At 36.2% G+C, this 111,737-nt stretch overlaps 1 protein-coding gene across 3 annotated transcripts; it reads left to right on the top strand.

The window, feature by feature from the left end:
- The first annotated feature begins 3,194 nt into the window (after positions 1-3,194).
- nphs1 (NPHS1 adhesion molecule, nephrin) lies at positions 3,195-67,499 on the top strand. 3 transcript variants are annotated; one of them, XM_052615818.1, is made up of 31 exons: positions 3,288-3,403; positions 4,939-5,073; positions 7,289-7,383; positions 17,695-17,889; positions 21,163-21,285; positions 33,792-33,914; positions 34,191-34,272; positions 35,075-35,178; positions 37,720-37,841; positions 39,602-39,773; positions 40,275-40,432; positions 42,539-42,680; positions 43,247-43,371; positions 43,474-43,642; positions 45,709-45,838; positions 46,733-46,905; positions 48,814-48,954; positions 49,393-49,530; positions 53,761-53,882; positions 54,353-54,515; positions 55,413-55,569; positions 56,578-56,729; positions 57,754-57,865; positions 58,993-59,174; positions 61,199-61,255; positions 62,907-63,023; positions 63,652-63,697; positions 64,777-64,900; positions 65,062-65,143; positions 66,536-66,678; positions 66,876-67,335. In XM_052615818.1, the coding sequence occupies exons 3-31, from the start codon at positions 7,320-7,322 to the stop codon at positions 66,990-66,992; spliced, it is 3,735 nt and encodes a 1,244-aa protein (XP_052471778.1). In that variant the 5' UTR covers positions 3,288-3,403; positions 4,939-5,073; positions 7,289-7,319; the 3' UTR covers positions 66,993-67,335. The 3 variants fall into 3 exon arrangements, with proteins under 3 accessions (XP_052471777.1, XP_052471776.1, XP_052471778.1); XM_052615817.1 differs by lacking the exon at positions 4,939-5,073 and having other exon boundaries at positions 3,195-3,403; positions 65,065-65,143; positions 66,876-67,499; XM_052615816.1 differs by lacking the exon at positions 4,939-5,073 and having other exon boundaries at positions 3,197-3,403; positions 66,876-67,365.
- Positions 67,500-111,737: the final 44,238 nt, after the last annotated feature.

Below are 111,737 nucleotides of genomic sequence, written 5' to 3'. Positions count from 1 at the left end.
TTAAACTTTTGTCAAGTTTTGTTAAATCCAAAAGAAAAAAACAGCATTATGCTACCTTGGCACAGTGGTATCCAGAGGTAATGCATTATAGAAGTCATGCCAGTTGAATCTGGCACTAATCACACTGCTGTTGTATGGTATTAGCACGGCGCTCTATCGTTAACAGCCTCAAGCTGACAGCGGGTCTGCAGGATACAATGAAGGCTACAGGGTTAGGTTGTAATTCCTAGGCTCAGACTGCACAAATGGGATCCGATCTTGAGCGTGGGCCTTCGGATGCATGTATGGGTCAGTGGGGTCCTTTTTCATTAAATATGGCTCTGTTTAAAGTGAGCTGCTGGGAGAGTTAAATTCCCTCTGATGAATTTGGTTATTAGTGTCTATAAAACCCTTTTCCCCTTACCTTTTATCTGTGTAACGTGTAGCTATACTGTTTGCATTCTGTAATTAAACGTCCTGTCTCCCACTCACTGTGCTTAAAAAAGGGAATATTCGATGTGTGTGATGATGTGTTTTGGAGTGTATATACAGTATGTGTAAAGGGAACACTTAAACACATTAATGTGTACACGAAGATGGATTCATGTAAAAATTACTAGTTATTTAATAAAAATAGTCCACAAACAAATCCAAATATAAGCTGCATCTTTGCTGCACATTGGCAGTAAAGAAAAGTGTCATCAAAAATAATTAAATTATATCAGTTTATATATAATGTATTATTTTATTGAACAGTTCACAATTTAATATTATGTGCTTCTCTTTGTGTATATATTAGTTTTAAAAATTATATATATATATATATATATATATATATATATATATATATATATATACACACACACACACACACACACACACACACACATTTTATTGAACCTTTATTATTAGTAGTAGTATTAGTATTATTATTATTATTTATATTTAGAATTTTATTCCCGCTGTAGTCATTGCAGCGAGGAAGGCTGGCAACTGAATTCAGTGTTTTGGTTCTCAGAAGACTTAGAAAGGTTACCCAGTAGGTCACTATTAATTTAAATTTTCAATGAGCTCATTTGTTTTACATGAGCATGTTTTTGTTTTATACCATATTCCACAATCTCTCACATACAGTTTTTACTTACAGATCTCCTCTTCCACTTATACTTATATTGCTGAGGATATTGCTTTCCTTGACCATTTTACCTTCACTGTATCTCTCCTGACAGGGTTTGGTTGTGTGTTCGTGTGTATTTGTGTGCTTGCGTGTGCACGAATGTGCGTGATCCTCACTTTCTGTGAACTAACTTTTCCAGCATCTGTGTCTCTAGGTACTTTTCTCCATTTTTTTTTATCTTATTCTCCTTCCTTTAGTTAGCCTTTCCCCATCCATCTCTCATCCCATCCTTCACCTTTCACCTCCACCCATTTTCCTTTTTATTTACCTTTTTTCGTTGCAATTCACTCAGTCCCTAGCAATATGTGTGTATGTATGTGTGTATATGTGTGTGTGTGTGTATTCATACATACAAGCATACAATAATTGCAAGGCATTGTGAGGTAAAAGTGAGAGAAAGTTAGCAGTTCATAAAATTACAATTAATAAAATGTATCAGCTTTAAAGAACACACACACACACATACACCCAAGTATTTCTTTGGATTTCGGGGTAAATATGCAGACAACTTTTTTCATTTTTTCATTATAGTCCTTTGTGACTATGTGTACGTTTCTTTAATTATTAAGGCTGTTTCTGCTGTTGTGCTATGCATGTGCTTGCATTTGCATATGTATGTGTGTGTGTATATGTAAGTGTGTGGGTTCACATTAACCTGTGCCTGGGGGCCACTCTACATAATGACTGAGCAACAGGCCCCAGCTGTTCACATCTGTCTCTCCAGCTCTCTATGGAGCACCCACCCCATGCCTCCTTCCACTTATGAAGCACACCTCACTGTGTGCGTCTGTTGTACGTGTGGATGTAGATGTGTGTGTGTGTGTACTGGTATATATGGTATACAAGGACACTTCCTGTGTCCCGGTAAAACAAAAGGCTTAAACATACAAATCGTTTTTTATGAAATTCAAAAATTGAGAGTAGTTTTGTGTAGGGTTGGTGTAGGGCGATAGAAAAAATAGAAAACAAACCATTACACCTATGGAGAGTCCACGTAAACCACAAATTCCAGTGTTTGTGTGTGTCTGTGTGTGTGTGTGTGTGTTGAACAGAGGCATGTAGAGCTATAGGAGCACTCCACCCAGTTCAGCTGAAATGATCCGTCTCCTCTTCACTTCTTGCCGTTTACTCATTCAGATTCAATGTACCTCTCCATCTCCTAGATGTAGTGAAAACACTTTCATGTGAGACCTTGTAGCATTAAAGGTACATCTTTTATGAAAGATAGTGTTTTGTTTTTCTTATTAATTGAGGGAGTATATCTTGAGAATTAAAGATATTTATCTGTGCTGTTGTATAAGATACATTTGACCAAATTATGCAGAATACTGACAACCTTCACTTGTAAATGGACTTTCGTTGGATTTTTAGTGTCATTTTATTTTCTTGATTTTAATAATTATTATTAATTTTATGTTAGGATTAAATGCTCCTAAAGAAGAACAACCTTTATCCATTTTGCAGAATCAATCAAAATTCCAACTGCTTCAATCCACGTCTTGAGGTTCTGTTTTTCTATTATGTGGTACATGCTAAAAAATTAAATAAATAAATAAACAAAAAACTCCGAAGAAAAAAAAAAGAGAGGTTTTCAGCACACTATCAAATATTCAATTGTGGAAAATGAATTCTGTGGAAAATCTGTTGCTGTGCGCAGTGAGAGAGCCAAGGCGGCCCCTAAGGAGTGTTCAGTATATTAAACAAAGTGAATAGTCTCTGCCGTATTTATTATGCATGAGCATAAATGTTACAAAACTGGTGGCTGTTGAGACTGCGTGGCTGCGTTCACTCGGTGTCGACAAGGGTACCGAAGTCCCTCGACATACAAACAGAGCGAAAAAGAACAGGAAGTGAATTAGAACGGCGAAAGGCAGTGTGTTGTTCTAGATGTAGTCCATTAGAAAGGCCGTGGACTATGTGTTGCACACTTCTTTAGCGCCGTCAAAGCTCATTAAATGCTCACTTATGGCCGAATATGATGAGATGAAGGGGCAGAGGCCGAGCGTTAGCTGGAGTGCCTTGTTACAAAGGTTCCTCTGCATTATTACAGTCAGCAGTTTGCGAGTCTCCTCATCTCATTTCTATTCACTCATCCTCCCTCGTTTCACTCCTCCATTGCTGTCAGGTTGTTAAGAAAGCATCAGGACGAGACATGTGTAGGGGAGCCCCACTGGCATTTCCTCAGCAGAGCTTCAGAGAAGAACCTCTAGATGAGGCGAGACAAAGCCGAGCAGTCGAATTCAACAGGTAAGCTGCGTTCTCTCACATGCAAGTGTTTTATCACGCTCGAAGATACCTTGGCTTTTTATTTCTGCTTGGCTTTATATACTTTTCCTCTTTTTTTCTCCCATCTCTTCTTTGGCTTTATGAGGACAAGTAAGAGTGAGGAGATAGAGGCTTGAAAGAAAGCTGTTTTCTTGCTCTCTCTCTCTCTGCTTTGTCAGTTTTAAGTTGACTTCTGTGTCAAGGGGAAGGATGAGGGAGAGACAGAGAAGTATTTCTGTGTGGAAGCTGAGATACCAAGTTGAAACGATATGACAGAGTCAAAACAAAGAGCATTTTAACAGCGCTGCTGCCTCGGGAAGCTAAAAGTGGGTGAAATCCATTAGTGGCCTTAAAATTCTCTGCTTTTTTCAGCATAATACAGCAATATGTTGATGACTTCCTGTCTTAGTATTTTTGTGTTCGTTAAACAGTGTTCAAATTTATCATCATGATTTGGAGATGTCTTTTTAATTCAACACGTGGGTATTAAACAGGTGATCACTGCATTAAGTGAAAGATAAACCCAAATGACATTTTGGAGGTTCCAGAAAAACATGTTTTTTATTATTTTATTTAATTGCATTTTTATATTAAAATATTTTTTACATTATTAAAAAGTAGCTTTCTAGTTATATTTCTAACTTTCAAATTAAATAAAAAAATGTATTCATGTATTGGATTTTTGATCAGCTCATGTGGCCTTGGTGAGTGTCTTTTTTTCAAACGCTTTTAAAAACCTTGCCGATCTCAAACTTTTGAACGGTACTGTATAATGCATATATAATGTATATGAAATTTATAGAATGTACTTCCACAAAGTTCTGTATTTATAACTGAACTCTGCCAACCCAGGAGAACCAGGTACTTGGATTTGCAAAAACATCTGCATGTCCCAGTCAGAGAGCAGAGCGCTGATCTCATTTTCGGCACATTTGGGAAATGTCATGCTGTTTGTGCATCCAGTAGGTCCAGGCTCGAGTGTGGGGTTGTTGATAATGTAATGAAAAATAAAGAAATGAAATGAAATGTGCCTGACAGGTCAATGCATGCGATGCCTCTCCGGTCCAGAAACCATACCAAATTTGTATCTACAGGGAATCAAATTTCATATCTTTCAACTTTCACTCTTCTGAAGACACAAGGAGAGTGACAATGACATGTATGAGATGTAAACAAACTGCAGCACAAGCATCAGTTGTCACTGAGTGGAATGGCATCTGTGACAGCATGCAGGAATCATATTGACATGCCGATACAGCCTATATATATATATATATATATATATATATATATATATATATATATATATATATATATATATATAAAACCCACATTCTGTGTTATCTTTGCTTGTCTGTTCACGTAAATGAATGCTACTGTTGAAGTAGCATAACTTTGCAAAACATGAAAACATGAATAAAACAAATTGAGAAAATGAATTCATTAATTTCCCCTTCCTGTGCCATGTTGATGTTTTCTCTGCAATAATTAAGGTACTTGTTTGTCTTTGGGGACAGTGGAGAAGGGAGGTTAGACAGGCCTGAAGAACATCTCATTAAAAGAGCTGGACAGGAACCACTGAGTCATTCAGAAGAGCTCCAGACATAACTTTGAACTTTCTCCCTGACAGAGCTCCGACGCACCAAAATAAGGTTTGTGTCAAAAAGAAGAGAAGAGATGAACTAATTTTCACAACAAGCAGTGACTAGCACAGCAGTGAAGTCTGAGTCTCTCTTTTGATTAGTCCACAGCACACTCAGGTAACATTAGAATGAGAAGAAGAAAATGGTAGAGAAAAACATCGCTAGTGTCTTTTTTATAGGGGAATGAGCCCAAGTTAAGTAGTCATAATCAAACTCTTATTGTGAAACTGAAGTTTTTTGTTCTGAGATCATGTGGTGTATACAGTATGCAACTCGCAGAGGTAGTGGAGAGTCTGACAAGTAGCTGGTTAATGAGAGAATGAGTATTTGGATATACCGTATAAACAATGGAATAATGCAAAGGTAGAAAAAAGTGTCTCTGAAATGGAATTTAGGTTGGGTCAGAGCTGGCTCAATTTAGTCTGGATTTTATGTAGCCTTGGATGCAATTATGTAAACCAGAAGCCTATAGTAACATTTGGGTCATTTTACAAAACAGCTGTGCCTTGTCCATGTTAAAATAATATTGTTAAGCTAGCAGGTATGCTACATGTTATGATCTCTCTGTATATCACTATACCATTCAAAAGTTTGGAATCAGTAGGATTTTTTAATGGTTTTGAAGGAAGTTTCTCTTGCTTACAAAGACTTTAGTTGTTGTTGTTTTTTTGTTTTTTTTGGTCAAGAATAGTGAAATAAAACATGACACAACTGATTAATATTTTTGTGATTAATATTAGGTTTTTTAAAAGTATTTATTTGAACAAAAATAACATTGCAAATAACTTTTCTGTGTCAATATGCTTTTGTGATAACTTTGTGCTCATGGAACAGAATGAACAGTTTAATATTTTTACGGAAACCATGATTTTTCTTTTCTGGATTTTTGATTTTATAGAAAGTTCAGAAGAACAGAATTGATTTGAAATGGAAATATTTTGCAATTTTCTAAATGTCTTTACTGGCACTTTTCATCAATTTAATGAATCCTTGCTGAATAATCATATTATTATTATTATTATTATTATTATTATTATTATTATTATTATTATTCAACAACATATATTTATGTTGTTGAATATATTTCAACAACATATATTTCATATATGTATATATTTCAACTTTAGGTAACAGTGTTTTATTAAACTAAGTTTGTTTAAAAAAAAAAAAAGAAAGTAAGTTAAAGCGATTAAATAGTCCATAAATCTGGCATGATAACATTTCACTTCTTGAAAGGAGGATAATCATGAATCCTCTTTTGGCAGTAATTATTATGACCTTGAGCCTTGAAATGTTAATTAAACTGCAAAACTAAGTTACCTTTCTGAAGGTAATTTAGCTGGAGATGACGTAATGCAATCTTACAAAAAATGTACTTACCTTACCAGCCTAAAAAAAAAAAAAAACCTACTAATAATTGTCAAGAATATGTAAAAAATACTTTTCCCAAAGTACCAAAATATTATAATTTGTATAACATAAAAGTGCCCCCATGCAAAATAACAGCATTTTTAAAGGAATGCTGGGAGCTTACTGATGAAAGGCTAAAAACCTCTCAGGGCTCAAGTGATGAAAAAGAACAGAAAAAATGAATGGATGTGTTGAATGTCTAAATACAGCATGCGTACACACCGACAAAAAAACCCTCCATCCATTCACGGAGATTGCAGTCGGCGCATTCACGGTTTGGCGTCTGGGACTGTTTGCAAGCACAGAGTATAATTGAGTGTGAGTTAATTCCTATCAAAGCCCATTGGACTGCAACTAATGGACCGAGGGAGATGCCTCAAGGAGCCAGCACTTTCAATTTCTTTTGTTTATTTAGATGGGAAAATGTTTAGTTTTTAATTAAGTAAATCACTATTATTTGTTCCAGTGTGATTGGTAATTGGAAGAGATTGCAACCTGACTTGAAATGCAAGCGCTATTGGCTTTGGGAGAGAGATAGGGAGGATTGGAGAAGGCTAAAGTATGGCATAATGGCCGTTATCTTGAGAGGGCTCTTTCCATGCAGTTCAGGAACACTCCCTGGGCTTCACTTGATAGTGTTCATAAGGTTCTCTCTGAAAACATGAACTTATTTTAAGGAAGTGTTTCAATGGACTGTAATGGTAAAAAAACAAAAACAAGAGCCATTGTAACATCCTAGACCTTCTTAAGTGCATGTGTGTGTGTGTTGTGTGTGTGTCTTTACATATGTACCTTTTCTGTCTTTTTTGTACAGATTTGTTTTGTTGGTGTGTGATTTGGAGGAGATGGGTTTCTGGTTTTCATTCGTCCTCTCCGGTGCCTGGGTTTTTCTACAGATGGAGCTCCAAGGTACAGTTTGAAACTCAAAGGCCAAATACAACTATTTTGTATTCCATTATATGGATGCATTTACACTATAATTACACTAAGGTGTCTAAACTGTGTAATGAAACCCAAGTCATTATACCAATTACTGTGTCCAGAGCTTTGCCATTTGCAACAGTTTTCACACACCGGTACGATTATCTGCCAAAGGTGTGATATTAAAATAATAAATATTATCCTTCATCAAAGCATAAGCATCTTTGTACAAAGGTGCACATAAAAAAAAAGGTTCAGCAAAATCAAGAAAAGCATACTTAAACGGATGACCATTTTCCGCAAGTCTGTAAGATTATTTAGGGTCTTCATGAAATGTCTATTAAATACTTTCTAAAATTCTTCAGTGGTTGTGTAAAACAACACCTTTTTAAATTGTCAAAAACAGCTCTGATCACAGCGAGCCATTATGGTACATGCCTCTTTAAATGCTAATGAGCTCTGCTTACCCCTCCCCTTTCTTCTGGAAAAGATTTGCAGATATTCAATAAAAATATAAAGTGAGAGAATTACTCGTGGAGGAGCAGCTGGATCGTGAACAGTGGGTACTGATCCATCCTTGAGTTTTAACCTTTTAGCAGAACCTGCTTGAATTGTCCCTCATTCAGAAAGCAATCTGGAGTCAAATGATTTGTGCAGACATAAACAAATTTAGGTGTATTAGGTGGCGCATTACCATTAAAAACAAAACTAATCCACTGTGTCAGTGGTCATGGGCGGGGCCTGGGCAGAAAGACGTCATATTGCTCAGAAAATCAAAAAGGAGTGAATAGATTTTTATCGTGGTAGGTTGGTCGTGTCCACATACTGACACATTATATGCAAAAATTTAATTTTAAGAAATTGTAAGAATTTTACAGTAAACGTTTATTTTAATCCAAGCATCTTTTTTTTTTTTTAATGTTTAATGTTTTAATATATTTTTTTTCTTATTGGATACTTTAAAGGGGGGGTGGGGGATGAAATGCTATTTCATGCATACTGAGTTTTTTTTTACACTGTTAAAGAGTTGGATTCCCATGCTAAACATGGACAAAGTTTCAAAAATTAAGTTGTACGTTTGAAGGAGTATTTCTGTTCCAAAAATACTCCTTTCGGTTTGTCACAAGTTTCGGAAAGTTTTTTTTCGAGTATGGCTCTGTGTGACGTTAGATGGAGCGGAATTTCCTTATATGGGTGCTAAGGGCACTTCTCCCGGAAGAGCGCGCGCTCCCGTATAGCAGAGCACTGAGAGCACAACAGACTTCACTGATCAGAGCGAGAGCGTCGCGAGATGTCACAAAAGAAGTGTGTTTTTGGTTGCCAGGGCAAGACAACCCTGCACAGATTACCAAAAGAGAAACAGCATTAAGGGACCAGTGGATGGAGTTTATTTTTACAGAGCATCAACGGAGTTGTGCAAGTGTTTTTGTTTGTTCCCTGCATTTCGAAGATGCTTGTTTTACAAACAAGGCCTAGTTTTACGCTGGATTTGCACATCGTTTATTTCTTAAGGATAATGCAATCCCAACGGAAAAGGGTCACGATCGTGTGTTGGAACCGCAGGTGGTGAGTAAAACTGCTTAAAATATCTCTGTGTTGTTAACTTAGCTATCAGCGCGTAAGCACATCAAGTAAACAATATGCGATGTTGTCATCAAACTGCACTTTCCACATGTACAGCTTAAAAAAAAAAAAAAAAAAAAAAAAAAAAAAAAGACGACAAAGTGGAACTTTCCAAAACCGCTAAGCAAATATATACAGTTTCAGAACATACCACATAGAGATGTCATTGCTGATGCTGCTCTTGTTAAATTTCAGCCTCTGGATCTGATTTTGGATCATAAATATACGCTGAATCTGACTGTTAGCCATGGTTTGTTTTGGTTTGTTTTTCCTCACGGTGACGGTAATGTCACAGCTTCCAAACGCTTTCAACACAAAAGCCTACTGGAGCTCGTGATTCTTTAGCTCCGCCCACACGTCACGCCTCCAGTCGGCCGTGTTTTTCCGGGAAAAATCGGTACAGACTATCTTTCTCTTATAAATATAATAAAACTAAAGACTTTTTGGAGTTATGAAGGATGCAGTACTACTCTATAGGTACTCAAGATTAATAGGATATTGAGTGAAAACGAGCATTTCACCCCCCCCCCCCCTTTAATAATATACAGGTAATATTATGAAATGTCACCTCAGATTAATATTAATATTCAGATATTTATATGATATTTAATGTTCAAAGGAATTATATATTTTGTGAGTAGCCATGTAATCAAGGTTTATTTTGTAACACAACGTTCCCCTTCCACATTGTGTGAGCAGGTCATGGTAAATCACAAGTACTTTTTTGTTATACAAGAGGTGGCTTACATAAAATGTCCTCGAATAGTTCCTGTGTGTCACAAAAAAATGTACATCTAGCCAATTTGGCCCACAAGCAAATGTTCAAATCTTCTACTCTCACAGCTGCATGGAGTAAATGCTCCCTCACCGGTTCTGCACTGCTTGACAAAATTGCATCTGAATAGAAAGAATGGCCGAGGCAATTTACTGTAATGATTGCTTGTTGCATTTTCCCATTCTGCCTCCATATATACAATTTGCGAGGCTTAACGCCACGTGACGCCGCATGGAGCACCAACCTGCCTTCATCCTCCTTTGTCGGAGAAGCTTTTGACACAGAATCCCAGGCATTCCTCCCTCGTCTCTTTACCATTTTGCTGTGAGCTTTTATCTCATAATAGCTGTGCTGCCTGTATATTAGCAGGCTCCAACAATCAAGTTTAGTAGAGATGAAATTGGTTACTGTATGCCAAGGCTCAATTTGGACTGGATGGTAGCATATGGTGTTGCATGGCACAGAAGGAAATAATCTGCTTTGTGGAACATTCTCATTACCCGTATGGGAACCAATGTGGGAGTCTTTATGTCTGCATTAATGTAGAACAGTTCATGTGTTTTTAGCTGGATCTTGTGTATTAAAAGACAGGAAAAATGTAAGAAATTTTTAGTTTTATAAAGAATAGGCTTAATGTGATAGAAAAAAAATTCTACATGATTGTTTAACTATTACATTTGATATTACATTTTAGATTTTATTATATAATGAAAGTATTTATTTCTATTAAATCATTTTATTTAAATAAATAAAAAATGTATATAGAAAAAACGACAGAGTTGACCAAATTGTATAATTTCAGTAAATTTTGAATAAAAAGAAATCAACTAAAGGTAAAATCGAATAATACAGTAAAATACAATAATAATAATAATAATAATAATAATAAAATGAAAATGAAAATATCATATTATATAAAAAAGATAACATGAAAACAGATGCAAATAGTGAAAGCCTCATCAAAATATTATATATATATATATATATATATATATATATATATATATATATATATATATATATATATATATATATATATATATATATATATATATATATATATATATATATATATATATTAAATGGTTTTAACCAGTGTTATTATAAAATAATAATAATAATAAAACTTTATTACTTTACAAAATCTTTAATTACAATTAAATATAAATATAAAAACCTTAAACTTATTTTATTTCAGCTAGTTGTCAAGGCAGAATACTAAAACTAAATTGAAAATAAAAAATGTCATTAATTTAAACAAAAGGCTAATAAAAGTGACAAAAAGACACAAAATTATTAAAACTTCAACTAAAATGAAAATGAAAACTGAAAAAAAAAAATAGTTTCTCACTTATTTTAAAATAATTAATTTGTACATAATTTAAAATTGTATAAAATTTGTGTTGTATGATCATCACTATGTATTGTTTGTATATAATTGTGTTATACAAACACAAATTATAAGTAAATGGCCCTGCCCACTTGAAATCAAATTGGTCCAAAATTCCTCCTCACCACTTTACTTTGATTGTCATGTCTCGCAGCAGTTACACATGTAATAGTGTAGACGACAAAAAAATCACTAAAAGTGTCACTAAACACTTTGTGTGGTGTTTGTTTTCACAACTGAAACCCGCTGAAAGCACCTCTGCGAATTGAGAACCACAGGCACACTGTTTATAAAAGGTGTAAATGTTTCCTTTGTATAATTATTGTATAAATATAATTAGAAATCCAGTTATTCGCTCGTAATTGCAATCTTTTTATACATTATGCAATGTGCAACAAGCTTTAAAGGGAAGGAGATTGCATGAGATTACAGTATGTGAAATATGAGACTCTGCTTGTACCTTATTTATGTCTGAATATAACCTCTAGCAAAAGAAGTCTCCAGAGTGCACTTTTGTGAATCACTGATCTGACCAATCAAGGCCAAAATCATTCAAACTGTTGTGTTGAAGCACCTCATGCTTTTTCGTTGATGCAGAACTTTTAGCTATGACTCAACCACCAATCTAAAGTGACTGTTCCCTGTTGAATCAAAGCAAAAATGTGTTTTGTTCTTTGATCCAGACTTTGAAATTCCATCTCCTTTGAGTCCTTGAATGGAATGCACATGGGTTGTGATTAAAATCTCAGAGTCGTGTTTATTTGGACTACAAATGGAGCAGAATAATGCATTGTTGTACATCGCATTAGCGTTGATACTTTCTGTTCCAGAGCTGAAGTTTAGCGTCACCCGCTATAAACTAAAAGTCAGATTCTATGCTGTAGCTTAATCCATGTCATTATCTTGTTCAAATAAGACGTCAACGCATCGCATCAGGAGTCGGAATCAGACCGGGGTGCGTGTTTGACATGTCTTTCCTCTGCTATCACTGCTTCTCAGGCAGCTGAAGGGAAGTGCGTGAGTACGGCTGGCTGCAGCATTTAAATGTGCCATGCTGATTATCTTGCTGCTGTGTTTACGTATTCATTTATGTAAACATTATGCTAATGTGTTTTCCGGCTTGTCGCTTGTGTCCAATTGTGCCCTTCAAGTTTGACGTGAGGTGACTGGTGCAGTCTTGATGTTGTTCGGGCTTCTGAGAGCAGCCGAGTGTGCCCAGATGCACTGGATACTTGTCATTGGCTCAGAGGAGGTGCTGGGGGTTGAAAAGTCTTGCCCGTGCTCTCTGGAGAGGCCTTTCAAGAAAATGTGTCCTAAAATAGCTGACCCTTTTGTGTGCGCTACATTTGCTTTTTTACACTAAAGAGTGCCCGAGTAATCATAGTCTGTTAGAAGACTTTGAAGGCTGGTTGAGGCCACGATTGGATCATAGGAGCCTGATAAAAGTCTGATGCTGACTTCATACCAGGTACGTCTAGGGCTCACACAGACACACACACACACACACACACACACACACGAACACACACACACACACACACACACACACACACACACACACACACACACACATACACACACACACACACACACACACACACACACACACACACACACACACACACACACACACACACACACACAAGGAGTAATTAAAGGAATAGCTCACCCAAAAATAAAGGCCACTCTTGCCATACAGCTGTTGTCAAGTTCCAAAAAGGGCAACAAAAACACCAAAAAAGCACTCAAAAGTGAAGAAAGCAGTAATGCCATAGAGAACCATTTTAGGTTCCCCAAAGAACCTTCAGTAAACAGTCTTTAAAAGAGAACATGTTTGAACAACTTTTTCCACCATAAAGAACCTTTTATGCAATGGGAATGTTCCATGGAGGATAAAGGCCAAGAAAAATGCCAAAAAAAGCACTATTCACCTTTAAAAAAAAATAAAGGTTCCGAAATAACAAATTTGGGTTCCCCAAAGACCCCTTTTAGTATTATTATTATTATTATTATTATTATTTGAAGAAGATTTTAATAATATAAATAAAATTTTTCCTCTACAAAGAACCTTTAATGCAAAATAGGTGTCAAACACTCAAAAAAAAAAAAAAAAAAAAAAAAAAAAAAAAAAAAGGATTTTGTGGTTCCATGACGAATATGTATGGAAACTTTCCATTTCACAAGGTTCATGTTGGAAAAAGATTCTTCAGTTTTTTGTTTGTTTTTTTTTTATTGAAAAAAAAAAAGTAAATAAACATATTTTTTTCCCCTGATTAAATTAAATTAAATGATAACTGAGACTAAATAAACATGCATTTATTTATACTATTATACTAACTCTGGGGTGTCAAACTCAGTTCCTGGAGGGCCACAGCCCCGCACAGTTTAGATGAAGCCCTAATTAAACACACCTGATCCAGATAATTAAATCATTAAGGCTTATTTGAAAACTACATGGCATGTGTATTGGAGCATGGTGGAAACTAAACTATGCATGGCTGTGGCCCTCCAGGAACTGAGTTTGACATCCCTGTGCTAATGTTTATATCAAGACCTCAAATCCCTTAATCAGAGCTTTTCTGTTAAACAGTTATGTACTTTGCCCAGCTTTTTGCTTAATACAATCTGGCAAGCATACACACACACACACACTCTCTGTGGAGGCGCTGTGATCTGAAAACACTGACATACAGTACTGTACAGTAAGCTGGAGTTCAGCGTTCTCCATTTGAGGTATTCTGTTTAAAAGAAAGTGTCCTTCAGCCAGTCTGTGTTCTGTCATGGATCGCGACTGTATTGTTTGCAATAGTGGTTGCAGATTGTAACGTTAGATATGCAACCTCTGTTTGGCAATATGTTTTTTTGTTTGTTTGTTTTAAAAGCAAAACATTAATGCAACTTGGAATCATTGGAATTTCTATTTGAATTTTCTCTGTTATAATATTTGAGAGTAGTTTTTGTTACACCAGTTTGCATAATGTAGACAGGGCAACTGTATATCTAAAGATTTTTTGTATTGTTTATTTACTCTCTGATTTATATCCTGTTATAAATCTTTACATGAGATGAGGTAAAATAATCCATGCATACTACTCTATTTTCCTAAAAAGCTCAGACATTTAGTCGACTAAAACTTGACTAAAACTAAAACAGGACAAGTTGACTAAATATGATAAAAACTTAAAGTTACATTTGACACAGGACTAATAAAAAAATAGCTGACAAAATCAAAAATAGATTTTAGAACCTTTTTTTTTTAAGAGTATATTCTGAGTCTTAATAAACCATATGATAGCTTTCCCTTGAGGTCCAATGTTATTTGGACTCCATTTGCTTTCAATATATTAATAATGGCAAAAGAAAGTCACACAGATTTTTTAATGAGGCAAGTATGATGACAGAATTTCAATTTCTAGGTGAACTATCCCTATAAATTGTTCACTAGTAGCGGTAAAAAAAAAAAAAAAAAAGACAAATCACACTTTTGTTTTGCACTGTTCCTTTAAATCTCAAACCACTACTGAATGTCACATTCTTTTAATTAGGTAGGATCTCCAACATAGACTTTCCTCAGTTGCATTCCTAGTGTTACACAGTGGAGTCGCAGAGTCATCGTCAGTGTTATATCCCGTTAAATCATGTTTATGACAGGTACAAGCTGACTCCATTCGAAAGAATGATCAGCAGATGGATGTCACACAAATCATAATGCCACAGCCCAAGCGGTGAGGAAATAGGCGTCTGTTTGTAGCCCAGTCATCATTCTTCTGGGTGGATATTAGCCGTAGGTGTATTGACAGCTGAGTAAACAGCGAGGGGATTTGAGATCTCTTCAAACCTTCATTTTCCCTGCTCTCCTTCTCACTGAGGAGAGATTTAATTCTCTGTAATTACTTTATTGACTCATTTGCAGAGCTGAATAGGCTTCAATCTGTCGTCAATAAAACATACACAGTGATGAGGAACAGCACAGCAATGCTTAAGTACATCATCATAGTGGGAGGCACATTTTCCTTCAATGGGGAGAGTGTCAGGGCAGTCCTTGAAATTCAGCCCCATGTGTGATAATCTTATTTAAACCATAATATAATTTATGTTAACCAAATTTATCCTGGATTAACTCATAATCTAATGCAGAACTATTGAGCAAAATTACTAAACAGTTGCACCACCAAAAACCTGGGTTTTATTCTCTAGTCACCTGCAATCCATAGTATTTCTTTGCTAGATGTATTATTATTTTTTTTGTTTTACCCACGATTGACTCTTTAATATGAATTTTGGACACTATTGTAAAAGGAAAAAGAGGTTAAACGTGTCACATTATAAAAGTATTTAGTATTTAACAGCATAAAAAAAACTAAACAAAAACAGTGAAAACAGTTAAAAAATTACTAAAATAGTGTAGCTTTAATTATGTAACTAAATATTTCTCTAATAAATAAAATGCATGGACTTGATTCATGTTTTTCAGAAACTGACATAAATCACCTGATTCATTAGACAGAAATCTGATTTTTCAGTATAAGCGTTAAATCACATTGTAACCACTGGGTTTGAACTCGCATTGCCTGCATTAGCACCACAGCTCAAGATCTGTTATCATGTGATAACCACCAGGCACACAAAGTTTTTAAAAGAAGAAAGCTTGAAGGACATTTAATTATCTTTGCCATTTCAAACATTCAGGAAAAAAAAAAAATAATAATAAAAAATAAAAAATAAAAAAAACTCTCTTACGACAATAAGTTGTTGACCTTCGGCACAGTGGCAGAGAATCATTAAAGAAGAGAAATGTCTGAGGTCTATTCAGATAATGAGAGCTATTAACTCAATCTGAGTTATCCCTGGCCCTGAAATCTTGAGATTTAAATTCCTCTGGTAATACAACCAAGTTTTGCATTCATATTTTTTTATTATTTTAATTGTGGAGATATGTTGACATCATCATACAGGTAAACATAGTGAAAATAGATTTTTGTTATTAAGTGAATAGTTAGTAATTTAAGATATACTATGTAACTTTTGGCCCTCTTGATGCTGAAGCACAAAACTGCAAGTAGCTCGTGGAGGAACATTGTTTTGGTCATAACGTGAGTTGTACTTCGGCTCCGTTATTCTGCACTAAACGAATCGCTTTGTTCATGAGTCATGGATTCATGGATCAGTGCGAATGTCACAAACAGCACTAGAACTCTCCTCATAATGAAAAAAAGAAAAGATATCTGAAAAAATGTGCAGGTAAGTAGCTTATTTGTGTTGTTGTTGTTGTTTTACTGCTGCTTTACAGCTGAATTGATCTCAGTTTACATCACTGAATTATTATTTTCCGGTTTATCCATGTAAAGCTGCTTTGAAAATCTGTTTTGTATAAAGTGCTTTATAAATAAAGGTGGCTTGTTGAAATCGATTTTTCGGTTGCACTTTATTTTACAGTACGTGTACTTAACATGTACTTATAGTGTACTTACAGTGTATTTATCTAAGAAAGTTTTGGTAACACAAGGTAACTACATGGGGTAGGGTTAGATTTAGGTTTAGGGGTAGGTTCAGGGTTAGTACCTAGTTGTTACATAGTAATTGCAATTACTACAATAAGTACATAGTATGTACATGAGGAACAGGACTGTAAAATAAAGTGCTACCTATTTTTCTTGTCAATGCGCGACAAATGTAATACTATGCAAACTTAGCTGATTCGTGTTTTATTACGGGTGCTTATCGTTTCCCTTTTTGCTTTTTGGTTCGAGGTTCAGTTGTTGTGGCTTCCACTACATAGCCTGATCTGTTACCTGTTATATACAGTATGAGAGAAAGAACCAACTAGATGAGCTGATACACTGAAAAGAATCCTTTCGTGCTTTTGTCGCTACATGTCGTAGTCTAATGGTTAAAGATTCGGACTTATCGGAGACTCGGGGGTCAGGAATTGTAGGTGGAGGGGGTAAATGTACAGCATTCTCTCCCTCAATACCATGACTGAGGTGGCCTTGAGCAAGGCACTGAACCCCCAACTGCTCCAAAATAAATGACTTCCCACTGCTCTGGATGTGTTTTCATGGTGTGTGTGTGTCATTCATTGATTCACTGCTGTGTGTGTGTACTTTGGATGGGTTAAATGAAGAGCAATTCTGAGTATGGCTCACCATATTTGGCTGTATGTCACTTCACTTTCACTCTACATGTATCAAACCAATTCATTAGATGAATCAGACTTCCCAGCGTACATATGAGAGAAAGGACAAGTTCACTGAAAAAAAGGCATCTATTTTGTTAACGTGACATTTAAAAAACAACTCGTTCTGTTAGCATTAAAAAAAATAACCCTGAACCACTGCCCGAGTAATGAAAAGGATGCTGTAGAGTCGGTAGCAATTCTACTTTTAGTTAGTTAGTTCCATCAAATATGTTTGCAGCCTTCAGCAATAGAAGCTTGTGTTGTCAATGAAAGATTTCTCCGTCCTAACCTTGACTCGCATCGGCTCTTCTGTTGTCTTTCTCCTTTTTGTAGGTGTGTGTGGGCAGCAGGCGTTCAAGACAGAGCCACGTAATGTGACGGTCAGGGCGGGGGCCACAGCTCTGCTGAAGTGTGAAGTGCTGAGGGCCTCAGGGGCCGTGCAGTGGGTTAAAGATGGGCTGCTCCTGGGACCTCAGAGATCGCTGCCTGGCTACCCACGCTACAGCATGACAGGAGACCAGCAGAAAGGTGAGAACTCGGAGGGAAGGAAAGAATGACATGCGGTGATTAAAAACAAACGTCTACGAGTAGCTGAAATGTTTTCTGACATGTTGTTAGATGTGCGTGAGCGGGTAACTGTCCCCAAAGAGCAAGAGCACATGAAACTGACATCCAAACAGATTGAGTGGAAAATTCATAAACTTGACTGAATTTAAGAAAGTAAAAAATGAATTGTATGTTTGTTCGTTCTTTCCTTTATTCATTCATTCATTCATGTATTTATTGATTTAGGTAGTAAATTTTACTTTACTGACACATATTTAAATGATTTATGAATAATTATAATATATATATATATATATATATATATATATATATATATATATATATATATATATATATATATATATATATATATATATATATATATATATTATATTTACCATTTTTAAAATGTTCATATGGTAATTAACATTTAAATGTGTTGTCTTATATATATATATATATATATATATATATATATATATATATATATATATATATATATATATATATATATATATATATATATAGACAACACATTTAAATGTTAATTACCATATATATATATATATATATATATATATATATATATATATATATATATATATATACACACACACACACTGACATATAATTAAATATTGTATATTATATATTTTATAAATTATATTTTATTTATATATTTTTGTATTATATTATTTTTGTTACTATATTTATTTCTTTATTCCTTTTGATTTTGAAATGTGATGAAATGTGACCCAGAGTCTTCTTGGCATGTTTTGTGAGAATACCATTAATAGTTTGTTGTCTTGGGTAAATGCACTGGAGTGTTTGTGAAATGATACATCAAGGGGGGAAAATCATCTTTTTTTTTTTCTTTGGTGTGAACAATTATTAGGATGAATCATTACAAAATGTTTTGCTCATAATCTGCAAATGGCTGTAGATGACTCAGTTTCAATTTCTAGTTTAGATGCAGCCTTCCTCATCATAATGCGCTCAGCTCTCTTAAAAACAGCTTAGCGAGATACTATCAAAGGCCTTCTAATTTGAGCACCGGAGACCGATTTATGAAATTAGCTTTTTTTTTTCTTCTTCTTCTTTCTTTTTTTAAATGTGAGAAGACTTTAGTACCAAGCCCCAATTCCCTTCCCATATAAATAAATAACTAAAGTAAAATCAGCTCTGAATTACTCCTATTTTTAAAGTCCATTGAGAGTAAATTGAGATTATTGTGTAGTGGGCTGAGAAAGAGAAAAACCTATGATGCTTGACCAGTCTGCATTGTGTATATAAAAAAGGCAATTAAAAGACAATGCTAAACAAGTCCTGAGCATCTGCTCCTCTTTGTGGAGGACAAAAGTTGCTGTCTGATATAAAGAGAGAGAGAGGCAGTTTGTGCCAAATACAAGTGCAAATGCTTAAAAATGCTTACGCTATTGAATGCTACCGCTTGTGCCGCCGGGCATTGATAGCATGACGGATAAAGAGTGCCATGTAAGGGACAAATGATATCATAAAAAGACATGCTGAAAGCAACTTTAATGTTAACCCTGCCAAACTTAATCTACTGAGTTCTGCGTGACAAGCCATAGATGCGCGCACACACTCTGATAGCTTGTAAAAGGAAATGAGTAAGAGAACAGGCCAGAGTCCCAATGGTGTTTCTTACTGGTTGTCAGAGGTGTAATTATTGGACTTTTTCAAACATATGCTCACAAACACCCTGAACCGCAACACCGTGGCAGCATGAACCCAGTGCAATTTCAAGAGAGTGGAAAATCATTAATGATTTGAAAGTGGTTTCCTTTCCTTCTATGATCACATAGATCTGAAAATTGCTGCTGCTTGGTGTTAATTATCCTGCCATCTTGCCTGACACCTTCTTTTTTCAGCCGTGGAAGTTGTCATATCAGGATAGTATTTTCTGCATGTTAGTTTTTTTCAGAGGGCAGGAGAAAAGGGAAAAAAAGTGGAAAAGAAAAATGCTCAAAGCTTGAACAGCTTGCATAAACTTCGCCCGAGCAGTCATTAATCCTGGAAGAATGGTAGTTGAACAAACAACCCCTTGGTGGCATGATATTCTGCAAGTAAATAACAAGAATCCTGCACACAAAGGAATGATGTTGAAGGGCTTCATCAAATAATGAATCATGTTTTTCTCTCCATAGCGCTCATCGCTAATTGGGGGCCATTAATTTGAGGTTGCGTATGAATTTTGCGCTACCATTTGATGTTTTTTTTTTTTTGATCGATTTTTGATTTGCTATTTAAAAGTGGATTTCAAGAAGCATCTGAACTGATGCCAAATCTCCAAATTTGTGTTAATGGTGGAACTCTTCAAATATGCTTTTAGGAACCCAAAAAACACATACATTCAAAGAATATACTGGGTTAAATAAACTGTGAGTTATATGCTTTTATATTGAATTACTTTCATTGTAAGTCTATGGAGTCAACATTCTGCAAATAAAAATGCACACTGCTGTTTCTTTTTTTTTTTGGTTGGAAATAAATTAATCATTTTGTTCAGCAATGATGCATTAAATTGACTAAATATTAAACAGTTGTTTAAAACAGTATATATATATATATATATATATATATATATATATATATATATATATATATATATATATATATATATATATATATATATATATATATATAATTTTTTTTTTTTTTTTTTTTTTTTTTACAATACAATTTGCATATTTGTAGTGTATTTTTGATCAAATAAGTGCCTTGGTGAGTATTAGACTTCTTTCACAAAAATGCTTACTGACCCAAACTTTGGAGTGGTAGTTGTTTGTCTACATCATAATATTAAGGTTTAACTACTTTTCTAGGCTCACAAAACTAAGTTATAAACTTGCTAAAGCTTGTTCATCTAATCCTGTCAATAATCACTCAAGCATATATAAACACTTTTCTTTAGGAGTGACGAGTGGCAATGAATCCTGCAAATTTTTGTTCGAAAACTAAATGGGGTCAATTTAAATCCTATTTTTACGAGCACATTACACTAAACTCATCATTTCTCCCAACCCAATGACATGTTGAATTGATTTTCTGTACTGCTCAGCAGCATTACAAATGCTGTCAGCGGAGTTTAAGTTGTCCTAACCCTGAATAATATTCATTCAATGCTGTCAAGTCTTTTCCGCTCCATTGTTTGTGTGAACAATAAGATCGCATTTCTCTTGTATTCCTTTCTTTCCCTCCCATAATTTCTGCTCTGTTTGCTTTCTCCTGCAGGCCAGTACCATCTTCAAATTGTCAACATGAGTTTGGAAGACGACGGCCCCTACGAGTGCCAAGTGGGCCGGTCCGTGAGCAGCCGTGCCATCGTATCCCGCACAGCCTGGCTTAATGTGCAGAGTAAGCAATCCCATCTTTTACCACCAATCAAGGAGAGGGGGGTGCAAATGGGGAGAAGCAGCACGCTTTAGGCATGACAGATTGCTCAACCAAGACTGCTAATGGCTGCGCACGCACTGAAAAGGTGACACGCGGTGGCAAACCTAAACCTGTCACCATAGCCACATTCAGGGTACTAATGAGCCGTGGAGTTTCTCTGCAGTGTGGTGGAGAATCCCTTGCGCTACACTTCAGATAAAGTCCCATTGGTCACACAGGTGTATGACAGCGGTGATAGCACGCATTAGTGGTGTGGCCAATTAGTTAGCGTGCTTGGCCACAGTGGATAGGGCACTTATAGTGGGCAATATCTGAGACTTTCCTGCATGAACAACTGGCTGTTGAGAGATCCTCCTGTTCATGGGTGATAACTTTTTCCCTCAATTTAGGTTCTTCTTTAAATCTGCGGTGAAATATAACATGTCCACATGGGTTTCACTTTGTCCTTTGTTGTAGAAACCTTTATAAAGTCGAGTGCTGCTATGGTTTCAGAGAGGGAAATGACCATTTTGGAAAGTTTCACTTTTTGACCAAGTGCTGGATTTCTCACCATATTTTTGAGTTTCCAGGTCAGTGCAATATATCGGTTTGTGACTTGGCTGTGATTCTCTTTGTATTGCGTGAACCTGTGAGGCCGAATCGCCCTGGAGAATTCCTGAAGGAAATTCCTAGAGAGAGAACGAGTTTGACTTTGTGTCAAATTGATTTCAGTGAAAGATGCTGGTAGTTATTGGTTCAATTCTGTGCTGGTGTTCTTTCCAATCAGAGTAGAAATTGAGGATCGATGGAGCCGTTTCAACATGTCAATTCCTTAAGCACTCAAGCTCCAAAGATGCTATAACTCAACCGTTCTTGACTCGTTTTGATTCAAACGTAAGTGGGAGACAGAATCAGTGAGCTGCTCACTTGAGAACAGCTTAGATTGGATCATTGTGAGCGAACTGATGAATCTAGTATCATTTGGACAAATGAATTCTTCAGTGGTTTTTAACTGATTAAAAAAATGTCTAACCACACACACACGCACACATATATGCATATATATATATATATATATATATATATATATATATATATATATATATGTATATATATATATATATATATATATATATATATATATATATATATATATATATATATAGAGAGAGAGAGAGAGAGAGAGAGAGAGAGAGAGAGAAGAATCATTAGAAGTACCATCAATGTTTATGAAAATGTATATAGATTTATTTTGCATGTATTTTATTCTTTTTTTTTTTTTTTTTTTTTTTTTTTTTTTCTTATGGATATATATGAATTTTTGTTTTGTTTGTTTCTATTCTGCTATGTACAATGCTTTGGCAATATGTACCTTTGTATGTCATGCCAATAAAGCAATATGAATTGAATTGAATTGAATTGAGAGAGAGATAGGCCCACGTCACACCAATGTATCATTCCTTCACTTTCTAGGCTTCTCCCACAGATACACTCTCTAACACGTATGTAATTTTCCTTGTTTCACACTCTCTCTAACTTTCTGTCCAATCTATCCATCCATTGCTCAGTCCCTTTGGAGTCTCTGTCTTTTGCTTTCCTTCCATCTCTTCTGCCTCCTGTGGTGGGAGCTAGCCCATATGTCTAAGGCAGGGGGTCTTGAAAGCCCCTTTTCTTCACCAGTCATCAAGCATTCACTTCCTCTTCTGTCCCAGAGTGTGCGTGTGTGTGTGTGTGTGTGAGTATGTGAGTGTAGTAATGGAGGGCGGTTGCTGTGGTGACTGCCTTTCTTTTGCCTGGGAAGGCAGCAGGTTTTATTGACAGCTATGGAAAGAGAAAGGGCAAGACAGTGAAGATGGTTATGGGTGTAATAGAATCTCACTTTCACACACACACACACACACACACACACACACACAAAACACACTTCTGCATCAGCAGTAGCAGGCCTCAGTCACTCATTTATCAAAATCAACAGATGGGTTTATATTGTGTTTGGGTGTTTTATAGGGCTGTCAATTCACACATTGATTTAGTGCAATTTAATTATTTATAAAATAACAGCAATAAGAAAAAAAAAAGTATTTTATATAATTTATAACCATTACTTACTAATTGTACAATAAATTAAAATTAAAATAACAATTAAATATTTAATTATTACAAATTATATTGAAATAATTTATTACATTATTTAATATACATGTATAATATTTGTAAAATATATTTCTAAATAAATCACACTTTTTTAAATAATTATTTTTATATTTATTGTTAAATATAATTGTTAATCCTGCCTCCCATACTCATTTTTTTTTAAATTTGCCATTTACCATCAAGTGTGGTATTGCCAATATATATATATAATATGCATTTTTCTTATCTTCTTAGTCAAGCCAAGTTCTACAGTAGATAAAACAAACAAAATATTGACTATACAAATACTAATGTCTTTGAATGATCTCCATTTAGAGGCTTTTCTTAGCAAGGTTTGATCTACGTATATGTTAATAGGCATGTCATTGAATTAATTTGATTACAGTGTTTAAATGAGCCCTGAAAAATGCAGGGCATTGCTCTCGTTTTTACTCATTGTTTAGTGTTGCCACATGTAAGTGATATATTAAAGGATCATTTTTGTTTAGATGACGTTCTGAAATGGATGTTCGCAAATGCGAGTGTTGAAGCCAGTAGTATTTTCCCATCCATTACCTCACCATTGCACCCATTCGGAGCTGGATTTTTGCTGTGTCTGCTTCTAATCTACCTCAGTAAATCCAATCCAAATGGCATAATGTCTTTACAGATGGGAGTGGTGAGGCGGGGGAAAAAAGAGAGAAAGACAGAGCGAGAGACTAAAAGATGAGGCAGGGTCTTAATTGGATTCTCTCTGTCCATGTGATATGTTTTATAATGGCCTAATTCAAGATGAATCACCCTTGGCTTGCTAAAAGCTAAGCGCGTGGCCACAGCATCAATAGCTATCTCCACAGGCACTGCCCTGAAGCTTTCTCAACACTTCTGTGTGTGTGTTTTTCCTCTTTGTTGCACACAGAGAGAAGATAACCACGGATGTCACTTCAAGTGGCACCTTCTAATCCTGAACAATAATGCGGCCATGTCCTTTTTCTCCTCTGATCCCGACTAGCCAATTTAGCAAACCATTGTTAAGATTTCACCAATGCACACAGGTTCCGATCTGGTTCAAAGGCTAATTTATTTTTTTTTCCACCTTAGTAACTTTACATTTTTTCAAATAGTTAATTATGGAAACCTGTTTCCGTCTCCGAGTTAAAAACACCACTTTATATTTCGTAATTTTGTGTTTTTATCTCACTGTTGCATTTTAATTTCTTGTAATTAGATCTTTACATATCACATATCACAGTATGTCACTTTCTCATTTAAGAACTGTTTATTTTTTTTAATCTGAGGTGCAAAAAGTTATGGTTTCCATAGTTAAGCCTTTGAATAAATGTGAGGCATGTGTTGGTGCACTTGTTTTGTGAGATTGTTTTTAACATTATGAATATTATTTACTAAAGTGTGGAGCAAATATAACCACATTTCTGAGTCATTCTGTACATATAAAATATTTTAATTAACTTTGGACAGTTTTGTGCCATGTTTATTCTATAAAGTGGTGTTAAGTTTTTAAAAACACATTTTTTTCATTGTAGAACTTTTTTTTTTTTTTGCCAAATTTCATGCTCTCTTGAAAATGTTTCTGCATTCCATTTGAGGATCTTGTTTTGTTAGGGGTTTTTTTATGTAGAAGAATATACACTTGTTATGAACATCTGTGTTTTTCTGAGTGATTTGGTATGTGGGAGAAAAGATTAATGTGTTAGAATACATTAGAAATGATTTAATTTCTATATTTGTCAAAAGGGAACTTTGTTAACTAATATGCTTTAAGCAGCCAATAGGGTTCTTAAATCAGAAACTCTCCATATGTTCACAATTTGCTTTATTATTCTTAGAATTATTGAAAATCATGCAGCAGTAGTAATGATACAAAACAATATTATCAGTGCTATAATTATTGCCGTCTAATGAGAAAAACTTCTGAATAAACATGTTTTTCATGAGTTTAAGTAATGACAGAAAAGATCCAAGCTTCATTAGGTAAACAAACCAATTTGATACTGTTTGGATGGATGATAAATAGATGCATAGATGTATGGATAGCTGGATATATTCAAAAGAAATATGTTGTGTAGTATCATGACAGACGGCTCTCTCTGCCAGCTGGACTCTCTTTCCCTGATGAGAGTCACTCGCCATGATTTGGGTTTTGTTCAGGCATCTCTTTGCCGCCCACATTCAGTGTCTGAGTCATGAATTGTGCCACATATACGTGATTGTCACTCACATTAAGTCAACTGCACATCCTAGCTCTCCTGCCTGGAGGTGTGTGCAGTTCTTTATAGCCTCAGACTAAATAAAAATTCAAACACATATCCAACATGGCTTTCTCCAAAAATGGTGAAGCTTTAAAGAGTCTCAGCATTCGGCTGATAACAGCTTCTATAGGGCTCCAGAGTAATTAGTCATGTGACATTAACAAATAAGATGACTGGCTCAAAAAAAATTGTTTATTTTATTTTACTGCCTACGAGGAAAGATGGTAGCATGCAAAACTGCAATTGCAATGAATGGGAATGCTAACAGTTAGCTCTCTTGCTGCTATTATATAGCAACTCAGGAAACATTTTAAAAAGCTAGTATTTCAGCTTATAATATAATATAATATAATATAATATAATATAATATAATATAATATAATATAATATAATATAATGGATTAAAAAATGAACATTACCTAAAAATTTGCCGGTAATAGTTTGCCTTTTAGTATTTTAGTTGTTAATGTAATAATATAAAACAGTATAATTATAATAATTATTATTATATTCACATAAATAAATAGCTAAAGTTAGTCATTTAGTAACGTTGTTAATATAATATAATATAATATAATATAATATAATATAATATAATATAATATAATATAATATAATATAATATGAAAAAGAACATTACTTAAAAGTTAGTCATAATAGTTAGCCATTTAATATTTTAGTGGTGAATAGATGTAATATAATAATAATAATAATAATAATAATAATAATAATAATAATAATAATAATAATAATAATAATTATTATTATTATTATTAATATTAATATTATTATTATTATTATTATTATTATTATTATTATTATTATTATTATTATTATATTTAAATAAATAAATATACTAACAAACATGGCTTAAAAAGCTAAAGTTATTTACAGTTTGTTGGTAATAGACCTTGTAATATAACATAAAAACCGGTGTATCTTGAGATACAAGTATCATTCGTTATGTTATGTTCACCCAGCACCGAACGTGTCCAGCAGGAATTGTGTTATTTTGCTCTGGGACAGGCTATATCAAGAGGCTGGAGCACACTAGTGTCTGTTTGAACCGTGTGTCGTGTAGGGAAGTGGGCTTGTGTCTCTAGGTTATGGTGGGAATTGGATCAGATACTATTTTGTTTATCAGTTGTCAGTCTGATTTACGTAAATCACCTCTTGTTCACTGAGTGTTCAAAGTGTTTATTGTCATATGCGGTGGGCTAAAAATGAAAAATATAAGAAAAGGAAAGAGAGAGAAAGGGTGAAATTGCTGTTATCTCTCTGGCCTCAGCTGCACCTGCTGCACTCTTCAGACAGGAACGAGATGGGAAGAGATGAGAGGAGAAGTGCGGAGCGAAGGAAAAGGTGGAAAGATCAGAAGTATGAAGACGTGAAGATGAGATGAAATGAGAGAGGGTATGAAAGAGAGAGAGAGAGAGAGAGCAGAGGAGGAGAAATGGGTCTGCTTCAATGGCTCTTAGCTTCAAAACTCACACCTGAGCCCATGTAACTGTGTGTTATGTGTGTGCTTGTGGATGAGTGTATTCAAGCCTTTTGAGGCATGTTTGGTCAAAGCTTGTTAACAGACTATGTTTGCTCATGTGTGTGTGTGTGTGTGTGTGTGTGTGTGTGTGTGTGTGTGTGGACACCACAGAAGTTGTGACCATATGAAAAGATGGTCTTCATTTTGAGGCAGTGTTGGGTTTAGATGAATGACCTTCCTTCTGCCTCAGCTAACTTACCGTTTAAGAGTTCAACTCTATTCAAATATGTTGTTTCTCTGGCTCAAAGTGAACCTGACACCAGCTGACCCTGTTTACTTTACTTATTGTGCTCGATCGATGGTGTGTCATTCCAAGGGAAAACGGCTAGGGTTAAATTTACCATTTTACTCCATTTAAATTCTGCAGTTTTGCATACTTTTTGCTTCCCTAATTCAATCCAAATTCAAGGGTTTGGCTGATCATGTGATCAGAAAACGTCTGTCCCTTTGAGTAAACCCATTCATGCAAAATCAAACCACTTGTATGTGTGTATAGGGTCCTCATCTCATGTCCCTGTACATAATTTGACCATATTTTCTGAAGTATTCTATTCATTATGTGTGAAACTGTTTAATGAGGGTACAATTACAGAGTGCACCTTTTAAGTAGACATCACTGTTGTTGCGGCTTCATCTCGATAACCAAACTGCATCAACATTCATTTACACATGTGATGTGCGACTGATATAGAAGTCCATGTAGGAGGGAACTGTTTTTGTTTATTTCTCCAGAAAATGTGTCTATTTGTGCACCAGAGACCTTGATAAAGAGCATCTGTGATAAAATGATTGCCTTTTGACTATCTTTTCATTCACTTGGCTTTTTGCATGTGTGAATTGGTTTGGAGGAAAACATTTGCATGTTTATATGCTCATTGAGTGTGTGAGAGAGAAACCGAGGGGTTTGTTCATCTGTTTGCGCTAATGAGCCTCTTATCTTCCTTATCTGTTCATCCGTCTGCATTTGTCTAATGAATCAAATTTTGCAGCACAATATTTCCCGCCTGAGTGCTCGTGTGTGTTCATATCTCTGTTCTTGTGTATGTGGATATGTACTTGTGCGTGTCTGTGTTTTCATTTGCTTTGTGCACGTGAGTGTGCATTTGTCAGTGGAGGAGAGGTCGCAGGAAGTATGCAAGACGACTCAGGTGGGCTTCTATGAGGTCATAAGTTTGCCTGAATAACCATTGGTTGTCATGTTTCGGATCTCAATGCTGCCAGTAACACACACACATACACACACAAACACAGATACGCACATCCTTAAAGAATCCATTTAAAAAAAGGGTCAAACATGGCTCCGGGGGGTGAACAAAATCCTCTTGTAGTGAACCGATGCGTTTTTGTAAGAAAAATATCCATATTCAGAACATAATAATCAAAGTTTAAATAACACTCTCCAACAGCAGAATGGTCTAATTTATAGTCAAATTAGAATGATATCTTAGTTTTACCGGCAATATATATAGTTTGTGATGGCATTTTCTAAAAATATGTCTAGATATGTGACAAGTATGACATCACTGTGGTGAAACACCTTGGTTTTTACAGGCTGCCTTTGCATTGCTATTGGTTTTGTTGTTGTTGTTGTTGTTGTTGTGGGAAGCACATTTTGACTTTTTTAGCTTTGCTCTATAGTGTACACTGAGCCAAAAGTTGATTGAGTGAGAATGAGGGATGAAGTGTAAGACACACATAAAGAGGAGAGAGAGAGAATTGCTTTACCTGCTTGCCTCCTCTGTGAGCTCTCCATCAGTCTTTACTGGGAAATCTATGTGCCTGAACAATGTTTTCTCTAGCACAACAAGTGATGAGCCTGGCTTCATCTGCAGAAAACTAGAGACAGAGAGAGAGAGAGAGAGACCAAAGGGGGCGATGGCGTCAGTGAAAGGAGAACAGAGGAGAAGAGAAAACAAATGCATCTCATTATCTAAGCGGGCTCCTCTGCAGTGCTCTCCTCAGCCATCAGTGTCCACACAGCTCCAGTTGCTTGCTTTAAATCAGTGTGAAGCCCAAGCCTTGCCCCATCTGTCTCGGCATGAAGTCCATCACTCCTCACCGCCGAGCTGCACACAGCAATATCGCCCCCTAGTGCTTACAAACTCCAGGGAGCAACTGTCTACCTGAACACCACTGCTGAGGCTCATTACCATGTGCCAATCCTCACAAGATATTCCTTCAGTTTATTTGTTAGGGGGTTTTCTCATAGTGAAATTAAGTTTTTGATTTTGAGTGCATTGGTTATGTAACATTGCCCCTTTTAAAACTGATGATCATGTCATCCAGCATAATTTGAGAACTTTCCACAGAACACCTTTTGCCCAGAAGGGAGCCATAAATAGTAGTAATTATCATAAATGATCTTATTTACCTTTGACTGCATGAAATGATGTGCCTGAGAAGGGTAAATAGATCCATACCAGTAGGTTAGCTCAATACTTTTTCTGTTAGATTTTGAATATGGCATCACTGTGATGAAACACCTTTGTTTTTACAGGCTAACTTGGCATTGCAGTTGTTTTTTTGCTAATGTTGTTGTAGGAAGCACTTTTTGCTTGGGTTTTATTTATTTATTTTATGCTTTTTATGTTTTGCTGTATCTCACCAAGCCAAAGATGTGTTTTAGTTATTATTCATTTATTAATTTATTAGAAACATATGTAAAATATATATATATATATATTTCAATACTATATAGATTTTAATTTTATTTTAATTTTATATTTTTATAATATGCTATTTATCGTAGTGTATATTTATATTTTCAAATATATATATATATATATATATATATATATATATATATATATATATATATATATATGTGTGTGTGTGTGTGTGTGTGTGTGTGTGTGTTGAATATATTTTTAAGATTTATACATATTCATGTTTTTTATGTTTATATTTTATTTTATTTTATAGAGAGGTAGAAACAATAAGTTCTGTAAAGTGCATATAAACAATGGATATGGCATAAACATATATATAAAGTTTTTATAGCTAATTTATTTTTAAGTTATTTTATCATAATGCTATTTTCTTCTTAGCTGTTGCTGTTCAGATTCTTACACAGAAAGCATTCATACTTTATTGTCTAAGTTAAGCGTTTAATGCACCATTTGCTGAGAATGTGTTCTTTCTATTCAGTCTTTTAACTGTTTACATTTTTCCCTTTTAATCGTTCAGCTTTTTGGTTTTGCACCGTCTAGGTTTTTTAATCCTAAAACGCTTCCTGAGTGAACAGCCTTAAGTCCATAAGCAGGATTTTATGATTTCTCCTTACACATTGTACAACCAAAAATGATCCTGTTTCACACTTTTCCATCCAATATCAAGCTCACAGTGGGTAAACTTTGCTACCAGGGTAAACCTGGACAGTGCCACATTTGAATTTGATTCGTTTGAACAGAGCACAAAATCAGATTTTCACTCTCTCTCGTCAAAAGTGCCGGGAAGAGCTCTGTAGCCCCGAGCGATGCAGGGGAAAGTTGTGCAGCGGAGAGTTGAGAGGGAGCGTTTTGATCGGCGGCGTGCACGTCTCTTCTGCTGGAGGTGATTTGCAGCACTGTTACTGCTGCACTGTTCTTTTTTTTTTCTATCCCTATAAACAGAGCGCTATGCTAGATTAGCATTTAGTGCATTTCCACAGGCGTGTCGACAGCACAGGGGCCGTGCTTCATCATCCGTCGGTGATTCACACAGGCGTTTCAATTGATAATGAGAGGGTGCGAGGCAGGGGAAAGCAAAAGTGCTCTGATAGAAAACAACCAAGAAACACTGTGAGGCTCTTTGTGAAGATCAGTGTGTAGAGGTTTGTGAGGCTCTAAGTAAGATCTTATTGGAAAATTGTCCCACTTAAGTAAAAGTTGTCATATAGCATTTAAAGAGCCATAGAACCACTGCAGACAATACACTGCATGACCATCTCATATTGCTCATATGTTCGACCTCGAAACATATTGTTTAATATTTGTTCCAAAGCATTAAACAATTAGGATAAAGTGCATCCATTTGCTAAGTAATGTTTGTTTTTGTCTTTATTTAAGCGCGCATGGGAACCATACAGATCTGACTGCAGTTATGAAGTAGTAATGTGAGTTTTAGATAAAATAGATAGCCAAAACAAAGCGAAATTAACCATGTAAGATGCAAAAGGCTTTTTTTAAAGTTGCACCAGTGGATGAACATAGTGAATACATATTTTACATAACCTGTGTAATTTATTAATGTATGAATTGTATTCAATGAATAATTGATAGATCAAGCCACAAAATTGGAGTTATTTGCTTTATTGGTTTATTTTTTATTAAGCGGTTTCTCATGCTCACCAGGGCTGCATTTATTTTGTAAAATACACAGGAAAAGCAGTATTATTGTTAAATATTGCAGTTTAAAATAACTGTTTTCTTTTTAAATATATTTTAAAATGTAATTTATTCCTGTGATGTAAAGCTGAATTTTCAACACAATTATTCCAGTCTTCAGTGTCACATGATCCTTCAGAAATAATTTTAATATGCTGATTTGCTGCTTTGCACTGCTTAATATTTTGTTAATGAAAATCTACATACACAGGTGTGTGTATATATATATATATATATATATATATATATATATATATATATATATATATATATATATATATATATATATATATATATATATATATACATACAGTGTTGTGCCTGAACGCGTTCATTGAACGATAGTTCATGAAGTCGTTCATATTTTGGGCGAACGTGAACTGAACGTGGTGTATTAATGCCTGATGAACGTTACTCTCAACTCGTTCATTCTGGTGCCTGTGAAAGGCACGCTCTCTCATGTTAACTTCGTTCAATGGGGTGCCAGATTTCTATAGAGTCTTCCAGGCGAAAACCCGGCTAAAAACACACCGTAAACGGGTCTTAATATGTAGCGGAAAAACACCCAATCTGGCAACACCAGCCACCAGTGTCACACTGCCGTCCGCCGCATGCGTGACGCGTCATCAAAAAAAAAAAAAAAAAAGCATGCAGGCGACAGCAGCATGTAGCAAGAAGGCGTATCATCATTTAAAATAATTTTATGATGTTTATGACAATATCGGTGAGAATGGGAGACAAAGCATTATAGCAACAATGGGGAAATGCTGTCCCCTCAATGCTAATGTAAACCCTGGTTGGATAAGGATTCAAAATTGGATATGAAGATTAAATCTGACGCATAGCTTCATTGTTAAAATTGATAAAATAATTGCTGTCTGTGATTCTATATGGGCTGTGGCAATAATTTTGAAAAATAATAGCTTGCAGCAACATATGGAAAAAAAGAACTATGAACTAGTTCATTTTTGGAACTTAGTGAACTTAGTTCAAAATTTTGTAGTTTGAACAATGAACTGAACTAGTTCATTTTAAAATTTGTGAATTGAACTTTGAACTAGTTCATGTAGAAAGTGAACTTTCCCAACACTGTATATATATATAGAGAGAGAGAGAGAGAGAGAGAGAGAGAGAGAGAGAGAGAGAGAGAGTTGACTATAAGCTGGACACACTAATATGAATGATAACTCAAAGAATTGAACACTGAAAAGTGGGAAGCTATTACTTTTTGAAGACTTCGAAGACTTACATCTTTTCTTCCCTGTAGATGATAAAACCGGTCTAAATCTGTTAGATTTACACTGAAGGATGGAGCAGAGCCATTTCTAGAGAGCATCAGAGAATAAAGACTTGAAAGTGGAGTCTTGATTTGGCCAAAATGCCTTCGCAGCCACATAGCAACATGCTAAAAACCTCTCAGAACGTATCTGTGCTCCCATTGGCTTGGGTTGTGTCATTGTGCATTTTCATTATGTTCAACTTTGCTTAACTTCATCTCCCTCTCTAATGCTGCCTCAGATCGCCAGCCCTCATGGAAAATGAATGACTTCTGGTGGCTTTGTTGCTGCAGAGCGCTGTCAGTGTGAATGCGTTTAACATTAATGAAATAGCATTTATTGCTTTAGTCAGGACACTGTGTAAACCAAACGCTGACTCTACCCTTACAGATGAAATATGTAATGTTTTCACTGATTAAATTTCTCCTATCCCGGTTTAATGTACAGAGTCAACTTTACTGAGCCTCTAGTTCTATTTTCCCCTAAAGGGAATTTGAGTGTAATTTGTTTTGCAGTATTTGGAAATTTGGCAGTGCGTTTACCATATTTTTTTATTTATTTATTTTTTTTTTTAAATAAAAAATACAGTGACATTGTGAAATATTACAATTGAAAATAGTTTCCTTTTTAATATATTTTAAAATGTAAATTATTAATTGATCTTCAGAAATCTTTCAAATATGCAGATGTTGTGCTGAAAAAGCAGAAAGAAAACATTTTCTCAGGATTCTGGTCCGAACCTCAGTAACAATGTGTGTGCTCGTTTCTGCTCATGTGTGTGTGTTAAAGCTCTGAAATATCTCTTCAACCAGACACCAAATGAGTTCACAGCTTGCAATAAAATAATATATTGTGACAATCCCCTGGCGGTTAATCTCTCCTCACCTTCTCTCTCTTGTCTAAGTCCCGCCCTCACAGCCGTACATCCAGCTGGAGTCTGATGAGCCGTGGGTGGAGGGAGATGAATACACGGTGACCTGCATCACTCCTGATGCAAAGCCTCCTGCAGAAATCACCATGTTCAGAGGTACGCTGTCGCTTAAGAGCCCGACTCTTTATTACATCCATTAAGTGGGGCTCTTATGAGAGAATTACACTGTAGATACACAACACCAATAAAAGATGAAAACTCTCGCTGGGAGCTTTCAAAGCAGTGGCTGTAAACTCAAACCAAAAGACTTCATGATTCATTTACTAAGTTTGTGTCACGCCATCCCATAACAAGAAGTACCTTGAGGCAGCCTTTTGACTCTATAACTTCTGTTTTGTGTGTGTGTGTGTCTTCTTTTTGCTTTTTTCTCAGATGGAGAGGAGCTGACGGAAACCGATTCTTTCACAATGTCAGGCTCACAGGATAAACTTCTGAACACTCATGCTGAAGTCGTGTAAGTCTGTGTGCGAACAGTGAATTTGTAGAAGGCTCTTTGCAGTTGAATTCTTGTCACAACTTTGCCTTTTATTGTATGTCCTTCACGGTTTGTCATTTTAAAATTATAAAATAACTAAGGTCATGTTTTATATACTGTATATAAAGGCAAATATGCAAAGGTTGGAAGAGATTGACCTCTTGAGAAACGTCCATTTTTTTTTTTTTACTTTCAATTTTCATTTTTACTGAGGGCTGGTGGTGTAGTGAACAATAGATCTTTGGGTATTCAAGCAATATTTCAAGGAACAGTTATCCCAAAACTGTTAAATCGCATATTTACAAAAGAAAGAAAATCTAGACGGCATGATGTGCAGCATGACACTGGTATTTGTTCCTTCGATTGTAGAATCTTCCGTACCAGTATCCCATTTCAGTAGTGTTACACTGTAAACCTACATGTTTCCGTTATTAAAAGCTTTTTACATGCAACATAATTACCTAGACTGACCCAGATTTTGCAGCCTCATAAATGTTTAGTCTATGGGCAAACCCTAAAATCCATGTGGAATTATATATATTTATATATATATATATCTTCTGCATTCTAATTTTCCTGCACTTTTGAATAAGGTATTGCTGACAAGACAAATCTTGAAGGCCAGGTACAGTTAAGTGAAAGCTGGCAACGCTCTAGGCTGGCAAATGGAGTCAAGTTTTGAGCTCAGTGGGATTGTGGATAATTGTGGCAATATTGGGGATGAGAGAGTTCCACAGTGTGAAACGCATTAACGCCATTCAACCCCGCTTTCTCTTTACAGCATCAGGGCTCGAAGTTCAGACAATACACGGCAGCTGACATGTCGAGCGAAGAACCCAGCTGCTCCTCGAGTTCTTGAGACAAGCATCACCATGAGGGTATACTGTAAGAACCCTGCCATTGTGTAAATTCACACTGAATGTGTTTACGACTAAACACTCCTAATATTGAATCATTAATGGTTTTATATATATTTATTTGTTTTTATGCGTGATATGAAGAGCCAGTGGATTTGGTATTTGAAATCTCAGGTCAAGCAGAGTTTAATTAAATGGAGCACACACTGTAAATAATGAAAATCACTATGAGTTTGAATTCATAGATTTTCTCGTGCAGTTCTGAGTTCATGGCCACAGCTGTGTGACTCATAGTCAGTTGGTCCTTTTTCCTGTCAAGTAATACTCATGGTCTTTTCACTATGAAAATATGCATTTGCCTTTCACTCTGAGATGATAACACAAGTACCAAGAGTACAGCCTGAACCAAAGTCAACATGAAGCACTGTCTACCATTTCGCTTCCACAATCTGACTTATTTTCATGAGAAACAGGCTATTCGATAATAATTATATTATTTTTATTATTAATTGGCAATTAATTGGCAAAATGTGTTTTTTAAGTAACTTATTCAATTCAAAATGTTATTAAAAATCTAAACACATTAGGTTACAACAACAAAATTGTTTAAGAGTTAAGAGTTAATTGGTTTAGATGGAAATAATTCCTTAAAATCACAATTCATCACAATTTTAAGGCCAGGTGCACTCGCACCATGTTGTTTTGACTATTTACATGGCGGAATTTGCAAGAGCAAAGACTGAATGCTTCTCCAGAGAGGATACGGATCTGCTCGTGCACAAAATGTATATCATCTGTTGGGCACAATAATAATAATTGCCATGTTTGTGCGCTGCTACGTGTCACTAATGCGTTATTTGTATCCCCATGGGCATACAAACGGGCACAAATGTATTTGCTATTTAAACAACGTGGCGCAGGACATGAAAATTATTACTGCCACATTGCACCAGGGGTATGATAGTGCCCAAGTTTCTAGGTCAGATTCAAAATTTTTGAGAGTGAACACTAAGAGAATGCAAAGTTTGTCAGGGAAACGTTACATTTTTGCAAGAGAACGCAAATGTTTTGCGAGCCAACCCAACACTTCACTTCTTTTCTCAAAAATCTGTTTTGTTAGAGAAGGCAAACTTTCTTGGAAGAACTTAAATACTTTTGCGAGAGACCATAAATGGTTTATGAGTCAACACAAAGATTCTCAGCAAAACGCAATACTTTTGCGAGAAAATGTGAAAGTGTTTCGAGCGAATACAAAAACTTTAAAATACTCAGCTCATGTTTTGTTTTTTTTCATCACTTTGTCACACTAGGGGCTCTGTCTCATTTCAAACCTTGCTTTCTTCTGCAAAACATAAAAGATACTGTTTAAAAAAATATATATTTTGTCCATACAATTAACAGGACTGTAAAGGGGATTTAAAACTACATTGAACCCCATTGACTTTTATGTCATCGACAATAAACAAAGAAACATTTTACACAATATCTTTTGTGCTAATTTTTTGTGTGCAAACTATCCCTTTGAGGTATCTGTCGCAGGTTGGTGTGAAGTAAAGTTGATATTTTTTTCATGTTGACTTCAAAAAGAAACACTTTTCAAATCAGTTTAGTGCAACATATTTCATCACATAATTTTTTTCAATTTTAAGTCTTTTGTAAGTGTATCTGTTATGTTATTAGGTGCAACCTAATGCAAATTTTAAATTCCATGTGATATGATGCATTTCACAGGCATAAGCTTCTACCGAAACGCCAATCACATTTTTTCTGCTCACTAAATTTATGCTTTAAAACACCCTCTGCCCCCATCCCACTCCAGCTCATGGTTCCATTACTGCCCAGCCAGTGCAATAAGTGCTAATGTAGCAGAACCGATGGCCAGCAATGCTGTCTTACTCAGCACGCCTGGCCCATCAAATCCAACTTTCCACTGTCCATTTTCATCTGCAGCAGATTGTGAGCAAGACGGCACTTTTTCATGGCAGACTCTCATTCGTCCATCACGCCGCTTGATTGGGGCAATAACAAAGAGACCCAACCACATCATTTATTTTATGGCAAATGTATTATTCAGGAGCCCCACAGTAATTTATTCATGTTCCACATTGCCTTATTACAGTTTAAACATCTGTTATTTTGGTTTATGGACTGGCGCCAGTGTGTGGGTCGCTCTTTATACTTAATGGTTTCATCAAAGGGACAAGCGATGTCTTCACGCTGCACTGGCATTAAATATCCTCGATTTAACAATGTTGTATTTGACTAAAATAGAGTCATGCGCTTCCTGAAACTTGTGGTCGTTTTTCTACCTTTCTCTTTCTTCTTCTTCCTCCATTTCATATCTCTTAACTGGCACTAACATGAATAGAAGCCTGTCTTCACAGAACAAAGGGTGAGTGAGTGAGGGTGATCTTCTGTTTTAATATTTTCCCTCCTTCTCGCTCACAAACAATTCCTCTTTTAATTTCTTCTTGAGAATCTTTTGAGCCGTGATGCGATGCATGTGAATACATATGAATGATTGAAATTCTGTCTATTGATGTCGTAACCCTTCATTCACTTCCTTCAGTTCCCCCGCAGGCTCCGGTCATCATGGGATTGGAAAATGAAGAAGTCAAAGCAGGATCCTTTCTCAGGGTGGTGTGCATGTCATACGGGGGCAACCCACTGGCCACTCTGCATTGGATTAAGGTGAGATAAATATAAGAAGATCATCCTTGGTTGCCCCTTTTCTTTTTCCGGAATAATTACTTGGCCTTTCCTTTGCTTGAACAGGATACGAAAGAAGACCTTGAGTTTGTTTTATAGTTATCAATTGAAATTTTATTTCCCACAAATTAAAGAAAGATATTAGTTACACTTTACAAAAAAGTGATCCCATTACTTAATGCAATAACTAGCATTAACAATTAGCAATACAAGTTTTTTTTTTTTTTGTAATGTAAAAGTTTTTTTTTTTATGATACACTGAAAATTAAACAGATTATGTCAATTAATTATTATTTATTATTTTATGTTGCTGTAATTGTTATGATATGGTACAATTGTGAAGGTCAAGACCTCTGAGGTGGGAGAAGCCAAAATCCTTACTTTTTGGGTGGAGGATATTAGGTTAATTTTATTATGGGATAGTTTACAAACCAAAGTACATGGGATTTGTGCTTCTAAAAAGTCACGAGACATCAAAGTGTACTGCATTCATGAAAAGGGCCAAATATATAAATTGCTCCAAATATGACATTAAGCAAGTAGCCGTTAGATGAAAAATTATGGGATGCTTCATTCAACCATGCTATAGCTGTTTACCAAAATGCTTTGCCGGCCAATTGTCATGAATGTAATGCCAAAGTAAGTCACAGTGGAACATAGATTGCTAAAGTAATTTGAAGCTAGGTAGAATCTGGCATGTGCACCAGTTGTCATATTCTCAAAATGTTCTCATCCTCAGGAATCATGAAGCATTGGCTTCTCAAACAGCTTAATAAATGTGATGCAAAGCTTCAGTGCCACTGAAAATTTTGCTGAGACTGTGTTGGAGGACTAACTCAAGATAACAGCGTGCATATGTTCACAAAGAGACTATGCTGAGATTGAACACAAGCAGAGTTTTTATAAAGGCCATTCAACATTCCTTAAAGACATTTTGAGAGTGGCTCTCGGGTACGGGTTAAGTGGACTGCCCTTGTGTAAATTTTTCTCTTTAATAGGACATTAAGAAACTATGATAAATGTTTTTTTTTTTTCATTCATCCATTTATTTAGTAGTTTGTGTGTGTGCGCGAGAGTTTGTGCGTGAGTGAATGACTAAACTCAGCAAGCCTAGGGGACAGCTGAGAGCTGCAACCAGAAACCTTTTTAAACTTCTGTGTTTAGAGACAGAGAGAAGATTTCAAGCTTTAAATCATTTGCAAGGGAAGTCTAGGTTGCCAAATCTACTTTTCAATTCACGTAGTGTCCCACAGACAGACTCACAGTGGAGACGCTGAGTATACTTTGATAAAATGTGTCAGTCCTGACATTTCTAATAATTTTCAGCTAATGCAAATGTTAGCATCTGCAACACTGTTGGCTGGATGTCTGATCTCATACACAAATGTCTTTTTCTAGAAGTAAAGTTTCTAGAAGTTCTGTCTGTCAGTCTATCTATCTATCTATCTATCTATCTATCTATCTATCTATCTATCTATCTATCTATCTATCTATCTATCTATCTATCTATCTATCTATCTATCTATCTATCTATCTATCTATCTATCTATCTATCTATCTATCTATCTATCTATCTATCTATCCCGCCAGCCAGCCCGCCCGCCCATCCTTCTGTCCATATCTGTTCATCTGTCTGATCTGTCTGTCTGTGTCTATCTATATGTTTATCTGTCTGTCTATCCATCCATTCATTCACCTATCCATCTATCTATCTATCTGTGTCATCACTTTCTCTATTTCAGAACGGAGAAGTCCTGTCCACTAGCTGGGAGGTGGACATTGTGTCACGTCGGTCCAGTAGTGTGTTGAAAATGGAGGTGAAGCCAGAAGACAATCATGCTGTGCTGCGGTGCGAGAGCACCAACCAAGTGTCTCATTCACCAATGTCCATCACTCGCACTCTGACCGTGCTTTGTGAGTACTCCAGAACACATTATAGCTCTTAATCTTGAAAAAGTTCTCCTCAAAATCCCATCAAACGTCTAAAGGCCACAAGCCTCTTGTTGCTAGTAGTTTTTAAAAAAAGCCTTAAAATAAAAGCTTGATCTTTCATGACATGCTGTCACTTACCATAAGATCGTTGGTGATGGTCTTGTTACAATGTCAAACAACCCTTTCTTATCTCAAATCTACTTTCATTGTCACATACCTCTTATTGAGAATATTCCCTAGTGCACACAAATACTGATGTCAGTTGGGTGTTATTAGAAGATCACTCTAGACATTTCACACGCCATTTCATTGGTCAGCTAGATCATTATTTCTAGATTGTAAGAGGATCATGAGAACATATCTTTATTGGCCTTAAATCCTTTGTGGCACGACTAGCTTTTTAAAACAATTTGCTGGAAAGATCTGCTGATTGTCCATTTAACTTGCTTCTTTTTCTGTTGTGGTGTTCTCTTTTCCTCACAGTTGAGCCAACCGAGGTAACGTTACTGGGCACCTTTGAAGCCATAGAGGGAGAGGAGATCAATCTGCTCTGTCACACTTCCTCTAGTAATCCTCCGGTCAACATCCGCTGGTGGCTCGGGTTCAGGGAGCTCAACAGTACAGCTGTTACCATCTCTGAGGTATTTAACCTATCAGTCAAAATCCAGGATGTGAAACTCTTATCTTACAGAAATTGCCATAGTTTTTGACCATTATTTTGTACATTATTGACATAGACCTTACATTTTCTGACCCACTTCAGCTCTTAAAGTCTTTGCTAATGAGATGACTAGTTGAATGCACAATTTTAACTTCCATGACATAACTGATTATGACGCTGCATGCTTTTCATTTATTTTGCACTTTAATCTGAATTGATACAGCATGCGCTGACACATTTGTGCATGCAATTGTAGAGCATGTGCTGTGAGCACATTATAACAGCTGAAAGGATAAGATTTTACATTTTTTATTGACTTACGGCCTGACAACATCTCATCTGACCACAGTTCACTGTTGTTCTGATGTTTTCCGGGCTCATTTGACTAGTGCCTGGAGCAACTCTCCCATTTAAATAATAATAAGAAATGTTTCTTGAGCAGCAAATCAGCATATTAGAATGATTTCTGAAGGATCATGTGACACTGAAGACTGGAGTAATGATGCTGAAAAATTAGCTCTTACGTCACAGGAAGAAATTACTTTTCAAAGTATATTAAAATTGAAAACAGTAATTGTAATAATATTTCACAAAATGTAAGTTTTTTTGTATTTTTAATCAAATAAATGCAGCCTTGGTGAGCATAATATGCTTTATTCAAAAACATCTATAAAAAGCATAGCATATTTTTTTTTATATAAAATATTTTATATGATTGATGAACTTTTTAAAATATAATTTTTTTTTGTGTGAAGTGCCTTAATGGAAGTGGCTTTCATTATTTGTTTGTACAGTTTAGGTTCATTCTGAATTGTTTGCTGGACGACAGAAGATCTTTACTGTCTCTTACTATTACTACAAAATCCAACTACATATTTGTAGATGCCAGTGTACAATGATGATAAGAAACGTTGCCCATCATACTTGTTCATCCCTTTTTTTGGACACTGTTTCTGTGTCTTGCTTTCGATAGGTCCGTCTAAACACTTTCACAAGCCATTCTGCCGACAACGAAAAGCTTCGTGTAGACTAGCCCCTGATTAAAGGAATAATTCTCAATTATTGTGTGAAATAAAGCCAGCCAGCCTTGACCTGAGAGCGATTCAAAGTCTCCATCAAGACTCTGCTTTTACTTTAGATTCTATTAGTTACTACATAATATTCTGTGAGATCAGGGGCTTTTAGAGTCTCTCTCTTTTTTAATCTCCTGCTCTTCCTCTCCAGAGGTTGATTTGAATGAAACATAAGTGAATAAAAGCCAACCCGAGGCTGCTGGGTGCATCACAGGACCATCCTTGTTCATTTGGAGGTGTTTTACATCTGATCTTTCATTTAGATGTTGGTGTTAATTTATAATTTTTTTTTTTTTTTTTTTTAGTTATCAGATCTACTTTTTATTATATATATATATATATATATATATATATATATATATATATATATATATATATATATATATATATATATATATATATATATATATATATATATATATATATATATATATATATATATATATATATGAGGATTAAATGCAAAGAAAACCAGGGTCATGAAGTCAGGGTCTACCCTCTAAGCAGGTGTCAATCAGAGCTTAGCAAATGAGCAGAATTAAAAACCTTGCCAATTAAATTAATGAATATTATCAAGGCTCCTTTTCAACACTCTCCCCAGAAGGACATGTAGACATAACGTTTTATAGTCAGTTTGTGTCACTAATGTCCAATCTACTTATTCAACTCTTAAACACATTTCAAAACCGTGGCTTTGCTAAGTTTGCCACACTTAAAAAAGTTCATGTTTTAGTGAGATTATAAAAGCCACAATGGACGCCAACACTTTTGTCAAAATTGTTTTCTTTGCATTTAATCCTCAAATCACATGAACTACAGTATCTCTGATTAAACAATTGATGCACAAGGCCAGTTTCAAGAATGTCTACCATTAAAGAGACAATAAATCATGGTAGCACGATTTAAAGTTTCCACTCTTGTGTGCAAACACTTTTCCTTATAATAGCCCTTTACACAGACCATATAATATGCTCAATAAAAATGAAAGGTCTCCTGAAATATTTGTGTCGCAGGGGGATAATGGTGGGATGATGACGATGTCTAACCTGACGCATAAAGTGTCACGTGAGGACAACGGTCTTTCTCTGACTTGTGAGGCGTTTAACAAAGGCACCCGCTTCTCTAGCGTTCGCTCTGGAGAGCTCATCGTTTACTGTGAGTGAATGCCAACATTTTATCTAACATTTAGTTTTGATAGAATATTGATAATACCTGAAAATTAAATTTCAAATAAATTCTGTCATTTTGAACTTTCTAATCATCATAGAATCCTGAAAAAAAAAAATACATAGCAGTTTCCTGTTTTTAGCATTGATATGTTTCTTGAGCAGCAAATCAGCATATTATATTTTCTGAAGGAACATGTGAAACTGAAGACTGGAATAATGATGCCGAAAATTCTGCTTTTTTCACTGGAGTACATCATTTCATTTTGTAATACATTTTTAATAAGTTATTTTACATTGAATTAATATTTCACAGTATTACTTTTTTTTACTGTATTTTATTTTAAAAAATTCGGCCTTGGTGAGTGTAAGAGACTTCTTTAAAAAAAATATATTTAAAAAGCATAATAGATCCCAAACCTTTGAACAGAAGTGTATTTATAACTATATCTAAAATAAATGTACAATTTTATAATGTGCTTTTTTTTGCCAATATCTCAGAAATGTGCATATTGGAATATTAGTTCAGTTGATGTCTGTTCCTCTTTTTCTCAGATCCTCCTCAGAAGGTGTGGTTAGATGCACCTCCACCGAACGTCTTCTTACACTCTGGGACAGCTCTTCGTTTGGTCTGCTTCTCCAGTGGTGGCAATCCCACCGGTCAGCTGGTCTGGTTGAAGGTGTGTAGTGTTATGAACAGTTTTCATGACAGTTACAGATGAGTTGTTTTTTTTTAGGTCTGCCATTAAACAATCCTCCATGTCTGTGTGTGTGAACTACAGAACAATAAAGTGATTCAGACCGCTTCGAGGCAGGTGTCCTCAGAGCGTGGTGTGTCACGAGAGCTGCTTCTCACCCTCCAGCCCAGTGACAATCTGGCCACCTACCGCTGCGACTCCTCCAACAAAGCCAAGAAAGTTCTGTCCGCCCAGACCAAACTCAGGGTTCTGTGTATGTTTAGAAAAAAACACACATACAGTGATGCTAATCTACTTTTTTTTTTTTTTTGGTCTATTTACAGTTTTTCTCAGTCACTTTGGTGCATTTTTCAAAACAGAAATGAAATTTTCAAAACTACTTGTACAACCTCCACATCATCTAGTCATTAATACACATCATAAAACCAGTTTCTCATTCTTTTGAACAAGTTGCGATTGCTTTTGTACATTCATGCAATTGATTACGCACATTTATCTGCGGTTTCCTACATTATCAGTTGCTAATGTCATGTTGCTCAAAATGTATTATACAGTTTTCTGTGCAATAGTCTTACCCCCCAAAACATCTAGTCTTTAGTTCATCGTATAAGTCATTAAATGCAAAATGGTTAATCTAGTTGTCATAAACTGCCAAGCACACTTTTTATTTGTATTTTTACACACTATTATTAGATGTTTTGTCAATTTGGCATGAATTGTGCAATTGAATCTTGACTAATGAAGAGAATGTAGATGATAAACCAATGATAAACCATTTCTCTGAAATAGCTCAAAGGTTCATCTCATGAATCTTCAGTAGGAAAGCTTATACTGTATAGACAAAGGACAACACAAGAGTTACAAATTCTGAAAATGGAATTATTTTCATCTTTGTTCCCATATTTCCTTTTCTATATCACAATGGCATTGTAAAAGTATTTTTTATTTTTTTATTTTTTTGGTCAGACCAATAGTAAAAGTGTAACTGGGAATTCTATCCAGTCTCTTTCAATCAACATCCCACAAACAGTAATGTGTAAATGTGTAGTTTTGAAATGGATATATGGCATACATAAGCATATGGCATACTGTTCAATACAGTAGTTTACATCAGAACATCCCTCCACTGTTAAATTGACAACATGACTAAGCAATTTGACTGTCTTATCCGTAAACTATGACACAAGGACTTGACATTCTGATGGCACTGACATGTTCATTGACACAGATATTTATTTTTGAGAGATGAACTAAGGATTTTGAGCAAGAGACTGGCTTTTGCAGGTCATCCATTGTGTTTTGATATCTGTACGAGTTGTTTTGAGAAATGCACTTACTGTTTTGCAAATCTCAAGAATGATTAGAGAAATGTACCAAAGCGACTGAGAAAAACTGTAACTGGCTAGTAGTCAGTTACTTATTATAGACATCATTCAACAAATTATTACTGTTTTTTTTGTACAATTCATAGTTTCTGTATTTCCATTTTTTTTTTCTGCCTGTCAAACATGATAATAGCATAATAAAACTTCTCAATAAATAAACTGAGCATATTTTTGTTCATTTGAATTTTAAATTGAACAACAAATACAACTTTAAAATTGCCGACCAGACGTCTTAGTTATTATTAAAATTAAAAAATAATCAAATTAATGCATTTATAAGGATGTATTTAATTCATCAAGCAGTAAAGACATTTATAATTTACAAAATATTTCTATTATATTTTATTAAGTGTCCAAAATTCTTTTGAATCCTGAAAAATCATGGTTTTTTACAAAAATATTAAGCAGCTCAACCATTTTTAACTTTGATAATTAGAAATGTTTCTTGAGCAGCAAATCAGCATATTAGAATGATTTCTGATGGGCCATGTAACACTGAAGAATGGGGAAATGGCTCCTGGAATTAAAGTACTTTTTAAAATATATTAAAATAGAAAAAAAAAAAAAAAAGCTATTTTGAATTGTAATAATATTTCAGATATTACTGTTTTTGAAGGATTTTTGATCAAAAAAAAAAAATGCAGCATTGGTGAATTACCAAGGCCCCTTACCGGCCCCAAACATTTGAATGCTACTTTAAATGGATCTCTTTTTTTTGTTTTGTTCCATATTTAAATTGAACAAATAAATAAGTATGTTAATATTCTCCTAAATCATGTATGGGTTGTTAATAGATAGGGTTAGAACTATTTAGTTTGTGAGTTTGGATCAAAATAAACAATTTGATAAATGACTATTTTCACATTTTTTTTATTATATGCCTTAAAATCAGATTCTTTCTAATGAGTTGCTCTTGGTATTGTCTCTCGATCAGTTCCGGCAGTGAGCGTGAAGGTCGTGGCCAAGCAGCAGGAGCTGCGCAGGGGTCAGACGCTGGACCTGGACTGCCTGGCCGGAAGCAGCAATCCCACTGCAAATATCAGCTGGAGTTTGGGCCCTGTCATGTACTGAAACACTCACTCACACACATCATCCCACACACGCACAAATACACCCACACCCACAGCTAAACACACTTTTTCTTAGTCCAAAACTCCTAAGGGGATTTTGATGTCCATCTGATTTATTCACATCAATAGACTGCAGAGTATTGTACCTTGGAAATGCATGTATATTTTGTGAATTTTACTCCAGAATTAAGAAGTGTGCAATAACTGATGTCTTCTGATGTGGATCTGTACAAAAAGAGCAGAAGTTGTGCAGGAGGACTCAATAAAAGCTCTTTGTAGAAGCAGGAAAGTGTCAAAAGTTTGCATAGGCTGATGGGCAGTTTGGCAATCCACCCGAGACCTTTTTTAATGTCTCTATTAGATTTCGACTGGCGTCTGGTGATCACTGAGTCATTACCTTGTTAGAATCAGTCTCTGGTGCTGTCAGTATGTGGCTAGTTGAAAGAAAAATACTTTTACTGCGATTGTGAGCAGATCAGTTGTAGTTTTTTAAACTAGCTAAGCCAAATGATGTGGCTCAGCTTTTATTTCGAAAGAAATTCAGCTATAAATCTGAAGTGTTTGTGAGTGGAGGACTGGTCTGTTTCGAGTTTTATAGGTTTCCAGTTTTGTCGGAAGGTCCCTGCGGGGCCCTAACGCATGTCGGGCAAACAAAAAGATTTCACAGCAGGTGAACGCTGTTACTGTGAAGGCCTTTATCGAATATTCATAGTCTATTTTTGCGATATTACACCAAGGGGAAATTTTTAAAATTCTTCCTCTTTATATAAAATGTCTGTGTGAAATAACAATGTAAATTGTCATGTCTTTTATGATGCTTGATTTCTCTCTCCCTCTCTCTCTCTCTCTCTCTCTCTCTCTCTCTCTCTCTCTCTCTCTCTCTCTCAGGCTAAAGGGAGTTGACCAGGCTCCTAAAAAGGCTGAATTTGGTGGAATGTCCCGAACTAGTAAGCTGTCCCTCACTCTTGAGTCCCATCACTGGAAGAAAAGGATCACCTGTCAGGCCTTCAGTAATGTGCTGTCCGAGGGTGTCAACAACTTCTACACTCTGAATGTGCTCTGTGAGTTTTCTGAACACGTTTGAATGTGATTCATGTGATGAATAATGACTGTAGTCAGCTGACAGTCCTGTTAAAACACAATGTCATAATATAGTCTACAAAAAATACTACTAAAATGCATTTGTCATTTTACAAATGGTTTTGTCACCCTCTATAAATAAATACATTTTTTTTTGTTTATTTATAAACTATGGGATTATTCATCTATTTATTTAGTCATTATAATCCTGTATAATCCTGTTTAATAAAATGTATTTATTCAATCAATCAATCAATAATTTATTTATTTAATTGCCAAATAAATAAATAAATAAATAAATAATTAGTTTATTTATTTATTAATAATGGGATGATTAATTAAATCATTTCTTTATTGATGAATAAAATAAAATAAAATAAAATACAAATTATGGGATAAATTGTAATTGATAGCCTTAGTTTTAACATGGGTTTGGTTTGTGTAGCTTTCTGTTATTTTGCTCTGCTAAGCATTCTGATGTATGTTTGAATGAGTCTATACCTGTGTTTAATGTGTATGGTGAGTGTGTGGTGTGATGTGTGCATGTGTGTCTTTGTCTGCAAAATGATTATTGTTTGACTTTGATCTTGTTTTGTCTGATCCAGCCAGCAAACTCTTCAAAGCCTAACACGCTTTGTGAGCGTGACGGAATGTGTGTGTGTGTGTGTGTGTGTGCACGTTCTTTGTCTGCTTCAGAACCTCCACAGTCTGTGAAATATCTTTCTGTTTAAGAACAGACTATTAATTATCACTTTGCCTGCTTTATTGTCTTATATTAAGATAATATTTCATCTTTCACTTTTTTAGTGTTTGTGAATATATTTGAGCTTTTGTGCGTGTGTGTGTTTGTGTGTGTGTGTGTGTGTGTGTGTGTGTTTGTAGATGTAAACAAATCGTTTGTGTTACAATCTGCATTTGAATCCTCATTCTCTCTGAAATGGCACAATGTACATTAATGAGACAAAGACATAGAAGCCCCCCAGAGAGATCCACAGCTCAATAAATCATGCGCCTTATTCACAACAGACCAGTGCAGTGCCAGACTTTAGAGAAGAAAACAACTCAAAATCTGTTGCTTGCTAAAAATCAGTTATGAGCGTGATGCAAAATGAACTTTTTGCCATACGAGAACTGAGAAAATTTTACTAGACGTGAATTGTGAAATGTGTGTATGTGTATGTGTATGTGTGTGTGTGTGTGTGTGTGTGTGTGTGTGTGTGTGTGTTTGGTTGTTTGTGTGTATGCATGTAAAAATTGTAATTAGGATTTTATATTTTAAATATATAAGAAGTGATGATGAGTGAAGTGAAGTGAAGTGAAGCAACATACAGCGAAGTATGGTGACCCATACTCAAAATATGTGCTCTGCGTTTAACCATCCAAAGTGCAAACACTCACAGCAGTGAACACAAAAACACACATCGTGAACACACACCTGGAGTGTGTAAAAATATTTGGTTTGTTGTTTTAATCAATTAGAAATATTATATGAATTTCAAAATGAAACGTCATGAGTTTATATCTCTAATTAATGGCAGTGCAGAGTAAGTGTTAGTCTTTAATTACATTTACATTTATGCATTTAGCTGACGCTTTTATCCAAAGCGACTTACAGTGCATTCAGGCTAACAGTTTTTACCTAACATGTGTTCCCTGGGAATCGACCCCACAACCTTGCGCTGCCAACGCAATGCTCTACCACTTAATTAGAGTTGCTACTGTATTTCCTTATTTGTTAGATATGTTGTTTATGTAGAGTACAGTGTGACAAGCACTATTCTTTGTTTAACTGTTGTGTTTATTGTCAAGTTTAGGAATAGGTTTGCTTGCATACTAGCACCTTCCAAATGAATGTTATGTATCTGTGTGTGTCACTGTGTGTAATACAGTTCCTCCGGAGTTTTCGGATGAGCAGCCGGATCAGGTCCAGGTCACTGAGGATGAAACCGCCAAGCTTCCTGTCAAAGTCTCCGGCAATCCAGATGAAATCACCTGCGAGTGGATTTTTCAGGGCGAGAAGCTTGTGAAAGGTAGCAGACAGCACTACGTACATGACATTACGAACCACGTCGCCCTCATAGGCGCTCTACACACAAACAGACGTGAACACACATTGCCGTATGCTTTCTGAATAAAACATTGAGGGTTTCTGGCACTGCACCTTGGCAGATGTGATCTCGTGCTAATATATGCAGCCTAAATGAGCGTCGCTGTCGCTCTGAATGCAACACAGCGCTTCCGGTTTTCATCTCTGTGTTGAAAGCTTCTCAACACTCTTGTGTCGAGGTCCTTGTGGTATTCCTTTAAAGAGGTTTCTCTGGGAGAAGGGCTTTAGCGGATAAGCCAGCTGTTTCAGTGTGTATATATGTGCAGGATTTGAAAAGTTCCTGTTTGTGGATTTTTATTGTCACAGCACTGTGATTCACCTGTTCTGTGTGGGTTGTGTCACGTCTGTATGTTTGTGACAGAAAGAGATCCTCGTTATCACTTCGATGACTGGACCCTGGAAATCGTGAACGTTTCTCGGCAGGACGGGGGCGAATACATCATAGAGTGTTCCAACGCTGAGGGGAAGAACCGCACAAAGCTTAAGCTGGATGTACAGTGTGAGGAACTCTAACTCTAAATCTAACTCATCCTAACCAGGCGAAATGTAACAAGCTTTGAATAGCAAATTTCTCCTGCCTGAAAGCTAAATGTTGTAGTAAGAAACAAGTAAAGATCATAACATGCAGGGGAGGTTTAAAATAATTAGTTTGAAAACACACACACACACATAAATTATTTAATAAAGTGACATTATATTTTGCATATTTATATAAAACATATTAATTACTTTAATATTATTGAATAATTCAGGGTTATTAGCCTCAACTATAGCCATAAACAAATTGTACTTAAAATATAAAAAAAACTAAAATAAAAAAATATAATTAAAATATAATAATAATAATAATAATAATAATAATAATAATAATAATAATAATAATTATTATTATTATTATTATTATTATTATTATTATTATTATTAAATATTAGTTGAAAAAATACAATACAATTTTTTAAACTTGTATTAATATAAAAAATATAATATAAATAATATAATAATATATTTATTTTTAGATATTAATTACTAAATAATAATTTTTAAAAAATCAGCTAGTTGCCATGGCATTTCTAATTTTTGTTTAGTTTAAGTTGAAGTATTAAAATAACTAAAACAACAAAATTAATAAACCTTAAAAAATCTTATTCAAAATATTGACAAAAACTATAGTAGTATATCAGTGATAATTATCACTATATGTATGTGTGTGTATATATATATATATATATATATATATATATATATATATATATATATATATATATATATATATATAACTTTTGATGTAGCTCTAATATTTTTCTATGTGTAATGACAAAAGAAATCTGTTAGTTTAAGTTTAAGTTTAATAGTGGTCTCAGACCTTTGGACACCATTGTTTATTATAGAAAGCAGGATTTAGTAAAGCAGGACTTGAAACCAATGAGTTTTCACTGTGGGCATGACTAACCAGTTTGATGTGTTAATAAATAGGCACCCAAAATGTCTTGAGACTGTTTACAGTCATGGATGGTTGGGAGACAAACCAACGCTATCTCACGGCCAATTCGTACGTATTTTACAAGGGGGCTTATTCGTACGAATTTGTACAACCTCACTCGTGCGATTTTATACTCGTAAAATACGTACGATTTGGCAACAATCGTACGAAATTGTACGAGTGTGGTCGTACAAATTTGTACGACCACACTCATACAATTTCGTACGATTGTTGCCAAATCGTACGTATTTTACGTGTTGCACAATTCGTATGAATTTGTACGAATGACCTACACCTAACCTCACCCCTAAACCTAACCGTCACTGGGGTTTAGACAAATCGTATAAAATCGTACGAGTGAGGTTAATAAGCCACCTTTGTGAAAAATGTACGAATTGCCATGAGATCGGGTTGGACAAACTCATATTAGCATGAATGATTACACAGAGTCAACATCTTTACTAACAACTCATGCCACATGAATTGAAGATGTTGACTATTGAATATGTATAAATGCTAATTAATCTAATAAGGATGCATTTTCACAGTACTGTTAGAAGCATCTTTTAAGGTTAAAATGCTTTCAGTCGGGATAGTATGAAATATTTTTTCCTCAGTACAAATAACCACAAAAGTTGTGGCGCAAAATCCATTTATGCTGTTTTCAATATTTGTACCACATATTTACTTGCCTATTCAAACCCACACGCAGATGGAGACACACAAGAAAAAGAGAGGGACACCAAGAGAGAAAAAGAAAGAAAGAGCACTCCCACTTCCTTAATGATTAAATAATAGCACTGCTTCAAATCTAGGCCTGCATGTTCCTCCAAATCCTTCTGCACTAATGGATCTCCACATCCTCATACAATAGCATCTGACAGTGCTAGATATTCATTATGTATGGGCCATTTGAATAGCTTTTACCAATGGTGCTGTTTTCCATGTAGGCCCCCCTCTTTCTGCCTGTTAGGAACAATGCAGAGGAGGATTGTACACGCCAACATGCCAGAGATTAGGCTGGTGGTAATGGCCCACTTGGTTGAGGATATGATCCTCCTGGGGGCTGGGATGGAGATAGGGCAGAGTAGTTTGCCATACGTGCCTGAGGCAACCATTTTAGGTCCACTTTTCTAGGAATTTTTTATATAACTTACTTCCCTGTATTTGAGGACAGTCAAAGCAGTGATATTTCATTTTTTTATCATTTAAAAAAAAATATATAGTTATAATGTAGTTTCTTTTATAATTATAGTTATTGTATTTATAGTCATAGTCAAATCATTTTATTTCATAATTAATTTTTTTATATTTATTATAATAACAAATGCAGCAGTTTGATTTTTAAAAATGCTTTTGTTTAATTTTGATATTTTATAAATATTCTTAGTCAAAAGATTATTCTAGCTAATATATATAGTTATATATAGTTATATATTTATATTATACTACATTTGCTATTTTTATATTTATATCATAGCAGTGATATTTCATTTATTTATTTATTTTTTACTTTTGTTACATTTTTTATTTTGATATTTTATCAATATAATGTTTATTTATAGCAAATGCAATATTTTATTTTAAAATATTTTGTTTTATGTATATGTTTTAGAAATATGAATGAATTTATTCATAGTCAAAGGATGTTTGATTTTATCTGTTTTTATATCATTATTTATATAAGATAGATAGGTATAATTGGTTTATAATATTTATTTTATATAATATTTTATTTGCACTTAATTTGTTGGGGCATTCACATTGAGATTATTAATGTTTTGTTTTAATGTTTCTTTTCTTTTCTTTTTTTTTTCTCTGTAATTGTGAGAGGTGATGAATAAATGAAGTGTAGGAGTGCATGAAATAAAGAATTGAATTAACAGAAATCTCTAAAGACAAGTAACATTTGGTGCTTCTGTTTCTGTCTTTGAAATATTAGAGCTCTGGGAGAAAGAACTTTTATGGCTAAATAGTAATGAATGGCCATGGCTATAAATGTAATTTATTAATAGCAATTCTGTTATTGTATCAGCACGGATGACCTGTGTAGACCTTAGCTGGTCAGTGCAAGCATCTAGAAATGTCAGCTGTAACAGAGTGTGGCAGATACTTCTTGAGGTGGTGTGAATTCTGTAGCCGTTCGAGAGTGTTGTTATTTTGTCTCAGTAAGCATTACTTCTGTTCTAACACGTGCGGCCTGTGCTGTAGCCACAGTGACTTGAAGACTGTTTGCAGCCAGCCATGGAGGAATACATGAGGGTTTGAAATAACAGTAATAGGGACAACATTACAATAGACCTTGACTGTTAAGGTTTTTTCCACTGTCTGTGAATAATTCAAACAGGAAGTGCAGAGGCGCATAGTATCGAGACTTAAACAGAGGCAAGTCTGGCAAGACGTTCATTCTTACATGTATAGCACACATTAAATGAAGAACAAGTATAAGCAAATGACGCTATCATATTGAATGCCATTTTTTATTCCATTTTATGTTTGTTTTATAGTTATAATGTAGTTAAATCATTTTAGATTTTATTTTGATATTTTATAAATAGAATGTTTGTTATTTAGCAAGTGCAGATTGATTAAAATGTTGTTATTCTTTTGGGGTTTTTTTTATATTATATACTATATTGAGTTTGTATTTATTCATAAACATAGCACAATGTTATTAAATAAAACTGAAAAAATAGAAAAAAATATTTTCGTAAATTGAAATAAAGCTAAACGTTGCTATAAATATAAGATGAAAAACATAAATTGAAATAAAAAAAAGAATTCCCATGCCAAATAAAAGAAGTTTGCCAAAATGTAGAAAAACTAAAGCTAAATTGAAAATATAATAATAAAAATAATAACATAAGCACATAAGATTACTAAAATAAATGCTTAAAATATGAAATAAAGAAAATTCTAGATGGAAAAAAAAAAAAATTACATGCCAAATAAAATAAGTTTTCCAAAATTTAGAAAAATAAAGCTAAATTGACATATAATAATCATAATAATGACAAAAGCACATAAAATGACTAAAACTAAAATGAAAGCTGAAAATGTGAAATAAAGAAAATTCTAAATCATAATCCTATATAATAAACGATTGAATCACTATTAAACATTATTATTTATGCATTATAGAATTATTTCTACCTTTTTATATTATAAAAAATATGTGTAATAGACATTATAAAATACAATACAATAAATGCTTCTCTTATTTTGATGTTATTTTTGTTTGACCTCCAGATGCCCCTACTGTGCGTATGAAGTCTGATCCTGTGTATGTGAACTTGGGAGACACTGCAGACTTACTGTGCATCGCTGATGCCAACCCCATCACCTACAGTATGTTTTCCTGGAAGTGGATGGTGAGCGATGTCTTTCTCATTTCTCTTTTGCTTTCTCCCCGCTTTCTCTTTTGCTTCTTCTCATCCTTTCCCCACAATATTGTCCTTAGTTTTCTCTCCTTTTATCACCTCTATTTATCTCCCACATCTCTCCTCTTTGTCTCTAACTCCCTCTTTCTCTCCGACTTCTCTTCTCTAAGCATGCGTCACAGCTACCCTGTAACAAAGGTGCTATATTTCACCCTTCTAACTACAACAATGTCTCACCTTTATGTTTCATACTCCTGGCCTAAATGGAGAAAAATAGCTTTCATTAAATCTTCCTTTCCAAAGGCCACATTTCTCAGCGTTAGGGGCCGTTTCCGACCATTTCGGCATCTATAGTGTCCCACGATCTTAGTCAGTATATGGGATTTTTCAAACTTTTTGTTTGTGAGTTTGTGGCTTTTCTATGAGTTCCACAGGAGTGTGTGTGTGTGTTTTGCATTTAGGGTGAAGGGGAAGTCGATGATCTGGGAGAGGAGAGTGAAGATGAAGGAACTGGTTTGTTAACTATTTATGAGGTGACCCGTGACCGGGCAGGTTTTTACAAGTGTACAGCGGACAACGGCGTAGCGCCTCCTGGCAGTGTGGAAGGACAACTCATCGTACGCTGTGAGTACTGCTAGTCACACTATACACTATACATGGGTTAAAATATATATTAACCAGTAAGTCTGGACTTTTCTTTTGAGAAATTAGATAATTTAGAATATAGGCCCTTTTAGTTTGAGTGAAAATTGATTCAAAATAATGAATATGAGATGATTAAATACTAACAACTTTAAGGATATTTTTGTGAAGATTAAACAGACTGCATTTGTATTCAGTAGTAACTCAAACCATAATCTCTTACAAGATGATAACAAAATAAACACTACCATTACAAAGTACTACTTTTAATCAGCAAAGACACATTTAGTTTATCTGAGGTGGTAGTAAAGACATGTATGACAATGTAACACATAAATCTATTTCAAATAAATGCTGTTAGATTGAACTTCTGAAGAAATGTCATGTTTGCAAAAAAAAAAAAAAAAAAAAAAAAAAAAAAATATATATATATATATATATATATATATATATATATATATATATATATATATATATATATAAAGCAACACTACTTTTTCACATTGATAATAATGAGAAATGTTTGTTGAGCAGCAAATCATCATATCAGAATGATTTCTGAGAAACATATGACACTGAAGACTGGAGTAATGATGCAAAAAAAAAAAAATCAGCTTTGCATCATAGGAATAAATTATATTTTAATAAATTGATATTGAAAACAGTTATTTTAAATTGTAGTAATATTTCACAGTGTTGCAGTTGTCATTGTAGTTGTTATTCAAATAAATGCAGCCTTGGTGATCATAAGAGACTTATTTCATACACAGAAACAGTACTGTACTCTATTCAATAAAATAATGCAGTGATGATAAGGGATTTGGTCTCAGCCTGTAAATGAGCTCCGGTCTTTTAAACACTTGTTCTATGTTTCTGCAGTTGCTCCAGAGCTTCAGAAGGGGCCGCAGTGGAGGAAGGTGGCCAGCCGAGGGGACGGCAGCAGCGATGCAAATGTGGTTTGTCAGGCACTAGGCGTTCCTCGGGTCCAGTTCACCTGGGCAAAAAATGGATTCCCTTTAGACCTCGGCAACCCCAGGTGATCCACTCTTGTTAATAGTAGCGTCATGGGATATCATGCTCTGCTGCATGTGATTGGGTTTGTTGAAGCTATGTTCATTCGGAAATCAATGTCTTTATACACCTCTTAAAAAGATAACCCAGAATTATAATTTGAGTATATATGATTATGATTTGCTTAATTTAAAAAGAGTATAAATCAATGAGCAGTTCCAATTCGATAGCTCTGTAAGCACTTTGTGTGTTTTTCAAGAGAGAAAGAGAGTTTTTTTTTTTTTTTCATGTGCAGCAGCCATGATCACATACCTGTGTGTGTGTGTGTGTGTGTGTGTGTGTGTCTGGAATGTGTAATGACAGTGTTTAAAGTTTAAGTATGTGTGCATGTGTTTGTTTCATGTGTTTTAGGACTTGTAATGATGGTGTTTGTTAGGGCTTGCAAGGCTGCATTGTATTATTGAAACTCATCAAATATTGTTTGTTTTCTTCTCAACAAGGTTTTTTTTTTGTTTTTTACTTTTTTAAATATTTTATTTTGTTATTTTTTATTATTGTTTCAGTTTTAACCAATGAACAAAGACTATTGTGATGCTTTTACTTAATGTTTAATTTCAGCCTTAGATATGCTATCCATCTGTCACAAAATGTAAATTATTAATATTAAATATATTAATAAAATATATTTGTATAAATCTGTATCTGTGTGTGTATATATATATATATATATATATAAAATAAAATATAATATATATATCAAATAATATATATAATATATATATCAAAGATTACACAAAATTATTTAGATAGAAAGATAGATAGATGGATAGATGGATGGATAGATAGATAGAGCTTCTTTTTAGTTTGCATACTGAAGTGTGCCCATACTTTTCTTTCTTAATAACCATATAGTTACAGATTTGTGGCTTTGCAGATTTTCAGTCCCTTAAGGAAATGGCAAATGCGAATCTGTTAAGATTGTGTTTCAGTACTGAATATCTCATATTAGTGTTTTTGTGACTTTATTTGACAGGTACGAGGAGAAGACGGAGGTTGCAGGGACCGTACACACCAGCATTCTGACAGTCATAAACGTGAGCGCAGCGCTGGACTACGCCATCTTCACCTGCACCGCCCACAACAGCATGGGAGCGGACTCTCTAGACATCCAGCTCCTCAGCACCAGTACGTACAAACAGGAAGTGAGCATTTCAGTGCCACGCTGGAGACTGGCCAGGTCACCTTCTCTTGATCCTTATTGAAAGGCGGATGTGATTAGCATACACGTATGAATAAATAAAAATGTTATAAATGAGAAAAAACAGACACAGGCGTCTGGGTGTCACATTTTTTATCTCCAACTCAGAAGCGCACATAAAAAAGATGAGCAGAACCATGAAAGAGATTTCTGCTCAGCAATGAGATTTAGATTTTCTCGACCTGGGCAGCAATTGCGATATTAATTATTCAGTTGTGGTAATCAACAGCTGCTTTTTTTTTCAGGCTGTCCCTTAATTTACAGAACAATAGGGTCGAGTGATCTGGGTATCTCTCTCTCACAATTATGACCCCCCCCCCCCCCCCCCCCTTTGTTAATGCAAGTTATTTAACTTTTTTACGTTGTACACAAAAAATAAATAAAGTAAATAAATAAAAAGTTTTAATTGTAAATAATTTTGATTTATATTCTAAATCTATAATGAGTCTGTAATTTCTAATATCTAATATATACACATATACACAAATATGTGTGTGTGTGTGAGTGTGTGTGTGCTGTTTTTCTGTTGCTCTCTCTGTTTCTCTAAGGTCTGTGGTGTGTTTATCATAAAAACCATGAAATACAATCCAATATCAGCTTCTTTTTTTGTCCAAATCCCTTTTTACTGCGATGAATATGCAGCGGTGATACATTTTATGTGCTTCTTATCATCAATCGACTGGGAAATGGAAGGATGCTGATTTTTGCTCCCTGCTTTGTGATTTTGGATTGACCCCTTCACCCTCTTCCAAAACTGTGTATTAACTGTGTATTAAGTGTATTATTGACACGCATATTTCTTTCTGACAGAAAAGTAGCCTGTTCATTTTTTTTCTCTCTGTCTCTCTTTTCCACTTAAATAAACATTCTCAGAACAACACAATAAGATACAGGCAGTAGTTGTATTTTTAATGAGCTTGTGTTCTCTCTGTTTCTCTGCGTGTGTCTCAGACCACCCCGATCCCCCATCAGACCTGAAGCTGCTCCGTGTCGACCATAACTCTGTAACTCTGGAATGGATGCCTGGATTTGACGGTGGTTTGACACAGAACTTCCGTGTCAGGTGAAGTTGTCAATAATGCGCTGTGAGGTGTCTAGAACATGTGGTGTGTGTTGTGGGTGTGCTTTATCTCTCAGTCTCTAGTGTCACAACACTGCACACATTTCAGTCAGCTGATGTTTAAATGTTTTTATCTAAGTCCATAGCACCATATATGCTTCCCTGATAGGAAAGGGAGGTTTATGTCACAGCTCACAGTAATTCAGTCTGGTCCAGAGGTTTGAGACCATAATGAAAGTGAGAAAATCTAAATCTGACTTAAATAAAATACAATTTAAATAATAATAATAAAAAAATTAACAAATCTTTAAAAATATTTTTTTATGATTATTATTATTATTATTATTATTATTATTATTATTATTATTATTATAATTTAGAATTTGGAAAAATGTAAAACAATTTATTATGTAAAAATAACAAGATATATTTGAAATTCTGTACTCAAGGTGAACACCTTGAATGCAAAATTCTAAATATTTCTTATTAATTTTAAGATGTATTTATTTTTTTTTTTTTTATCATTCTTAAATCATGCTGATCACATAGTCATTTTGTTTTATATAGACTTGTGGAGTTCATGCAGCTCTAGTTTTACTGTCATTAAAGCAAAAGCCTGACAAACCAAATATAATATATTATTAAATTCCTGTTTATATTAAATTAAATTTTTTATGCAAATTACTTTGTGAAAAAATATTTAATAATAGTATATTCTGTACAAAAGTATGAGCTGAAAATTTTTTTAAAAATAAAATAAAAACTGTTTCATTAGTGTTTGGACCCCATTGTGAATAAAAGTGTGATATAAAAATGTATTAAAAAAAATTATATATATAAAAAAGACATCAATTGAAATTAAAGAAGCTTCAAGTATATTACATTTTAAATTTCTTTACATTTTTAATTCAACTTTTCATTCAGATTCTTATGTGATAATACATTTGGTAATACAAAAACTTAAAAAAACAGAAGCATTTCTATTAAATCTCAGACTTTCAGACTGAACTGTATGAAAGCCAAGGGGCATGCAAGAACGTAACATGAACAAAGAATTAAAGGAAAAAATAAGTTTAATTTAGAAATGTATAAAAACAGTATATAAACATTAGCATCTTTTTGATTGACAGGTACCGGTGGGCGGGATCAGCCAGTTTCATGTATGTGGACGTGTTTCCTCCAACAGCTACTGTGTACACAGTCACAGGCCTTAACCCTTCCACTACATACAACCTTTCAGTCAACGCTATCAATACAATGGGAGAGAGCAGCTATGCAGACAACAACAAAATCCTGAGCGTCACCACTGCCGGTACATTTAGCTCAGCCTGTCTAATAAAGCTTACCGACACATAAACTCAATTATTTGTCATTTGGGTTCCAACCATGATGGTTTTCTGGTAGGTTCAGACACCGGCTTTACTTTCCACTGATTTGATGAGCCATTCATCAATGCGACCAATCACATCTCATTTGTAATGCAAAGATCACGGCTGAGCCTCATGTCTACCCCAATCAGTGCCACAGTGTGTTTTCTGAATGCATATTTCAGTCTGTATCTTGCCGGGTTTGTGAGTGAGAGGGAGAAAAATCGAGCGATAGAGGGATAGAGACAGAAAACAAAACCATGTGATGTATGATAAATGATGATAAGCTACATTCCCTCTGCAAACATAATGAATTCAGCAATTGTAATGTCATAGCATTTGATTTGCAAAATAAATTAGTAATGAGCACAGGCAGCTGACGGAAAAATACGGAAAACACAATTTAGCTCAGAGTTCATTGATAGCAGAACTAACAAACCGTACTTATTTAACAATTATCAGCAATTTTAAGCAAAATTATGCCATATTTTGCTCACTGTCTAAGAAGAAGCACAAAAGGAGATATTTAAAAAATTTTTCAAGCTTCTCTTTTCCATACAACAAACCCATACAGTGACCGGTGGCTGTCAAGGTCCAAAACAGGAACATAGAAGTCATACAACATCAAAAATCATCTATAGTTTTTTTGTTAACTTAAAATATCTTATTTGCATTTAGGCAGTCAAACATGACTGAATGTATTTGTCATGGTACAAGAGAACCATGTTTGCCATCATTTACGCTACCATTCAAAAGTATGGTGTCGGAAAGACTTTTTAGTCTCTTCATTTATATGATTAAAAGTACAGTACAATAATGTAATAGTATTAAAATTTAAAATAACTATTTTCTATTTGCATATATATTAAAATTTAATTTATTCCTGTGGCACAAAGAGGAATTTTCGGCATCATTACTCCAGTCACATCAGTGTCACATGATCCTTCAGAATTCATTGCTGATTTGAAAACACTTCTTCTTCTTATTATTATACATTTTGAAAACATTTGCAGTGCTATTTATTTATTTATTTTTCAGGATGCTTTGATGAATGGAACATTCAAAAACAAGAGCATTTATTTGAAATAGAAATGTTTTGTAATATTATGCCTTCACTGTCACTTTTGATCAAATTAATGGATTCTTATTTAATAAAAATATTTTCTTTGAAAAAAAAAAAAAACTTTTTAACAGTTTTGTATTATTACAGTGTATATAAAAAAAAATACTTTTGTATTTGCATGGACATTTCAAAAGCATTTCTACCTGAACTTTCGCTTTAAGGATGAATAACAACTAGTAGCACAGTTCAGTTTGTACAGTCCTCTCTAAAACTCCAATAAAACCATAAATCCTCTGTTTGAACACATACGGCATATATGTTTTAGCTTGAGCAGCATTCAACAATAACTAGACCATAAAAAAGCGTTAGGTGATTGTGTAGTGTAGGTGCATACTCTGTATTCCACAGTCACCTTATTTTAACTCACTTCAGTCGAGCAGAAGCCATATGTAATTTAATGCAAATGAAAACAGGGACATGTAAGTACAGTCCATTCAAGTGCCTCGTTTTCGTTTGTGTCAAATTAAATATGCCATTTACTCCGACTAAAGTCTTTACACATCACAATGGGTCCATAATGTTTTATTTTACACACTGGTACCTCTGTGCTTTCAGTGGAATTCATTATTTTCCTTTCTACTCTGTTTTTGCTGTCCACTCTAATGGACTCAGACATACATAGTACTAGTGTTGATGCAAAGTGTTTTTCAGTTGTTGTTTTTTTTTAATCTTAAATTAGTTTTAAATGCATAGAAAAATGCATAAATCAAATGCAATTTCAGTTTGCAATTTCTGATCTTAGACTCTTAGTTCAGAGCAGAATAAGGTGACTGCACTATGTAACCTCTTCTCTTGCATTAAGTGATTTACCTTCTCTCTCTCTCTCTCTCTCTCTCTCTCTCTCAGATGCGGAGGAAGCGGATGAAGGGGTCTCCCCAGCAGACCAGGACTCGGCTCTTGCAGGTGCTGCATTTCTTCCTCCAGCTTACTGCAGCTGCTATTTATCAAATGTAGAAAAGGCCTGACACCCCAGAATTCAGATCAATTTCTCAGCTCATACTTCAGTTTCCGTGGCCTTTACCATGCCGTTTCCTGTGCATTCATAAAGCCTTGGAGCTCAATGTTTTCCTCGCTGCAGGTTTGCTCAGGCTATAATCCTCAACTCTTTGGTGCTGTTTTATGGGACAGCATGGCAGTTATTGACCCTTGAGTCGGGATACAAAATAAACTGACATTAGCTTGCAGCAAATTCGAGGAAGGTCCGATACTGTTTTGCATTTTGATTGGGTTTGTGTAGAAAAGATTCATTAGGGTTTTAAATTTCCTTGGATAGTTCCTATGTCATCAGTTTGATTTGGGAATGATAGACTGTGTGAGGCAGTTTGTTTTCTGGGAGAGATTCTTCAGCGTCTTTCGTCTGAGTGAATAAACTAGTTATTGTGGTGTTGGAGGTATTTTCACGCGGTGAAGCATGACTCGAGCGTGTCAAATCTGTACCAATCACACGCTCTCGACTACAAAACTGTGACATATAGTATAGCAAATCCAACAAGACGGTGATGCATAGTTGTGCAAATTCAACCCAAGACATCATGAACACACATAAATGTGTGTGAATTTCAGAACAACTGCCATTAAAATATCTTGTGGCCAACTAACATGATTTTGAGCTGTTTTTGCAAATAGCTTTAAGCAACTGGTGTCAGGCTGATTTTATATGAATGTTTGAAATGGATGTTATAATGTAATAATAATAAATTATATAAAATGATACAAAGCTTAATAATAAGAATTTAATCAATAATATATATATATATATATATATATATATATATATATATATATATATATATATATATATATATATATATATATATATATATATATATATTTTTTTTTTATTTTTTTATTATTATTATTATTATTTTTTTATATAAAAATTTGAATTAATATCATTGGCTTTATTTACCCTATTCAATGTTAGACACATGAGAAGTACTGTGAAAAAAGGTTTTTAATAATAATAATTGATTAAATATAATATAATAAATCAAATATAATATTTCTAAGTATTATTATTTTTTAAAAATGGCTTTCATTACCTCATTCAACACTAAACAAAATAAATGAGGAAAAGCTTTGTGGATTATTATTATTATTATTATTATTATTATTATTATTATTATTATTATTATTATTATTAGCTAATGTTTGTGTATTTAAATAAAATAATAATATTTTATTATTATTAATAATAATAATAATGACAATAATGATAATGATATAATGACAATAATAATATTAATTGATACAAGTAATAGTAGTAGGATTTTTATTGTTGTTTTAAATACAATTTTTCATTATAATTTAAATATTTAATTTTATTATATAAAAATAAATGCTACACTCCCAGTCAGTTAGCCATGAAAAAAATAAAAAATAAATAAAACTGGAGATGATTTCTTCTATAGATGTTACATGAGGAAAAACACCAAACCCAAAACGTTTCCTAAATTTCTGTCTTTTACAGCTTGAAGTCAATTAGCGTTCAAATACATTTTGTGGTCCAGACACATTACATGGTTTTTATTCCAAAACTCTTGTTTCTCAACAGGTCGTGGTCTTCCTGTCTATGTGGTGGTGATCTTGGTTGTGGGCGGTCTTCTGTTGTTCCTAAACCCTCTGAGCTGCTTTCTATTCGCCAAATGGAAAAGAAGGAGGAGCCTGAAAGGTAATTGACAGCGTAACTTCTCAGCTTGTCGCCATTTCTACTTTGTGCTGTAGACAGCGTGTCCTAAACTGGTCGACTCTCAGCGACAGCACGCAGGGCAAAAGGGATGAACTGTCTGAATCCTAATATGATTTCTCACTTTTAAATCCACGCTACCTCCTCAGCCATCTGCATCATCCCGCCATCTCTTCTTTCCCCGGCAGCTGTCACTTCCTCCCTTCGTCTCTCCCCTTATCTAACCCCTTCCCTTTTGTCCTCTGTCATTTTCTCTCTCACTCACCCCATCTGTCTTTTTTTCGCCTCGCCCCTTCCTTCAAACTGTCAGGTGTCTTGTCTCTCCCCTCTCATCTCTCGCTCCCTTTTTTCTTTCTTTTCCTCTCTATTCACGAACCCGTCGTCCTCTCCTCTCGCTTTCAATTTGAACGGCCCTTGTTATCAGTTTATTAAAGCTACTGTCACAACACAATTTGTAAGGAGAAACCAACAATTGAAATGGCGTATGATGAATGTTTCATACGCAAACAATCTTGTGTTCTGTCTGTCTGGCATCCTGGCTTTCATTTTATTTCTGTCGTGTGACCTCTGCCCTGTAACACGCCACTCTCATTTGTTTTTTTTTTGCACTCAGAGGACACCAGGAGCATTTCACAGGAGACTAAAAGCGAGGAGGAGAGGTGAGTCACGTTACCTCTCTGAATCAAAGCTCTGTTGCAGGTATACCCACTTAGTAAGTTTGCTGATAAAAATGTGAGTGCTAAACTTGTTGCAATGATGCTAGGTTTGCTAGGTGGTTATTTACTGCCGTAAAGTTTAATACTTGGTTATAGAGATTTGTAGTAATGGTGATGTGAGCCTTAGCGAGCCGCGTTAACAAGCAAGAATAGGCATGCTGTGACGGTTGAAAGGCATCCTGAACAACTTCTGCCTGTCTGGATGAAGCCTTCAGCTTCCAGTAGTCATAGAAGCCCTTAAGATGGCATATAGAAATGCTGCTTAGCTTGCATCTCCATAAATAGCCTCCAGAGAAGTTTTCATTTCACCAGCCTACAGGTGAGTCATGAACCCAAAAAAAAGCAGAATAGACAAAAGTCTTGGAGTTTTAATAGGATATTTAAAATGAGAAGTTTAAAGTGTCCATGCAATTATTATTATTATTATTATCATTATTATTATTATTATTATTATTATTATTATTATTATTATTATTATTATTAATTTAACTTAAAATGGCATAGGCAGAGCATTTCACTTCTGTAAAAAGACCCAGAATATTCAACAATAAATCGAAGAGAAAAATAAATATTTATTATTAAATGTGTGTATTATTAATTCACTGACATGTAAACATTAAGACATAAAACCGTGATGTGTTAAGGCATAAAGTCTAATATGCAAAAGTGAGTCATACACTACATTATATAATATACAATAATATATTTTAAGTTATTTAAAAATGTCATTAATAATAGTTAATCAAAAGCAAATATGAAAGGAATATTAATAAATAATTTAGTTGAGTATATATAATTAATTCACTTATGTAAATACAGTATATATAATATTATATAACATGCATAGTGGGTGATGCATTAGTGTTATTATATATGTATATATTTTGGACAGATTTCGATAGATTTTCAGAGCATCTGTAATTATTGACTGCTCCCTGCTTGCAGAAGTTCTTCTTTCTTGTCATGTTTTCTAACTTTCAGGTGCGGTCTGTTGTGAATGTGATGCTTCTGTGTTTCTGCAGGTCCACGGTGAGCAGCTCAACCCGCTATGCGAGCAGAGAGCTAATCAACGCCACGGCCCAGCGAACGCTCCTCATTGACAGCAGCTCCGAGCCTGACAGCAGCGTCTATGAGAGCTACGGACGGGTATATCACTGGACACTCACGCAGTCTGTTCAAGCTTTCCCATGATTTATAAAAAAACAAAACAGATACAAATAAATTTTTCCTGTCTTGTACTGAAAAGATCACACCTGAGTTCACAAAAATGTTTTATCAGTACTGAAGATGTCCTTTTTCCTCAATAGCAGGAGGGTTCTCATTATTACTACCCAACCGAGGCCTACAGCCCCGCTCTGTTTACTCACCCTGAAGGGCCTGAGGATCATGGTGAGACTACATCTAATGTTTTTATACACTTAATTTTTATAGGTTTAAATCTTGCCTCTTTCAAGTTCTGATCCCCTTCCTAAATAATTTTCTGCCCATCTAGCAAAAAAAAAAGTTAGTGTTTATGGCCCATCGCTAAAGCGTTTCTAGGGTTTTTTGAGTGTAAGACTGTAAGGTTCAGGTCCGTCTTTCATTGGAAACTTTCAAATATGAACAAACCTGAGGATGAATGAGAGTAAGGCCCAATCCCAATTCTATTTCATACCCCTTCCCCTTATCCCTTGAAAAAGAGTGTCAAGGGGTAGGGGAGAAAATATTCCCCTAAGGATTGGGACACCACTACCATGACGTCACACTTCATCATTCGTCGTCTAGCTCTTACAATACACACATGTGTGCTGGTGTGCTGGTGTGCATTAAAGCCTTTAATAATAGTTCTCTATTAATGAGCAGGTTACTGACACACGCACATATCAGAAATCGTGCAGCTCACATCCAGGAGAAAATAAACTTGTCAACGCTGCCCCACGACTTTTATTAAATACAGTTTAAATCCTGAAACGCTACATTATATTTTCCAGCGACGAGAGGATACAATCGCTGTTTTTGATTAAACTCACTCTAAAAAGTTAAACGCACAGACACGAATACACGCAACTTCCATTTCTCTCTCTCTCTCTCTCTCTCTCTCTCGAATAGGCAATATTTGAGAAAATGGTTTAACGATTTCTAATTATTGGGGGGATTAGCCCCCATCAATGTCTACAACTACGGCAGTTATCGTCCTGATCAGACATATTCTGTGGCACTATCATGCAGTCTGTAATGATATGCAGTTAGCAAATATTAGCGATTTTTTGCAAACATTTTTTTGAGTAACAGGACCGTTAATATGAACTCACAATTGAATGTAACATAAAGCAAATTATTTATTTTCGTTAAAATCTTTACTCATGCCAAAAAATCTTACATTTATGTGTCTTTGTGTTCGCTGTAGCAGCCATGTTGCCAAGATAATTCATACCCCTTCGCTTGAAGTGTGGTCCCGAAAAATCTTCGTTTGAATGGCTATGTGGCCCTTCCACTTACCCTTACCCTCCAACCAAAAGAGAATCAAGACACGGAAAGGGGAAGGGCTAAGGGGTAGAACTGGGATTGGGATTGGGCCTAATAGTGATCCTTGTCTTAGCACACATAATTTTCTTAGTTCTTTACTGATTGTGTGAGGGGAGGCATTTTTTATCACATCAAATTTCTGTTTTTAAAAGCTCTTTTGTTTTTAGGCAAAGTGAGTTTTCAAAATTTGAGCAAACCCCTCCAGTGACAGTTGTTTATGGATTAGTTTGAAGGTACACATTGAAGTATGCATGTGCTGTGTTTCCTTCCCTCCAGATGGCAGACGCGGCACAAACCCTCTCACGCATGACTATGAGGAGGTGAGAGGCTGGGGGACATACGAGGACCTGCAGGGTTTCTCACTGTTGCCCCCTGCTGCCCGATTTCATCCACGAGCACCAGTATCCACCTACTATGAGGTGGGTGAGAAACCAACAACCAGTTGGTTATATTTCGAAAGATGCACCTATGCAAGGGATACATACACAAAAGCTCCATTATGATTGCAGAATTATGGTATTGCAGAACAGTGGTGCAATAGTTTATATATGACAGACTGTCAGTTTGCCGTTTCGCTTCTGTTTATAGTTGCCGTTTATTCCATTTGTCTCCACAGGGAAGGGTATACTGTAAAGCTGATGTGGACATAACAGGAGGAGTTTATGATTCTATGGTGTACAGACGCAGAAGAGACACAGACTTGCCGTTTGAGCTCAGAGGAGAGCTGGTTTAATGATAGTGAGGCTCTGGTCTAGACCAGCTCTATCCCCAGACCAGTTTGGGTTTATAAAACATTTCCCACTTTTACTTTTCCTATTATTTGTCTAAAATATGTTGACTGTTCTTTTTTTGCATTTTAATGTTACCATAAATGTTTAAATTGTTAAATAAATATTACATTTGTTTTTAATTTGGTCTAAATCAGAAGCTTTTTTGAGATCGGCTGCTGCCATCCTCCTTTGTATGCTCCCATTTTAGTGGATCAGATCTCTTATGCTCCCAGAGGCTGCGTTTATTCGATCAAAAATACAATAAAAATTGTAATATTGTGAAATATTTTTGTCATTTAAAATAACTCTTTTCTATTTGAATATATTTAAAAATGTAATTTATTCCTGTGATGCAAAGATGAATTTTCAGCATCATTACTTCAGTCTTCAGTGACATGTGATCCTTCAGAAGCTCAGAAAGCACTTCCGATGATTGGTAATGTTGAAAATATTTCATTTTTATTTCATTTTATTTTATTTTGATGGAAACTGACATTTTAATTCAATTAATTAGATTTTTTTTTTTTTTTTTTTTTTTTTTTTGATGGCTAGAAAGTTAAAAATAAAATAAATAAATAAGTAACTTATTTGAAGCTGAGCCCTGTAGTGTTTATTTCCACATAAATAAAAGATTTTTACATTGGCACACATGACCTTTAAAATGTGACCAGGGTCCATTTTTGCATGTTAATATCAATTATAATAGCAATAAGTGGGCAATTACAAGCTAGACTAGTAATTGCATATTAGGTCATTAATTTGTATCACTGAGGACTTGATTATGTAATTAGTTACCATGTAAAGAGTGCACATTTCAGAGGCCTATAGAATTTAACAAGAACACAAGTGTTATGTAATGCTTCTTTTAAGCGATGAGATACTACCAAATATGCTATTATTTATCCTGAGATTAATGGTTTTTCCTGATGGCATTCATTCCTCTTGGGATTCTTGGAAAGCGTGGAGCTTTGTCCCAAGAGGAAGTCTTTGAATGTGTGAACGGGGATAAAAGTCTTGAATCCTTCAGTCTGCGGAAGCCAACAACAATAACAGCCTTCAATGACACACATTTGTATTGTTGTCATGTATATGATCTCACAATCATAAGGAGTTAAACAGGGACTCTAGGCAAAGGCTACATTTTGTATTGGCCTGAGACAAAATTGCTGGCTTGGGAAAAATAAAGGATGGCTTAAAAATATTCACCCCTCAAAAAAAAATATTCACCCTCCATGTCATTCCAAAGGCATAATATTATTATTTTATTATTATTATTATTATTATTATTATTATTATTATTATTATTATTATTATTTTCTGCAATAATCTAGTATCTTTTAGAGAATGTCCATGCTTTCTTTTTCCCAGAAAAGAGTGACTGTTGAGGTCTAAAGACTTAAAATATAGCATACACCCTAAATGTAATTCAGTTACTTTGTAAATATCACAATAATAAATAACTAATCATACTTTAATATTTGAGTTGAATATCAAAGTAAATGTCTAAAAGTACCAACAGTAGTTAATTTTATCTAAAATAGTTAGTTTCTCTATTATTATTTAGTTTTTTCACCAAAAAAACAAAAACAAAAAAAACACCTATTATTTAACTAACCAATTCTATTTTTAAAGGGGGGGTGAAATGCTCGTTTTCACTCAATATCCTGTTAATCTTGAGTACATATAGAGTAGTACTGCATCCTTCATAACTCCAAAAAGTCTTTAGTTTTATTATATTCATAAGAGAAAGATAGTCAGTACCGATTTTTCCCGGAAAAACACGACCGGCTGGAGGCCTGACGTGTGGGGGCGGAGCTAAAGAATCACGAGCGCGAATAGGCTTTTGCGTTGGAAGCTGTGACATTACCGTGAGGGAAAACCCATCATCCAAAACAAACCATGGCTTACAGTCAGATTCAGCCGTTTATTTATGATCCAGAGGCTGAAACTGAATGAAAGCAGCAGCAGCAACGACTCGCTCCGAGCGGGGCTCGAACCCGGGTCTCTGGCATGGGAGGGGACGCACTAACAAGGAGGCAGAGATATTTGAAGCAGTTTTACTCACCGCATGCGGTTCCAACACACGATCGTAACCCTTTTTCGTTGGGATTGCATCATCCTTAAGAAATAAACGATACGCAAATCCGTCGTCAAACTGGGCCTTGTGAACAAGCATCTTCGAAATGCAGGGAACAAACAAAAACACTTGCACAACTCCGTTGATGCTCTGTAAAAATAAACTCCATCCACTGGTCCCTTAATGCTGTTTTTTTTGGTAATCTGTGCAGGGTTGTCTTGCCCTGGCAACCAAAAACACACTTCTTTTGTGACTTTTCGCGACGCTCTCGCTCTGACCAGTGAATCGCTCTGATCAGTGAAATGTCTGTGCTGCTCAGCCTCGCTGTACGGGAGCGCGCGCTCTTCCGGCAGAAGTGCCCTCAGGACCCATATAAGGAAATTCCGCTCCATCTAACGTCAAACAGAGCCATACTCGAAAAAAACTTTCCGAAACTTGTGACAAACCGGAAGGAGTATTTTGGGAACAAAAATACTCCTTCAAACGTACAACTTAATTTTTGAAACTTTGTCCATGTTTAGCATGGGAATCCAACTCTTTAACAGTGTAAAAAACTCAGTATGCATGAAATAGCATTTCACCCCCCCCCCCCCTTTAAGATATACTTTTTTTTAGATAATGTTCTAGTTAAATTTCAATTCAAATGCTCGCAAATGGAGAAATTATACTGATCAGTTTCAAGATCTTCAATTATTACTCATTTCATATCAATATTTTCTGTTTTTAACAGCAACTTAAGAAATTGATTATGTTGGACATGATTAACAATCACGCTCAAAGAGAGGGAAATTAGATTTTCCCAGCATGCTTTGATAACAGACTGTATAAGGAACTGTGTGGGGGTGGGGGGGGGGTGTTGTCATTTTGGAGACCAAGAGTAAACCAGAAAAATTTAGTACATCATACTTAAAAATATCTTTATTTTGTGCTTTTTTTTTTTTTATCGTTTCTGATTCTCGACAGCCCATGGTCACTATCGACATTAGTTTTATGGAAAAGAGCAGTTTTTAGATTATTCAAAAGAAACATCTCCTTTGTGTTCCACTGAAAAAGTAAGCTATATGAGTTCAGAATGGTATCAAGGTTTTATCAACTGGCTGAACTGTTCTTTTAAAATTCTTCTTCTTACTCCTTTTCTGGATGCTTTCTATGAAGCTGGAAGTGGATGGCAAGTTACAGGTTGGGACGGATGCCAGTGATTCTACTTGTTTAATTGTAAATCAAAGGTAGTCTATAACCCACTGTCTTCTGCGGCAAAAATGTCTGATATTTTATTGCTGTCGTTTGGCATGCAAACTAATACTGCAATCTCCCTCTCTTTTCCTCCACTGCTTCTTAATGCTGAGCTTCACCTTCATGTCCGTGGAGCCCTGGCCTTGACCTCACCGTGACAGGGAGCAGATGTCCAATGTGAAAACAACTGTTCAGACACCTGGCTAGAAGTAGGCCAATCTCTGCTCCTCTCTTCTGTGTACCCACAATCCACTTGACCTATTGACCGGTTCAGCAGCCATATTAAACTCCTAAAGCAGCCATGACGTCTGGAGATGATAGGTTATTCCGGTTGCCATAGATACAACACCCTTTTGGACACATTTGAAGATGTCTGCCTCCTTAATACCTGCATTTTTAGTATTTCCATGATATGTTAGAACATCTGGGCATCTTGTTTTTCTAAAAGGTTATGGTCTGATTGGAATGAAACCATCAGTGATTATGTTTAGCTTTTGGAAGACGTAATCTCACCTTTGATTTTTTCACATTCTCTTCTATTTCTTGTGTAGTATTTCTTAGAGGCATCAGACTTAGTCAGAGAAACATGCAACTGCTTCAGCAAACTTATGCAAATGAGTGATGAGGTGTTAATTACATCAGGTATTAATGCAGGGTTTTAAAAGGAATGTTATTACATTGAATATTTTTACTGTCTAATTTTCTGCTTAGTATTCATCACACTGTGTGCCATGAATAAAACTGTTCTGTACAGTGGAAGCCAGTATATCAGGGGTCCAACATGCTTTTTGGTGCAGGACAGGGTCATATAGTCCTATATTCAGTTTGGATTTTGATTAAATTTATTAAACTGACATCAACTAACCCTCTACAGTTTTTATTCACATTGTGTCACACATTGTGAAACGCTATGTGCGTGGACTTCTGTTGGATTGTTTCCTTTGGCGGAGGAAAAAAGGCTTGTTCAAAAATATGATGTATAAATATATCTTTCAAAATACTATAATATTTATTTTTTAACATTTTATATGTATTGTGTGTGTGTGTGTGTGTGTGTGTGTGTGTGTGTTTATATGTATATGCATCTCTGGCTTGTGTTGCTTAAATTATACACTGTTATTCTTGTAACGTAATCTTTGAGCAATTACATTTAGTTTTTCCTCTCAGCTCATCAGGTACAAATTCTGTAAAGTATTTCTTATTTATGAGATGACGTGACCCATACTCAGAATGTGTGCACTGCATTTATCCCATCCAAACTGCACACACACAGCAGTGAACACACACACACCGTGAACACACACACAGAGTAGTGGGCAGGCATTTATGCTGTGGCGCCTGGGGAGCAGTTGGTTGCCACTGAAGCCCCTTTGTAGAATATGGTTCTTTATAAGTAAACAACAGCACAGCAACGGAGACGGGTGCTGCAGTAGATGAGATGATATCAGTCTGTACAAAAAATAAAAGAGGAACCAATCGTACTTCCCCTAATATGTTCACATTCCCTTTTTGAGCTGAATACATGAGATGCTACACACACACAGACAAAAGCACTAAACAGAGCCATCACTCCAACGTCCCTTCTTGAGTTTGTATGTTGTAATCTGTCACAAGATAACAACTCCTTGTACTCAAACTCACCCACACACACATGCTCACACACACAAACAGACTCAATGAATGTGTGTGTTCTCACGCCAGTGGAACCGCCTCTTCCTTTCATTTGGATCATCATTTGGCCAGTACAGTGAAATGTGGTTTTGCCGTTGGGCAGATCCTCTCAGATCTCTATTGTTTATCTGTCTAATGAATTTTAGATTTAGAGTGCAGCCACAGTTCGTACTAGCCTAACATATGTTGCCTTAACATTGGGAAATGTAATGTTTAACAATCTTAGATGTGCTAAACCTCAGTGTATAGTTTGTCCATTTTCTGCTGTGGACATAAACCATGAATCATGTGATCAGATGTATAAGTTTTATAAAATTAGTATGCATCCCTCTGGAATGATTGATTCTGATTGGTCAAACACAAACGGGGAATGTTCTCAAACTGTTCTGGCAAAGTTCTTTCTTCTTCGTTTGGAGTTTTCTGGTGTTTAATAATGTTCTCAAATAAGTTAGGAACAAAAATAAATGTTTTATTTCTGCAGTATTGTAGTTGGACGTTCATCTTAAAGGGAAATCTGGCAAATTTATGGTGTTTCTTTGGTGATTTTTGGATGATATAAACTGTTCTGTCTAGGCTAAAATGTATGTTGCTTTATTATTAATTATACTTAAAGATTGGTTTTGAGTGTCAAATGTAGGATTTTAGTTACAAGTCCAGCTCGGTTTTGCTGGTCGTAACTCATCCATCACGTAACTCTCTCAGTTTGGTGGCAGGTTGCTGGCAAACAGCCCTTTACTGTATGCCGTCAGCTCATAAACACTTCAATGCAAACTAGCAACATTTTAAAATGGAATTTGCATGCTTAACTTTTCTATCAAAATTGCCTTTTTACATGGCAGACTGCATGAAAAATAAAGCAACACAAACTAGGGTAACAAGAATTTAGATTGAATTTGTCTGTCTCAAATTACTCTTATTTACTCTTGAGAAAGACTCAAAATGCAGTGCATTAGCAATCCGATTATTGTAGAGTTGGCCATTACGGTGAAAAAAAAAAACAATGTATTCCATTATCACCAATGAAAAAGTTGGTGATGTAGATGCAAATATGGTTATTCTCTGACATTATCCAGGTGCAGGTTTGCAAAAAATACAGTGCAGAATATCTGAATAGCTGTAACATTTCCAAACACACCATTTCATCTTTATTTCCTTGTGTTTTCTTATGTTCAGCCTTTATGTTCATGACATTGTACCACAATCTGAGTGCTTTCTGAAGGAACTTTGAGTGACATATTGTGGTGTTGTACCAGGCTGAAATCATATTTCCAATCACTTTGAATAGTAATAGTATACCTCTCCTCAATAAGCAGGACAATGTAATGTATCATTTGTTTTTTATGGCTTAAAAAATGCAAGAACCACTAATTAGTTTACAATAAAAAGTACAATTAAAAAAGGGATTGAAACTGACAGACTATGGCAGACTAACAGCTGTATTTCCCATGTCTAATCCATCTTTTTTTTGAAAAAATAAAATAATTCAGGACACTTGACAACCAGAGAGACGTTTCTGCTCACTGAACACCTCAGAAGATTTCAATCAGGTAATTAAAGCTGCAAGCAGCGATGAACGGGCCCTCGCACCCGGGCTCACCGGCAGCGAGTGGCTTTAGTTAATAGGTGAACGGTGAGAAATATGCGTTTAAACTCATAAATATAAGTAGAATATATCAATGTTTATTCCATATATGTGCCAATCTTCCTGTTGCCAGCAGGTGGCGCTATCATTATAATGGAATATTGGCCTTCAGATGCGTTCAGGGCAGGACTTTTATCGAACATGTGAGGTTTGGGGAGGATTGGACATTTTATGCCTGAGTTACAACAACATCCTATTTCATGGTGAAACAATGAAATTTGTCAGGCCGCCATGGACACGCCCTTTAACGAAACCTCAAGATCTTCGCAATTTAAGATCGCAAAAGGCTTTAGATTACACTGACCAAGTTTGGTGTTGATCTGAATAAATATCTAGGAGGAGTTCGTTAAAGTACAACCCCTGAAAATGGCCAAAACAACACTAATTTTGCAGAGAAAATTCCAAATAACTGACTTCCTGTTGGGATTCGGACTTCGTACCAAGAGACTTTTTCGTAGATATTGGTGTGTTACATGTGTGTACCGATTTTTGTACATGTACGTGAAACATAGCTCAAGGCGCACTCCGTTTAAAGTGTATACGCACTCCGTTGAAAGTGTATAGGTGGCGCTATTGAGCCATTTTGCCACACTTGATGGAATATTGGCCTTCAGATCTGTCCAGGCCAGGACCCTTATCACACAAGTGAAGTTTGGGCAAGATCGGACATTTTATGTCTGAGTTATAACATCTTTTATTCCCATGGCGAGACATTGAACTTCATCACGGCGCCATGGACACACCTTTTAACAAAAACTCAAGATCTTCACAACTAAACATCACACAGGTCTTTAGATTAGACTGACCACAAAAAAGACACTGATGTCATAAAATTTCTAGGAGTAGTTTGTCGCAGTGTAAAATATGTAACTTCCTGTTGCCAATAGGTGGCGCTATGACTATAACTGAATATTGGCATGTAGATCTGTTCAGGTCAAGAGTCTTATCCAACATGTGAAGTTTGGGGCAGATTGGACATTGTATGTCTGAGTTACAGCAACTTCCTTTTTCATGGCGAAACATCGAAATTTGTCAGGCCGCCATGGACCCGCCCTTTAACGAAACCTCAAGTCCTTCGCAATTTATTATCGCAAAGGGCTTTAGATTACACTGACCAAGTTTGGTGTTGATCTGAATAAATCTCTAGGAGGAGTTCGTTAAAGTACAACCCCTGAAAATGGCAAAAACAACAGCAATTTTGAAGGGAAAATTCAAAATAACCGACTTCCTGTTGGGATCCGGATTTCGTACCAAGATACTTTTTTGTAGGTATTGGAGTGTTACATGTGTGTACCAATTTTTGTACATGTACGTGAAACATAGCTCGAGGCGCACTCCGTTGAAAGTGTATAGGTGGCGCTATAGAGCCATTCTGCCACACCCGGTGGAATATTGGCCTGAAGATCTGTTCAGGCCAGGACTCTTATCACACATGTGAAGTTTGGGGAAGATCGGACATCTTATGCCTGAGTTATAACATCTTTTATTCGCATGGCGAGACATCGAACTTCGTCGCGGCGCCATGAACAAGCCTTTTAACGAAAACTCAAGATCTTCACAATTGAACATCGCACAGGCCTTTAGATTAGACTGACCACAAAAAAGACATTGATGTCATAAAATTTCTAGGAGTAGTTCGTCGCAGCGTAAAATATGTCACTTCCTGTTGCCAATAGGTGGCGCTATGACTATAACTGAATATGGGCATGTCAATCTGTTCAGGTTCGGAGTCTCATCAAACATGTGAAGTTTGGGGCAGATTGGTCATTGTATGTGTGAGTTATAGCAACTTCATTTTTCATGGCGAATCATCGAAATTCGCCAGGCCGCCACGGACACGCCCTTCAACGAAAAGTCAGGATCTTCGCAATTTAACATCGCAAAGGCCTTTAGATTAGGCATACCAAATTTGGTGTTGATTTGAAGAACTCTCTAGGAGGAGTTCGTTAAAATACAACACATGGAAATGACCAAAATTACACAAAATATGCTCATAATATTAAAAATAACCGACTTCCTGTTGGGTTTAGAATTTCGCTCCAAGAGTCTTTTTTGTAGGTATTGGTGTGTTACATATGTGTGCCAATTTTCGTGCATGTACGTGAAACATAGCTGGAAGGCTGTTGATTTTCTTGGTATAGGTGGCGCTGTCGAGCCATTTTGCCACACCCTCTTCTGAATCCTATATCAGACGAAAATTTTCACCAGGTTTGACGAGTGTGCAAAGTTTCATGACTTTTTGAGCATGTTAAAGCCCTCAAAAATGCGATTCATTCGGGAGAAGAAGAAGAAGAAGAAGAAGAAGAAGAAGAATAATTAAAGCTGCGAGCAGCGATGAACGGGCCCTCGCACCCGGGCTCACCGCCATCGTGTGGCTTTAGTAAAAAGGCGAACGTTGAGAAATATGCATTTAATGTCCTAAATATAAGTGGAATATATCAAAGTATATCCCATATATGTGCCAATCTTACCGTTGCCAGCAGGTGGCGCTATCATTATAATGGAATATTGGCCTTCAGATGTGTTCAGGCCAGGACTCTTATCAAACATGTGGAGTTTGGGGAAGATTGAACATTTTATGCTTGAGTTACAACAACTTCTCTTGCTGTGGCAAGACATCAAATTTTGTCATGGCGCCATGGAAACGCCCTTTAACAAAAACTCAAGATCTCCAAAAGTTAACATTGCACAGGCCTTTAGATTACACTGACCACAAAATATATGTTAATCTCAAAAAAATTATAGGAGTAGTTTGTCGCAGCGTAAAACATGTCACTTCCTGTTGCCAATAGGTGGCGCTATGACTATAACTGAATGTGGGCATGGAGATCTGTTAAGGGCAGAAGTTTTATCTAACATGTGAAGTTTGGGGCAGATTGGACATTGTATGTCTGAGTTACAGCAACTTCCTTTTTCATGGCGAAACATCGAAATTTGTCAGGCCGCCATGGACACGCCCTTTAACGAAATCTAAAGATCTTCGCAATTTAACATCGCAAATGGCTTAAGATTACACTGACCAGGTTTGGTGTTGATCTGAATAAATCTCTAGGAGGAGTTCGTTAAAGTACAACCCCTGAAAATGGCAAAAACAACGCCAATTTTGCAGAGAAAATTCTAAATAACCAACTTCCTGTTGGGATTCGGATTTCGTACCAAGAGACTTTTTTGTAGGTATTGGTGTGTTACATGTGTATACCGATTTTTGTACATGTACGTGAAACATAGCTCGAGGCGCACTCTGTTGAAAGTGTATAGGTGGCGCTATCGAGCCATTTTGCCACACCTGTTGGAATTTTGGCCTTCAGATGTGTTCAGGCCAGGACTCTTATCACACATGTGCAGTTTGGGGAAGATCGGACATTTTATGCCTGAGTTATAACATATTTTATTCCCATGGCGAGACATCGAACTTCGTGACGGTGCCATGGACACGCCTTTTAACGAAAACTCAAGATCTTCACAACTTAACATCGCACAGGCCTTTAGATTAGACTGACCACAAAAAATACATTGATTTCATAAAATATCTAGGAGTAGTTCATCGCAGTGTAAAATATGTCACTTCCTGTTGCCAATAGGTGGCGCTATGACTATAACTGAATATGGGCATGTCAATCTGTTCAGGTCAGGAGTCTCATCAAACATGTGAAGTTTGGGGCAGATTGGTCATTGTATGTCTGAGTTATAGCAACTTCCTGTTTCATGGCGAATCATCGAAATTCGCCAGGCCACCACGGACACGCCCATTAATGAAAACTCAAAAGCTTCGCAATTTAACATCGCAAAGGCCTTCAGATTAGGCATACCAAATTTGGTGTTGATCTGAATGAATCTCTAGGAGGAGTTCGTTAAAATACAACGCATGGAAATGACAAAAATGACACAAAATTTGCTCATAATATTAGTAATAATCGACTTTCTTTTGGGTTTCGGATTTTGCTCCAAGAGACTTTTTTGTAGGTATTGGAGAGTTACATGTGTATACCGATTTTCATACATGTACATGAAACGTAGCTCGAGGCGCACACCGTTGAACGTGTATAGGTGGCGCTGTTGAGCCATTTTGCCACACCCACTTCTGAAACCCATATCAGACGTAAATTTTCGCCAGTTCTGAGGTGTGTGCAAAGTTTCATGACTTTTCGAGCATGTTTAGGCCCTCAAAAATGCGATTCATTTTGGAGAAGAAGAATAATAATAATAATTAAAGCTGCAAGCAGCGATGAACGGGCCCTCGCACCCGGGCTCACCGGCAGCGAGTGGCTTTAGTTAATAGGTGAACGGTGAGAAATATGCGTTTAAACTCATAAATATAAGTAGAATATATCAATGTTTATTCCATATATGTGCCAATCTTCCTGTTGCCAGCAGGTGGCGCTATCATTATAATGGAATATTGGCCTTCAGATGTGTTCAGGGCAGGACTTTTATCGAACATGTGAGGTTTGGGGAGGATTGGACATTTTATGCCTGAGTTACAACAACATTCTATTTCATGGCGAAACAATGAAATTTGTCAGGCCGCCATGGACACGCCCTTTAACGAAACCTCAAGATCTTCGCAATTTAAGATCGCAAAAGGCTTTAGATTACACTGACCAAGTTTGGTGTTGATCTGAATAAATATCTAGGAGGAGTTCGTTAAAGTACAACCCCTGAAAATGGCCAAAACAACACTAATTTTGCAGAGAAAATTCCAAATAACTGACTTCCTGTTGGGATTCGGACTTTTTCGTAGATATTGGTGTGTTACATGTGTGTACCGATTTTTGTACATGTACGTGAAACATAGCTCAAGGCGCACTCCGTTTAAAGTGTATACGCACTCCGTTGAAAGTGTATAGGTGGCGCTATTGAGCCATTTTGCCACACTCGATGGAATATTGGCCTTCAGATCTGTCCAGGCCAGGACCCTTATCACACAAGTGAAGTTTGGGCAAGATCGGACATTTTATGTCTGAGTTATAACATCTTTTATTCCCATGGCGAGACATTGAACTTCATCACGGCGCCATGGACACACCTTTTAACAAAAACTCAAGATCTTCACAACTAAACATCACACAGGTCTTTAGATTAGACTGATCACAAAAAAGACACTGATGTCATAAAATTTCTAGGAGTAGTTTGTCGCAGTGTAAAATATGTAACTTCCTGTTGCCAATAGGTGGCGCTATGACTATAACTGAATATTGGCATGTAGATCTGTTCAGGTCAAGAGTCTTATCCAACATGTGAAGTTTGGGGCAGATTGGACATTGTATGTCTGAGTTACAGCAACTTCCTTTTTCATGGCGAAACATCGAAATTTGTCAGGCCGCCATGGACCCGCCCTTTAACGAAACCTCAAGTCCTTCGCAATTTATTATCGCAAAGGGCTTTAGATTACACTGACCAAGTTTGGTGTTGATCTGAATAAATCTCTAGGAGGAGTTCGTTAAAGTACAACCCCTGAAAATGGCAAAAACAACAGCAATTTTGAAGGGAAAATTCAAAATAACCGACTTCCTGTTGGGATCCGGATTTCGTACCAAGATACTTTTTTGTAGGTATTGGAGTGTTACATGTGTGTACCAATTTTTGTACATGTACGTGAAACATAGCTCGAGGCGCACTCCGTTGAAAGTGTATAGGTGGCGCTATAGAGCCATTCTGCCACACCTGATGGAATTTTGGCCTTCAGATGTGTTCAGGCCAGGACTCTTATCACACATGTGAAGTTTGGGGAAGATCGGACATCTTATGCCTGAGTTATAACATCTTTTATTCGCATGGCGAGACATCGAACTTCGTCGCGGCGCCATGAACAAGCCTTTTAACGAAAACTCAAGATCTTCACAACTGAACATCGCACAGGCCTTTAGATTAGACTGACCACAAAAAAGACATTGATGTCATAAAATTTCTAGGAGTAGTTCGTCGCAGCGTAAAATATGTCACTTCCTGTTGCCAATAGGTGGCGCTATGACTATAACTGAATATGGGCATGTCAATCTGTTCAGGTTCGGAGTCTCATCAAACATGTGAAGTTTGGGGCAGATTGGTCATTGTATGTGTGAGTTATAGCAACTTCATTTTTCATGGCGAATCATCGAAATTCGCCAGGCCGCCACGGACACGCCCTTCAACGAAAAGTCAGGATCTTCGCAATTTAACATCGCAAAGGCCTTTAGATTAGGCATACCAAATTTGGTGTTGATTTGAAGAACTCTCTAGGAGGAGTTCGTTAAAATACAACACATGGAAATGACCAAAATTACACAAAATATGCTCATAATATTAAAAATAACCAACTTCCTGTTGGGTTTAGAATTTCGCTCCAAGAGTCTTTTTTGTAGGTATTGGTGTGTTACATATGTGTGCCAATTTTCGTGCATGTACGTGAAACATAGCTGGAAGGCTGTTGATTTTCTTGGTATAGGTGGCGCTGTCGAGCCATTTTGCCACACCCTCTTCTGAATCCTATATCAGACGAAAATTTTCACCAGGTTTGACGAGTGTGCAAAGTTTCATGACTTTTTGAGCATGTTAAAGCCCTCAAAAATGCGATTCATTCGGGAGAAGAAGAAGAAGAATAATAATAATAATAATAAAAAACAAAGCAGATACAAGAGGGTCCTCGCACCTCGGTGCTCGGGCCCTAATAATAATAATAATAATAATAATAATAATAATAATAATAATAATAAACGGAGCAATTCCAAGAGGGTCCTCACACCATCGGTGCTCGGGCCCTAATAAATATAGCTGCAAGCAGCGATGGCGGGCTCAAGCCGTCAGTGCAACACCACCCCGGTGGCATCGGGAAAACTGTCATTTACAGTAACCCTCTGGCAATCAAGTTTTAAGGGATACGGCAGTTAAAGGGTTAATCCGACCCATCTAGACTTTGAAATCACATACACAGAACAATATATATAACTTTAGTAACACTTTATTTTAATATATATATATAAATGTATAAGGTGTGCATTGTAGCTGACACCTAAATGAACACATTACAATTGGTTTATGACTGCAAGTCTTTTTCCTCAAATGCTATTGAGCTTCAAATTTGCTTTTGAGCCCATGTGAAAAAGTAGCATAATGTACATATGACTTACAGTTTGTTTTAATAAATATCAAACATTTAATTTAATGGTGCATTATAGCTGTCACCTAGATGAACAATTACAGTTGTTTTTATGACTGTAAGTCATTCTCTTCAAATGCTACTGACGTTAGAAAAGTGTATAACAATATCACATGTAACTTTAGAGACGGTCCCTAAATTTGAGACTCTCGAATGTCCAATGTTAAGCCAACTTTATGCCTGTTTTTGTTTTGTTTTTTACTTTATTTTTCTTTTCTCTGTGCCGGATTGCTGATGTCTTTTACCCTGGCATAGATGTCCATCCATCAATTACGAACATTCATCCGCAAATGTCCGAGCGGTCGCGAGCGCGGATGGGAGAATGGCGCATGTTTTATTTTTTTTGAGCTACTGGGATGGTGCCCCCTCTGGGAGTTGGTGCCCTACGAAGACTGCGTATTCTGCATATAGGGAGCGGCGGTACTATCTGGAAGATATATTCCTCAAACCGTTGTACAAGAGGAGGTGATGCTAGTACTTCAAGAATCTCTCAAAACTTATCTGTTCATAAAGCCTATATATAAAGTCTTAATATAGTATTCCACAATATGTTGTGCTATTCTAATATTATTGTGGTTTTTTATTGACATTGTTATTTGCTGTTATTTTTTGTTTTAATATTGTTACTGTTGTTACTTGTTGTACGGTGACCTTGAGTGGTTTGAAAGGCGCCTTAAATAAAATGCATTATTATTATTGTTATTATTATTATTATTATTATTAGCTGTACACTTGATAAAAAAATTAAATATAAACTTATTCAATTGTGTGTGTATATATATATATATATATATATATATATATATATATATATATAGTGTACAGTTTTCTTTTATTGCATCTTGAAATAAATGTTTCTGAGTTCTGTGTTTGTTTATTTTTTTTTATTTTATTTTTTTTATTTTTTTAGGAAGATTACAGCCTTTAATCTCCTCAAAATTAATGTGCATATAAACTATGAACAATTTAATTATAGCTGTATTTATAAAATGCTTACTAATGACTATTAATTTTGGGAGTAGGCTAGCAACAGTTGATGTTGAGGTCTAAGATATTTCTTAAGCTGTAATGATGAAAAAACAACAACAACACCAAATTGCTTTTTTTTCTGCTGGTGATTAAAGAGATGATTAAGTCCACCCCCCCCCCCCCCCCCCCTCTCTCTCTCTCTGACACCAAGCCCATCCCCTCTCCCACACATTCACACAAACTCAGCACACACACTTAACACACACACACTTAACACACAAACACACACACATTACCCAGAGGGACAATGACATCAGATGTATGATAGTTTTTTAATTTTCTATCATCCATATAGTGTTGTATAGTCATGAAACTATGCATATTTCCTCAGCATGACTTGTCTTCTATGTGTACATTTTGTTGAAGTGTTTAGAAGCTGCACTTAAAAAAATAAAAGACATTTACTGGTTCCTTTTTTACTGTTATTTCAAAAAATCACCACGACAAAACCATTCAAGCTATCCAAAATTCATTCGCACCTGTTCTGTAAGATAAATTCTTTAAACAGTGGTAAAAGAGGATGTGGTGCTGATCCTTCAAGAGTCACTCCAAACGTATCTGTCCATAAAGCCTATAAAGAATTATTCTTAATACACAGTTTTCACAATACTTCAGCATATTATTCTAATTAAGTGAGGGTCATTTTATCAGTAAAATACATATTATTTTTCTTTGAAAGATTTCTATAAATGATTTAAATCATACTTGTTTCTACAATAATTATTTAAAAGTAATCCTATAGCGCCATCTGGTGGCCATTATTGGTACTAAGAATTGCAAGCTTGATTTATATGTTATGATAGTTTTAATTTTATGCTGGCTCTTGAAAATGATAAAGCTATGAAACTTACTGTGCTTCCTTCAAATGATGACTTCTACGTATATAAAAAATTATGAAGAGTTGGAATTAAATTTTTTTTAAAGATATAGTAAAATAACTATTGTATTTTGTTTATGTTACTTTAATAAATCGCTATGGCCACACCATTTAAGGTATCCTAAACCCATTCGAAATTGAACATCTTCAGTATATGGCTTCATGTTAAAACAGTAAAACAGGTGTGAACTACTTGTGTCTTCTTGGGGGAGAATGAATTCATTTACAGGCTGAGTTTATCATAAATCCACAATAACATTTCTGAGTTCTGTATCAATCTGTGTTGTTGTTTGTTTATTTTTATTTTTTTATTTTTCATAGGAAGATAACTGACCCTTTACTCTCCTTTTTAATAAATGTGCTTATAAACCAAGAACAAGCTATTTATAGCTGTATGGATTTACATTTAAAAAAATATCCTATGGCAATCATTCTAAACAGCTTGAATAAAACCTGTTAATATTTATTATAGACCACTGCAACTGTGTATAATCTAACAAAAAAGTTTATTATGAAAATAAAAGTGTGTACACCAGATAAATTGGACGATAAAGAAATTGCTAACAATAATATAATAGAGCATGTTTTAGGTTTTTAGGCGTTTAGATGCAGAAATGGACAAATCAAATGTAAAATAAAATGTAATTGATTTAATTAAATATAGATTAAGTCTTGTTAGAGCAAAATAATAAATAAATACATACACACATTAAAAAAGCAGCCAAGATTAATGAGTTTAATTTTTTATATAGATTAAAATTGAAGACAGAAGCAGCTGGTATATGCGGTCACTTAATATTAAAATCCAGTAGATCCACTTCAGATTTATTTCTCAACAGTTTATGTTCACTTGGCTGTTTTCGTTTATATTAGCCAAGCTATTATGTATTTTGAAATAATCTTGTCCGTGATGTGTTCGTTCTTACGACGAAAGGCAGAATCATGCAGCTCGAGAGATATGTTATTCTGCCAGTCGCGCTTTCAAATAGTCTTGCGCACATAAACGGGTCACAAACACCTGTATTTAGCTCGTGTTGTGTTATAATGGGTGTATAGTGTGCATTCATGGCAATAATTTATTTTAAAAAGCTCTTAAACAAGAATAAATTCGTTTGTTTTGAACTTGTGACACTGTGCGCGCTGATCGGAGGCAGTGATTTCAGATAGGCAGCCGCAAATATTTCATTATCACACAAACAGTTCAAAAACATCTTAATTTAGCTCTTGGTGTGTTCTAATTGGTGAATTGTGTGATATCGCTGCAATACTTTATTTTTAATAGCTATAAAACAAGAATAAACTCGTTTTTTCTGAGCTCATCATTCCACACGCTCTTGCTCAGAGCGGTGATTCATCTCTCGTGTTTCTCACGTATCACTGACCACACATCCATTATTAATGAGCCCTGACCTGATAATAATCATATATGTTGGTTTAGCTTGTCAGTGTGAATTAAATCCAAGTATTATTTTGTATTTTAACCGATTTAAAAGTGAAACCAAAAGAGAGTCTCCTCCCTTTTTTAGTTTAGGATATGCACCTGTAGGGGCGCTATTTCTCTCAGACAATGGAAGTCTAAGCACACACACTCAAACAGAGGGACAGAGTGAGATGAGATGTCTGAGAGTTTTTTAATTTTCTGTTATCCATACAGTGTTGTAAAGTCATGAAACTATGCATATTTACTCAGAATAACGTTCTTTTCTGTATGAAAAAATGTTTTGAAGTGTTTGGAATTTAAAAATGCAGGAAAATTAATAATTCCATTTTTACTGTCATTTAAAAAAATCACCACAACAAAACCATCCAAGCTATCCAAAACCCATTCACAATTTAAGTTCCTCAATGTTTTTTCAACATGTAGACAAAGTTTGGTGTTTATAGTGTTACTCTCCTCTGAGCAGTATGCATTAATTCACAGCTAAATGTAAAAAACAATCCACATTCAAATCAAAATAGCCGACTTCCTGTTGGTCGTAGCTAATGACTGTGAGTTAGAAAGTTGTCCGTCTTGATAAGAACAATTTTTGTACTGAGTTTGGTGTCTGTAGCTAAAACTAACCCCCCCACTTTTGACAAAAGGTGGCGCTATAGAGTGCCTCTTCCACGCCCTCTTATGAACTTTTGCCAGTGTCTAGCTGTCACTAATACTGATATGTGTTCTGAGTTTGATGAAATTCTAAGCATGTTATATGCCTCAAAATCACCTGAGAAGTATTCCAGTTTGACAGGTTGCCACGGCAACAATATTTTTAGATATCAATATCCCCCCAGCAGATTTATATCGGCTGTGTTTTAACATTATTCTGATGAAGTTTGAAGCAAATCGAGTAAAAATAAGATGCTGAATTCAAAGCATTTTGAAAATGACACACTTCCTGCTGCCACTTGGTGGCGCTATAACTTTGACTCCTAATAGTCACATATATGTGATCGACATCATACAATGAATAATCTGATGAAGTTTGATTAAAATTAGGAAATGTATGTGGATGGTATTAGACACTTCCTGTTTCTCATTTCTCGCCATAATTTCAAAGCCTCGCCACGAGCAAACCGTTTGAGATATCAAAAATCCCCTGGCAATTTTTCATCCCCAATGTCTTGAGATCATGTTGACCGAGTTTGGCGGCAATCGAGTAAAAAACCTATGACAAGTATTTCAAATTCCAGAGCATGCACTTTTTACATAACTCTAAATAGCTGACTTCCTGTTGGGCGGAGCCTATGATATGCAATACGAAAGTTGTTCGGCACGATGAGATCTATATGTGTACTGAGTTTCATATTAATACGTGCAAGTATGTGTGAGCTATACATCAACATTTATAACTGTGATCCAGGGGGCGCCGTAGAGCCCCTGTGCCACGCCCAGGTCTCAGCCTCTGCAGGCTCCTTCAGGCCACAGATTCCAAAGTGTGCGCAAATTTTCAAGAGTTTTTGAGTATGTTAAGGACCCCAAAAGCCCCCACAACTTTGACGACAAATATGTATTTGTCAAATATATATCTATAACCATTTTTAAAAATACTTTTATTGATCTATAAACATTTCTGAAATTATTATATAAAACTATATTACCAGTAAAATTCATTAGCTTTTTAAAATACATATTGTTTTACTTTGAAAGATTTTTATAAATAATTTAAATGCTTTATAGACGTTTCTAAAACAATTATTTAAAAGTAATCCTATAGCTCCATCTGGTGGTGGCCATGATAGGTATTACACACTGCAAGTTTGGTGTTGCTATCTGAACCAGTCCGAATGAAGCGTTCCTAAATGGAGCAGGAGAACAGGACAGACTGTGCATATACCTATGCAAGGCCAGGTTCACAAGCTCTATCTGTAATGCATATTTTTTTCAGAGCCCATGTTAATGGATCAGAGCATTCACACTGCACATGGTAAAAGATGTGAACAGAAAAGGTTAGAAGTAGAAAGGTGTGAAAAGAATGAATATCTAGCGCATGAGCATAGAGAGAGTTGTGAGTGCACAGGACACAGTTTGAGCAGAGGAAATGGGTTTTACGTGCGCGCACGCTCTCCGAGCAAAAGCAGCATGTATCAGAGGACGCGTTTTTTGTCAAAGTAAAGGAAATGTGCATGCAAGCGGAGAGATTCATGCTCGCACATTATTTTAATGTGTTTTTGCGTAACAATAACATGCTCTCGCTACTGCGTCTGCACCACATACACATACTGTATACACTCTTCAAACAGTGAACCTGTATAATCTATAACAAATCTATTTCAACACCTGAAGCATCGCTACAATGAGCTCAATGACCAATGCATGACAAGAAGACATGCCTAAAAATTCAGCACTCCTGAATATGAGTATTTCACTTCCAGCCATCGAGGAAAATTATATATATCACTCATAAATCATGAAATACCAGATCTATAGTATTTATTAAGATTGATGTGATTTGAAATTGGTAAAATGTACTTGGAAAAAAATGTCATCAGAATATCAACGTGCCTTATTATTATGTACTTTGTGAAAAAGCATTTTTAACAATTTTATTGATCTATAAGCATTTGTAAAATATGTTTGCCTGCATTACAGCTTAGTCTTTATCTGTGAGCTGAACTGTTTTACTGTTAAATCAGCAAGATTGTGTAAATTCAGGTCATGTCATGTCATGTCACAGAATGGCTGTCATAGGTCAGTATCAAATAAGTTTAAAATTATTATCAGAATAAAAAAATATATACAAGTCATCGTGTATGTATTTTTAAAATCTTTTTTTATTTTGCAATTTACATAATTCTTAACCTAATTATATAAAATCATTTTGTCTGAGCCCTACAAATTGTACTAGGTTTTTTTCGTCCCTAAAAATGATAGAAAATGATAGAGAGATTTCTTAAGCTGTAATGATGAAAAAAATCAACAACACACAATTACAGTTTTTTTCTGGTGATTAAAGAGATGTTAACTCTCTCTCTCTCTCCCTATCTCTCTCTCTCTCTGTCAGGCAGGTCCTCAAGCACCCCCCCCCCCCCCTTTCCCTCACACAGAGACAATGCCAGAGAGTGAGATCAGATGTCTGACAGTTTTATAATTTTATTTTAATCTTACAGTGTTGTAAAGTTGTGAAACTATGCATATTTCCTCAGAATCGCATGTTCTCTAAATGAAAAATGGTTTTGAAATGTTTGGAAGCTGCAATTTAAACATACCAGACAATTAATGTTTCCCTTTTTTACTGTCATTTCAAAAAATCACCACGACAAAACCGTTCAAGCTAACCAAAATCTGTTCGCAATTTAAGTTCCTCGATGTTTTTTCTTCATGTAGACAAAGTTTGGTGTGTATAGTGTACTTCCCCTGTGAGGAGTATTCATTAATTCACAACTGTAAAATCTCAAAAATACACATTCAAATCAAAATAGCCGACTTCCTGTTGGTCGTAGCTGATGACTGTGAATTAGAAAGTTGTCCGTCTTGAAAAGAACAATTTATTTACCGAGTTTGGTGTCTGTAGCTAAAACTAACCCCCCCACTTTTGACAAAAGGTGGCGCTATAGAGTGCCTCCTTCACGCCCTTTTAAAAGCTTTTGCCATTGTCTAGCTATCACTAATACTGATATGTGTTTTGAGTTTCATGTAAATCTGAGCTTGTTGTCTGCCTCAAACTCACCATAACAGAATATTCAAGTTTGACACGTTGCCATGGCAACACTATATCAGATATCAATATCCCCACAACAGATTTACATCGGCCGTGTTTTGTCATTATTCTGATGAAGTTTTAAGTAAATCGAGTAAAAATAAGATGCTGAATTTAAAGCATTTGGAAAATGACACACTTCCTGCTGCCAGTTGGTGGCGCTATAACGTTGACTCTTAATAGTCACATATATACAATCGGTATCATACAACGAACAAACCCATGAAGTTTGATCAAATTCAGGAAATGTATGTGGATGTTATTAGACATTTCCTGTTTCTCATTTCTCGCCATAAGTTCCACGCCTCGCCACGGGCAAACCGTTCGAGATATCAAAAATCCCCTCTCAATTTTTCATCCTCAATGTCTTGAGATCATGTTCACCGAGTTTCGTGGCGAACGGGTTGAAAACCTCAGAGGAGTATTTCAAATTCCAGAGCACGCTTTTTTTAAACAGCCCTGAATAGCTGACTTCCTGTTGGGCGGAGCCTATGACATAAAGTGTGAAAGTTGTTCGGTTCAATGAGATCTATAAGTGTACCGAGTTTGATATAAATACATGCAAGTGTGTGTGAGCTATGGTTCAAGAATTCTGACTGTCTTCCAGGGGGCGCTGTAGAGCCCCTGTGCCACGCCCGGGTCCCAGCCTCTGCGGCGTCCTGATGGCCGCAGATTTCAATGTGTGTGCCAATTTTCAAGAGTTTTTGTGCATGTTAAGGCCCCCAAAACACCCCGGAAGGTTTAATAAAAAATAAAAATAATAATAATAATAATAACAAGAATAATCCTTAGAAGAACAATAGGGCTCTTCGCCCCTTCGGGCTTGAGCCCTAATTAAAGCTGCAAGCAGCGATGAACGGGCCCTCGCACCCGGGCTCACCGGCAGCGAGTGGCTTTAGTTAATAGGTGAACGGTGAGAAATATGCGTTTAAACTCATAAATATAAGTAGAATATATCAATGTTTATTCCATATATGTGCCAATCTTCCTTTTGCCAGCAGGTGGCGCTATCATTATAGTGGAATATTGGCCTTCAGATGTGTTCAGGGCAGGACTTTTGTCGAACATGTGAGGTTTGGGGAGGATTGGACATTTAATGCCTGAGTTAAAACAACATCCTATTTCATGGCGAAACATCGAAATTTGTCAGGCCGCCATGGACACGCCCTTTAACGAAACCTCAAGATCTTCGCAATTTAAGATCGCAAAAGGCTTTAGATTACACTGACCAAGTTTGGTGTTGATCTGAATAAATCTCTAGGAGGAGTTCATCAAAGTCCAACCCCTGAAAATGGCCAAAACAACACTAATTTTGCAGAGAAAATTCTAAATAACTGACTTCCTGTTGGGATTCGGATTTCGTACCAAGAGACTTTTTTGTAGATATTGGTGTGTTACATGTGTGTACCGATTTTTGTACATGTACGTGAAACATAGCTCGAGGCGCACTCCGTTTAAAGTGTATACGCACTCCGTTGAAATTGTATAGGTGGCGCTATCGAGCCAGTTTGCCACACTCGATGGAATATTGGCCTTCAGATCTGTTTAGGCCAGGACCCTTTACACAAAAGTGAAGTTTGGGCAAGATTGGACATTTTATGCCTGAGTTATAACATCTTTTATTCCCATGGCGAGACATCGAACTTCATCACGGCGCCATGGACACACCTTTTAACAAAAACTCAAGATCTTCACAACTAAACATCACACAGGTCTTTAGATTAGACTGACCACAAAAAAGACACTGATGTCATAAAATTTCTAGGAGTAGTTTGTCGCAGTGTAAAATATGTAACTTCCTGTTGCCAATAGGTGGCGCTATGACTATAACTGAATATTGGCATGTAGATCTGTTCAGGTCAAGAGTCTTATCCAACATGTGAAGTTTGGGGCAGATTGGACATTGTATGTCTGAGTTACAGCAACTTCCTTTTTCATGGCGAAACATCGAAATTTGTCAGGCCGCCATGGACACGCCCTTTAACGAAACCTCAAGTCCTTCGCAATTTATTATCGCAAAGGGCTTTAGATTACATTGACCAAGTTTGGTGTTGATCTGAATAAATCTCTAGGAGGAGTTCGTTAAAGTACAACCCCTGAAAATGGCAAAAACAACACCAATTTTGAAGGGAAAATGCAAAATAACTGACTTCCTGTTGGGATCCGGATTTCGTACCAAGAGACTTTTTTGTAGGTATATGAGTGTTACATGTGTGTACCAATTTTTGTACATGTACGTGAAACATAGCTCGAGGCGCACTCCGTTGAAAGTGTATAGGTGGCGCTATAGAGCCATTCTGCCACACCCGGTGGAATATTGGCCTGCAGATCTGTTCAGGCCAGGACTCTTATCACACATGTGAAGTTTGGGGAAGATCGGACATTTTATGCCTGAGTTATAACATCTTTTATTCTCATGGCGAGACATCGAACTTCGTTGCGGCGCCATGAACAAGCCATTTAACGAAAACTCAAGATCTTCACAACTGAACATCGCACAGGCCTTTAGATTAGACTGACCACAAAAAAGACATTGATGTCATAAAATTTCTAGGAGTAGTTCGTCGCAGCGTAAAATATGTCACTTCCTGTTGCCAATAGGTGGCACTATGAATATAACTGAATATGGGCATGTCAATCTGTTCAGCTTCGGAGTCTCATCAAACATGTGAAGTTTGGGGCAAATTGGTCATTGTATGTCTGAGTTATAGCAACTTCATTTTTCATGGCGAATCATCGAAATTCGCCAGGCCGCCACGGACACGCCCTTCAACGAAAACTCAAGATCTTCGCAATTTAACATCGCAAAGGCCTTTAGATTAGGCATACCAAATTTGGTGATGATTTGAAGAACTCTCTAGGAGGAGTTTGTTAAAATACAACACATGGAAATGACCAAAATTACACAAAATTTGCTCATAATATTAAAAATAACCGACTTCCTGTTGGGTTTAGAATTTCACTCCAAGAGTCTTTTTTGTAGGTATTGGTGTGTTACATATGTGTGCCAATTTTCGTGCATGTACGTGAAACATAGCTGGAAGGCTGTTGATTTTCTTGGTATAGGTGGCGCTGTCGAGCCATTTTGCCACACCCTCTTCTGAATCCTATATCAGACGAAAATTTTCACCAGGTTTGACGCGTGTGCAAAGTTTCATGACTTTTTGAGCATGTTAAAGCCCTCAAAAATGCGATTCATTCGGGAGAAGAAGAAGAAGAAGAATAATAATAATTAAAGCTGCAAGCAGCGATGAACGGGCCCTCGCACCCGGGCTCACCGGCAGCGAGTGGCTTTAGTTAATAGGTGAACGGTGAGAAATATGCGTTTAAACTCATAAATATAAGTAGAATATATCAATGTTTATTCCATATATGTGCCAATCTTCCTGTTGCCAGCAGGTGGCGCTATCATTATAATGGAATATTGGCCTTCAGATGTGTTCAGGGCAGGACTTTTATCGAACATGTGAGGTTTGGGGAGGATTGGACATTTTATGCCTGAGTTACAACAACATCCTATTTCATGGCGAAACAATGAAATTTGTCAGGCCGCCATGGACACGCCCTTTAACGAAACCTCAAGATCTTCGCAATTTAAGATCGCAAAAGGCTTTAGATTACACTGACCAAGTTTGGTGTTGATCTGAATAAATATCTAGGAGGAGTTCGTTAAAGTACAACCCCTGAAAATGGCCAAAACAACACTAATTTTGCAGAGAAAATTCCAAATAACTGACTTCCTGTTGGGATTCGGACTTCGTACCAAGAGCCTTTTTCGTAGATATTGGTGTGTTACATGTGTGTACCGATTTTTGTACATGTACGTGAAACATAGCTCAAGGCGCACTCCGTTTAAAGTGTATACGCACTCCGTTGAAAGTGTATAGGTGGCGCTATTGAGCCATTTTGCCACACTCGATGGAATATTGGCCTTCAGATCTGTCCAGGCCAGGACCCTTATCACACAAGTGAAGTTTGGGCAAGATCGGACATTTTATGCCTGAGTTATAACATCTTTTATTCCCATGGCGAGACATTGAACTTCATCACGGCGCCATGGACACACCTTTTAACAAAAACTCAAGATCTTCACAACTAAACATCACACAGGTCTTTAGATTAGACTGACCACAAAAAAGACATTGATGTCATAAAATTTCTAGGAGTAGTTTGTCGCAGTGTAAAATATGTAACTTCCTGTTGCCAATAGGTGGCGCTATGACTATAACTGAATATTGGCATGTAGATCTGTTCATGTCAAGAGTCTTATCCAACATGTGAAGTTTGGGGCAGATTGGACATTGTATGTCTGAGTTACAGCAACTTCCTTTTTCATGGCGAAACATCGAAATTTGTCAGGCCGCCATGGACCCGCCCTTTAACGAAACCTCAAGTCCTTCGCAATTTATTATCGCAAAGGGCTTTAGATTACACTGACCAAGTTTGGTGTTGATCTGAATAAATCTCTAGGAGGAGTTCGTTAAAGTACAACCCCTGAAAATGGCAAAAACAACAGCAATTTTGAAGGGAAAATTCAAAATAACCGACTTCTTGTTGGGATCCGGATTTCGTACCAAGAGACTTTTATGTAGGTATTGGAGTGTTACATGTGTGTACCAATTTTTGTACATGTACGTGAAACATAGCTCGAGGCGCACTCCGTTGAAAGTGTATAGGTGGCGCTATAGAGCCATTCTGCCACACCCGGTGGAATATTGGCCTGAAGATCTGTTCAGGCCAGGACTCTTATCACACATGTGAAGTTTGGGGAAGATCGGACATCTTATGCCTGAGTTATAACATCTTTTATTCGCATGGCGAGACATCGAACTTCGTCGCGGCGCCATGAACAAGCCTTTTAACGAAAACTCAAGATCTTCACAACTGAACATCGCACAGGCCTTTAGATTAGACTGACCACAAAAAAGACATTGATGTCATAAAATTTCTAGGAGTAGTTCGTCGCAGCGTAAAATATGTCACTTCCTGTTGCCAATAGGTGGCGCTATGACTATAACTGAATATGGGCATGTCAATCTGTTCAGGTTCGGAGTCTCATCAAACATGTGAAGTTTGGGGCAGATTGGTCATTGTATGTGTGAGTTATAGCAACTTCATTTTTCATGGCGAATCATCGAAATTCGCCAGGCCGCCACGGACACGCCCTTCAACGAAAAGTCAGGATCTTCGCAATTTAACATCACAAAGGCCTTTAGATTAGGCATACCAAATTTGGTGTTGATTTGAAGAACTCTCTAGGAGGAGTTCGTTAAAATACAACACATGGAAATGACCAAAATTACACAAAATATGCTCATAATATTAAAAATAACCGACTTCCTGTTGGGTTTAGAATTTCGCTCCAAGAGTCTTTTTTGTAGGTATTGGTGTGTTACATATGTGTGCCAATTTTCGTGCATGTACGTGAAACATAGCTGGAAGGCTGTTGATTTTCTTGGTATAGGTGGCGCTGTCGAGCCATTTTGCCACACCCTCTTCTGAATCCTATATCAGACGAAAATTTTCACCAGGTTTGACGAGTGTGCAAAGTTTCATGACTTTTTGAGCATGTTAAAGCCCTCAAAAATGCGATTCATTCGGGAGAAGAAGAAGAAGAAGAAGAATAATAATAATAAAAAACAAAGCAGATACAAGAGGGTCCTCGCACCTCGGTGCTCGGGCCCTAATTAAAGCTGCAAGCAGCGATGAACGGGCCCTCGCACCCGGGCTCACCGGCAGCGAGTGGCTTTAGTTAATAGGTGAACGGTGAGAAATATGCGTTTAAACTCATAAATATAAGTAGAATATATCAATGTTTATTCCATATATGTGCCAATCTTCCTGTTGCCAGCAGGTGGCGCTATCATTATAATGGAATATTGGCCTTCAGATGTGTTCAGGGCAGGACTTTTATCGAACATGTGAGGTTTGGGGAGGATTGGACATTTTATGCCTGAGTTACAACAACATCCTATTTCATGGCGAAACAATGAAATTTGTCAGGCCGCCATGGACACGCCCTTTAACGAAACCTCAAGATCTTCGCAATTTAAGATCGCAAAAGGCTTTAGATTACACTGACCAAGTTTGGTGTTGATCTGAATAAATATCTAGGAGGAGTTCGTTAAAGTACAACCCCTGAAAATGGCCAAAACAACACTAATTTTGCAGAGAAAATTCCAAATAACTGACTTCCTGTTGGGATTCGGACTTCGTACCAAGAGACTTTTTCGTAGATATTGGTGTGTTACATATGTGTACCGATTTTTGTACATGTACGTGAAACATAGCTCAAGGCGCACTCCGTTTAAAGTGTATACGCACTCCGTTGAAAGTGTATAGGTGGCGCTATTGAGCCATTTTGCCACACTCGATGGAATATTGGCCTTCAGATCTGTCCAGGCCAGGACCCTTATCACACAAGTGAAGTTTGGGCAAGATCGGACATTTTATGCCTGAGTTATAACATCTTTTATTCCCATGGCGAGACATTGAACTTCATCACGGCGCCATGGACACACCTTTTAACAAAAACTCAAGATCTTCACAACTAAACATCACACAGGTCTTTAGATTAGACTGACCACAAAAAAGACATTGATGTCATAAAATTTCTAGGAGTAGTTTGTCGCAGTGTAAAATATGTAACTTCCTGTTGCCAATAGGTGGCGCTATGACTATAACTGAATATTGGCATGTAGATCTGTTCAGGTCAAGAGTCTTATCCAACATGTGAAGTTTGGGGCAGATTGGACATTGTATGTCTGAGTTACAGCAACTTCCTTTTTCATGGCGAAACATCGAAATTTGTCAGGCCGCCATGGACCCGCCCTTTAACGAAACCTCAAGTCCTTCGCAATTTATTATCGCAAAGGGCTTTAGATTACACTGACCAAGTTTGGTGTTGATCTGAATAAATCTCTAGGAGGAGTTCGTTAAAGTACAACCCCTGAAAATGGCAAAAACAACAGCAATTTTGAAGGGAAAATTCAAAATAACCGACTTCCTGTTGGGATCCGGATTTCGTACCAAGAGACTTTTTTGTAGGTATTGGAGTGTTACATGTGTGTACCAATTTTTGTACATGTACGTGAAACATAGCTCGAGGCGCACTCCGTTGAAAGTGTATAGGTGGCGCTATAGAGCCATTCTGCCACACCCGGTGGAATATTGGCCTGAAGATCTGTTCAGGCCAGGACTCTTATCACACATGTGAAGTTTGGGGAAGATCGGACATCTTATGCCTGAGTTATAACATCTTTTATTCGCATGGCGAGACATCGAACTTCGTCGCGGCACCATGAACAAGCCTTTTAACGAAAACTCAAGATCTTCACAACTGAACATCGCACAGGCCTTTAGATTAGACTGACCACAAAAAAGACATTGATGTCATAAAATTTCTAGGAGTAGTTCGTCGCAGCGTAAAATATGTCACTTCCTGTTGCCAATAGGTGGCGCTATGACTATAACTGAATATGGGCATGTCAATCTGTTCAGGTTCGGAGTCTCATCAAACATATGAAGTTTGGGGCAGATTGGTCATTGTATGTGTGAGTTATAGCAACTTCATTTTTCATGGCGAATCATCGAAATTCGCCAGGCCGCCACGGACACGCCCTTCAACGAAAAGTCAGGATCTTCGCAATTTAACATCGCAAAGGCCTTTAGATTAGGCATACCAAATTTGGTGTTGATTTGAAGAACTCTCTAGGAGGAGTTCGTTAAAATACAACACATGGAAATGACCAAAATTACACAAAATATGCTCATAATATTAAAAATAACCGACTTCCTGTTGGGTTTAGAATTTCGCTCCAAGAGTCTTTTTTGTAGGTATTGGTGTGTTACATATGTGTGCCAATTTTCGTGCATGTACGTGAAACATAGCTGGAAGGCTGTTGATTTTCTTGGTATAGGTGGCGCTGTCGAGCCATTTTGCCACACCCTCTTCTGAATCATATATCAAACGAAAATTTTCACCAGGTTTGACGAGTGTGCAAAGTTTCATGACTTTTTGAGCATGTTAAAGCCCTCAAAAATGCGATTCATTCGGGAGAAGAAGAAGAAGAAGAAGAAGAAGAAGAATAATAATAAAAAACAAAGCAGATACAAGAGGGTCCTCGCACCTCGGTGCTCGGGCCCTAATTAAAGCTGCAAGCAGCGATGAACGGGCCCTCGCACCCGGGCTCACCGCCATCGTGTGGCTTTAGTAAAAAGGTGAACGTTGAGAAATATGCATTTAAACTCATAAATATAAGTGCAATATATCAAAGTTTATTCCATATGTGTGCCAATCTTCCTGTTGCCAGCAGGTGGCGCTATCGTTATAATGGAATATTGGCCTTCAGATGTGTTCAGGGCAGGACTCTTATCACACATGTGAAGTTTGGGGAAGATCGAACAAATTATGCCTGAGTTATAACATCTTTTATTCCCATGGCGAGACATCGAACTTCGTCATGGCGACATGGACATGCCTTTTAACAAAAATTCAAGATCTTCACAACTAAACATCACACAGGTCTTTAGATTAGACTGACCACAAAAAGACATTGATGTCATAACATTTCTAGGAGTAGTTTGTCACAGTGTAAAATATGTCACTTCCAGTTGCCAATAGGTGGCGCTATGACTATAACTGAATATTGGCATGTAGATCTGTTCAGGTGAAGAGTCTTAACAAAAATGTGAAGTTTGGGGCGGATTGGACATTGTATGTGTGAGTTATAGCACCATCATTTTTCACGGCGAATCATCGAAATTTGTCAGGCCGCCATGGACACGCCCTTTAACGAAACCTCAATTCCTTCGCAATTTAACATGGCAAAGGGCTTTAGATTACACTGACCAAGTTTGGTGTTGATCTGAATAAATCTCTAGGAGGAGTTCGTTAAAATACAACCCCTGAAAATGACAAAAACAACACCAATTTTGCAGGGAAAATTCAAAATAACCGACTTCCTGTTGGGATTCGGATTTCGTACCAAGAGACTTTTTTGTAGCTACTGGTGTGTTACATATGTTTACCGATTTTCGTACATGTATATGACATGTAGCTCGAGGCGCACTCCATTGAAAATGTATAGGTGGCGCTATCGAGCCATTTTGCCACACCCAATGGAATATTAGCCTCCAGATGTGTTCAGGTCAGTACTCTTATCAAACATTTGAAGTTTGGGCAAGATCTGATATTTTATGACTGAGTTACAGCAACTTCTACTCCCATGGCGAGACATCGAACTTTGACATGGCGCCATGGACACGCCCTTTAACGAAAACTCAAGATCTTCTCAATTTAACATCGTACAGGCCTTTAGATTAGACTGACGACAAAAAAGACATTGATGTCAAAAATTTCTAGGAGTAGTTAGTCGCAGCGTAAAATATGACACTTCCTGTTGCCAATAGGTGGCGCTATGACTATAACTGAATATTGTCATGTCAAACTGTTCAGGACACGAGTCTCATCCAACATGTGAAGTTTGGGGCAGATTGGTCATTGTATGTCTGAGTTATAGCAACTTCCTGTTTCATGGCGAATCATCGAAATTCGCCAGGCCGCCACACACAGGCCCTTCAACGAAAACTCAAAAGCTTCGCAATTTAACATCGCAAAGGCCTTTAGATTAGGCATACCAAATTTGGTGTTGATCTGAATTAATCTCTAGGAGGAGTTCGTTAAAATACAACGCATGGAAATGACAAAAATGACACAAAATTTGCTCATAATATTAGAATTAACCGACTTCCTGTTGGGTTTCGGATTTTGCTCCAAGAGACTTTTTTGTAGGTATTGGAGAGTTACATGTGTATACCGATTTTCATACATGTAAATGAAACGTAGCTCGAGGCGCACACCGTTGAACGTGTATAGGTGGCGCTGTTGAGCCATTTTGGCACACCCACTTCTGAAACCCATATCAGACGTAAATTTTCGCCAGTTCTGAGGTGTGTGCAAAGTTTCATGACTTTTCGAGCATGTTTAGGCCCTCAAAAATGCGATTCATCTTAGAGAAGAAGAATAATAATAATTAAAGCTGCAAGCAGCGATGAACGGGCCCTCGCACCCGGGCTCACCGCCATCGTGTGGCTTTAGTAAAAAGGTGAACGTTGAGAAATATGCATTTAATCTCCTAAATATAAGTGGAATATATCAAAAGATATCCCATATATGTGCCAATCTTACCGTTGCCAGCAGGTGGCGCTATCATTATAATGGAATATTGGCCTTCAGATGTGTTCAGGCCAGGACTCTTATCAAACATGTGAAGTTTGGGGAAGATTGAACATTTTATGTTTGAGTTACAACAACTTCTCTTGCTGTGGCAAGACATCAAATTTTGTCATGGTGCCATGGAAACGGCCTTCAACAAAAACTCAAGATCTCCAAAAGTTAACATTGCACAGGCCTTTAGATTAGACTGACCACAAAATATATGTTAATCTCAAAAAAATTATAGGAGTAGTTTGTCGCAGCGTGAAACATGTCACTTCCTGTTGCCAATAGGTGGCGCTATGACTATAACTGAATGTGGGCATGTAGATCTGTTAAGGGCAGAAGTTTTATCTAACATGTGAAGTTTGGGGCAGATTGGACATTGTATGTCTGAGTTACAGCAACTTCCTTTTTCATGGCGAAACATCGAAATTTGTCAGGCCATCATGGACACGCCCTTTAACGAAATCTAAAGATCTTCGCAATTTAACATCGCAAAGGGCTTAAGATTACACTGACCAGGTTTGGTGTTGATCTGAATAAATCTCTAGGAGGAGTTCGTTAAAGTACAACCCCTGAAAATGGCAAAAACAACGCCAATTTTGCAGAGAAAATTCTAAATAACCGACTTCCTGATGGGATTCGGATTTCGTACCAAGAGACTTTTTTGTAGGTATTGGTGTGTTACATGTGTATACCAATTTTTGTACATGTACGTGAAACATAGCTCGAGGCGCACACTGTTGAAAGTGTATAGGTGGCGCTATCGAGCCATTTTGCCACACCTGATGGAATTTTGGCCTTCAGATGTGTTCAAGCCAGGACCCTTATCACACATGTGACCTTTGGGCAAGATCGGACGTTTTATGCCTGAGTTATAACATCTTTTATTCCCATGGCGAGACATCAAGCTTCGTCATGGCGCCATGGACACGCCTTTCAACAAAAACTCAAGATCTTCACAACTAAACATCACACAGGTCTTTAGATTAGACTGACCACAAAAAAGACATTGATGTCATAAAATTTCTAGGAGTAGTTTGTCACAGTGTAAAATATGTCACTTCCTGTTGCCAATAGGTGGCACTATGACTATAACTGAATATTGGCATGTAGATCTGTTCAGGTCAAGAGTCTTATCAAACATGTGAAGTTTGGGGCAGATTGGACATTGTATGTCTGAGTTATGGCACCATCATTTTTCATGGCGAATCATCGAAATTTGTCAGGCCACCATGGACACGACCTTTAACGAAACCTCAATTCCTTCGCAATTTAACATCGCAAAGGGCTTTAGATTACACTGACCAAGTTTGGTGTTGATCTGAATAAATCTCTAGGAGGAGTTCGTTAAAATACAACCCCTGAAAATGACAAAAACAACACCAATTTTGCAGGGAAAATTAAAAATAACCGACTTCCTGTTGGGATTCGGATTTTGTACCAAGAAACTTTTTTGTAGCTGTTGGTGTGTTACATATGTTTACCGATTTTCGTACATGTACATGACATGTAGCTCGAGGCGCACTCCATTGAAAATGTATAGGTGGCGCTATCAAGCCATTTTGCCACACCCGATGGGATATTAGCCTCCAGATGTGTGCAGGTCAGTACTCTTATCAAACATGTGAAGTTTGGGCAAGATCTGATATTTTATGCCTGAGTTACAACAACTTCTACTCCCATGGCGAGACATCGAACTTTGACATGGCGCCATTGACACGCCCTTTAACGAAAACTCAAGATCTTCACAATTTAACATCGTACACGCCTTTAGATTAGATTGACCACAAAAAAGACATTGATGTCATAAAATTTCTAGAAGTAGTTCTTCGCAGCGTAAAATATGTCACTTCCTGTTGCCAATAGGTGGCGCTATGAATATAACTGAATATGGGCATGTCAATCTATTCAGTTTCAGAGTCTTATCAACCATGTGAAGTTTGGGGCAGGTTGGACATTGTATGTCTGAGTTATAGCAACTTCATTTTTCATGGCGAATCATCGAAATTCGCCAGGCCGCCACTGACACGCCCATTAACGAAAACTCAAAATCTTCGCAATTTAACATCGCAAAGGCCTTTAGATTAGGCATACCAAATTTGGTGTTGATCTGAATAAGTCTCTAGGAGGAGTTCGTTAAAATACAACGCATGGAAATGGCAAAAATGACACAAAATTTGCTCATAATATTAAAAATAACCGACTTCCTGTTGGGTTTAGAATTTTGCTCTAAGAGACTTTTTTGTAGGTACTGGAGAGATACACATGTGTACTGATTTTCATACATGTACGTGAAACATAACTCGAGGCGCACACCGTTGAACGTGTATAGGTGGCGCTGTCGAGCCATTTTGCCACACCCACTTCTGAAACCCATATCAGATGTAAATTTTCGCCAGTTCTGAGGTGTGTGCAAAGTTTCGTGACTTTTTGAGTATGTTTAGGCCCTCAAAAAGGCGATTCATTTTGGAGAAGTATAATAATAATTAAAGCTGCAAGCAGCGATGAACGGGCCCTCGCACCCGGGCTCACCGCCATCGTGTGGCTTTAGTAAAAAGGTGAACGTTGAGAAATATGCATTTAATGTCCTAAATATAAGTGGAATATATCAAAGTATATCCCATATATGTGCTAATCTTACCGTTGCCAGCAGGTGGCGCTATCATTATAATGGAATATTGGCCTTCAGATGTGTTCAGGGTAGGACTTTTATCGAACATGTGAGGTTTGGGGAGGATTGGACATTTTATGCTTGAGTTACAACAACATCTCTTGCTGTGGCAAGACATCAAATTTTGTCATGGCGCCATGGAAACGGCCTTTAACAAAAACTCAAGATCTCCAAAAGTTAACATTGCACAGGCCTTTAGATTAGATTAACCACAAAATATATGTTAATCTCAAAAAAATTATAGAAGTAGTTTGTCGCAGCGTAAAACATGTCACTTCCTGTTGCCAATAGGTGGCGCTATGACTATAACTGAATGTGGGCATGTAGATCTGTTAAGGGCAGAAGTTTTATCTAACATGTGAAGTTTGGGGCAGATTGGACATTGTATGTCTGAGTTACAGCAACTTCCTTTTTCATGGCGAAACATCTAAATTTGTCAGGCCGCCATGGACACGCCCTTTAACGAAATCTAAAGATCTTCGCAATTTAACATCGCAAAGGGCTTAAGATTACACTGACCAAGTTTGTTGTTGATCTGAATAAATCTCTAGGAGGAGTTCGTTAAAGTACAACCCCTGAAAATGGCAAAAACAACGCCAATTTTGCAGAGAAAATTCTAAATAACCGACTTCCTGTTGGGATTCGGATTTCGTGCCAAGAGACTTTTTTGTAGGTATTGCTGTGTTACATGTGTATACCGATTTTTGTACATGTACGTGAAACATAGCTCAAGGCGCACTCTGTTGAAAGTGTATAGGTGGCGCTATCGAGCCATTTTGCCACACCTGATGGAATTTTGGCCTTCAGATGTGTTCAGGCCAGGACTCTTATCACACATGTGCAGTTTGGGGAAGATCGGACATTTTATGCCTGAGTTATAACATCTTTTATTCCCATGGCGAGACATCGAACTTCGTGACGGCGCCATGGACACGCCTTTTAACGAAAACTCAAGATCTTCACAACTTAACATCGCACAGGCCTTTAGATTAGACTGACCACAAAAAAGACATTGATGTCATAAAATTTCTAGGAGTAGTTCTTCGCAGCATAAAATATGACACTTCCTGTTGCCAATAGGTGGCGCTATGACTATAACTGCATATGGGCATGTCAATCTATTCTGTTCCAGAGTCTTATCAACCATGTGAAGTTTGGGGCAGATTGGACATTGTATGTCTGAGTTATAGCAACTTCATTTTTCATGACGAGTCATCGAAATTCGCCAGGCCGCCACGGACACGCCCTTCAACGAAAACTCAAACTCTTCGCAATTTAACATCGCAAAGGCCTTTAGATTAGGCATACCAAATTTGGTGTTGATTTGAAGAAATCTCTAGGAGGAGTTCGATAAAATACTACGCATGGAAATGGCAAAAATGACACAAAATTTGCTCATAATATTAAAAATAACCGGCTTCCTGTTGGGTTTAGAATTTTGCTCCAAGAGTCTTTTTTGTAGGTATTGATGTGTTACATGTGTGTACCGATTTTCATACATGTACTTGAAATGTAACCTGAGGCGCACACCGCCGAACGTGCATAGGTGGCGCTGTTGAGCCATTTTACCACGCCCACTTCTGAAACCCATATCAGACGTAAATTTTCGCCAGTTCGGAGGCGTGTGCAAACTTTGGTGACTTTTTGAGAATGTTTAGGCCCTCAAAAATGCGATTCATTTTGGAGAAGCGGAATAATAATAATAATAAACGGAGCAATTCCAATAGGGTCCTCACACCATCGGTGCTCGGGCCCTAATAATAATAATAATAATAAACGGAGCAATTCCAAGAGGGTCCTCACACCATCGGTGCTCGGGCCCTAATAATAATAAATATAGCTGCAAGCAGCGATGTCGGGCTCAAGCCATCAGTGCAACGCCACCCCGGTGGCATCGGGAAAACTGTGCCCAGCGGGCATAAGCATTTACAGTAACCCTCTGACAATCAAGTTTTAAGGAATGCGGCAGTTAAAGGGTTAATCCGACCAATCTAGACTTTGAAATCACATACACAGAACAATATATATAACTTTAGTAACACATTATTTTTATATTTATAAAAAATGTATAAGGTGTGCATTATAGCTGACACCTATATGAACACATTACAATTGTTTTGTGACTGCAAGTCTTTCTTCTCAAATGCTATTGAGCTTCAAATTTGCATTTGAGCCCATGTGAAAAAGTAGCAAATTTACATATGACTTACAGTTTGTTGTAATAAATATCAAACATTCAAATTAACTGTGCATTATAGCTGTCACCTAGATGAACAATTACAGTTGTTTTTGTAAGTAATTCTCTTCAAATGCTACTGACGTTAGAAAAGTGTATAACAATATCACATGTAACTTTAGAGACCGTCCCTAAATTTGAGACTCTTGAATGTCCAATGTCAAGACAGCTTTATGCCTTTTTTTTTTTTTCTTTAGTTTTCTTTTCTCTGTGTCGGATTGCTGATGTCCTATACCCAGGCATAGATGTCCATCCATCAATTACGAACATTCAGCCGCAAACATGAGGTGTGAGCGGTCGCGAGCGCGGATGGGAGAATTTTTTTTTTTTTGAGCAACTGGGATGGTGCCCCCTCTGGGAGTTGGTGCCCTACGAAGACTGCATACTCTGCATATAGGGAGTGGTGGTACTATCTGGAAGATATATTCCTCAAACCATCATACAAAAGGAGGTGATGCTAATCCTTCAAGAATCGCTCAAAAGCTATTTAAGTGTACAGTTTCCTTTTATTGCATCTTGAAATAAATATTTCTGAATTCTGAATCAAACTGGGTTGGGTTTATTTATTTATTTTATGAGACAACTAAAACTTTAATCTCCTTTAACTTTAATCTCCTGTAATATATGTGCTTTTAATTAAACCAAGAACAATTTATTTATAGATGTATTACTGCTTAATAATGACTATTATTAAGGGAAAAGGCTTTATAATCATGAACTATTTACTAATGCTTAGCTAATGAGTGCAGTTATTATAAAGTGTTACCAATGCATTTACTAATGTTAACAAATTAGACATTATTTTACAGTGTTACCAAATCCTTAAATAATTTATTAGTGTTTTGTAATGATTTTAATTACCTATAAGCATTTGTGAAATAGTTTTGCTTGCATTGCAGCTTTATCTGTCAGTTGAAGAGTTTTACTGTTACATCCATGAGATTAATAAATGTCATGTCACAGAATGTCATAGGTCAGTATCAAATGAGTTTGAAATTATTATTTGCAGCACAAATAAGGATTATTAGGATGTTTTTAAATCCCTAAAACTGTCAGAAAAGGATAAGGCCTAAGAGATTTCTTAACCTGTAATGAAAGGAAAAAAACGCCACCATTAGCAACAACAAAAACAATAACAATTTAAAATACAGATTTTTTTTCCTGATTATTAAAGGGATGATTAGGTCTCTCTCTCTCTCTCTCTCTCTGCCAGACAGCCCCTCCCTACAATCCACACACACTGTCAATCACCAAAAATTCACAGTCACCAACCCCCTCACACTCCCCCTCCCTCTCCCCCTCCCTTTCCTCACACAGACAGAGTGGCCAGAGTGAGATCATGTCAGTTGAGAAGTCTGATAGTTTTCATATTTTCTTTTATCAATACAGTGTTGTAAAGTCGTGAAACTATGCATATTTCCTCAGAATGATTTGATCTCTGTATGAACAAATGCTTTGAAGTGTTTGGAAGCTGCAATTTAAATATACAAGACAATTAATGTTTCCCTTTTTACTGTCATTTCAAAAAATCACCACGACAAAACAGTTCAAGCTAACCAAAATCTGATCGCAATTTAAGTTCCTCAATGTTTTTTCTTCATGTAGACAAAGTTTGGTGTGTATAGTGTACTTCCCCTGTGAGGAGTATTCATTAATTCACAAAATTATCTTCCCAAAAATCCATATTCAAATAAAAATAGCGGACTTCCTGTTGGTTGTAGCTTATGACTGTGAATTAGAAAGTTGTCCGTCTTGATAAGAACAATTTATGTACCAAGTTTGGTGTCTGTAGCTAAAACTAAATAAAATGCATAATTATTATTCCTATTATTAGCTGTACACTTGATAAAAAATGTTCAATATAAACTTATGCAATTGTTTGTGTGTATATATATATATATATATATATATATATATATATATATATATATATATATATATATATATATATATATATAAATTCAAGTGTACAGTTTTCTTTTATTGCATCTTGAAATAAATATTTATGAGTTCTGTGTTTGTTTATTTTATTTTTTATTTTCCATTTTTTTTGGAAGATTACAGCCTTTAATCTCCTCAAAATAAATGTGCATATAAACCATGAACAATTTAATTATAGCTGTATTTATAAAATGCTTACTAAAATATTAATTTTGGGAGAAGGCTATATAAAGCATGAACTGACTATTTACTAATGCTTAGCTAAGAATTGCAGCTATTATGAAGTGTTACCAATGCATTTACTAATGTTAACAATTGAGACATTATTTTAAAGTGTTACCAAATCCTTAAATAATTTAAAAGTGTTTTGTTATGATTTCATTAACCTATAAGCATTTGTGAAATAGTTCTGCTTGCATTACAGCTTAGTCTTCATCTGTGAGCTGAACAGTTTTACTGTTACATCCATGAGATTATGTAAATTCAAATAAATGTCATGTCACAGGGTGTCAGAGGTCAGTATCAAATGAGTTTGAAATTATTATTTGCAGCACAAATAAGGTTTTTTATGATTTTTTTTTAATCCCTGAAACTGTCAGAAAAGGATAAGGCCTAAGATATTTCTTAAGCTGTAATGAAAACAGCACAATTAGCAACAACAACAAAAAAATAACAATTTAAAAAACAGGTTTTTTTTCTGGTGATTAAAGAGATGTTTAAGTCTCTCTCTCTCTCTCTCTCTCTCTCTCTCTCTCTCTCTCTGTCTGTCTGCCACTCAGCTCACACCCCTCCCCCACTCACACACACACACAGTCAGCACTCATTACATTCCTCAAACAGAGTGACAGAGTGAGATCAGATGTCTGACAGTTTTTTAATTTTCTTTTAATCATACAGTGCTGTAAAGTCATGAAACTATGCATATTTCCTCAGAATCACTGGTTTTCTAAATGAAAAATGTTTTTTAAAGGTTTGGAAGCTGCAATTTAAAAATAGAAGACGATTAATGTTTCACTTTTTACTGTCATTTCAAAAAATCACCACGACAAAACCGTTCAAGCTAACCAAAATCTGTTCGCAATTTAAGTTCCTCGATGTTTTTTCTTCATGTAGACAAAGTTTTGTGTGTATAGTGTATTTCCCCTGTGAGGAGTATTCATTAATTTTACAACTGTAAAATCTCAAAAATACACATTCAAATCAAAATAGCCGACTTCCTGTTGATCGTAGCTTATGACTGTGAATTAGAAAGTTGTCCGTCTTGATAAGAACAATTTATGTACCAAGTTTGGTGTCTGTAGCTAAAACTAACCCCCCCCACTTTTGACAAAAGGTGGCGCTATAGAGTGCCTCTTCCACGCCCTTTTCAAAGCTTTTGCCATGGTTTAGCTATCTTTAATACTGATATCTGTTTCGAGTTTCATGTAAATCTGAGCTTGTTGTCTGCCTAAAAATCACCAGAACAGAACATTCAAGTTTGACACATTGCCATGGCAACACTATATTAGATATCAATATCCCCACAACAGATTTTCTTCGGCCGTGTTTTGTCATTATTCTGATGAAGTTTGAAGCAAATCAAGTAAAAATAAGATGCTGAATTCAAAGCGTTTTGAAAATGATTCACTTCCTGCTGCCAGTTGGTGGCGCTATAACTTTGACTCCTAATAGTCACATATATACGATCGGTATCATACAACGAACAAACAAATTAAGTTTGATCAAATTCAGGAAATGTATGTGGATGTTATTAGACATTTCCTGTTTCTCATTTCTCGCCATAATTTCAACGCCTCGCCACGGGCAAACCGTTCGAGATATCAAAAATCTCTTTGCAATTTAGCATCCCCAATGTCTTGAGATCGTGTTCACTGAGTTTTGTGGTGAACGGGTGGAGTTCCTCAGAGGAGTATATCAAATTCCAGAGCATGTGTTTTTCATAAAACCCTAAATAGCCAACTTCCTGTTGGGCGGAGCTTATGACATGCAGTGTGAAAGTTGTTTGGTTTGATGAGTTATATATATGTACCAAGTTTCATATGTATACGTGCAAGTATGCATGATATATGGCCCTCAGTACTACAGGGGGCGCTGTAGAGCCCCTGTGCCACGCCCGTGTATCAGACTCTGCCCGGCCCTAATGGCCGCAGGTTCCAAGGTGTGTGCCAATTTTCAAGAGTTTTTGAGCATGTTAAGGGCCCCAAAAGCCCCCCAAACCTTGAAGAAAAATAATAATAATAATAATAATAACAAATAATCCTAAGGAAAACAATAGGGCTCTCGCCCTCCAGGCTTGAGCCCTAATAATAATAAACGGAGCAATTCCAAGAGGGTCCTCACACCATCGGTGCTCGGGCCCTAATAATAAAAAACAAAGCAGATACAAGAGGGTCCTCGCACCTCGGTGCTCGGGCCCTAATAAAAAACAAAGCAGATACAAGAGGGTCCTCGCACCTCGGTGCTCGGGCCCTAATTACCTCTAAAACATGCGATAATAACTCAGGCATGTGTTTCAGCCAAACCGGCGTAATCAAAGACTCATCTGGAGAGGAGTTTTCTTTCGCGTTTCTCTCATCAAAAGCAGTTTGATTTGTGCATTGTATCCATTTGCAATGTTTTTATTATATTAATATAAAAAAAACAGTTATGGATTATATTGCTTCACAGATATTCTGTCAGAGCTTTAAAGCAGCTGCAAAAGAATAGTTCATCCATAAATATAAATTGTAGGAAATATAAAAAGTTTATATATGAGTTTTTATGTCGCAATTTAAACATATTCCCAGAATTCCTTGAAACAGTATGAATTGTGAGATAAAAATTATTATTATTACGTTATTTTTTTTTCTGTGGCAGAAACAAGCATCCATATAATACAGCTTACATTATTTGTTGTTGGAAAAATCTGCACAAATGTTGTAGGAAAAGATATGGCACTCTGTTATTTATTGCACATTAATGATTGTTCTAATGATCATCTAATCATCTAATGACTTTCTTTTTTTTATGTATGCGATTGCTGGAGTAAAAATTTGACGATTTCATAAATTAAATGTTTAATTAGTAAATGTATTTTATTTATATTTAAACAGATTAACAGATCACAGCTGATCCGTGATACATTTAGCATGCATGTGATTCACAGATATATTTGCCAGTGTACGTTCACATTCAGGCGATTTTAAACCACAAGAAGCAGCAGCAAAAGAAAACTGGATTAGTTACTCATGCTGATTTCCAAAGCGTGCATGCACAGATTAATACCAGGCGCACGAATATCAAGTTGATTCCTCTTTCACATCTCCTTTTATATATATATATATATATATATATATATAAACCCACGCTCCTCCAGCCGGTTCGTGAGAATATTTCCAAAAACATAACCGATCTGTGGTGTAAAAAAGGCTGGAGAGCCAGACAAATTTAAGTCATTATTTATTTAAGACATTCTTTTGAGGTTAGTCTTTTGAATAAATGAATTGATCCAGTGCACAAACCTGACCTTAATGATTCTTTTACAAAAAAAAAAGAAGAGAAAAAATGCCTGAGCATTTAATTACAGAATGTTCATTTCTGGCGAACTATTGCTTTAAAGAGAAGACATTCCACTCAAATTTAGTTTAATATGAGTTCACAAAGTCTGCAACTGAATCAGTTTAAATGTTAATGCATTTGAATATTTACTGGACAGACACACTCTTCACAAATCATTTTGTGAAGACGCATGCTTCACAAATAATTTTGTTTGTGTTTTCTGTTGTTTTATGGCTAGTTAAAAAAATTAAGAATTTCATAATGATGGGTTTGTCCGATACTGTGATGACCAGCTACAAATAGCTACATTGGTCTTTAACTGCTACTTTTTCTGTCAACTGCAAGGACATGCAATAAAAGAGCAGGGCCATGCACATGTGTTGGCCCCTGAGGCTAGAGGCCAATGACCCCTTTGCCCTCATCGGCTGAGGTGCCCCCTATCACCCCAGCTCAAAGCGGTCTGTTCCTTGGAAGGTGGAGACCACAGTCCCCGAAGTTTCGTTGCATTACCAGGTTGATGCATTACGTTCCACAGGTCATTACGTTCCTTGATCCGCTGAATTAGTAAATAGTCGGTAGCCTTGTTTTTAGTTTTTTTTTTTTTCAGTAATGTCTCAGCCTTTTAAAAGTGCTTACAGCTTGAACAAAAGTTGTTGGCACACTTTGTAGACAAAAAAAAAAAAAAAAGCCTTCACAAAAAAAAGAAGACAGCGAGAGAAAGAGCTATAGGAGGCTGCTAAAGGCAGTTCAACATACAATACAATATTTATTTGTAGAGTACATTTAAAAACAACCAAAGTCGACCAAAGTGCTGCAGCGAATAGAATAAAAATCTCAAATCAGATGGATAAAACAAGACTATCAAATTTTGAAAACAAGACTTATAACAACAGTTGAACCAACGATCAAAGGGTATTGAAAGCTAGAGAGAAGAAATATGTCTTTAGAACAGACTTAAAAGCAGAAATAGAGGGGGCTACTCTGATATGAAGAGGTTGACTATTCCAGAGTTTCTGACCTGCAGTCGCAAAAATATGATCGCCTCGTTTTTTAAGTCTACATCTAGACACGGTGAGTAGACCGAGATCAGAAGATCTCAGTGTTCTATGACAAATGGTACTAAAAAATATGCTTTATTGTAAAAAAAAAAAAAAAATGTACGCACCAGGTTAAGAGTAAGTTGACCCGAGTTGTGTCAGTGGGTAAGATGCACCATCTGGGTGTAAAATGACCATCTGATGAATCTGATTCAAACCTGTGTGAAATAAATAATAATTAAAACAGTTATTTAATAATTTCCTTTTACAGAAAGTCATATTGTCTTTTGTTAAAGTAAACTTTAACAACAAAACCAACCAAATGAAGTTTAAATTTCAACATTTAATTGTTTGCATCTCTGAAACAATATGTTGAACACCAAAGTTATAGCCTTCCTGAAAACAGACTAAACAGAGAGTTTGCTAGCCGTTAATGACTACCGATGGAAAGATATTTTTATTTATTTATTATTTATTTTCATAGCAATATCTGGCAACACTGCCAGAACTTAAACTTAAACTGATGGTATCTCTGACAGGATACCACATATGGCAAGGCAAACACAAAAAAAAAAAAAACACATCACAATATTATCTGTCAGAAATTTTATCAATACTATCAAAACAGTTGCATATAACACTAGTAAAAAGTATGTTATGTCTATGTTATTTCATATTGTAGTTCAAAAAGTCATGCTAACAACATCCATAAGGACACTAGACAAAGTTATCATATACTGTATATAGCAATGATTATTAATTAATGCTATATACATAACACCAATAGGCCTATGAAAAAAAAAAAAAAAAAATTTAACTGATACAATTATATACCCCTAACCTAAAGTAATGGCGCAATGCTCATTCCTCCAAAACAGAGAAAACATATTTCACAAACATCTACATATCTGTCTCTGTTTAGTGTAATGAGTGGGGTTATTGTAACACAATTCCCACCCAGAACACACTAATTTCCAAACACTGGCTACGGCCATGGTGCCTTCCATTCCCCCAATGCATTTCTCCTTTTCACAGTCTGGCAGAAATGATGGGTGGTTCCAAAATACATGGTCACATGACAGTAAAAGTGTACAGTTGCCAAGATGCAGGGGTGGGTAAACTTACGCACTGGCTCAACTTACCCCACTCTCCCCTACTTCCATTGAAGATGCGACAGAAGCAGCCTACTCTAATCAAAACATCTACAATAAAGTCAGTTATTACAGAGTTTGCTGTCTTCTCTTTTAACTGTATATTTCTATCGTATTAACAAGAACCCACACTCCTTTTGCCCCTTTGTTTGTTTTGGGCCATTGCCCCTCAAAATATCTGTACACAGCCCTGCTCGAGGCTAAGTGGTGCTCCATAATGGCCTTGTTAAAACTCTTCATTATGCTAGGTAGTGCTAAAGTGAAAAAAAAAAAAAAAAAAAAACTGGATCTTGGTAAAATATCACGTTTCCTGGCTTCCTGAACTACTTTTAGTGGACTGACATAAGGAGACTAATGTAAGAACTAAATAACTTGCAAATGTTTCCCAAATCTCAAAGTATTAAAATATCAATTAATCCTACGCTGTTCAGAAATTTTTGCATGGTGAAGGATAAAACTGTTGAAAAAAATGCTATAGACTTAACGCTAAAGAAGTAAAGGCCCATAAAGGCATAATGCATCATTTGCATAATTTGCATCAAGTTTTTCCCAACCTGTATACATTTCTTACAGCTGTTTAACACACACACACAAAAAAAAAAAAACATATTCTGAAGAATGTACTGTATGTAGCCTAGCATTCTTTAACACCAATAATGTTTAAAGATAGCTATATTATCTTTAAAGAAACTGAAAATATTGTGACAAATTGTAGCATTTTGTAAAAAGAGGAGAGGAAGGAATCTTGGGTTTGCGGGGTCAGCTTTGAGAACGTGACATGGGGACGGGGCGGTCTGCCTCCTCTTTGTTGAATTCTGGCAATCTTCTGTTGTTCATTGTTGCAGAACAGACGGTAATGTGAGGGACAAAGCAGTGGTCTATTGATACCACAGGTTAAGTTGACCGTGCTTTACAACTACTATTGAATCAGAGGGACAGATAAGGATGTTGATCATTTGAGAATTGTGAAATTTAATTTATTTCTCAAGGAATGTTGGAGTATGTAAGAGGAGGAGGGTTTTCAGAGATCCTGTGATGTTCATTACAGATCTTTTTAGAAGGCTAAACA

Source organism: Carassius gibelio, chromosome A15 (genome assembly GCF_023724105.1).
Source record: "Carassius gibelio isolate Cgi1373 ecotype wild population from Czech Republic chromosome A15, carGib1.2-hapl.c, whole genome shotgun sequence".
Lineage (NCBI taxonomy): Eukaryota > Metazoa > Chordata > Actinopteri > Cypriniformes > Cyprinidae > Carassius > Carassius gibelio.
This window is presented reverse-complemented; position numbering and strand designations above follow the sequence as displayed.

Bases quoted from the DNA above. Each gene is read 5' to 3' on its own strand.
- nphs1 (XM_052615816.1), top strand. From the start codon at position 3,309: ATGTGTAGGGGAGCCCCACTGGCATTTCCTCAGCAGAGCTTCAGAGAA. The intron at 33,915-34,190 runs GTACGCTGTCGC...CTTTTTTCTCAG, and splicing joins AGAAATCACCATGTTCAGAG to ATGGAGAGGAGCTGACGGAA. The intron at 57,866-58,992 runs GTGAAGTTGTCA...TTTGATTGACAG, and splicing joins ACACAGAACTTCCGTGTCAG to GTACCGGTGGGCGGGATCAG.